General features: G+C 43.9%; 3 protein-coding genes across 4 annotated transcripts; all 3 read left to right on the top strand.

Moving 5' to 3' along the window:
* Positions 1–40,557: 40,557 nt before the first annotated feature.
* LOC134563593 (post-GPI attachment to proteins factor 4-like) lies at positions 40,558–41,772 on the top strand. The gene is given in 1 exon segment (XM_063421635.1): positions 40,558–41,772. A coding segment is annotated over 1 exon segment (1,191 nt). The 5' UTR covers positions 40,558–40,581.
* Positions 41,773–52,105: 10,333 nt separating this feature from the next.
* LOC134563836 (large ribosomal subunit protein mL50-like) lies at positions 52,106–53,446 on the top strand. Of its 2 annotated transcripts, none has more exons than XM_063422178.1 (2): positions 52,106–52,211; positions 52,940–53,446. In XM_063422178.1, the coding sequence occupies exons 1-2, from the start codon at positions 52,144–52,146 to the stop codon at positions 53,334–53,336; spliced, it is 465 nt and encodes a 154-aa protein (XP_063278248.1). In that variant the 5' UTR covers positions 52,106–52,143; the 3' UTR covers positions 53,337–53,446. The 2 variants fall into 2 exon arrangements, with proteins under 2 accessions (XP_063278248.1, XP_063278247.1); XM_063422177.1 differs by having other exon boundaries at positions 52,111–52,211; positions 52,937–53,446.
* A 14,501-nt stretch (positions 53,447–67,947) lies between these two features.
* Positions 67,948–79,912, top strand: RIOK2 (RIO kinase 2). Its single transcript, XM_063423022.1, has 10 exons — positions 67,948–68,134; positions 68,703–68,841; positions 69,545–69,661; positions 70,487–70,662; positions 72,247–72,335; positions 73,473–73,664; positions 75,242–75,334; positions 76,228–76,755; positions 77,639–77,735; positions 79,350–79,912. The coding sequence occupies exons 1-10, from the start codon at positions 68,069–68,071 to the stop codon at positions 79,509–79,511; spliced, it is 1,659 nt and encodes a 552-aa protein (XP_063279092.1). The 5' UTR covers positions 67,948–68,068; the 3' UTR covers positions 79,512–79,912.
* Positions 79,913–110,731: the final 30,819 nt, after the last annotated feature.

The following is a 110,731-nucleotide window of genomic DNA, read 5'->3' as shown; positions in this document are numbered from 1 at the left end:
GGGCAGTGCCCAGCCACACTGTCCCCAGCCTATAGGGTTGCAGGGGGTTTTTGTGGCCAAAATGCAGGACTCAGCACTTGGACTTATTAACTTCATCCTATTGGATTCCACCCACCCATCCAACAATTCCAGGTCTCTTTGCAGAGCCCTCCTACCTTCCAACAGATCAACATACGCTCCCAGCTTAGTGTAATTTGCAAATTTACTAATGAAAGACTCAATACCCTCATCCATGTCACCAAGAAAAATATTGAACAGAACTGGCCCCAACACAGATTCCTGAGGGACACCACTGGTGACTGGCCCCAGTTGGATGCAGCACTGTCCACCACCATTCTCTGGGCCCAGCCATCCAGCCAGTTCCTAACCCAGCAAAGAGTGCTCCTGTCCAAGCCATGGGCTGCCAGCTTTTCCAGGAGAATGCTGTGGGAGACAGTGTCAAATGCCTTGCTGAAGTCCAAATAGACAACATCCACAGCCTTTCCTGCATCCACCAGGCAGGTCACTTGGTCATCAAACATGACCTACCCCTCCTAAACCCATGCTGGCTGGGTCTGATATCCTGGCCATCTTGGAAATGCTGCATCATAGCTCTTGATATAAACTGCTCTATAACCTTAGCAGGGACTGATGTCAGGCTAACTGGCCTATAATTACCAGGATCCTCCTTTCTACCCTTTTTGTGAATGGGAATCACATTGGTCTGCTTCCAGTCATTCGGAACCTCACTAGTGAGCCGAATTTGTTGGTAAATGATGGAAAGTGGCTTTGCAAGCTCATCTGCCAGCTTCCTCATCACCCTGGGATGGATCCCATCTGGGCCCATAGATGTATGAACATTCAAGCAGCTCAACACTTCTCTGACTGCCTCCTCCTGGATAACAGGGGGACCATTCTGTTCCCTGACACCACCACTAACCAAGTATTATTATCCTGAGGACAAGCCATCTTCCCACTAAAGATTGAAACAAAAAAGGCATTAAGCACTTCTGCCTTCTCCTCATCTGCAGTTACTAAGCTCCCTCCTGCATCCAATAGATAATCAAGGTTGGTCTCATCCTTACTTTTACCATTAATATATTTGTAAATGGATTTTTTATTATCCTTTACAGAGGTTGCCAAATTAAGTTCAAATTGAGCTTTGGCTTCCCTAATTTTCTTCCTACATGCCCTAGCAACCCCCCTAAATTCTTCCTGAGAGATCTGACCCTCCTTCCAGAGATGATACATCCCTTTTTTATTCCCAAGTTCTTTGAAAATCTCATTACTCATCCAGGCTGGACATTTGCCTTGTCAATTCATCTTTTGGCACACAGGAACAGTCTGTTCCTGTGCCCTCAAGATCTCTGTTTTGAAGCATGCCCACTGTTGCAGCCATGAGGCCTAGTAGGCCTCTCTGGTGGTCAGTCACCTAAAGGCAAAGAAATACCTAGTTATGGTGACTAGGCCAAATAATCCCTCTCCTGCGCTCAGACCCTTTCTTATCTTCCTGTAAGACAATAGGTCACTTTCTACCCCGACTCATACCATTGTACCATTTCTCAAAACCTCGGTACCCTACTATGAAAACCCCATCTTTCCCTAGCTCAGTAGAAGAGCTGTCCCTGAAACCCTTCACAGAGGATGCCAATAAAGATTCATCTGTGGAACTTCATACGGCGCTTCTCCTCTCTCTCCCTGTGTCTGCCAAGGCACTTAGCAAGCTTATGAGCTGAAAATCACTGCAAAGAGCTGAAATCACTGTTAACTAAGCTTGCTAAGTATTGCCTGTGCCTGGGAGCTTTGCCTGGGTTGCTCTGGGTAGGAGGTACTTAAGTGTACTCCCTACCCAGGAGCACCTAAGGTAGCCGGGATTAGACTGAAGCTACCGGGAGAAAACAAAAGCCCACCTTTCCTGGACTCCTTTGTTTTTAAAAACTTCTTCTCAAGGAACTCTCTGGACAAGTCTCCCGAATAGGTCAAAGTCTGCCCTCCAAAAGTCCAGTATAAAAGTCTTGTTGATGCTCCTCCTAACTTCACCAAATATTGAGAACTCTACAATTTCATGATCACTATGCCATAAGTGACCTCCAACTACCACGTATTTTACCAACCCACCTCTGTTTGTAAACAACAAGTCTAACATAGTCCTACTGCTGGTGGGCTCACTCACCAGTTGCAACAAAAAGTTGTCCTCCATACACGCTAAAAATTTCCTGCACTGCCTCCTTTCTGCTATATTAAGTTCTCAACAGATGTCTGGTAGGTTAAAGTTACCTACCAGAACAAGAGCTGGTGCTCCTGAAACATTCTCCAGCTGCCTATAGAATAGATTATCCATCTCTTCTTCCTGGTTGGGTGGACAATAACAGACTCCCAATAGGATGCCAGCCTTATTGGCCTTCCCCTTAATTCTTACCCATAGGCATTCAACTTCATCATCACTAGTTATAATATGTATGGCATCAAAAGCCTTCCTAATACAAAGGGCCACCCCTCCACCCCATCTCCCTTTCCTGTCTCTTCTGAAGAGCTTGTAACCATCCAGTGCAGTGCTCCAGCTATGTGAGTCATTCCACCATGTTTCTGTGATAGCAACTTGATCATAGTTCTGCTGTGGCACCAGGGCTTCAAGCTCTTACTACTTTTTACCAGTACAGCATTCATTAGTATACATGAACCTCAGCTGGGTTAGAGACTTCACCCCTAACTTAGGTTTATCACCCTTGGGCCTACCCCCAGATAGTACAGCTGCATCCCCTTCCCCCTTCAAAACTAATTTAAAGCCCTCTCAATGAGTTCTGCCAGTTCATAAGCTAAAAACCTACTACCCTTTTCAGATAAATGAAGCCCATTCAGTTCCAACATGCCAGGCACTGAAAAAGTTTCCCCATAATCAAAGAACCCAAAATTCTGCTGACGCCAACCCTTAAGACACTTATTAATAGTGTGAGTTCTCCAGTTCCATTCACCATACTTCTCTGCCGCTACAGGGATTGAACAGAACACTACCTGTACTCCTGCCCTGTCAACCACTTGACCCAATGCCCTAAGGTCCCTTTTTATTGCCCTAGCATTTCTCTTTTCAATCTTATCACTGCCAGCCTGGAGTATCAGCAGTGAGTAGTAATCAGAGGGCTGAATCAGCCCAGAAAGTCTCTCAGTAATATCCCATATCTGCGCCCCAGAGAGGCAGCAGACCTACCTGTGGGTTGAGTGTGGTTGACATATAGGGCCCTTTGTTCCCCTCAGAAGGGAGTCATCCATGATGACTACTCTTCTTTTCTTTTAAATGTTCAAAGTAGTAGTCTTCCTGACTGATGTGGCATAACTGGGAGCTCACTGGGCAGATCAGTTTCTTTTACATCATCTAACTGACCCTCTACATCCAGGGCCTCATACCTATTCTGAAGTGGCACCCGGGTAGGTGATGGGGGCTGGGGGGAATTTCCATTACCTCTCTGAGTAGGAACCCATTTCCACTACCTCTCATCCACCAGGTGTTTTTCTGACAGCCTGACAGTGGGAGGCATGGGAGTCCTCTGATTCCTGGTATGCCTCTCTTAAGGACGGAAGGGTGGAACTCCACCAATCTGTTTCACTTTCCCTAATACTCCTTAGTCTATCAACTTTCTCCCTAAGCTCAGCCACCAACAAGAGGAGATAATTCACTTGTTCACACTGCATGGAGACTTCTACTGCAACTCCTTCTGCCACTGATAAGCTTAAACACTCCTCACAGGAACGGGTCTGGACAGACACATCCTTCTTGGAGGGTTCCATCTGGCTACATACATTTCTACTAACTGCAGTTTTGAATTGTGTACAAACCATTACTAAAAAAACAAACACAAATCAACAGAACTGCAAACTAAAACAACCTTCAACCCTACCTGCTTGCCCTGCCTATGCGGACTGCCTCACAAAGTGCCATGCCCTTAGAGCCATGCCACGCCCCTATTCGCCCTCTCCTGTTCACCACACTCCCTTAAGGCCTGCTTTAAAGCACTCCTACCTGACGCCAGAGGGCAAAAACCCCGTCCTGCACCTGCACAGCTAATGAGCACAACCTTGCTTGGTCTGCTTGGCCTGCAGGGACACTTGGCTCTTCCAAACACAGGTCAAGAAAGCAAAAGCATGTGCAGCCATACAACTTCTTGGAATATAAGAACACATAAAGCAAAACTCATATAAGCTCTTCCTCAGTTGTCTTCTTGATGTTGAGATTTCTGGTATCCCAACTCCAAGGCTGTGACAACACTCCACCCCATCTCATATCAGTGGATGTGTCTGGGGGTGCTTGTGGTTCCTCCATATTACCCTTCTCCTCCCGAAGATCATCCGATTTTCCCATCATAAACTCCACCAGCACCTTCACCTATGTTGCAGACATATTATAAAAGAAAGGCCTTATAAAATATGGTTTAGGCCCTGCTACTCCAGTTAAACTAGAAGTAACTTGTAAGCTCCCATAAAGGAAAATTATAAGAATGAACACAACAACCTATTCTTAGAGAGAAAAACAAGTTTGTACCTGCATAAACAATAAATCTGTTCCATGAGAATCCGTGAAGAAAATTTGATAGACATATACAAAAGCTGTTACCAATCAATAAACTGAGTTTCATTGTATTGCTGACCAATTAGGTTTAACATAGTGCCTTCTGATATTTTGTATAAATATGAGCTTTGTGAATAGAGAATGGGTTTTCTGCACAGGAAAACGGAGTCCCGTCTGTTTATTTATGACAACATCTGGTGAACCCTAAGACGTGATAGCGAAAGGAGATGCCTGTGGTACTGGCCAGCAAAATTGGACTTAGAGATGGAGGCAATCCAAGAGTTGCCAGCGATAATGCAGCCAGGAGCTGCAGGAGAACACGGCCCCTGAGTAATGGGAGATGTGGCCACGAGTTGCAGGAAGAACACAGCCCCTGAGTTGTGGGAGAGGTGGCTGTGACTCATGGGGAGATGCGGCCGTGAGTCGCAGGAGGACAGCAGCCAGAAAGAGTCATGAGAGATAATTCCGCCAAAAGGAGAGCTGCAGAGGTTCAAACTCAATTTTGAAAAGGTGATATGTTGGGAAAAAATGGGAACGTGGATGTCTGCTGCAGAGAAGGCTATAGTAAATATATGGACACTTACGTTGGGTAAACAAGAGATAAAATACGATAAACAGACATTGCAAACCTTGCTGCTTTGGTGTAGAAAAAATGGTGTAAAAGTAGATGTACAAACTGCTTTTTTTGTCAAAATGTGGGAGCAGGTAGGGCAAGCATTATGGGCAACAGCTACTGTAATTAAAAGGCAGTAGAGAACCTGCAGTAGCTGCCTGCTGCTGCTGCCACTGCCTGGCTTATAGAGACCCTCTGCTTAAGACCACCTGTTTCCATAAAATCATTTCTTTTTCCATAAAATCATTTCTTTTTCCTCTGCCTATGAATGAGAGACAAGACTATAATGAGGAGAAGGACTACCCTCAATCCAACAGAAAGCAAGATGCTGACACAGCCACAGGTTATTGGTGTTTGCTGGACAAAAAACTATGAAACTGTATTGGTCTTCCAGGCTGGGAGGACCCCCTGGCTCATCAGAGCTCTCTTGCCTCCTCCTGAGCCCCAGGCAATGGCTTCCCCTGCATGGCGCAGCCACCCCCCACACCTGCCAGAGAGCAGCTCTGTTTGCTGAAGCTATGATGCACTGTTATCAGAATGTCTAAAAGATGCATTGAAATGTGTTTGGTAAATTAACCTTGTGTTTTTCATGAACTGTGATTTTTAATAGGAGTTACTTGAGAGATTGAAAGTTATGTGTGAATGTAACATGGCAAGATCTACCTTCTGTAACAGAAATGCTGCTAAAATTTACCATATGGAATTACAGTAGATTGACACTGGTTCTTTGCAGAATTATGATGATGTTATCTGTTACCATGAAAATGAGAAACTCGTATACTTAAAAGTATTTTTCCAAGCCGGTATCCTTTGCAGAGAAGAAAATTCATATTTATAATACTGTGATTCTTCAGAAAATTTTAATAATTCCACTTGTGGTGGTCCTCAGTTCAAAACTGGGCAGAAACACAATTTAGTGTAGTGGTTTTGGGTTCTCCGACTTGTCATTTTGCGGACAATGCACCAATTAATCTGTGGGTCTAATGTTATCTAAACGCTAACTCGCCCACTAGAATTACTTACTCCTTTTCTGCTGCTGAGAGATTAGAAGAGCAAAGCAGGCTCAAACTTCAAGGGGTTCAAACTTCAAGAAAACTTTATTAACAAAACTACAAGAGAAAAAATTAGTAAGAATCAAAACTTTCAAAACACTTCTCCTCCCCCCACAACCCTCTTTTCTTTCCTACTAACAATGTACAGAGATAAAACGTTAGGACTTAGGTCAATTGACCACCTCTAAAATAATCTTTCATCAGTTCTCTTAGGGAGAAGAATCTCTTTTGCCATGTCATGGAGACTTCTCCACAAGAAAACAGTTCTCTCATGCCTTCAATTCTGAATTCATGAATAGCAGCTGCCTGGAAAACCTACATTTGTGAAGTCCCTCCCATCTCATGAGCCTTCCCACAGCTGCATTTATGGGCCATATCAAACTTCATGGGATACTGTTTTAAGGATGAGCTGTTCAAAAGTAATGATCCTCTTCATCTCATGATCTCTTAGATCTAGGGACAGAGATGTTCTTCCCTGGGGGCAGAGGGTCTTTATCACTCTCACCTTTCTCTCTCCATTCAAGCTTCTCTTGAGATTACAGCTGCTTCAGCATTTACTTGCTTCAGCACAAATGCCTTTGCTCATATCTGCAGTTTGAACACTCCATCTCCCCAAACTTCTGTCATGAATTAAAGGGATATTCCAGTGTATCACAGTCCAGCACCATGGCCTTGGAAAAGAATTTCAGCCTAAGACTAAGGCATCTCCTCCCATCTGGGACTTGACTCCTTCCTCAGTGACCTTGGTGCCCTCATGTTATCTCTCTATGTGTCTTCACTCTGTCCTTCTCACTCATTTGAGAGAGAATCAATGTCCTGAAAGTTTTATCTGTGCAATAAAGGAGTTAATATCTCACCCAAGTTTGCAGTGCCAGACCGTGGCCGAGGCAGTCACGGTGATAGGTTTCAGGCCACACTGGGGCTCTGCCAGGATCTTGCATCTTGATCCGGCCAGCGCTGTGGCAGGGGTAGGGCCCAGTCTGGCCCAGCCCCATCAGGCCCACACTGGAGGCTTGGTGGTAAGATGTTAACAGCTGCTGGGGCCCGGCCTGATCAAGACGGAGCCCCTTGACCTCCCCTCCCCCTGCCTGGCAGCCGCTGGAGCCTGGCCTGGCCGGGATGGGGCCTGCAGACTCCGGGAAGGGGCCTGGCCCCTTGGCAGGGTCTGCCTGGCCTGGCCCAGCCACATGGAGAGGGGCTGGACCAGCCTGCTACCTGTTCCCAGGCCAGAAGAAAAGAGAGCTTCCCTGGGGGGGTTGTTCAATTTTTAACATTTGTGTTCACAGAGGTGTGTTTGGTTTCCTGTCGGAGTCTAGAACATCCCTCTGGCCACCCTGAAGGGTTTGGAGACCGGACAGGGGGGTCTGGGATCTGTACAGGGGGGTCAGTTAGACCCACACGGATCCCAGGAGGACACTGACTCTGATTGCTGTCCATGGGAGTGAACACTCACATGCAGGAAGAATCACAAATCCTAAGAATTTAAAATAAGTAGTGGATGGTTTATTATAGAATATAAATATAGAAATTAGGATTCTTAGTATATGGGGCTGAAGAGACAAGATGGAGGAATTGGGGAGTGGCCCCTGTCCTCCTAGTTCTTGCTCTCGTCCCCCATCTTGTGCTGAGTTGGGTTTTAGAGATTGGCTTAGAGTAGAACTGACATGTTAGTAAAGGTAGTAGGTATTGGTAAAATTTTGTAAATAAAAAATACATCTCGGACGGTGGTTGGGTCAGGGGACCGTACTTAAGGTGCGGGGCTCTCTGATCCGCCCAGTCCGCCACGTGTCCTGCACTGCTGGGGATGCCTCGCAGAGCTGAGAAAGAACTAACATAAGGTACCCTGCCAGGGAGGCCTGGCAGAGTTGAAAAAGGACTGAGATAATGAAGAATAAATAACCTTGGAAATGTGCACCGGCGGACTCAACTTGTCGTCTCTACCTCTGGTGTGTAACACTTAGGGCAAAGAGAAGACTGAAAACCTTATTACCTCTGGGAACAGCAACCCAGAGGAAACCCTCAGGGAACAGCAACCCTGGGAAAAAACCTTATTACCTTGGGGCCAGCAACCCCAAGGAGAATCTCAGGGAAACTATAACCTTGAGAGTTTCCTAGTGGTTTAACAAGGTGTCAGTATTCAAAATTAGTCACTGATTGGTTTTGTTAGGCACAGAGGAGACTCTTAGCAGCTTCTCTTAGAAAAATCACTTCTGTGGGTGGCTTCTTCCCTGCTCACTAACTGTCAATCAATGCAAAACCAGTACACCTCTTTAGAAATGCTTAGAGTAAATATCAATAGAATAAAATGTCACCCTGCAGAAATTAACTTTAAAACCTGTCAAAACATTGAACGATTTGCAGCCATTGCTGAGATCAGCTAGCTCAGTGAGGGCAGTAGTGGATTTAGCCACTCGGTAATCAAAGCACTGACTTTCCCATTAACATTATCTACAGAAAATATTTGTGGTTTAAAAATAATTAGCTCACGAAAACTCCAGTACAAGCAGACAAAGTTATGCTAACTGTATTTTGCCTGTTTACTTACTTTCAACCCCGAATTTTAATAAGGTAGCTTCATTGTGAATGTTTTTGCGTAAAAACGTGACAGCATTTTAATGATGTATACCTATGCAGGCTTCAAATTTTAACTAAAATTAGACTGGATAATAAAACAGTTAAACATAGCTACAGAAAATAGTAACTCGCACTTTAAAAAATAATCTGAAATCCTGACTTTGTAACCGTTTATATATAAAGTGTTAAATTAACATATTCACTAACCTAACCAGGTTACTTGTGCAAAATTCATGACACTATTATATGACTAGTTTCTTGCTGGTTTATGCTTTAAATATTTATATTCCCTTACCTTTATTAAGCCAAGCTTGCATCTATCCTGCAGACATCTGCAAAATTCTTCTAAGTTGAATGGTGGTTTGCGAAACTCTATGTTGTTATAGTTCTTTTTATTTTTTTTTTTAAATTAAACTGTACTTTACAAGGTCCTGATAAACTTGTGATTGCATCAGGAAGATTCTTGCTGTGAATAAGTATTTTCAATAATATCTGCAGTTACTATGAGTTATTCTCAAAGCTAAATAACATAAAATCATAATATGCTTGTCATACTTTTATAATCTCTACAGTAAATCCATGTTGCTGCTATATTACATTCAGCTGTTCTATACCAAATTTTCAGTTGCCTTTTTTGTAATAATAGAGTCAGATAAGATAAATTTTGCTGAATCTAAAACTTTTCAAGACACACTCTAATTTTACTTTTGCTAAATTCAACTGATACTAATTTTCAGTTCTGTTTTCATTTGACACAAATTAAATGTTGATAAAATTAGGCACAGTTAAGCTTCACTATGTTTAGGTCTGAGTCACATTACGTTTTATTACTTTGGTATCCTGTTGATGCTGAGTTCTATTAAGTTAATTCTGTTCAAGATTTCTTTCTGTCAAATTTCATCCATAAGGATTTTAAGTGTTGTTTAATCTAAATTATCCTAGGTTTTGTTAAAAGATATTTGTCTATATTGCAAAGTATAGTTATTTTCTTTTAGAGATAAGACAACTCTGACTGAAACAGCTGTGATGAAACATCTGTTTGTAGATGGAAGAAGATGCAGTTTGTTGTACCCTTAATTTCATTGAAAGTTCTATTATTTGTTACAATCTCTGCTGGTTTTCTCTTCTATAGGTAACACAGAAGAATAGTGACTGTTATTAATACTAAACTGTTTAAAGTTTTTTACTTTGTTTTATTTCTTGCCACTGATACGTGAATGTTTTGAAAATATCTTAACTTCCTCAGGCACTTGCTACTGATATATTGATTGTATAATGTGAATTTACTGATTTTTATGATGACTATTATTTGTAAGATATTATTAGTGTATTTATAGACGGCTTCTCATATATTTTAACACCTCTTTGTGTGACCACCTACAGGACACGTGTCATTTCAGAGTCTTTCCTTTTGGTCTCTGGCTGCAAATGCATCTCTTTGATTTATTTCTAGCGGTTCTCTCCATTGGTGCTTCATTCTTTAGTTCCTTCTCTTGTTTGAGCAGGTTTGCTATAGTTTGAGCCAATCTCATAGTATTTTTCAGAGTTCCAAGAAAAGGTAGCTACCCTTTCTTGAAAGCCTCCTCTGAACTGCTGGTCTTATGGTCTTTCCCAGTTCTTCCTACAGAGGCGCTCCTACAGTTTGCTGTGCTTTAAGCATCTCATAACCACTGTTGTTAAGAGCCTTGTTTTAAAATATGTTAGGGAATACCCCCACAGTTAGAACCAAGCCCTGGCTCCACCTGGATGGAAAATTTGCCAACAGAACCAGGTGTTTTCTGTATCAAAACAATATTCAAGTTGTTTTGACTTGGCAATTAGACCTTATCAATATGACAGCTGGACCTATTTTTAAAGTGAGCTTAGAAATCATTATCCAGAGATGATTGTCCAAGTCCTCACTGACTTAAGGGTTATCAGCTGCTGCAGACTCTGGCATGACGATACGATGTTTTAGTGCTTGATAATCATCTAATTTCACATGTGTTATTGTGTGTATTATCTAACTAATTCCTAATTGCCTTAAGTTTCTTGTTTACTACATGTATTGTTTTGCTTTGTTATTTCTTCATGCTCATAACAAAAGACATGCATCTCATTTTTAAAAACAAAAAAGACGGAGAATTAACACCTTAAGAGCATTCAAATAATGCAACATATGTATTAGAAATTTGGACAGCAAATCATTTTGAATAATGCCATATTTACATTTGGAATTTGGAAAAAAGACCATAAAATCTGATCCCCAATTGAGTGTACAACAGCAAAGCCTAATTGATTAATTAACTTAAGGAGAAAGTATGCATGCGCTTTTATCATCAACAGGTTCAAAGTGGTCACATTTTCATTTCATCAGACATCAACTGACTCTGGAAAAAATGAGGCCTAGTGAGAAGAAAAATGACCTACTCATCATCTAACCTTCATGGCCAGAACAGGAACAGATGTAGGACTGCCAGAGCATAACTGTGTCTGGAGATTTAACAAAGGCAACTTGCCAACAGAGGCCTCATGTCATCATCATGATATTGTGTTCCTACTAACCTTCTTCGGCTATTCCCTGTTCCAGGCTCCCAAAAAGACATTCAGTGATGTCAAAGTCAACATTCCCAGCTAACGGAATCCTTCCTGCCTAAATGGCACAACACCTGAGTTTCAACCATATGGACTTTAGAACAGTGGAGGCACTGGATTTTTTTTTTCCTTTTGTTTTCCCATGCTGCGAGACCCTGTGTCAATGACATGATGGTCTTGTTAATTGTAATCGGTCTTTTGTGTATCTTATCCTGTATCTAATAGATAACCAGCAATAATCTTAATAAGATAATACCCTTACAGGAGGGTATTTAACATCAGAATGCATGAGCTTTTTTTAAAACAATGAAAAGGGGGAGGTGTTGCAGACAGGTAGAAATGTTATAAAATAAATTCCATATAAAATATGGTTTAGGCCCTGTGGAGGCCCAGGGGGCCTGCCACCATAGGATTTATGTGCCTTTCATTACATGGTGAGAAAGTCTTCTCTCCTATGGATCCTTGCAGCAACATGTCAATATCTTTTAGGTTCTGTTACTCCATTGGTTTGCTAAGATGATGTAAGTTTATGTCACCTCACTTCAGCTCCTGTTTTCCATATATATATGTTCCCCAGAATGTTCTCCCTTTCTTCGGTCCTCATTTCTGTGGTTTCTGTATCCCCACCTATCTATCCTAGCAACCTGTATTGGTTATTACCCTTTACCCCACCCCTGTACCCTCAGACCATTGGATCTGATGCTCTGCTCTGTCCCTACTTCCCCTGTACTTTAACCTATACTCTCCATTGTTCTTGGTCTTTCTGTCCCTGGAGCCCTTCTGTGTGACACCAATAAACTCCGCTAGAACCCTACACAAAAGACCCTTCCTGCCTCTCATTTGCTGACTTCTATCTGTTGTGTGTGACTGTGTGGCCAGTGTGATTGCTTGTGTGCCTGCCCAGGTGGCTTTGTGTAAGGAGACGCTTTTGGGGAAGGTTGCGGCATTTACCATCCGCACATGCCACTGCAACAGGCCCTGCTACTCTAGTTAAGCTAGAAGTAGCTTGTAAGTTCTCATAAAGAAAAATTGTACAAATGAATACAACAACCTATTCTTAGAGAGAAAAATAAGTTTGCGTCTGCATAAACAATAAATCTGTCCCATGAGAATCAGTGAAGAAAATATGTAAACATATCTAGAGAGAGAAAATTTGATAGACATATACAATAGCCCTTAGTGATCAATGAACTGAGTTTCACTGTATTGCTGACCAGTTAGGTTTAACACAGTGCTTTCTGATATTTCCTATAAATATGAGTTTTGTGAATAAAGAATGGGGTTTTCTGCATAAGAAAACTGAGTCCCATCTGTTTATGTATTACAACTCACACACAGAAAAGCCCTGGCCTCAGCCCAGGTGCTGACAGTGTGCCAAGCAGCCCTTGCCGTCTCTCCCAAGCCTTTTCCTCTGCACAGAAGGCTGGGGGCAGCTTTTGCAAACGTTTTTTGGAGAGAGGGGGCTGCCAGACACAGGCAGGTCTGGGCAGTCAGGTTGGCTTTGGCCAGCAAGGCTGCAGCTGGCTGCTGGAGACACTACTACCTTGTCATTCTCGGCCAGCATGGTGCTCCTCCTGCAGTGGGGTCAGCAGGTTTGGCCCCAGGAAGATGGCCAGATTGCTACAGGTCATTCTGCTGGTGGATGTGTGGTGGCTGATGAGCCACAGAGGTGGGAGCAGCTGCTTAAGGAAGAGCAGTGGACAATTCCTAGGCCATCCTGAGGGAACCAGGAAAGCAATGTCCATCAGGCAGATGTTGCCTACAGTCACCCCAAAGCTGGCATGAGGCAGGGGGCAGTCAGTGGCTGTGTTGCGCAGCTTTGCAGGTGCTCTCAGCCAGCATTCAGGCCCTGCACTCAAAGAAGGAAGCCCATCCTGGCCAAGGTCACCACTTAGCTGCACACCCTGCCCTCAGAGTTCATCCTATGTCTAGCACTGTTTGTGGTCCTGATCCTGCCTATGGGGTTTTTACCTCCTTTTCTTCTGTTAGAGCTGGGATTAAATGCTCGAGAGATGCAGTTTGTGTTCAGACTCAGATTCTTATCTATACAATCTGTACAATCTCACAACCTGTGAGTTCTAGCTAACAAAGAGAAAAACGGCTGTCTCTCTATCTCTTTCCAAGGTCTTTTAAGCACAAACTGTCCAATTATAAAATGGCACTGAAATTATTTTTGCTTTTAACCCAATTACCAACTATCCATGGTCTGCAATGCGGAATTTTCCACCCAATTACAAAGCACCACCCAAACCCATGAAGAAGAAAGTGAAAAGGAAGAATTTAGCCTACGCCCTAAATCCCCCATCTTGTTTTATACATATGTTACTATCTTCTAAAACCTCAAACCCTAGGTTTTCCACCATGTGGTATTACACACTTCTGTTCAAACTACACACCCATAATCCCAGTGCTATCACTCAATTTTGGAAACCTATTCCAAAGCCTCAGGTCAAATGTAGCGTTTTCTTGAGGGTCAATGCTTATTAGCACAGAAAGCCTAAAATTCTCAGCTTCCAGGGTTCTAACACCTGCCCTCTGGCCCAAGCTAAGTCCTGGGCTGGTCCCAGTCATGTCCCAATCTAAATCACAGCACAGCTGTGTTGGAAGAGATGGGATGGAGTTGAGCTGTGGACTGTGGGACCCGCCTGCAGAAGCGCATGGCAGCACAAAGAAGCACATGGTGGTACAGAGAGGCTGTCTCCGCTGACCCTGAGGACAGGAGTGTCATACAGCAAACCTCTACAGGAGAGGAGCCTGCCATAAGCTGACTGACAGGTGAACAGCTCGTGATCACCCAATAGAAGGATATTTAGAAATTGTGTTACTGATGTGGCAGCATGGGATTGGTCACGTAGTGAGAATTACCATGTAGGGAAATACTGTGCTTTGAAAAAGTGTGTAAAACCATCTCATATATTTTTGAATAAGTGATTCAGATTCTGTGCTGGTCTGGGTCCATGTTGCAGTCAGGATTCTATGGACCACAGCAGGGTGTATGTGGAAACCCCATGGAGACAAACTGGACCCTGTGGGGCTGGGGGTGGCCATAAGAGGCTTGAGAATGCATATGGGTGCAGGTGGAGATACATAGAGTGGGAGGTGCCATCTTGGGCTGGGGGGCCATAGGGCACCAGGGAAGTCATTTAGGGCTAAGAGGGAACAGTGAGAGGGCAGCAGTGACTTCTGGAACTATTGTGTCCCAATCAGAGCACCAACAAAGGCAGAAGCCACATCCTAAGCTGGCAGCACCTGCACAAGGTACATTACATGCTTGGCATTCTCATCATGACATGGTGTGTTGGCTTTCAGTGTGCCTCACTGCAGGGAGCGTGGCTTTTGTAGCTGACTGTGCAGCTTGTTTTGCTTTCCCTTCAAGGAACCTGGCTGGATTTTCCTGCCCTTTCCCCCTCATTTCCAGGCCTTTTTTCTCCTCACATTTCCTGCCCTTTCCCATCACCTCACATCTCCCTCTCTTACCAGTCAAAATTCTCACAATTTTCCCATCCTGTTTCCTTCCCATTTTTCACTCATGTTTACCACCCTTTCCACCTCACTTTCCTCACACTCTTCATCTTTCATTTCCCACCCCTCCCCATTCATATTTCCTGCCATTTTTTTCACTCATATTTTTTACAATATTCCCCTCACATTTCCTGCCCTTTTCTTGCCTCATATTTCTTTTTTCCAGTCATGTTTTTTGCTATTTTCCCTTCAAGTTTCCCACTCTTCCCCTCATGATTCTTGCACTTTTTTCCTCATGTTTCCTCCTTTTTCTCCTTATTTTCTCCCCTCATGTCTCTCTCCTTTTTTCCCCATCAGCTTTCTCACCCTTTTCCCCTCATGTTCCTCACTTTATCCCTCACATTTTCCATTCTTTCTCCACCCTCTGGTTTCTCACCCTTTCCCCCTCACATTTTTCTTACTTTTCCCTTCACATTTCTCAAAATGTTCCCTTCACATTTCCTGCCCGATTCTCTCTTTTTGATAGTTGTTTCTCACCCTTTCCCCCTCACATTTCCTTCCCTTTATCCCCTTATATTTCTCACCCGTTCCCCCTCACATTTCTTAGAATTTTCCAGTCATGTTACCTGCTCTTTTCTCCCCTCACCTTCCTCTCCTATTTTCACTCACACTTGTCACCATTTCCTCCTCAGGTTCCTACCTTTCTCAGTGCTCACACCTTTTTATTTCTCACTCACACATTTCTCAGCTTATTCCCCTCATGCTTCTCACACTTGTCACCTCACATTTTCTGACCTTTTACCCCTCACATTTCCTACATTTCTTCAGCCACTGGATATTCTCAGTGACTTTCTCTTCACTAGTTGATAGGCTTCTCTTCCTTTTTTCCTGCAATCCCCTACTCAAAATAATGGGTGCCAGAACAGTGGCCCAAGAAGCCCTTGACTCTGCATCTGCTGAACAGAAAGTCTGAGCTCAGCCTGAAGAATCTCATTAAGAACAACTTGAACTGCAGTGGACTTCCTCCTCAAATATTGGTTTGGTTTGTATTTCAATTCTATATAGTCTTCATAGTGTTCTCAATAAATAAGTACACTGAGCAATAGGTGAGTACCCACTACATGATCTGGGTCAAGTAGATCCCATCTCCTTTTTCATCACCCTGCACTCACTATGACTCCTGCTGGAATAAATCATGCCTGTGATGCCTCCTTAAGTTGAAGGATGTCCATGTGCACAGAAGATGCTTTTGGTCTTTTCTTGGAAAAAAGAAGACAAGTTTTTATTTTAAAACCTTCAAACCCTGGATTTATTTTTTTTCCCATCCCTTTCAATTGACTTGAGATTAAAGCACTGCCAGCCGAGGTTACAAACTGGCTCGTGTATCTCTGTGTGCACAGACCAAAGGTGCCACACTTGGTCCATCCTCCGGTATCTATTAATGTCCATTTAAACAGACAGCTGAAAGAGGGGACTCCGCTGGCTCCACACTACTCCAGGGATGGGTCTGGGCAAGGAGAAGCCCCAGAATGTGCTGAGAGGTGCAGACTCAGCCCCAGCCGCCCTCTAGTGGGTGGTGGCAGCACAAGGTGTTATGGATACAAGAAGTTAAAACATTTTGTTAGTTGTATAAGTATATAGATATGTATCTTAAAAGTTTCATTTCAGTTCACAAGGGTGTATGTTTTCAAGTGGTTCTTGTGTTTTTGTGCAGTCCTGAGTAGTTGCTGTTGTAATGTTGTTAAGTGTTTGTTAGTGTTGCTTTGTATAGTTTTAAGTGGCTATAAAAACTTTGTACGTTTACAGTCCCAATGCTGTTAAAATAGTGATAAAGTTGTCAGAAGATACTAGAGAAGAGAAGGAGGAGGAATGTTCTGTTCTCCTCCAGATAACCCAGAGACCACTGTCCAGAGTCTCCATTGGTGGATATAAACAACCAATCATCTCATGGTGGGAAAGAATGATTGGTGTGGAGTGCGCCCTGCTAAAAACCAATGAGAACTGTAGAAAATGCACCAATCATATCAAGGATCTAAAGTGCACCAATTGCTGAAGGGACTGAGCCTATAAGAAGGGACTGGCAGGCCTCAGGGGTGCTTTTCTCTCACAGACAGACTGTTCTGAGGGGTTGCCCATATTAATACATACATGTTTGTTCTGGCTTGCCGAGAGGGGCTGAGACTAGCTCGGCCTCGTGTTCCTGTAGCCATTTTGTTTCCATAAATGATTGGCCTTTCTTTTTTACCACCATCGGATCTACAGCCTCATTTGTAACATTTGTAAAACAGGGCACTGGGGGTGGGATGCGCTTCCCTGGGCACTGTTTCCCATCTCTTTTTTTCCCAGGCTGGGATTTGGAAATGTTTCTTCTTTCCTGGGTTACACTGCTTCATCTTAGTACATATACAAGTCATTGTCTTACTCATTTTACTCTAAGAAACAGGAATAAGAGGGTTCAGATGGGCATCCAAATGTTCCCTGATGGCTGCAGCTTCAACACACAGTGAGTGCCTCTGCTTTGCTCCTCCAGCCTTTTCCACAGCCACACCCATCACTCATCTTTCAAAGCTTGCCATAGGATATCCTCCTCTGCCATCTCACATTCATTAGGGCTGGTTCCTTCCTCCAAATACTCCAAGGAGCTGGCTTCTCTATGGAAGCACCTTGGCACACACTTCTGCAGTTTCTCTTCGTTTGGAGAGAGTCACTACCATTACCAGGTAAGAAGACTAAGGTAATTCTTCAGGTGTTGCAATTAAAAATATAGAAATTTAGTACAGTGATATGTATTTCCTGTAGCCTTTTAGAACTTCAGTTTGGAAGTGCATTTTACAAAACTATGTGCTGTAGAGAATTTCACAGGCAATTCCATCAAATATTTTTTTCTTTCTTATAAAAAGGCGGATACATGCTTTACAAAATCACATTTCCTGAGATGAAGCCAAATGACAGACCTTTTCCAGGTGTCCGTCCAGATGGAATCCAGGCTTTCCCTGCATAAGCATGCCCCAGGAGTTGCTGCTGTTTGACAGCTGTTATGTGTGTTTTGTGCAGTGGATGACGTTGGTCCAATTCCTGCTCAAGGCTTCCATATTGCAAAATCTCCACCCTTATTAGCACTAACTGTCAATCATCCTTCTTAGAAGCATCACTAGAAAGGCCAAGGTCTGAATAAGCATGAAGAATGAAGCTACTTCTTCTCCCTAGATGTGAACCCTCCAGGACACACTGGAGACATGGGAGACACAGTGGATGTGTGGAACAGGAGGATGGGGAGATCTGGGAGGCTCCCTGAAGATTCAGAGACAAGGAAGGCTGTCCCTGCACTGCCATCAGCATCACTTTTGGGGAACTGTCAGTCACTCAAAAGCAGCCCCACACTCCTTATCCCTGGAATGCTGTGCCTGATCGAGAATATACTGACTGAGCTTGACAGAGCCATCCATTCTGAGAAAGATGTTACAGCTTTTGACATGTGGATCACATGGATTGAGTGGAGAAAACCCAGTCCTTGCAGGCACTGAGAGAGAAAGCAAAACCAGGAAGGTGTCACATTACTCACTTTTAGGAAGCAAACACTGTTTTAGCTGACTACTATCCTTTTCAGCTAAGGACTGTGAGAAATGAGTGTCATTTTCTTTGCCATTAGTTTCAAATACTATCACCACCACCTTTGCTTTTACAGGCAAGGAATGCAGTGTAGACAGGTGTGGCAGTGTGTTAATTTAATCAGTTATATTTCATATGTTCTCTGTACTGGTTTGGTTCTATGTACCCTACCTCCCCTAATTAATATTCCTTTGTCTCCCTCGCATGAGTTATTTTTAGCCTGTACCTGCACTTGTTATGTAATTTTCAATTATGTGTCTGTCACCCTTCCCGCCTTTGTAACTCCCCTCTTACCCTCTCCTGATTAGTCCACGTTATGTTTCCCCACCCTGGGTCCCTCAGCAACTGGCCCTGGTAGGCTAGTGATAGCCAACCACTCCCCTTGCTCCTCCCAGCTAGCCCTTGACAAAACCTCCCTGCACCCTTCTCTCTTCAGCCAGTTCTGGGCTGAGGAGGTGGTCTCAATAAACCCCTCTGTTCACCCAGAGCTGTCTCCTCCTTTCATTCCACTGCCTTGTTGCCTTCACACCGTCCACAAGAGACCCTCAGGGAAAGAACCCAAAGGAGTCAGCCCTGCCTGTGCCGCTCGCAGGCTGACCCTGAACGACGCCTGTCACTGTGCTTGAGCTTGCCGGGGACAGAGTCTGTCGATTCTGGTGGGCACCACGACAGACAGGCTTGAGGTAAATGTTTACAGAGACAAGGTGGAGAACAGCAAATACAAATACAGAGACAGAATGAGAATGCAACAGCAGGAGATAAGAGTACAAGAACAGAGTACAGTGAGTGCAGGGGCACTGTCAGGCAGTTCACTTAAGATGCTTGTGCTTGCCTATAGCATACCAGCAACACAGAAACAAAGAATCATGGAATCACTCCAGTCCTGAGCCCCTCTTTCCCAGGCAATTCTGCCCAAGCTCTTGGAAGCACAGGTGGGATCCCTGACCTCCTGACTGACAGCTGCAATCTCATCTTCAGACATGTGAGTATCATTGATGACATCAGTCAGAGTGCCTTCATCCATGTACTCCCATCACCAGCCAGAGTTGCTCATGCACAAGGTAGCTGAAAGAAGGAAACAAGGGCATAGAGATGAAGGTGCATGGCCATGTTCTGTTTGGAAAAGGCAACAGTTGATTCTTGTTTCTGAGTCCCTTTGACACAAGGACAGAATAAAAGGAATAGGCATTCCCTCTTGGCTGCGCAGTGTTTGCAGTCTGTGCAGTTGCAAGGAGAAAGGCACATCTGTAGAAAAGGAGATGTCTTAGATGGCCAGCAAGCAAAAAAATGCAGATTAGTAACATCCCAGATAAATAAACTTTTACATGTTTCTTGAAAAAAGCACCTGTTGCAGGATGTGCATGGTCACAGGGTCCTAAACAGCGACTCACGTCTCTCAGCCTGGGAACGTGGGACTGTAAAGGCACAGACTGTAATGGCACTGACAATACGGCAAAGGGACGGGTTCTTGTTTGGATTTCCAAAGACTCTTTATTCAGGAACAGAGGCAGGGAATAGCAAAGGGGTTCAGGGATGAGAATAGCCTTCAGGTACACAAACAGCCTCAAATAAAAGCCAGGGACACGAATGAGGATCGGGTCAAAGGCACAGGATTAACAGGTCAAAGGCACAGGATAAACGAGACAAATGGGGCAGATCTGAGGGTCAAGGTACAATAGAGATAGGGAAAAGTGGTGCAGAGGGGTGGCTAGGAACCACAGGGAACCAACAGGATAACAGGGATGGAGTACTGTGGAAAAACAGAGCCAGTGGGGGTTAAGGAAAGGAAGAACATGCTAGGAGGGGTATATATAAGGTGAATGACAGCTGAACAGGGTGACATAAACTTAACAAACCAATAGAACAATGAAACCTAGGAGATATTAACCTGTAGCTGCAAAGGCCCATGGGAGGAAGGTTTTCCTCACCTTAATCTAGAGGGGTTTTTCTGCCCAGTTGCATTGGTCCCTCCAGGACTGAGGCATAATTATCCTGGTGGCAGGCCCCTGGGCCTCCATAAGCACCTAGTCTTCCTGGCATGCACAGCAATGGAAAAGTGTCCCCTGGGCACAGCAATCCCAGGCAGCATTTCTGCGCACCCCTCTGTCCCCACGTTGTGATAGTAAAAGTCTCTAATTCTGCCCTCAATTTTAGAAAAGAGGCATTACTTTATTTCAGTGCTGGACATGTGGGAAATCACTTCCCTAACATGTGCACACCCACCAATCCTAACTACTAGTTTGTATCCATGGAACTAAGACACATTCATTACTTTGCTGAAACTCACAGGCTAAACACTCCCACAAAGTATTTGACATATTTAAATCACTTCCCAAAATCATAGACGTTTAGAGTAGAGGTCTCATAAGGGTCTTTGGTGGTCATTTGGTGAACATCCCATTCCTCAAATTCTCCTCCTATGATCAAGAGCATCCTAAAACCACTTTCTTCTCCTTGAATGCATTCCAGCTACCTTCTCAGCAGGCCCACTCTCTTTACTCTCAAGGCTAAGATATCCACTTGCACACATTAATCACTGGTGTGAGGGAATGTAGGACTAAGCACTGTGTGTTAAAGTTTAAGGAATTCACAATTTGTTGCAGAAAAACACTTCCCCAACATCTCTTGTTCCTTCTCTGGGAATCAAACACAAGAACTTTGTGATCACTAAGCCCAAGGCCATGTCCAACCCTCTTGTCACCCACCAGCCCTTCTCTCTTCACAAACAGCAGGTCCAACACTGCCTTCCTTCAGTGGCTCAGTCACCAGCTGTGTTAGAAGTTCTCTGTTGCGCACTCCAGGAACATCCTGGAACAAACTGTTTGCTCTCCACTGCACTTTATTGCCAGCAGCCATCACCACCCTGTTCCATTCCCCTTGCAGAACCCTTACCTGCTATCCATGGGCACCTGGGAAGGGAGGGCAGTCACAGAGAAGACACACCTGCTGGGCTGGGCAGGAGACAAAACCCTCTCAAGTCACAGCTGCAGACAGGTATCTGCACAGGATGCTCTGGCTGCCCCACTCCTCATGGGTTTTTGGCTGGAAATGCAATTCCACTTTCTGTCTCATGTAGAAGTACCACAGCTGTGCAAACAACAGCCAGTGGGCCATATTCCAAAAGGCACTTCAGTGTGGAGTTGATGAAGAAAGAAGACCCCTCCCCAATTCCTAACCATACCAGAACCACTATAAACGGGACTTTCCATTTTGAAAAAACAATGGACAATTCAGAAAGTGATTGTAGAGCGTATTCACAGGGTGACAAGGAAGAGGATCTTCCCGTGGAGCTGAGGCTAGGTGGAGTTTTTATTCTGAGTTTCACTCAGGCTGTTGATTTGAAAAATTATTTTAAAATATTTTTTTAAAGGCTGTGCAATGACTTTGTTCTGATACCAAAATGGCTATATGAAATGTATTGGCATTTTAATTACATCCAAACAATTTAGTCTATAAAAACTTTCCTGCAGAATAACCATTAAAGAAGAAATAAAAAGGTAATATGTGGACTGCTGACTTTTCAAATTGCTACTGAACTTATAAGACAATGAGACATTTTTAGTTAGATCACAGAGCAAATTAATTTGTATGGATAACTTGATTTATACAGACCTGTTGATTTCAAAGTGAAACTACTAGCATGTACTAAGTGGCAATCTGAGTACTCAGTTCTATGAGGTCTGTAGTATTAGATACTCCTTGTTCACCATAGTAACAAAATGAACATTATGGCTACTTTTTTTACTTATAGTCAGTTCTTCTACATTCTTTGTAACACCAGAAAGAAAGTTTATAGCAACCATGTGAACCATGGGCTGGTAGGGCATTGAAGAAGGCTCCTGTGTCAGCACTAAATGTTCACATTTACCATGGCACCACTTCTTGCCTTCAATTTCAAGCTACAGCTCAATTCCTGCAGCATACATTCACACCTGTAGCCTGTATTTGCAGCTGGTTCTTACTACCCTGCCCAGAAAAAAAAATCATGCTTTGATCTCAAATCAAAAGAAAAGAAAGGGAAGAGTTGGGTTCTGGATAGGTATAGAAAGAACTAATAGATTTTTTTGCAAATATGTTGAAAAGTTGTTTGCACATACTGCAAAAACGGCAGCTGAAAGACTTGCACTCTGACTTGCAAGCTGAGGTTTGCTTGTTCTTTCTAGACTGATTTCTTTAAACCAGACACTCAACCTAATCAGTAAGAAAATCAAAGCCACAGGAGTAGTTTGGAGAATATGTAAATTATTCTGTCATGGTGCTTTCTGACTAAAAGTTCTGGCCGTCATCTGATTGGAGTAATTAGAGGGGATAGAAACAATCATACTGTGCCTGTGTACACAATTCCTTCCCAGGAGCAATCCATGAGGCAATGCTGACAAATCCACACCAGCAGCTGTTGCCACACAGTCATGAAGCAGAGAGTATGTATTTCTGCCACACTTGGACAGCTGAAGATGCTTCTGCCAAGCTGATTTTAATAACTGCTTACCACAGATAAGACCTTGTGGTCAGTCTTCAACAGGTCAATGCAGTTAATATTCTGCCCAAATGAAGTTAGTCTAGCAATACATAGACCATGGAGCTTGAGGAAAGTCAACAGGTGGGGGAGACAATTTCTTCCCATATCTTTACTTTTAGTAACTTATTGCAGCCTATTATTTAAATAATGGAAACTTCTGGCATACAATTGGCTGGGAGATGTCATTCATGACTTCTCTGAAAGCATCAACAGAGTGGGTTTTTCAATAATTCTTCCATCATCATGGCTCACACAGCATTTCCTGTGGCCCTAGAGTTCCTGGTCAGTGGTGGAATGTGGAGTCAGAGAAAGCCACAAGGAGAATGGGGAGAAAGCTGTGCACAGAGGCTGTGTCAGGGAAAGAGACATTTGTTTCCTCTTATTTGACTGAATGGCTGCAGGAACCTTGCTAGCACTGATGGTGGGGTGGCCGTTTGCAGGGCTGGGCAGAGTTTGGGTCCCAGGGTCCCTCCTCTTTGGGGACACCAGGGCCTCCCTGGTAAGCAGCCCCTGTCCCAACCAGGAGCAGAGGTTCTGTAATTTCTGCCCTGGGCAGAGGGACCTGCCACTGCCACCACCTCCTGCTGCGGGTCCTCTGGGGCAGGTCCTGCTCTGCAGGCATGGGCGTAAGTGCAGGATGACTGCAATGGAGGGTGATCTCCCAGTGTGCTGCTTTGGTCTTCCACATTGGAGCCAACAAGGCTTCTGGAAGGAGTCTCCTCTTGTGAGCTGCTGCAGCTGCAGTTGCTGGAGCCGCTGGAGTAGGAACTGATGCTGGCCACAGAGCTGTTTTCTCATCCCTGACAGGACCAGAGCACAGCAGCCTCTGTGCCTCCTTCCTGCACTGGGCCACAATGACATTTTGAAGGCCATGGACGTTAGGTTCAGTATACTTGTCGAGGAGAATCTGCAGTACTGGCACCAAGATTCTGGCATCCTGACCGTAGGCACAGAGGGCATGCAGGATGCTGCTCTGTGAATTCTTTAACTAGCCACCTCTCTGGTCCTGGCATATTCCTTCCAGTGTCTGGTGCAGCCAGGGTCACCTTTGGTCCAGTAGATGACACTGTTCTTTGAAAAGTTCTGCCCACACCTTGGGCAGAAGGCCACCCACGGGCTCTGTTCCTGCAGCACCCTACTCAGCTGGGGAAAGTTCCCGGTGGGGAAGACAGAGCAGACATCACAGGGTGATGGGGGCTGTTTTCGGCAAGGTCACGATCTCTCCCTGCTGGACTCTCGCAATTGTTTGAGGGAGATTATGGCAAATTGTATATAGTCCTGTTCATCCTGCTCAGAAAACCTGACAGGTTGTATTCTTCTGCAGTGGGCATGCTGGATTTCTCTTTGTGCATGGCAGGATGCAGCCCAGGCAGAACTGGTGGTGCCCTTCTGTTCTGGCAGAAGGGGCAGCTCCACTCTGTCCCTGTGGTCATGTCTGCCTGTAGGAGGGGAGAGATGAGGACTATGAGCTGCTCCCCTTAGCAGTCTTGCTTGGCAAGAATCCAGACTCAAGCCAGACTGGTCCAGGCTCTGCCAGTGCCCAAATATAAGCAGAAAAGGATGCTGTATCACAATCCATTCCTTAGTGAAGGAGCTCCATAGCAGCCTCAAGAGGCACCTCAGACACTCAACAATCCAGCCAGCAACACATGGACAGGACAGAGATGGCAGTTCATGGTGTTATAAATGTTCCACCAATTCCAATTAATAAAATATTTTTGTTAATTAAAGAATTACAGAACAAAAATTTGGGGCAAGCCAGCAATCAGAAGTTCAGTGTCGAGACCCGAGATCAGCGCTGGGTGAACAGCCTTAGTTACGGCCTCTATTGCACCGTAACTCCCCCATTCATGAATTTAGTCCTTTTCAGGGTCCCCTTTTATACAGTTTATTTTGCCGGTGGTGGAGTATTTCCCCACAGTTCTTTGTCTTTGGTCCTTCTTCTTCATATTCAATTCTGCTGTCTGGTCTGCTGAATAGGGCTTCCAAGGGAAAAGGAATATTAAGTTTGTTCCTCAGAAGCATGAATGGGGAGATAAAATCATGAATGGAGAGGTGTTTTCCCCAATCCATATCAACCTTGATGGCTGGGTGCTTCACAGTTTCACCGCCCTGGAGGACTGATTCTGATCTCGGTCCACCCTCTTTTCTGGTGTTAATGTTGCGCTTCCCAAGTTCCTGGTAGGGGTATTGTTTCTCCTGGATTCCTGGCTTTGGGTGTTGCCCCTCCTAAAATTCATCGGCTTCATACCCGACCTCCTTGTAAATTTTATTTTACAAAGCATATTTTACATCACATTTTATATACACCATAACATGAATTATTCTACTGCTTTTATCACAATGGTTGTGAGAGCATTTGTAGACATATCCAAGGACAAATTTCCCAGGAACTCTCCACAGTTCTGGGATCTGCCCATCAGCTGTCAGAAGCTTCAGCAGAGCCATCAAAGAGCCAAGCAGCTTCCAGCCACTTTTCCTACCATGCTGCCTGGGTAACTGGGTTGCTTGTTGCAAAAGCACTCTTTTTCTCCTCTTCCCCAATGCCCTGTGGACACTTGCAGCCAAAATAAAAAGTCCCTGGCCCTCTGTTTGATATGATAATACAGTTTTTATATTTCCATGCTGGGATGAAAGAAAGCTGTTTTGTGGGTCAGGCTTAGGTGGTCCCCGCAGACAGAGCTCCTGGGATCATCTCTGCTCACAGCTTGCCAAGTATGGCCAGCCGTGTACCCAGAGGGAAGGTTATCTCCTATACACCCTGCGGAGCTGGTCTTGTAGCAGCTGCAATGGGCCAGGCAATCGATTTCTTTGTGCAGTTCTTATGGTGTGCAGAGTTTGATCTGCCAAGGCTGAGACAGAGGGGCTGATGTCATTTGCCATGCCTAAAAGGGCTGGAACAGAGAAGAACAGTGACAAGGTCAGACCAAAGATCTGCAGAGTCCCCAGGAGTCCTCCTGCCAAGGGTATCTCATCCAGCTCTTCCCATGGCCAGGAAGCAGCAGGAGCCAATGGGATCAGCCAAAAGGTGCTACAAATGTGGCTACAGATATCCCATGTGCCCTTTAAATCTTTCTCTGCTCTGCCTGCACTGCCCTGCCTGCACTGCCTCTCAACTGTGCAGGGAGCAGAGCTCTTATATGATGGGGCAGGAATTGAAGCTTCCTGCCTCTCTACTCTGCCCTGCTCAGCCCCAATTGACACCCCACTGCCCTCACTCACCATCACAGATGATCTGGAACTCTTCCTGTTGTCGTCCCCCCATGTGCTGCCCGATGAGCCCTAGGAACACAGAGCTTGTCATGGCCCTGGTGACTCAGTTCCCCCACACCAGTGCTGCCAGCCCAGCCACATGCCTTCCTCCCCTGGCAGGGCTGAGCCCAGGACCTTCCAAGATTGAGAAACCCCGGGGCAAGAGAGGGTGGCAGCACCCCCAAGGGACTGTAGCCCTGAACCAGCAAGTCAGGGTTCCAAAGTCTCTGGGCTAAATCCTTTTGCCAGTGCAGCAGCCAGGGCTGGGGCAAAGCTGCAGTGGGACAGGAGGAGCCCTGGGGCTGTGGCTCACCGATGAACCTGATGGCCATCTCTCGCATGGACTCCTGTGAGCTCTGCAGGTATGCCAGAGACTGGCGGCAGTACTCATCTGTTGTGTTTCTGTTCTCTGCCAGCTGGAGAGAGTGCAAGGGCAGGAAGGGAAGGGTTGGTACAGAGACTTTGCCTTGGCCAGCTGCTGCCTGTGCAGGAGGACTGGGCTCTCCTGCTCAGACACTCCAGCAGCTGGCTGGTGCCACAGTTTGAAGGCAGCAGAAGTCTGGGTACTCCATAGTGAGCCTTGGTGCCATTCTGCTGCAAAAGAACAACTGGGCCAGGGGTCCACTGGCACCCTGGATTGTGGGGGAAGGAGTCTGGAAAAGAGTTTGTGAGCCCACAGGCTGACAGGAAGAAGCTGGCTGTGTGGCAATGGGTGCAGGAGTGGGCAGGGGCACAGCTACCAGCCCCACAGGCTTTGCGTACTAGGGGCAGAGGGCTTGTTCAGGCTGTGTTTCAGGTTTTGGAACCATCACTACCAGGCACTCAATACATCTCCATGGCTGCTGCCTCTCCAGAAGTCGCCTGAACTTCCTCTTCTTCAGAAACTTAGTTGCTTGAAGCAGGGTTTCCAGAGAGGCCTAAAGAGCAGCAGAGACCAGGAGATGGTACCACAGCCCAGGACACAGGATCTGTGTCCCTGCAGACAAAGCCAGGAGGAGGATGGAGAGCTGTAGTCTGTGAGTCACCAGGGCAGAAGACATCTTGGAATCCACACCTCTGCCACACGCCGGTTCTCATCATACAGGTGGTAGAAGAGTGGGAGCAGACTCTGGCGCACACACATCTTTAGAGGCTTTTTCCCCTCTTTCTCTAGGTAGACTATTATCTCTTGAAAGAGGCAAATGGAGAGAAGCTGCACATGGCTGGTGTCCTTGTGGAAAGGAAGTGGGCAAGACCTCAGTGGGCTATTCTAGGCCCACCTGGGCAGGGGCCTGAAAATGCACAGGGCACAAAGTTTCCTGGCAGCACAGAGCACCATGATAGAGCCTACAGTCTTACACTGTCGAAGAGCAGCCGGAGTGTCTCAGCCAGCTGCAGAGCAATGGGGACGGCAATTGCCATGTTGTTGTCCAGGAGCACCTTGCTGAGCACAGAGAGGGTTAGCCCAACCAGCTCCCCATCTGAGTCGTTCAGTAGCTCCACGAGGCTTTCAGAAAAGCTCTGCAACCTTCTGGCCTGTGAGGAACACAAGGCTGTATTGCAAAGCTATGGAAGGCTGCTCCAACAAAACTGCTCTGGTGGTGCAAGCCCACACTGCAGCCTCGGGGCCCAGAAGCCAGAGGTCTGCCCCAAAGGACTTGGGCACCTGGATGGGGAGGCAGAAATGTTGGGAGCAGCTCAGAGCCCAGCCACATTTTAGGTCCTGCATCACTCAGCATTCCCTAGCCAGCCCCATGCTGCCAGCACAAGTTCAGCCAGCTCTTCTCACCTTCCAGGAACTCTTGCAGAGCACAAGAAGGCCTCTGAGCACCAAGCGACGCATTTCTTTGCAGTCACTCTGCAGATGACGTGACATGAGCTGCAGGATGGTATCAACCATTTCCTCTGTTTCAACGCATTGCAGTAACTGCAATACACAGGTTGCATAATACAGTGATGGGGTGCCTGGCTGACAGGGCCCAACCACCACACAGGGCAGGAGCAGGGTCCCAGGCAGTCCAGCCCAAAGGCAGCAGAGGCTGTGCAGAGCCCCTCAGCTCCCTGCCCTGCATATATCTCTTGCCCACTTTGCTGTGCCCTCCAGCTCTCAGCAGCCTCAGATCCTTTGACCTTGAGGAGCCCTGATGGAAGTGAGGGCTGGCATCAGGGGCCAGGAAACAGAGGCTGAGGTGTCACCCCAGCAGCAAGGCGCCAAGGGCACACAGCAGAGCCTCTGCTCTGCCCCAGCTCCACTGATATGGCTCCCCTCACAGCTGAAATTGCAGGAGGTAGAGTGTCAGGAGGCAGCTCAGTGAGGCAGAGTTCACCATCAGAATCACCTCAATAAGGAATGCCATGGCAGGGACCCGCCAGCGTGCCTCCTCCCTGCTGAGCAGCATGACCAGGTAGCGTGTGATCATTTCACAGAAGGACCTGGAGACACGGTGCATCTCTCTGACGCAAGGAAGAAGGTAACATCAACCTTGAGCAAGGTGAGCAAGCATCTCCCAACACTGACTCACACAGGCTTGGTCTTTTCATGCCACGACTCATCAAAAGAAAGGCAGTGCCCAATATCAGCCGGCTACTTTTGGGTAAGGCACTGTAAAAAGCCTCCATGGAGTCACATCCCTCAGGCTCTGTCACTGGCCTTCAGTGCAACCTGCCCTGCCCCAGCACCTGCCCTCAATGGGGCTGCGTGCACAGCCTCCCCTGCCCTGTGTCATTACCCAAGGGGCCCAAGGAGGCAGTGCTGGCACTTTGGGAGATGACTGCTCCTGTGCACCTGTTTCTCACAACCTTTTTGTCTGCTGGGCCATCCCTTGGTGACAGTGTGGACTGCAGGGGAGAAATGATGAGGGCAGCAAAAAGAAGGAAGCTCTCACCTGGCCAACAGACCCACTGCATAGTGGTGGGTGTTATTGTTCAGGAGTGTCTCCCAGCCTCTCTTACATTCAACTGCTAACACCACATCCTCAAGCCACAGACGGCAGAGCAGTGCTTTCACTGTCAGCACTACAAACCTGTGTGCAGAGCAGAGCTCAGGTCATGAAAAGAGACCTGGGCCAAGGTCCAGGTGCATGGGAGAGACAGAAAGATTGGGATGGAGCACCTTTTGGGGTTGGTGGGAAAGTGCTCTCTTTTCTGCCATCTTCTCCAGAGTATACAGATGTCTTCTGGCATCTCCTCTGTGCTGCAGAAAACTTGGACCAGCAGAGCCACGAAGAGGGAGGGGGCCACTATCAATGCCTCTGGAGACAAGGGCAGATGGATGATCTCCCACAGTGCCTTGGTTGCCTGCGAAAAACAAAAAACGCAGAGATCCTTCTGGGCATGGAGGCACCAGCCTGGCTGGCCCTAAACCTGCCCCTAGCCCAGGCTTCCAGTGCACCTGAGGCAGGAGATGCAAAGGTGAGGGAGGATGGAGAGCTGACTGAACGGTGACCCTGGGGGCAAGAAAAGACCTGAGGAGAAACTCACAGCCAGGGCAAAGACTTGCTTTCTGTCCCCATCAGAGGTGCATGTGCTGTGCTTTGGCCAATCCTCCAGAATGCAGGGCAATTCCAACAGCACCATTTTTGCAGTCCTGCTCGAGGAGATGAGCACTTTCCACATGGTCAGAGCAGCTCTGCAGGTCCAGAGCTCTCTGTCAGTGGAGTCTCAGCCACAATACTGTGGCCTAGGCAGCTACAGGCTGGCCTCCAGCCCTGCCTCTGCGCACAGCCTCTCACTGGCAGCACCCAGTGATACTGTCTTGAGGGTCAGTGAGGGAGCATGGCAGCAGGCTCTGGGACTGACATGCCACTGCTGGGAAATGAAGCAGCCAGAGGGTCCTGGAACTCTCCATCAGTTTGACAGCTTACATGGGATGAATTCTGCAGAGTGATGGGCTCTAAAGGCAGATGGGCCTCATACCTTTCACATGATGGGGCAGAGCACAGGAGGGTCACAACCACATCACTGGGGTGTGCATGGGTCAGGTCTAGAAGGGACTTGTCCAGTCTGTGCTCAGAAGACACATCCTTGTTGGACACAAGCCACCCGTGGATGAACTTCACAATGGTTGGCACCTGGAGGAGACATGGAGGAAGAGATGGATTGTTGCAAGAGTGAGCCATATGCACAGCTTCTGCAGAGAATTGCTTTGCTCCCCACCACACTGTGCTGGCCTAAGGAGCTTTCGGGTGCCCAGCCTGGCTTGTGGGAGCACACAACCTCGAGAGGCTCAAGCCCTGGCCACAGCTACTTACACACTTCAGATTGGAGGTTTCCGTTTGTGCAAGCAAATCCAGCACAGCAGCACAAGCCTCAGCATTATAGGAGTCACAGCGTACCATGCTCTCAATGGCTGCAATGGTGATCTCTTCCCGTTCATCATTCTTGACGAATTTCCAAAAATTCTGCAGAAGAAAGGGCCAAGAAGAGAGGGTTGTCCATCAAGCACCACAGTGGTGGTGCTCAGCTGTGCAGCAAGAGCATGTCCAGCTGAGGAAGGGTTGGCTGTGGGTACCTGAGCTCTGCGGCTGAAATGCCTTTGGGTGCGCTTCTGGTCTTCTGTCAGGTCCTCAACTGGATCTGGCAATGACCAGGCACAGTCAGAGAGGAGGGGCTGTAGGAAAGGCTGGAGAACACAGCTGAGCCTCCTTGGAACTGTGCTCTCCAGGGAGGCCCAGCACAGCCTCTCGTCTTTCCCCCTTTCCCTGGGGATGCTCACAGGGGTTGGGATGGGGCCAAGCCAGCTGCAATCATTGGACCTGCGACCCAGTTCGGCTACTTGCCTGCCTGCACTGGCTGGAACTTCTCCATCTTTCCAGGAAGCCATTTTGGGGCAGCCCCACGGCCTTCCTCCTTATCCTCCTTCACCCAGGCATGCTTGGGAACACTGGAGGGTCCCTCTGCCATCCTGCTGTCTGGCCTTGAAGGCTCTGGACATAGGGGCAGTAGATATCTATGGAAAACACAAGGTCAGCAAGGAGGAAGGTGGCTGCTTGAGGAATCCTCACTGTGTCCTATGCTGCATCATCATGTCTCTGTCCTGTCACACATTCTTCAGGCACTATGGGTGTTGCTATCAGGACCCATTTCATGGTGGGTCACAAAAGGCCCTGTGACATACTGCCACGTGACATCCCATCAGCAGCCTCTATGTCACAGCATGTCATAAAAGGCCCTGAAACCACATGTGCACGGGTACCACTGCCCCATTCCCTCAGTGCCTCCCAGTAGCCCAGTTTTTAGGGCCACCCATCATTTTGGCATCTTTGGTAAAGGTGGAGATGTTTTATACGTTCCCTGTTATTGAAAAGATATCAAATGAGTAATAGTATTTCTAAAGCAGTGGTAATTTCAGTCTTAAGGAAAACATTGTTTCCTTGTAAACAGATTTATAAGACTGCATGCAAGATGTTTTTATGTTTAGATTACGGAGAAGATAATATCAGAACCATGCTGTCTATGTGAACCATACAGTTTCCAGACAGAGTGGAAGAAGGCATGTTTGGAAATCAAACATTCCACAAGGCAGGTTGGAACACCCTGAATTTGCTGTAGTTGTGATGAGCCCCCTCCAGGTGGACACACACCTGTGCTGAAAACCAGCTTTGCTTCACACAACAGAGCACAAATCCAAACCTTTCCAAAGATCTCCAGAGGGATCTTACTGTAACAGAGAAAATAACTGAATGAACACCATAAACAAACTCTCTGGGAATAGATGCTATGAGTCAGAAAACAAAAAGCAGGACACTCAAGTCTAAACAGAGGTTTGGAATAACTCTTGTTAGTTCAAGGCATTGATGCTAATAAATACAACAGATTTAAAGGAATTAAGCCATCCAGAATGACAGTGATTTCAGGTTTGAACTTTGAAAACTGTTGTGTTGATTTCAGACCAGAGGAAGAGAACAACTCCATTGTCCATCCCTTTTTCCCACCTCTTTCAAATGCTGTTATAAAATGTTTGTCTTTTTTCTTATTCTTTCATGGTCAAAGATTTACTACAAGAACATCAATTTATCCAGACAAGCACGTTCCCTTTTCCATTACTGAAGTGAGGATGGTTATTGCTCTCCACTGGGTTCAGAATTAGAATCAGATGGCAGAAAGTTAGTTTCAGTGGCAGAAAACTGGGCCTATGTAAGAGCCCATCAGCTTTTGCTGGGCCCTGCTTTTCATGGTAAGATGGCTCATGCTCCTCCTTTCTCAAAGCATTTTCACCTCCCTCTCTTTGTAATGGTATATCCTATTATTTGTCCAGCACAAATACAATTCAGATGTAAATCTCAGAATGAAACAATCATCCTTGCATTCTAGTTTTCCTAAAACAGACACATTTGATTGCAATTTCCATCTGTCATGGGTTAGCACTGGCTAGATGTTAATGCACTCATGAGTGTATGTTTTTCTTCATGAGCTACTGTGAGATGTGGTCAAGAACAGAGCAGAGCAGGCCTAAAACCTGAAAACAGAGAACAAAACTTTATTACATTACATAAGAACAGAAATAGAAAGGAAAACTCTAAACACACACAAAAACAGAAATGAAAACTTCCCAGAACATTTCTTCTCCTCCCCCAGTTTCTACCCCTTACACGTTACCCTCCATAGACTAAAACTTTGGGGTTTAAATCAAACAATTACTACTTAAAAAAACCCTAATCTTCAATTCAGCAAAGGAGAGAGGAGTCTCTCTCGCACTACAGACTGCTCTTTAGAAAACACAGGTCTACCCTTTATGTGTTTTTATGTCACCCATGGCGCTACCTGTAGAAGTCTGCCGTGGTGACACTCTCTTTTCTATGTCTAGTGCTCTCACTACTTCTATGGGCCAAAGCTGCATATAGGGCTCTTTTAAGGATGCTTGCATGTTGGGCTCTCCCTATCTTTCCCCTGGGGCCAAGGGTTCTAAGAACAGATCTTCCCTGAGGGCAGAGGGTGCCACCATACCCTCCCCATCTCTTCTCTGTTCGCTCCACTCTTAAAGTGCCAGTCACTGTAGCAAAAGCAGAGGCAGCTGTATCTACCCAAATGCAGTTTATATTCAAAAGAGACTCAAGTTCAGTCTATGGCTAACATTCTGCAAGAAAAGTCTAGCTCAAAAGCCACTCTTCTTCAATCTCTGCCTATCTGGGGTTCTTTTCATCTTCTTTTATCATCTCGGTCCCAGGCTGTTTCTCTTTCTCTTCTGAAACTACCAGCCATGAGAATCAATGTCTGGGAAAAAGTTTCCTTCTGCCAAGAAAGGGTTAACAGTTCTTGGTTCCCAGCAGAGGCCCGTGCTTGGTACCTCTTTACACAGCTGGGAACTTCTCCTCTCCCCTCCCCCCGCTCTTTCTTTGCTGCTGGCTGCTGCCAGTGTTCAAAACTCTGAAGCAGCAGTTTCTCCTTGGGAGAGTGGGGGGTGGGGGGGGTGGAGGGGGGGACAGAAGCCACCTCTAAAGTTCTCTACCCCTCCATCCTGGATGGGGCTGGCCCAACTCCAGTCCCGTTCTCTCTCTTTCCCCCTCTCTGGGGCCCGGGCCTACCTCAGCCTGACTACTTGGCCCCCCTCCCCCACCCAGCCTGGGTAGGGGAGGAGGGAAAAGATGCTCCTCTCTTGAAACCGGAACTTAAAAGAGGCAGTCCCTCTGGGAGGCCTTGCTTTTAACCTTTTGTGTCCTCAGAGGCATGTCTAACCCCTCAGTGGCCACTGAAGGTGCTAACATTCAAATCTGATCACTGATTGGTTTGACCACAGCCTCCTGAAAAACTCACTTCCCCTCAAACCAAGACACCATCATATGCTATGCTGTCTGAAAAAAAAACCAACCAGCCAAACAAAAAAAACCCTTTACATTCTGTCATCGAAAGAATTTTGTCCAATAAATTTGCCTAATTCTAAAACAATCTTAACAGTGGTAATTTTGCCTGTTGGCTTTACAGAAGCACACAGTCCTCAGCTGGTGCCCATGGAGTGCTGAGTGTGCCTCAGACCTCTGAATGTGTGGAGTTTGCTGGACTGCAGTGTTTTAACAAACATTCCCAAAACCCATATCTGTTCCCATAAACAGCATGAAATAGCTTGTGTTCCCGAGGCACTAATTTTGAAGATTTTAGAAAAGTTAAGGTTATAGTTAACAATAGATGTTGCTGATTTAGCTGAAATGAATAGAAAAGCTTTGCTGAAATCAAAGTTAAAAGTTACAGGATGGTTCAAACAAACTGGATTTAACATAAACTACCCTGGATCTAGTTACTCCTTGCTTGTCAACTTTATGTTTGTGTATTATGAAAAACAGAGAAACTAATCAATAGACGCCAGGAATACAAGACAATTGCAAACTTCCTGTTTCCAGAAACCCATTGAAATAGTCCTGGAAAACAGGAAACGAGGAGTTACCAAGGATTCATCAATCACATCTGCATTGAAAAGGTTGAAAGTTTAGAATGAGGAAGACTTGTTTTACTTCCTCCTTTTGGTGACCTCCTCATGAAAGGACCACCAACCCATTTCAGGGAAAAAACTACACATGCTTAATAGCCTTTTTGACAATGAGCATATGAAGCGGAGAACAGGAAGTGACAGGGGTATGAATATGCATTTGTATTTTGTGTATTCAACATTTTTGTAAATAAAAGGCTTTGTAATTACCTATGATCTTTGCAGTGTTCATTAGGGAGATATCCCACGGGCTGCCTGGTGTTGCAATAAACATACAGTTTCTAACTTTAACTGTTAGTTTTTGTCCATCACAGTTGGATATTGATATTAGAACGATATTCGTATTTTAATGAATCATTAGGAGAGATGCTCCAATCCCTTCATCATCTCCTGGAGTACAGGTAGCTTTTTCTCCAACCTTTCCAGGCGAATAGAAGGAGGTTTGAAATCTGGCAAACCAACAAATGGTCACAGGACTGATGCCACAGCCAGGGGTCCAGCTTGGACCATAGGATGTACTTGGAGAAACCTCTTGGGACTGCAGGTGTCCTTCTGACATAGAGAGAGAATTTCAGTAACAGGCTTGCCAAGTTGGTGAGGGCCTTAATTTAAAGCTGCTGTGGGAGATGAACTTCAAAGGTTTCAGTTTAAAACCAGGGCTAGCAAGAGATGCCCAGAACATGGGGAGGGATCACAGATAACAGGAGAGCACCTGAATGGCATCACAAAGGAATTCCAGCCATTCCAGCCACTACTTTGCCTTCATCAGAGTCCAGCTTACCTGCCTCTATGCAAAGGATGGGGAATGAACAGGCAGCTGGAGTCATGGGCACACCTGCAGGGCTGCCAGCTCCTTGGCTTCATGGCAATGTGCTGGGGTGACTCCTGGGACTGGAGTGGTGGAATGGAAGGATACAGTGTCTATAGCAAGGGCAGGTGAGGGAGAGGAAGAGGCGTCACCCTCTATGTCAGTGACCAGCTGGAGTGAATGCAGCTCTGCCCAGGATGGATGAAGAGCTGTCCAAGAGATGACAAATCAAGATTAAGGGAGGACAGGGACAGGTGAGTTCATTGTGGGGTTTTGCTAAAGGCTACCCCACCAGGACAATGGAGTGGATGAGTCCCTCTATAGACGGATGGACTCTTATGATCACAAGCCCTGGTTCTCTAGGGGCACCTCAACCACCTGTCACACCTACCAAAATCACACACAGCTCCTTCAAAGTCATTGCCTTAAGTTTCCATGTTTAGCTATTATCTTGCAGAACTCTTCTCAGGCTGCTCTCTACTCCCACTTCATCTGATCTACCTGATTGCTTGGTAGCAACAGAGGGAGCATTGCTTTCCCATGGCATTGTCCTGCAGGGAGGCAGCCAGGTGAAATGGGCTCCATTCAAGTTTATGTGACAGAGGAAAACTAAGATGCATGAGAAACAAGAGAGAAGCTGGGGAAATAACTGTAATTAATATATATTGAGTTCAAAGCCTCTTTCACTGATGGCATAGTCTTATTCTCTTAGTTCAAATAAAATGGGGAAAGTGTCATTCAGCTGCCACATCTATGTTCCTCCTTCCTTAGTTCAGTAGCTTTCTCTCAGGGTTGCTGTTTCCGAGATTCTCCTCGGGGTTGCTGTTCCCCGAGGTAATAAGGCTTTCGAGCTTCCCTTGCTCAAAAGGTCTTATGCCGGAGCCAGAGAAGACAAGCTGAGTCTGCCAGTGCATGTTTCCAAGGTTGTTTATTCTTCTTCATCTCTCAGTTCTTTCTCAGCTCTGCAAGGCATCTCCAGCAGAGCAGGACATGCAGCAGACTGGGGGCGGATCAGAGGGTCCCAGACCCTTTGTACCATTTTCTTGACCCAACCACCATCCACAATGTACTTTTTATTTACAAAATTTTGCCAATACCTACTACCTATGTTAACATGTCATTTCTACTCTAAACCACTCCCTGTAATACAACTCAGCAGAAAATGGGGGAAAAGAACAAGAACAAGGAGGACAGAACCACTCCCCAATTCCTCCATCTTGCCTCTTCAAACCTATAAAAATCATAGATTCTACATTTACACTCTGTGATAAACTAAATACTACTTATTTTGAATTCTCTCAGCTTGTGATTCTTCATACAATGTGGGCATTCACTCCCATGGACTGGGATCAGAGGCAGTGTCCTCCTGGGCTCTGTGTGAGCCTGGCTGACCCCCATGTACAGATCCCAGACCCCTCTGTCTGGTCTCCAAACCCTCCAGGGTGGCCAGAGGGATGTTCTAGACTCCGACACCTTTCAAACTGTGCATCATGGATTTCTAGGGATTTATGAAGAACCTGTAAAAGTTAACAACAGTCCAATGAGAATAGCAAGTCAGCCTATGGCAAAATTTACATTCAAGTTTTAATGCAGTTTTTGGTGTTATCCAACTGGACATGGCTGCATCCTGTAGAGGAATTTTTAGAAGAGCAAGATTTAGAAGATTTATTGATAGGGCATTTGAACAATCCCTGCTACCAGGGAACAGTATGGGAGTCTATATCATTCCTGTGCTGGTCTTGTAGGCCTTGAATTAATAAGAAAGTAGCAACTATAATAATCTAGTGTTCCTTCTCATGAATGCTTCCTCACGGATGCTGAAGATGTATAACAACTTGTTACACATGGATGCTGAAGACAGAATGCTATTCATAAGACATAACAAAGACAGACTATATGCCAAAAAGGGGGACCAATGAACAATTATTTAGAGTATATGCATATGAACTTTTAGCCAATCAACAACCGTTTAGCTGTACTTGGTTTAATTCTGTAACCCATAAATATAATAAAGAAGAAATAAACTGGGAGATCAAACCTAATTATATTGATGCCTGTTTGATACTTGGTTCCTTTCTTGCAACAACATCCAGCAAATTTTTGCATTTTTACTGTTCCAGTAGTGCTTAAATTCCATCTCCTTGGACAGAAGAGGTCTGTACGTTCACTGATAGGCCCTGAGCAATGGCAGATCAAAACAAACAGCAGTGCCTTCAATTTCTATCTAATGTACCACATAACTTTTGCAAACGGCCAAGTCCTCTGCCTCTCTTTAGCCACTTCTCTTACACTTCAAGTTGTCTTTAATCTGTTAACTATGGCAGTATTACACCTTTAGTACACAGACCATAAGAAACAAAAGTTCTAAGAGAGTTGAGAGATTAAGCGCATCAGCCCTGATCTTTGCCTGGCTTATTTGATGATAAAATGATAGATGACACTCATAATCTATGGACAGCATAAGAACAATTGCTTTCAGCAGTGCTTGAGTAGATGAGAGATATATTTGGTACCTGCCAGTAAAATACAATCAAAGAACAACTACTGGTCCCTTGCTATTAAGGTTCCTCTGAATATTTTTAGCAGCACAGCTCTTGCTGGGATGGTTTGTATTTTCTAGGGAGTCCCAGTTTGGCATGGAAGTGCAGTAATCAGATGTGTGGATGTTTGGCTTCTACTGGACACTGTTGTTGTCAAGAGGGGCTTGACACATTGCAGAAATATTATCTGGCACCTGACCTACTAAAAGCTGCCAGAAAACAAGAGGAATTGCAGATGAGACAAGCTGGCCACCTGGCCCAGTAATAGGGATCAGCTCATGGCAGGGACCTCAGGTTTTGGAATTCAAGGATATCTGTACATTCCCTGTCAGCATGCCTGTATGTTACAGGAGATCTGAATGGCTTCTTGGGAAGCCTCCATTGGCTTCCTCAGATCTGAGCAGGATGTTTGTTACAGCACCACAAAGGCCTTGTCTCTGCCAGAGAGGTTCATCAGCAGAGGAGCTGGTCCTGAGCTGGCAACTCATCTGCCTGGTGTTAGACTGGGGCATATAAAAGCTTTTCACACAAAGGTTTCAACTTTGGTGCTGCTATAGGATGAACACACAAATGAAAGCTATTACTCGTGTGAGCACCATTATTCCCACCACTGCTATGGCCCAGCTGGGACTGTGACAGTCTATGACATTTCCATGACATTTTCCAAGAGCCTGCCTTTGTTTCCTTCTTTCATCCCTTTATAGAGAGATGACTCTTAGGGCTCTGACCACATGACTTCATCCAACTCTTTTTATGTCAAGAAAGAAACAGCTTTTCCTACTGACACTGAGAAGATATGTAGGCAGGCCAAAAGGAGTAATCTAACATTGTAATTGTAAAGGAATAGTTGTGTCCTTGTCTCATGGTGCAAGGAGAAGGCAAATCATGTCTCTTATATTCTAGAGGAATTTAAAATTTTGCAGCTTTGAAATATGTAGGAAACAAACAGCAGATTAAAAGCAAGATTAGTGACACAAGAGCATTGATGTGAACATTCTAATTGCCCTGATTTTGTGTAAGATTCTGACAGCCAGCCTGTGAGATGTTCAGGGCAGCCAGAGAAGCAGAACACAGAAGCCAAATATGGCAAAATCTAACTTGCATGAAGGTGGATATTTGCTTAAAGTGTGTGTGTGTGTGTGTGTGTGTACAAATATTATGTATTTATATGAATGTTGCAGTTTAAAATTCAAGGCATATACTTCAAAATTGCATACTTTTAAATAAAAAGTGGGAGTCAATGGCTCAATTACAACATGTTAATGTTGCTATGCCCATGTATTTCACAGGGTCTAGGGAGAAGGAGACATCTGAGAGAAACAGACAGACACATATATTATCCTTAGCATACACAGGCCCTCAGTGAAGTAAACTGGTCTCTTTATTGTATGGCTTCACACTCCAGGGAGGAGAGTGAAAAAACAAACATTTGGAAGTGTGTGAACAGCAGGAGTGAAGGATGTGTACCTCCAAAGAGGTAAAAATTTATCTCTCCAATATGTGCTAGACTAAGATACAAGAGATTGGGGTTTGCTTCTTGGCTGTAATCTAATCATTATTATGTCACTGTCACCAGATAAGGGTACCTAAGTTCTGTGCCTTTAACAAAAAGGGATTTTCACATATCCTGCATCCACCTTGCCTGTTGTTACATGTTTGAAGCTGTGCTGGTTTGAAAGCAAAACCAGTGAGAGACTCCAAGTCAGAAATACAATTTAATAGGAGAGAGAGAAAAAAGTAAAATAAAATAAAAGCAATAGCACAAAAAAACACTGAGAGAATACAACCTGACACCCTGTTAGTTAGGGTGGTGGTAGCAGTCCAGATGAAGCGGTCTTGTTGAAGCACTGATCCTGTAGAAAGGTCTGGTACCTCTTGTCCTCTGGGAATCTAGCGGGTAAGGCCTCCTGAGCTGTCCCAAATCCCAGGTTATATCCAGGTGGGAATGCTTGGCTCCTCCCTCCTCTCAGACCGGGCTGATAACATTCTATGAGTCATGCAGTGGGTCCTTGATTGCCCATTAAACAAAGATAGCTCCCGGAGGGAGTTACCTGTGAGTCATGTGGCAAGGCATTGATGGCCCATTAACAGAAGATAGTCCAGAGGGAGGGGGCAAGGGAAAGACTGCCCCACCTGGATCCAACAGCTGGTGAAGATGGTGATAGAATCCATACTTTGGGCATATCTTACATTGTAACCTAGGACAGAAGCACAGTAACAAACACTCAAAGTCCTTTTGAGTCCTTTTGAGCTCAGGTTAGATCAGAGTTCCTATGTGCTAAAAAGGCTTTAAGGGTCTTTTGCTGGAAACTAAGTTTGGCTCATCTATCCTCAACCTCCCAGGACTATTCTGTGATGCCTCCAGCATAAGGGATTCCACAGTAGCCTTGTCTGTTAGCTTATTCAGAGACCAGTCCCCTGCTTTCCCTCTGTCAGTTCCTATGTCAGTAACCATCATTTTTTCTTCCTTTCTAGGCTTGGACAAGAAAGGAAGAAAAAATAGGAAGAGATATTTTCTAGGCTGGGCAGGTTTAGCAGCAAAGGCCCCAGTGGTACCCTGCAGTCCATGGAGAAGGATGCATTGGAAGTGAAGAACTGAGGGCATGAGCAGTGCAGGAGTGCCCTCCTTCTGCAGCAGTTATGTTACACTGAGACTGGCAGCTTTGTGGGAAGTGGTGCCATTGGTCCAGCCCTTTCATCCATCTCCTCACTCTGACTGTGGTGACTTTTGGTGTGCTGGCACCTTTGATCTGCCACCGGCTCCTCCACTCTTACTTCTACCTGTGGCGTTGGCACCTGAACTCCATGAGCCAGGAGTTCCTGGAGCAGAACCAGCAGGAGAGTCAGGATGCCCTCCATTACTTTGAGAGGATGCAGATGCCAAATGCCTCCGAGGCCTCTGGCAGTGACACCTTCCAGCCCTTGCTGCTGATCACCATTATCACAGTGCAGAGGCAGAATGATTTCCACTACATCTTGCAAGCGGCCTCCCACTTCCACCGCCTCCTCCAGAAATGTGGGATGCATTGCCAGAGTCACCGCATGCTGCTCTGTAATGTGGAGTCAGACCCCAGCAGCCATCAGGACGTTAGGCTGCTGAGCAGCCTCTTTCCTATAGTCAGTCGTGACAGAACTGGAGAGAATCCTGACCCCAGCCTGAACCAGTTTGAGAAGGAGAAGCAGGACTATGTCTTCTGCCTTGAGCAGTCACTGTTGGTGTACAACCCAGAGCACATCCTCCTTGTGGAAGATGATGCTGTGCCAGAGGAGGAGATATTTTCTGTCTTGCAGCACCTCTTCTCGGCCCGGTTCTCCAAGCCCTACCTCAGACATGCTCTCTACTTCAAGCTGTACCATCCCGAAAGGCTCCAGCGCTACTTCAACCCTGAGCCCATGAGAATCGTGGAGTGGCTGGGCCTGGGCATGTTCCTGGGGTCGGTGCTGACCTGTGTGTACTGCTGGGCCGCAGGGCGGGCAGGCCCCAGCTGGTGCCTGGTGGCATTCTTTGCCTTGTACAGCATGGCCCTGTCGGAGCTGGTGGGGCGGCACTATGGGCTGGAGCTGCGTCGCCTGCACCCCGCGCTCTACAACGTGGTGCCAGCCAGCGAGTGCTGCACGCCCGCCATGCTCTTCCCTGCTGCCTCTGCACGCCGGGCCTCGGGATACCTGCAGGGGCTGCGCTGCCGCCAGGGCTTTGCCAAGGACACTGCCCTCTACTCGCTGCTGCGAGGCAAGGACGAGAATGCTTTCGTGGTGGAGCCCAACCTGGTGCGGCACGTGGGGATGTACTCCAGCCTCCAACTGAACAGCAACCCCCCGAAACTGCTGTGAGCTTCTCCTGCCTTGCCACACAGAAAACACCCAGGGCACTTGACTTGCCATGGGGCAGAGGCACAATGTGCAAACTTGGGTCCTGTGCTGCTTGCACTGGGCATCCTGTGTCTCTATGTGAACAAAGAATAAAAGTACAAGTTTTCTTTAAAAATCAGCTTATGTACATACAGACACCATTTAATATGATCTTGGAACTAATCACCATGCATCACCTGGGAGGAGAGCGAAGGATTGTAGCTTAGTCTCCTTGGCCATCCCCAAAGAAAAGATCTCACAACAACCATATGCACAGCTTTCCTGCCTACTCTCCTGGACAGTGGTTACAAAAATCCTCATCTTAGGGCAACAGAAATTTTGGACAAAGTGAATGTTTCAAATTTAAGCTAATGAGGAGAGGAAGGCCCTATTTCCCCATCCTTACTAAGGTCTGATCTCTGACCTGTCTGTGTTCCAGAGCTGTGGTTTAGAGCAGACCCTTCAAAAGCAGAAGTGCAGGAACTTTCCCACAAATTCTGCCTAGATACTTCAAATTTATGAACTCTTTTTAGTTACTGCACCTCCACCATTCCCACTTCTTTTGTTTCCACCAGAGGCTCTTAAGAACAAAACCTCTGCTGCTTCATTAAAGGTCACCTCTGAGAGTAGGGATAGGCAAACAGACTCACAGACACTGGTGACACACAGAGGGGTCACACATGCACATTTTCATTCATACATGACACACATTGTACACAATGATTGTTGTGTTGGGGATCATCACTCATTGTACTGGATCCATTAAAAAAGATTTTATCAAGTCACTGGATGAACTTAGACATTCAACATGAATTTACCTTGACTTTCCCCCAGCACAGAGGCAAAGGAAATACTAGATCAGGTGCTGTTGTTGTGCAGGATCTTTGTTCATTCTGGAGCTGTAATTCACAGCTCAGCTGGAGTGGTTCATTCACTGCTCCTGGCAGAAAGCAAAGTACCTGTGGGAAAGACAGTTGTTCACAAGAACAAGCAACAACAGCACAGCACATCAAAGAGCCACTCTGACAGTGCCCATGTGTCCTGATTGTTAGACATCTGGGATAGGTACTTTGCACCAGGGCTGTGGGCACTTATTATATTATTATTATTATATTTTAAATATAAAACCTTGCAAATGACAAGAGACCTCATACTGAATTAAAACAGGCAAAAATTTGGTGTACCTGATGAAAAGCCCACTTTGGCTTTAGTGAGCTTTGAATCAAATTCACTTCGAGGTGGCATTTGGTTGAACTATTTTTAAAAACTATATTTCTTGCTTTGGAATGAACAAAGAAAATATTTTTTGTTGAGTTTCATCAGTGGGAGTTGTTTGGGTTTTTGTTTTTGGAAAAGAAAATGGAAAAGTAATGGAAGGGCTCTACTTTGAATTTTATTCTCCTAGTTCTCTCCCAGGTGATTGATGCCTTAAGTTCTTAACAAGCCTGATTATAGGTGAGAAATACCTAAAACTCCTGAGAGATGAAACCAAAGAAAATGGCAACCCTCCCTCTGCCAGCACATTGGGTATCGGTTACACAGCACAAAGGCACAGTTCAGGTTAGCTGAGAAACAGCATCACAGTAGTGCTTTGCTGTCAAGTAATCAGCTTTTAGAACATCTTTGGAAATTAGAGTGAGTTAAAATTGCTTGTGAATTCCATGCCATTCCAAAGACAAGGCCTTTAGGCCTTCTGGCAGAGGACACCGGAAGAATGGCAGAGGCAAAACCATGTTTTGTTCCCAGCTGCTGAAAGCCCTGGAGATGCCAGGGTAGTCATACCATGGCAGATGGGCAAATCTCTCCTCTGGCTTCACTGCAGCGGGGTTTGGGTGTCAGGATTTGAGTGTCAATGTATATTTATTCCACCAAGTGCCTGCACATACAACTGGTTTCTGTATCTTCAGCTGTGAATGTTTCAGTGCAGTGGGCTTGCTCGTCTCTCTTTTACATCCTTGTATTGTACAAATCCAGGACAGTGCTCTGTTCTTTCCATTTATACTCCTTCTTGCAAAGAAAATCTTACAGCAAGAAATGGGACAGGCAATGGAAAAAGGAAGCGGGGAAAGCAAGAAAGCATGAAAGAAACTGTATCTAGTTAATAAATGTTTTGATGTGGGAAAATTATATATCCATTTGTCTCAAAGTTATTTTCCTGTTTGTCCAGTAGTACTTCACATTTCAAAAGTCCAGGAGAGGTTAATCATTTCACTGAGCCTCATAGCTGAAAATTAGGAACATGAATTTGAGGCATCCCTTCCAAACTAGAAGAAAATTTTCATGGCATGAGAGGTGACAGAATTTGACTGTAAGACCAAACAATGTGCAGAGGGCCCAGGGCTTGAACTTGCCACTGTGAGAGTTTCATATAAATCAGCTGAGAACAGACTTCTTTGTGCTAGAAGCAGGTTAATAAATTCTTTATGTACTTCTGGGACAGTTTTCTAAAGTGCACAGCTCACCTTCACAACAGAGGTGCTGTTTTGCTGAGCCAGCAGGGAGCTGTTCTGATTTACTCAGGTATTCAAGTGCCCACCCTGCCAATGGGGCATCCCAGGATGGGACTCCTGCTGCTGCCTTCCAATCTTCCATGAGCAGATTGAGTCTTTGTAATATATGATGTAATTCATGTTCATGCAATATAAATGCATAAGCATCCATGTTTATGTAATATGATGTATCAACGGTATAAGTTCAGCTACATTTTAGGAAGAATACGGTAGCAGTCACCCAGGCTTGGAAATAAAGTGAAAAAGGATTAAGAATTGAAAAACACCCTTGCTTGAAGCTTGGGCAAGGACCATGATTTACAACAGAAAGGAAGGTAGCTACGGGAAGAGATAATACTCTGCATACTCAAGAGATGGACTCACCAACAACCTACAATTATCACTAGATATGGATTTAGACTCCATCATCCAGGTGTGTGTCCCAATACAGGATTCCCAGAAATCAAATCAAGTATTCATCTCTTCTTGGAAATCCGTTGATTAACCGTCTGGCAGTAACAACAGAATTTCATGAATATAGAGCAAGAGCGGGAAAAAGACAAAGAAGTATGAAGAAATGCCCTGTCCAGCCAAAAAATCCTGTATATAAACTAACTCTGCTGGGACTGAAATTGTGAACAGGGGAGCTATAGTGCAATAGAGGCCGGAGCTAGGTTCACCCAGTGCCGATCCTGGGCCGGACACTGACTTTGTTTGTGGCTTTTTCGTTTTGCAGATTTTGTTTCCAAATTTTATTTTTGTAAATTATTAATAAAATTCATTTTTATTAATTGGATTGGCTACGTATTTATAACAGTCTTGTTTCTCTTATCTGTGCTGCATATTTTACTAGAAATTTTAAGTTAGAGAAGTGCATATCACCCTCAGAACAGAGAATGGGAGGCTACCATGAATTCTTAATTCCTGTTGGATTTTGTTCTGCAGTTCAGGCTAAAAATGCAGTTCCAAACATCCAAAAGCCTTTCCCCTCTCTTTTCTCCAAGGGAAGTGGAGCTGAGTTGCCCCATCTCAGACTACAGAAGTTCAAAGCGGAGTATTTGCTCCCTGAAATATAGCCTTAAGACCTTGGTTTCTTTCACTTTAAAACAAACTTTTGAAACAAACAGTATGGATTTCCTTGGGTGTTGGTTTGTTCCCAATAGTTGGGAGACTATTCTTCAGTGCAGCAGCTGCTGCTTACACAAGAGGAGTCTTTCTTGATGGTCCATCAGCAACATCCAAGGCTTTATTGTCCAAGACAGTTCAGGGAGAGTTATTAACTTAAACAAAACCCACATTTGTTTCCAAAGCATGTCCAACAAAAGCATGATGCTGGCAGAACAGAGGCCAAAAAATGACAGGTCTCTACTAGATTAGAAGCCTAAGAAGATTATCTAACTCCAGTAGGCATCAATGTCCTAGTGAGAAGGCACTTTTGAAGAGAGAAAAGCCTTTCTTCCTGTGGTGGGGAGCTGTGAATCACCAGATTGGGTATTTCAGCAGCAGTTTGTCTGGATACAGGCTGAATTGTTTTACATTTTTAATAAAGTTATTTACAAGCAAACTTTCTGCAAAATAAATAACCTTTCTACAGATACTTTTGTTAATAGTCTCTTCTTCCTGTGTCCCACTCTTTGTTTTTCTGATTGGCAGATGTTATAAATGCCAGGACAATTTATTACCAAATTCAATAATTTGGTTTATTAAAATTCAAATCACAAAATTTGGAATCAAATTACAGAATTTTAAGTAATAAAAAAACAAAACCCCACAAACAGCGACACTTACTTGACAGAATTTCTCCTGGGAAAAAATGAGTCAAGGGTGACCCAGAGACACGGACCCTGGCAGTCGGTGTCTCTAGCTGGGTTCACACCTTGCCCACCTAGAGGCTTAACTTAAATACCCTTAATTTTACCCTTGGCAGCCCTTCTCCCGTTGTTTTCACTAAGCACCGACCATTAAGTTTGTTTATTCTGAAAGAATCCCTTGGCCCATTCAAATGCTAATGTCCAGAGTTAGTCCTTGCTTTGAGTAATTGAACCGTCGTAGAAGTGTGTGATGATTCCTCTGCACGTAGCATTCGACTGGTGTAAGTACTGGTAATTTTCACTGCACGTAGGCAGGGGTAGGTTGGTCCGTGTTCATTGTCTCATCAGTGCCTCGTGTTCTCACCTTCTATTTTTGGACCAGGGAGATCAGGAGAGGTGCTTTACAGAAGTCCGTGAAACGTGCGGGTTGAGCAGACACACATACCTTTATACAATATATTACAGTTTCCACTCTATAATTATTTATAGAACATGAATTAAATAACCCTATTTTCCACAGCAGATCTGTCTTTCCTTACCATATTTGACAAAAAAAGATACTCCCATGTTCATGCTTTGGCACAGATGTTATAATTTTGATCCAACCCCACTCAAAGCAGATCTTATTAGACCAGGTTTCTCAGGCCCTTCTCCAATCAAAATTGAGGCATTTTAACAGGAACCTGAGGTAAAATCAAGTTCTGAGTGGTGGAATTTAACCTTGGCTTACTTTAGTATAGAGAGGGTAGTATTTCACAAAATAAAAAAGGTAATTTTCTGAGAGAGAGTTGTAGTTACAAAGGCATTGGCAGTTTCTCTCCCAAAGTCAGAGTCTCATTTTGTGTATTTCCACACCAGCTTTACAGACATCGTATCCAAATTCAGCAGACAGCAGGGCCCAACAAGTGACTCTGTATAATTTTCAGTAAAAGACACACCTGCCAAAAATGCATGGTCTGTGCTTCTTCACTGCACATCTTCATTCCGGAGTAACTTAATTTCCACAGATTATCTGTCCTGACAGCTTTGGCAGCTTTTGGCCACACTATCAGCCAGTTTATCAGCCATGCACCTATAGGCTAAAGGTCAGCAACATCAGTGTCCCTTCTCATGACTTTGTTCTTCATGGCAAGCTGGGAATGCCATGTTGCTGGCTAAGAAGCCAGGAACGACAGTGATTTTTAAATGCTGATGTTGCTTATGTTGTTTTCTTTCCTTTTTTATTTAGTTGTTGCTAGTGAAATTTTTTCCCATTGTGTTGCTGAGAAGCACTGATGGCTGGGTGGGGGAGGGGAAGATCAACTCACTCAATCTGAACCTTCAGAGGAGAGCCGTGTAGCTGCTGCTTGGAGAAAAGAACTCACTCCCACTACAGAAGTCCAGCTTGGTCCTGTTTCTTCTGGTGTGGGGTGAGCCTCTGTTCCTGGGAGCAGCCACTGAACTGGGACTTTGTTACCAGCTGCCTCACCGGAGGAGGGGCCTGTTGCGGTGTTGGGAATGGAGTCGCTGTTGTCCCACCCCCCTGCTGTTTCTTTGGCACTTTTTCGCCACTCTGTAGCGCACACACCCTGCCTGCTCAGACCTCCTGCGTCTTCAGCCTCAGCTCCAGAGTTTCTGATCCATCTCCTCAGGTCTGGGACAAAGCCGCCGTTACCACGTGCTCCCTGAGCCCACACCACAGCGCCCCCTACAGCCACATGGGGATCATCGCACCTGGCCTGCCCACCGGGAGCCAGCAGTGCCCCTGCTGGCTGTGAGCGGAAATGCACCGAAGGGGAAAGTATCTGTGGTCAGGGAAGCTGTTGTTGGGTTCCTGGTTCTGCTTATTAATGCTGTAGTTATTGTTGTTTCTTTGCATTGTTATACATACTACTAAAGAACTGTTATTCCTATCCCCATACCTCTGCCTGACAACCCCTTTAATTTTCTAAATTGTACTAATTTGGAGGGAGAAATTCTCCATTCCAAGGGACGCCCTGCCCCTCCCTAGCAGATGCTTGTCTTTCAAACTGAGACAGCTGATAAAGAGTTACATTTTATTGTTCTGTTTGTAAGCCTCTGGGAAGCTGTGCCTGCTTTCTCTTAGAATTTCTGACTTGGTGTCCAGTGTTCCTGAGCACTGAAATCACATCTATAAATGGACCTTTCAGCAAGCTGGTCCAGTTCATACATCTGTTTTGGTTTGTATTTTGCAAACTTAATACAAAGCAGCACATGCAATACAATACAATACATGCAGCACCTAATCATGCTTTTTGGGGGACCATGTACTGCTCAGATAAACAGGTAATAAACAGTTAAATGTCTCCCTTTATAGAAGTGAAGTGTTTACCTTCTTGCTTTTTTAAAAACAAAATGTTAGATTAGTTTTTTGGTTAAATGTAATAAGTGCACTGCATTCCCCTCATGATGCAAGTTTATTGCTTTGATTATTTAAGGACACAGAAAAACACTATAACCTATTTTTAGAGGTACAAGTACCAGCAAAGTATGATTATGTGTGATGGAAGTATGTACTCTTCCAGTGTAATTTTAATATCCCAGTAATTTCTGCACAGTATGATCAATGTGATGGGTCTGCATACTAACACCTTACAGCGACATCATGTATTACGATTCTTCATTCCATTTTCTGATCTGAAAAGACTGCTATTCCTAAATTAAGTGAAAAAGCATCATATCCATGAACCTTTTTATCTCTGTGTTCCCCAAATCTCTGCAAAAACCTGTAATCCTATGCTTGAAGTGCTGGATTGAAGGGTTAGGAGGCCTGGAAAGGCACACATCAGCAATTATCCATCTGGAAATACATATACTTCTGAAAGAGTTAAAAATATAAGATGGGCTTCAGGGCATTATTTAAAGTGTATCTGAATATCTGACACTGCCTTTTTTCAAGAAGACTCCCACAGATTTTCTTTAATAGTCTGTGAGACCATATTACAGATGAGACTGGAAATAAAATACTTCCAAGAGCTTTCCTCCTGTATCAGCTTCTAGCTAAACCAGAAACAAGAAGACTCAAACTCTGACTTAGAAAAAGAAGACCACCATTATGGTACCTTCTTGGTCTCAACAGGGTCTTTGATAAGGTACTTATTTAAAAGTATTTTTAATCCCTATTAGAGGCCTCTATTGTGGTGGAGAAACTTTAATACACCATGGGGTTTGTCTTTCTGCTGGGATGGGAGAAATAGAATGTAAAGTAAAACATTGTAAAGCAGGGAAGGTTTTATGTCCATGTTGTGTGCCACAGCTTCCTTCAGCAAAAAAAAAAGAATGGATCAGAAAGGGCAACATGAAAGAAAACAGAGGAACACAAGCACAAGGCCTTTGACTGGGCCGCATTGTCAGGTCCTTCAGAGGTTTCTCTGCTGATTGTCCGGCTGGCTTGACCTTCCTAAGGTTTCCTACAAGCACTGACCTTGGCATGCAGCTCCACACGAGAGGCTGAGGGAGGAAGGCCCTAAGAAAGACAGCGCTGTGGAGAGAAGAGAAATCAGGTATCTTACCTGTCTATGTAAAGGCCAAAGGGTCACTGCAGGAGCCAAACAAATGGAGAAACGACGTCATTCTTCAGACAAACACTGGGTTCTCTGAGGTAAAAACATGCCAATGTCCAAGGTTGCAGAGGGTGTTGTTCTGGAGGGTATGAAGTTTGTCCAACAATCCTTGTGCTATACTTCCCTCCAGGAGTACTGGCCTGCAGGATAGGGAGAAAGAATATAGTGCAAATAATCAAATCTATAGGTCTGGACTTGGTGAATGGTTGTAGCGTGGATTCATATAAACAGCAGTGCTGATACACCAGTATTTTTCACTGAAAAATTTTGCAAAGCAACTGATGCCTACATAACTTAGACCAAAGTTACAAGCTTGAGTTATAAGAGATCAATATCAATATCAATAGATCAAACCTGATATATCTATATAACCTGAGATCAATATAATCTACATCATGACTTTTTATATACCTTTATAACCTGATACACATATAACCTAATACACATATAACCTGAATAATAGCTTTTTATACCTATATAACCTGATATAAACAACTTTTTATGCGATGTAATGGCTAGTATATAGTTCATAAGCTGCTTAATGCTGAACAGACAAAAAAAAAAAAGAAGGAAAAATGTGCCAGGTGGATAGCTTTAGAGATAGATAAGTATAGTACTAATGAAAAATTGGCAAGTGCAAAGCCAATTAGCCACAAAACAAAGAATTTAGGCTGGTTAAGACCAGACAGACCAAGGAAAACTGTAACTGCACATGCTTCAAAGACAAAGTTGAAAAGTTTAGATGTGAAGATGACTTTGGAAGCCTTCATCAAAGACTCCTGATGACCCCTGAATTGGGGAGGTGCAAGCACAGTGCAAAAGAACTATTTATAAGCATGAGATCATACTATCTCATGTAGTAGTTCAGGCACTTATATAATGAAGTTATAATGACATAGTAACTCTAAGTAATACTTACTACATAAATATACCACAGCACTTGACAAGGATGGGTGAGTTAAGTCGAGATATCCCTCTCACCACCAGTACTGCAATAAACATATGGCTGCTCCATAGACATTGGTCTATGGGGATTTATTTCTAGCCTATCTTCTGAGCATCACAACAGAGAAGTTTGCATATCATTACAATATGGGTGGGTATACCAGTGGGATTTTGGGCAGAAAATTGGCTTGCAGCTGTGCACCTCAATGTGTGCTTTGGTCTGACAACCATTATTTTCATATGTACACTGTTACAGGACATCAGAACTTGCTCTTTCATTAAACCTGACACTGTAGCATCACATCTTGCCTTTCCATATGTTATGAATGAAGTCCCATAAACAACAAAATTAAATTTTAGCAGCAATTTTAAATTGAGATGAATACAAGCATATACAAAGTAAATTTGGCAGTGTTAATTAAGTCTGATTAAGGTTCTGGCAAGGCATAAGCAAAACTAATGGGGGTACAGAGAGGGGCAATCTCCCTCCTCATGTACAAAACAGAGTTATCCAAACTATACTTATATACTGTTATGTTCGTGCATATTCATTATTACTTACTGTAATTACTTCCCCTCCCATTTCCGATTCTTAAAATTTATGTCACTATACTGCACAGTGCATGCTCCACTTGTTGCTAGGGGGTCTTGTGTTGTTTTGGTGGTCTTTTCCAGATGAAGGCTTGCAGACTTCCTCGTTGTCCTTTGGATAACCTTACAGGTTGCGTGTGCATACTAAGCATTGCGTTATGTAAATAAGCATTATGTTCCAAAAATCAAGCCTCGCATTCCATAGATAAAGCCACAACTTCAGATCCTACACTTGAAACTGTCCCAACTTTGTCCATTCCAAGGTCAATTCTTTGTTCATCCCAAGGCTGATTCTGTTTTGGGATTCTACTTATCTCAAAACTACATCCTATATCTTATTTTTTCACATGTAACATCTGCAAAGGGGCCCATCTGCTTTGTAACCCTAATTTCTTTTATTGCTTCATAACAAATATGTTTCTAAAATATTGATATATTAAAATTTAATTTAGCATGAATCATATTCATTTATCACACATATACCAGCTGGAAAATATGTTTCCATGCTAGATTTTCAGTGAGGAAAAGCAATGTAACACTTAGGAAGTCACTGAAATGGCATAAGCCTGACACAGCTCAAGAAACATTTGGATGATAGTCTCGGGCACATGGGGTGACTTTTGGGAATGGCACTGTGCAGGGCCAGGAGGGGGACTCGATGATTCTGACGGGTCCCTTACAATTCAGCATATTCTGTGGGTCTGTGAGCTTTCCAACATCTGGACATCACTTACAGTTTCTTGCCTGCTTGATTAAATCTCCCTTCCTGTCGATTAGGCCTGAAAGCACACAAAGACCAAGCATCAAAGAATGCCTTTTCCTAAGGAAATTTTCACACATTCCGTTTCCCACAGAGGGGGCTGGCTTGCGGGCACGGACTACATTTCCCATGAGGTTTTGCGGAGTGCGGCAGAAATGCGTCACCCGTGGTGGCCGCGGGAAGGTGCCCCCAGCATGGCGGCGGTGCGGGCAGCGGCGCGGCGGAGCCCCACGGGGCTCAGGGCGTTCTGGAGCAGCCGCAGGTACGGGGTGGAGGGACGGCCTCTGGCCTTCTCCCCACTGGAGGTCACTTAGCCCGACATCCTTTGAGCAAATCCCTCAGGATTTGTCCAGGCGGATTTTGAATGTCTTTAGAGAAGGAGACTCCACTGGTTCTCTGGGCAACCAGCGCCCACTGAGGTGCACTGCTGGCGACCGCGTGCGGTGTTGCGGGGTTGGGGCCTTTAGAAGTGATACTGCTTTTGTTAGGAGTGGCAAAACGAATTTCACAGGAATGAAATATGGTTCCTCTGTAACATTTTACGTGAAACCACGCTTAGGTTGTTGACTAGATTATGTCATATGAGAAAGTAAATTTTTTTACTGAAAACCAGTGATAATTTTTTTCTACATGTGGGCACTGATTTTGTTCTGTAGTAGTGGCTATTTTCTGTTATGCTTTTTATTCATAGCAAATTAGAAAATGGAGCTGTAACAGAAAACAAATAACTAATCTCGTTAAAATGCTGTTTTCACTAACCAATGAAATAAGGTGGGTGGGTGATGGTTCTACAGTGCTTTTCCCCAGCTGCTTTTCCCCAGGCAGCACTTGGGGATAGCCTGTGCACTTCTGGATAACAGACCGATGAGTCCATGGGATGTGTGAACTGTCTGGATTGATTGTGGTTTAAAACATCACAAATACAAAAATGCTCTGAGGCTGTCTTGAGTAGCCCAGAGGCTGAAACTCTTTCTCTTTTGGTGCCAGCAGGAAGGAGGAAAGAGTAGTGGAAGCAGACCGAGCAGTTCCTGAGAAGGAGGAGAGGAATGAGCCCAGCCTGATCTGCCCCCCACCACGCAGCCAGAGTTACCTCCCTCGCGATGACCTGCAGAGCTGCCTCGAGTCCCACATCAGGGAGGTCTTTGGGCCCTCTCTTCCTGAGGACTGGCAGCAGACTCCTCTGCAGGAGAACAGGCTGAAGCATCGCCTGCTGGCCCAGCTGGTGGCAGAGCTGGGACACGCTGTCCCCAACTCCCAGCTGCACCGGATGCGCCACGCCGGGGATGTGCTGGGTTTCTATCGCACCCCCGTGAAAGATGGGACCAAGATTGATGAACTCGTGGCTGCAGAGCTGCCCCCAAACCTGAGAATTGTCTGGCAGCAGTGAGTCCCCCCACAGAGCATCCCTGTGCCTGGCTTGTGCTGCAGGGCAGCAGCAGAGCCCTCTCGTTGGGGTGAGATGTGTGAATTTCACTAATAAAGGTTCGCTGAGCTGTGCTTGGGTTTGGCTGTTCCTGTTCTGCTCTTTTTTCCTTGCAGATCAGTTCTTGTGAGGCACTGGTGCAGTGTGGACACTGCCAGCTGCTCCATGTGCTTTCCCTGCTGCCAGGCACTGACACAATCCAGTGGGAATCAACAAGGGGGCCATCTCCACAGTTCATGTTCTTTGCCTGTGTGCTGGTTTTGGCTGGGATAGAGTTGATTTGTTCCCAGGGACTGTTATGGAGCTGAGTTTTTGATCTGTGCTGAACTCAGGGCTGATAATACAGAGATGTTTTTGCTATTGTTAAGCAGGGCTTGCACAGAGTCAAGGCCTTTCCTGCTTTTCTTACTGCCACACTAGTGGGGGGACTGGAAGTACATGGGAGGGGACCCAGCCAGAACAGGTGACCCAAGCTGACCCAGGGGACATTCCAGACCATATGGCATTGGGCTCAGTGTGTAAAGTGGGGAAGAAGAAGGAAGCAAGGGACATTTGAAGTGATGGCATTTGTCCTCCCAAGTCACTGTGATGTGTGATGGGACTCTGCTCTGCTGGAGATGTTGAACACAGCCCAGCCATGGGAAGCAGGCTGTAGATTCCTTATTTTGCTTTGCTTGTGTGTGCAACCTTTGCTTCCTCTACTAAGCTGTCCTTACACCAATGCATGAGTTTTCCAGCTTTTACCCTTCTGATTCCCAGGACCATGGCTGTGTGTTCCCTACTGCTCACACTGGCTCACACAGGTCTCCTGCTTTCCTTCTGGTTTGCTGCTGTGAAGGCCAGTGCCCATGTGGCCACTCCTGGGATGTGCTTGGCAAGCATTGGAACATAGATGTCAGGCTCTGAATTGCTTTTTCCAGGACTAATGAATGGCACTGTAGCGTCTACCTGGCTGAATTTCTTGGTCCTGCTCCTGACTGGCCCTGATCTGGCTGTCAAAACTACTGAAGGAGTTGCCAGCAGGACTGGTGTGAAGATTAGTCTGGGTTACCTGTGCTAGCCTTCAGGATGCTGTGATCTTCCATTTCCCTTTCTCAAAAGGAAAAAAGCAAAATATGAAAATTTGTTCAACTGACCTATTTCATATCTTACCATATGTCAACAAGAGCTCTTATGGAATGAAACGCTCAACATAATCAAAATTTATGTTTTCTTTCCAGAGTATGAGGCTTAGTGGGTTTTATATCACGCACATCGGTTGAGTTTTACTTCTGCTTTTACTTATATTTACTTTCACTTGAAAACATCAGAACACTTCATAATGGCAGTACAGTGTGCCCTAAGTAATCCATGAATTTATGGAACATGCCACCAGACTTTACAACTTTACATCCCAGAGTTGTGGATCAGATGGGATACATTCTCCTTAAGCATACAGACCGTTTCTATTTAAAGGAGAAAGTAACCATTTAATTCTTTTCTTTGGAGATCAGCTGTCTGCTTTTACCACTCAGAATTCACACAATGTCGGCCTGTTCAGGCCAAGTCAGAAATTTTAAATCAAAGTGCTGCCATTGGTATAATGTGGTGGAGGCTTTTTGTTGTTGTTGGTTTTTTTCTTTGTTTTGTTTTGTTTTGTCTTTTTGGTTGATACAGTCACACAAAGCAAAAAAGGTGTTCATGAAATTCTGAAGAAGAAAAATGTAGATACTTCACACAGGATTTTCTATTGCCAGAATGCTTTCAATAAGTCTGACTGTAATGATTTGATCTCCTCTTCTTGGAGATTTCACACCCTTAGAAAAAGATGATCCCAGCAGAGTAATTTAAATCTACACAATTGTGATTCTTTGGGACTCCGTCTACTTCTGTGGGCAAATGGAATAGTGAAATACCAGGAACACAAAATTTACTAACTGGTTCTTCAGGCAGATTGTAAAGGAAACTATAGACAAAGATAATAAATCCATAATGGAAAGCTGGACAAGGACCAAGCCTCAAGTCTTCATTTCCCTGTCTCCTGAAGCTGTAAGTTTCGCTTCTTTCTTCCCCTGCTGACTAGGTGGCAAAATCTGTTCCAGAACCAATGACAGGATCTTTTCAGTTTACAGGTCTAGAATCAGAACAAGGCAGGAAAGCCAAAGGTTCTTAAAAAAAAAAAATGGTAAAGGGTAGGAAAAAAATTTGCTACTAGATGTGCCTGGGAAAGGTGAATGCTTGTTTTGTGTCAGCTCAATGAGGAAATTGCCAAAATCAAAGTACTTTGGAGGATGCAGTTCAGTCTATTTCCTTTTGTATGTCCATGAAGTGGACTCAACTGAGAGTATTGACCATGGCATTAGCAGACAGATAATGACAGACAAAATTAACTTTGCCTGTAATCTGTAACAATTTTACACTCTCTAAGATTTACAAACCACAACAAAGGATGGAAATTTAATGAGCGAACATATAGTCTACAAGGATTGTAAGACTCAGAGATCACAGATAATAAATACGGGTCTTTGTTCACAATATGGGCACCAGGCCACAGGCATGGCTGTCTTCTCTTTAGATTGTTTTTGTTTGGGTTTTTTTTCTTTTTTCAAGATAGCTGAACAGACAGCTGAACACAGATGGCTGGCTTAGAGAAATGAAAATTATCTTGCCTTCCTATTTCATTGTTACAATAACCAGTGGAGAAAAACAGGAAAAAAAAAAAAGAGAGAGAAAGAAGTATGCCAGATGAGGTTCTAGTATGTGAATGTGCAGGAAACTGCAACAAGTGTTGACATTTTAGAATTCATAACTCCTTTTTACAAGGGTCTAAGTGGTGGAACGTGAACTTTCTTCACCTTCTCCTAGTGGAATATTTGCTATGAAGTGTAAATGAAGAGTTTTTTTCTACATTAATGAGAAAAACAAAAGCTCATGAATAGAATATTTTTATAATATTTTTAAAAGTTTAATAAGGGGATAAGAAGGGACAATGTCCAACAAAGAACACACCGGTAAATTAAGACAATGTTATCTATATACTGTTACTTTACTGAGGTAGATATCTATTCATAAGTTTCAGGTATTATTCAAACATTCTTGGGAGCTTTCCACGTTGCAGGAACTCTTTCTTGTTTTACACTCTGGCTTATCTGCATGGCATCCTGCAGATCAGGTTAATATATTTTATTCCTTCTTGTGGTTTCATCCTGCTGTTTTACAGTTCCCTGATAATGAGGAGTTAACAAGATCTTCTCCAATTCTCCTCCAGTGCTCTGGTTTGTGTCACTGTTACATTAACACTTGGAGAGGCCAGTCAGTAGATGTGGGAAACAACCTAATTGCTTTACACCATTCTCTTAGCTGCTTTTAACATTTCATGTTTTGCTAAGGCCTACATTATAATACATTCATCACACCACTATTTCTATAAGCTATACAGTGTATACACAGATATAATATATTTATCACACTACTATTTCCATGGGCTATACGGTTCATACTTGAAATGACAGATTATGTTATATTAGCAAGCAGCTAAAAGAAGTTATAAATTGCACCATATTTGAATACTTATAATCAATAACAACATGTAAAAGCTTATACATAAATGCGAAAGCCAATATTATTGGGTCATTTTTAACAACTCCTCTCCTTTGTCTTTCTTACTTTATTTGGCTTGAGCTACAACTTTTGAACTTCTGCACTTGTGGTATATTGATACCTTTCATAGATCTTAAATGCCTTCTCTAGCTTTTTATCATCCTTCATTTTTCTCAGTACCATAATTTTCTGCTTTTTTTCTACAGTTCCTGACTCTGGATTAGTGGGCACTGTTAGTTGCATGTTTGAACCACATAAGTAATTAATCAGATAAGGCATGGGATTAAACATGAAGAAAAATCAAACTTGTTATTCCACATAGAACTAAAAATCCTGCTTTTTTCAACTAGGATATTACAAAAAAAAAAAAATCTAGTCATCCTTTATTTATTATAGATTCCCATTTTTGGACTGGTACATGGACTCTTTTCTGGATGTTTCTGGCTATATCCAAAACTGCATTCCCATTATCATCTATTTGTAGACAATAGTCAAATGTGTTTCTGCAAACACTTCCTTCTTCTGCTAATAAATAGTCTAGCGCTAACTGATTTTGATACACTGCTACTCTGGTTTGCATTTGTTGGCTGACTATTAACTCCATGGCCTCAGCTGTTTCATTAATTATGATTTCCACAACTGCTTGGAGTCTTATGATGCAGTTTAACTCATAGATTTGGGTTTGATAACCCCAACTCCCATCTTGTGCCCAGGTGGCTAGACCATATGTCTGTATAATTCGTTCAGGAGGCTACTCCTCATTGCCCCACTTTCAGTATCCTCCAATTTCTCTGATTAGTTCTCTCTTGTTTCTTTTTAAAGCATCATACACCAGTATTCCAAAATTATTTCTGTCTTGGTTTGGTAACAGGAAAATCCCAGTTGTATAATTCCTCGAGTGCAACTTCCTTTCCATGGGGGAGGAAGTTTTGCATAAGCCCTTTTCCCACATATCCAGAATAAGCCATCAGGTGCTTTCTAGTACCCTTTTCTTTGGTTTTTCATGTTTTCTCATAATTTAGATATTTCAGGGTTATAATATAATATGGGAAAAAAATCCCATAATAAGGATTTTCCCCAGGGTCATTACACAGGAAAAGTTTCTTCTGGGTCCAATATTGTGTTGGTTTTTCAGGGATCCACCGTGTGAAAGTTCCATTATGAACTTTTTATCTTTTGCTGTAAGTTTGTCCTACCTTGTCCAGGAATTCTTTTTCCGTACACCAGAGGCACTCCTCTCCTGTAATTTTTGAACTTAATATCCACCCTTCTGGTTGGTTTTCTCCTTTTGTGTTGGTTCTGTTCCATTTGAGAAGTTCAGCTAGACCTAGGCTACTACTTTTGCATGGCCCCTCTTTGGGCATTAAAGCTCCCCCACAAACCTAGCAGTTGGTAACATTTAGTTCTTTACTGATTCTTTCTCCTAGATCTACAAACAAGTTCTTTCCTAATTTTGGAATGTCTGTTTCGTATTCTAGTTGTTGTTTGAGGTTTGCATATAAACCTCTGCGGGGAGTTGGCTCTGGGGTGGGTTGCTGTACCTGTTTTCTTTGTTTATTTACTATTATTTGCTCCTGTATTAAGTCTTGCATCAAATTTTGTTCCTTTTTCCATTTTGGGGTTTCACCCATGGAAAAACAAACCCATTTGTTGCCCTGTGGGCATCCATGTTTTGACCCAAGAATTTTTGTAACCCCATACATTCATCCATTCTGTAAGCAGGTGTCTGTTGGAGTCCAGGGCATCCCTTTGGCTGCCCTGGATGGTCTGAGACGCTGGCAGAGGGGTTCAGAACCCTGGCAGGAGGTTCTGAGACCCTGGCACAGAGCCCAAAGTGACACTGTCTTTGACTCCAGTCCATGGGAGAAACTGCCAACCTTGTACAAAGAATTACAAGCCACAAGAGTTTGATATAAATGGTACTTAGTTTGTCACAGGGTGCAAATATAGAATTTGGGGTTTTTAGAATGTAGTCAAGGAAGGCAAGATGGAGGAATCAGGGTGTGGCCCTTTCCTTCTTCCTTCTTGTTCTTGTCCTCCATCTTCTGCTGTGGTGGGTCACAAGGGCTTGGTTTAGGATAGAAGTGACATGTTTAACATAGGTAGTAGGTATTGGTAATTAATTGTAAATAAAAAATACATTGTGGATGATGGTTGGGTCAGAGAAAGGGTACAAAAGGTCCGACCCCTCCCAACCTGGGGGGAGTCACCTCGTGCGCTTGCTGCAGCAAGGACCTTGGCAGGGCGCTGAAAGAACTGAGAGATAATAAATAATAAACAAGTTTGAGGAACCTGAGCTGGTGAACTCCGACTTTTTCTTCTGCTTCTGGCATGGGCTTTCAAGAAAAAAAAGACTCTTAATCAATATATCTCAGGAAAACCTACCCGAGAGGTGTCTGTTTCCGATGATTTATAACAGTGGTGGCTGAGGAAAGTATGAAAGCTAAAATAAGACCTTTGAATTTTTCCATGGTACAGCAGTCTGTTGCATTTGTGACATGGATCATCCAAATTTGCAAAAGGGAAAAGACTAATGAGGAGTAATAAGTGTCCAGTGTAACATGTACCCCCAGCTTCCATGCCTTATGATATTGCTGCCCACAGCATGTAAGTATGATCTTGGTGGCGAGTATAGTGGTTAATCAGGTCTTGCCTCCTTATCTCCTTATCAAAAAATTATCTATGTCACCTGCTTTTATAGTATTGTGGTTCTTTATTGTTCTTTAGTCAGCCAGCACTTATTAATTTCACTTATAGAATAGGGCTTTATTACCTCCCCATCACGGGGAGTTGTTGTCTGCACTCAAAATATGGTCCCTGGTTTTTATTTACTACAGCCTTCCAGTCAGCTTCTAATAGCTTGTGAGTATTGGGAAGTATCCATTCAACTCCACAACAAAGTGTTAGACTTTGTACTTGGTGTTAGGACTTTTTCCTTTCTCTCTACAAACTTTGCAACATACGTGCCACGTGGGAGAGCTACAATGCCAGTTGTAGCCAGAGTTGGCCACAATTTTCACAGACATTGTACTCAGCTTAAATGTCTCGCCTCAGGGTGTTTTAAGCAGGATATGTGACCAGGAATAAATCTGGGAGATGTTTCAGCAAGGGAGAGTGATGGTCTTTCTTTACGTAGGTCACAGACCAAAGCAAAAACTCTAGGATTGCCTACAGACCCGGCATTTGTTAATTTATATAACCCTGATCCCCCTGATTGGGTAGGTACTTAGTTACCACCTCAGAGTTTGGAAAGCCTCTGACCTTTGGGAATACAAAAGAATCGATAAAGCCCACCACAGGGAACTCTCTCCCAGTCTGGATTGATGTGTGGTTGCCCATAGTTTACTTGCCACATTGAGCCCGCGCATTTCCTTTCAGAGTCATTTTCAGTCCTTCTGTGGAAATGATGGTCTTCCAGTCATGGGGTTCTTCTACCAATCCTTTTATTCTGCTAGTGCGAGTCCAGCCTTACTCTGCAGTTTGTACAGCCAATTCAGGTCAACAATAATTGAAAGGGACCCACCCATTGGGGGTTAAAGGTTGGTTTTACCATGATTTAATCATTACCCGGTCCTCAGGATTGACATGAATTTTGAAATCTAGGGTAGCAATCTGTAGGATTCTACCCTTTTTCCCACACTTCCTCTTGAGCTTGTGCTATAGACAGGACATATTTCTTGACCCTGTCCTCCCCTTCCTCATAAGTGGCAATACTATTAGGTGAAATCAGAAATGGTAAACCAAACATCATTTCATAAGGCAAAATCCCTAAATCTGATCTGGGCTGTGTCCTGATTCTTAATAAAGTTAGGTATAGGCATTTGACCCATGAGATTTGAGTTTCAGTCATCAGTTTAGAGTTCTCTTGAGAGTTTGATTCATCCTTTCAACTCACCCCAAACTGTGTGTGTGTCAGGGAGTGTGTAATTCCCATTCCATACTCAGAGCATGGACAGCCTGCTGTAGTACTTTGGATGTGAAATGGGTTCCTCAGTCTGAGTTGATGTTATTTACTATTCCATACCTGGGAATGATTAGTTTTAAAAGTTTTGCTTACCACATCGGCAGTAGCTTTGACTGCTGGTACTGCTTCCACCCAATGGGTTAAATTATCTACTATTACCAGCAAAAATTTCCACCGTTGTACTTGGGGGAGTTCAGTGAAATCTACTTGAATACTCTGAAAGGGTTGTAAGGCTAATTCTCACCTTCCTTGGCATGCTCCCCTCATGAGCTTTCTGTTTACCTTTTGGCATATCATACACTTTTCAGTTATTTGCTTAGCTATTCCAAAAATTCCCATGCAACCCCAATTTCTCAAGAACTGATCACTCAGCACTTGGGTACTCCAATGAGTCTTATTATGCATGCCTTCTAATATTTTTCTTGCCAGTGGTTTATTTATTAACTGTCTTACATCAGATGACACCCATTTCCATTTATTGTTCTTTTTTGCTCCTATTTCTAGGAATTTCCTTTCTTCTATTCACTGAATACTGGCATATACTGAATTTCCTCTGTGGGGGTTAGAACCACCATTGTGTTCTCTTCTCTGGACTCAGCTGCAGCTTTAGCCTCTAGGTCTGCCACGTTGTTTCTCTGTATTTTTAAGGTGGTTCCTTTCTGGTGTCCCTGAACGTGTACAACAGCAATTTCCTTTGGTAATTGTAATGCTTCTAATGCCTCTGAGATAAGCCTTTCATGGACTAGTCCTTTCCCCTTTGAATTTAACTGTCCTTTTTCCTCCCAAATTTTCCCAAAGGTATGCACCACTCCAAAGGCATTCTTAGAGTCAGTATACACAGTCCCTTTTTCTAGTGCTAATATTTCAACAATTCATTTTAAAGCATAGAACGCATGCTTGGGCTTACCAGCTGGGAGGTAACTTTTTCTTTTCTACAGTTATTAATTCCTCATTTACTATAGCATATCCTGACATTCACTTCCCCTGAATTACCCTTGAGGACCCATCAATGTATAATTGCTCTCCCTGCTGAAGGGGTTGGTCTGTCAAATCTTCTCTTACTTTGGTTTGATAGTTTATAATTTTTAAGCAATCATACATTAGTTCTTCCACTGATTCTCCTTATAAAAATTGGGCAGGATTGAGATGTTTAACTCTAGATCATCTTTATCTATTAGAACTGCTTCATATTTCAACACTCAAGAGTCAGTGAGCCCTTTCTTAGCTTTTTGATTCAAAATATTTCTAACTGCATGTGGGGTGTGCACTTTTAATGTTCCTTCAAAAGTTAATTTTCTGCTTTCTTCTACTAGTAAGGCAGTGGCAGCTACTGCCTGGATACAAGTGGGCCACCCCCTACTAACAGGGTCTAACAATTTAGACAAGTAAGCCACTGGTTTCTTGCATCCCCCCTGTCCCACTGCCTGCACTAGGACTCTATGGGCTACCCCATTTTCCACATCTACAAATATGTTAAAAGGTTTAACTAAAGTGGGGAGACTTAGCACAGGGACACTGATCAACTTCTGTTTTAAATTTTCAAATCTCTGTTTTTCCCACATAATTTCCTTTTGTTAATTTTTCATATAGGAGCTTAACAGCCTGGATATACCCTTCTATCCATATCCTATAATGGCCTAACAAGCCCAAGAGTTTTCTGATTTCCTTTTTAGTTTCTGGCTGGGGGAATGAGGTTATTCCTGTAATTCTTTCAGGGTTTAATCACCAGGTTCCTTGGCTTATTATATGCCCTAAGTATTTTACTTCATTCTCCACAAATTGCAGCTTTTCTCTCAATACTTGAAGCCCTTGGCTTCCCAAGAAATTCGGTAATGATACAGTGAATTCTCAGACTTTCTCTTCATCTTCTCCTGAAAGGAGTGAATCATCCACATATTGGGTAAGTTTTACTTCTGGCACAGTAGGGAAGAGTTGTGATACTTCTTCTAAAGCTTGTCCAAATAAATTAGGGGATTCAGTAAATTCTCGGGCTAATTTTGTCCACTGAGTTGTTGCTTTCTGCCTGTGTTGGGATCTTCCCATTCAAAAGCAAATACATCTCTGCTTTCTTCTGAGAGGGGACAAACCCAAAAGGCATCTTTGAGATCTATCACACTGAACCACCAATGTGATGGAGGAATTTTACTTAATAATATGTAGGGATTGGGAACCATTGGATATTGATCTATAGTTCTTTTGTTTACTTCTTTCAGTAAAAGACAAGCTTGGACAAGCCACTATGTCCCTTTTGATTTTTTTTACTGGTAATATGGGGGTACTATGGGGAGGCATGCATGGTTCTAAAGTTCCATCTTTAATTAATTATCAAATTACTGTCTGCAACCCTTTTTTCCCTCTAAAGAGAGTGAGTATTGCCATACATGAATTGGGCACTCTTGGTTAGTTATTTTAATTACTGCAGGGGTTATGTTTAACTTGCCCCTATTTCCAGGCTTGGCCCAGACTACTTCTTCAATTTGCCTTTCATCCTCCTCTTTTAACCAGAGGAGTCTGGCTACCATTTTACCCCTTTCTGGAAGCACCCTGATGCTTAACTGCACTTGAAAATACCTCCCCAGCAAATTACATCCTGCCCCTGCTACAAATAAAACATCCCCCATTCCTATTTTGTTTGTTCCTTCAAATATCACATGTTTTATAACTGGTGCTTTAAATCCTTCTTGTTTTGCCACTATTACTTGAATTGTATTTTAGCTTTTCTCACTAAACTTTTCTCACTCCTTTTGGAATTTTACAAACACATGTCCCGTCTGCCCCCGTATCCACTAAAAATTCAAATTCTTCCTCCTGGGGACCTACTTTTAAAGTTACCAAGGGCTCCTGCTGATATTTCAACCCCAAGAGATAGAGCCTCTGACCCCCCTATTCATCTGTTGCTCAAACCTCCTTGAAAACTTTCAGGTCTTTTTTGTCTCTGTGGTTAGTTTCACCTTAAGTGTTCAATTTCCTTGCAATAATGACAAATTGGGCTCCGGTTATTAAACCCCCCTTTTTCTTTCTTACGGCCTCTTTCCCCAGGGAACTCTGTTCCCCTGAACCTCCTCCTGGTCCCCCTTGTTCTGGCCTGACTGGGCCCTCACCTCCTTATAGTAGTTGGTCTTTGCATGGGGGTTTCCTTCATCAATAGCAGCTGCCATTACTTTAGCTTTTGCCTTTGCTATCTCCTAATCCCTCTGTGCATATACTTTTTGGACTTCTTTAAACAGGTCAATCCTCTGTCTTGCCAATCTTCCAATATTTCTATTTTTTTTCTTATATCTGGCCAAGCATGAGTGACAAAAGTTACTTTTAACAGAGTTTGTCCAATTTCCATACCAGTGTCCATTCCTGGGTATTGTCTCATATTTCTTTATAATCTCTCTAGCCATTTAGTTGGAGTCTCCTCCTTCTTTTGTTGTTCAACAAATGCCTTATGGGCATTCTGATTTCAGGGAACAGCCTCCCTGGCTCCCCTGATAATTAATGCTCTATTCTCTTCCACATTTTGCCTTCGCCTGGGGTTATTGTGGTCCCACATCATGTGCTGTAATAGCATCTTCTCCTCCCCAGGGGTCCATTTGCATGATCCCTCTCCCATATCCACATCCCTGCTGCTCTAATCTTTTGTCTTTCTTCTTATGTAAACAGAAGGTTTAGTATAGATTGCATTTCATCCCAAGTATAGATACTAGGTCCCAGAAACTGTTCTACTAGTTCTGCTAATCCAATAGGATCTTCTAGTAGACCTTTTAAGTATTTTTTAAATGCCCTCACTTTGGAGGAGTTAAGTGGCACAGTGACAAACCCAATCCCCCCATGTGCTCCTCCCAGTGGGACTTCCAGAAGGGGTATAGTGATATTGCTTGGTCCTCATTTTTCAGTTCTTCCTGCTGGACTGCTCTTTCCCTGATATTCTGGTTAGGTCCGTCAGGATGTGGAGGGGGTGCATTGAGGGCTGGTGGACATGGAGGAGGGAGACAATTTAAGGGGTCTCAGTGTTTGGTTTCTTTTAATCTATGTGCTCCCTTCCCCTCCAGCGGCTTCCTGCCCCCAGCAAGCTGCGTAGTCTTTCTCTTCCTGGCTGACTGCTTCTTTAGCATTCACATGAATATTCAAAGCTTGGCACATCCCCCTCTCAAAGGAACCATGCATAGGCCAGAATAAATTATCTAATCTTATCTCCTCTTTAGTCCATTTTATCATGCAATAATGTACCATTCTGATCTATTTTTATTCTTTGTGCTAGGGTTATGTTCCCACTGTGCCAATTTTATTCCCGGGGGGTATCGGGAGGTATAGCCATTGATGCTTTTCGACTTCCTCTTCCTCTGAGGGCTTTTTCCTTTCTTGCTTTGTGTCCCATTTTTATCAGTTTATCCCAACACCTCAGCACAACTTTTTTTCCTTGCTTAGCTTCCATGCAAACCTAACTCTACACTCTTCACAGGTATTTTCTCCTCCAATACAGACCAAATCCTTGCAACCAAAGACTGTCTTCCACACACTACTTTAATTATTTCTGCCTTTTGTGACTCAGCCTCTGCTTCCCTCCAGCCTTTTCCTATCATTGGGCTATCTACTTCCTCGTGTCCTACAGAAAACAAGAAATTTATTGCCCAATATCTGGTTCTTAATTTTGTCCTACTACACTCCTGGCACCTGGCACTTCTAAAAGCAGCGGTGCAATGCCGCCTTTTATGACAGCTCTTACACTCACACAATACCCAAGGCTGACACTCGGGTCCACAACTCAAGCACAAAATTGCATTCATACAAACAAAACAAAATCTTTATTAGAGAACGACAAGCGCTTCTCCTTTCTCTAGCCGTTGCGGTCGCCCGAAGAAGGGAACCACAGATCCCCGTGCACTTTGTACTAATAGTATGTCTCATCCATTCAGCAGTTATACTTGCTAGTCACACTAGACAAGGGACATACACATACACCTTACACACATTTACACAATAACAATAAGGTATCCTTTTTGTTGAATCAGGTACTAATATTCCTTTAAAGATGCTTATTCATTGCACAATGACCTACCTGCCCAAAAATAGTCTTAAGTCTCTCCAAAATGTCCCAAATTTTAAATCTTTCTCTTGTCCCCTCCACACTTAAAAAAAATCTCATATAACAGCGCTTGAAAAAAACCTCAAATCCTTGCTACAGGGATCCTGCTTCTTCCTCCTCCCCCCCCCACCCCCCTCCAGTATCAAGCAGGCTTAATCTGTCTCTTCAGATCTGTCAAGGCAGTGTTTTCTACTTAGCAGCATGATACCCCAGACCAGTGCAACCATTCATCCCTCAAGGGTATATTGGGGTTTCGGGTTCTTAGCATCTCACCTTTTTGCAGACCCTGCTCCAAATTCTAACTATTCCAACTCCCAATATAGCCAAGATTCCTGTAGGCCATCCAACATGGGTCAAATTGCAGTACTGCCTGGAACTAGGATTTCTGCAGTTGAAATTACAGACAATTCCTCTCCTCTCTGTTTTCTTAATTCCCCATTTTAACCCCAAAGCTAAGCCTTCCACATTCCCCCACTCCCACTCAGGATCCAGCATTCACTTGGTCCCTTCACCGGCTAGTCTCCTCACGGGGAGACGGAAACACGGTAGGAAGGCCCCCACACTTCATTTTGCAGACTGGGGACTATCCTGTCTGCATCTCATAAACACACACACACTCTCCTGGATTTTCACGATACTCTTTTTGCAATATACTTGCCCATCTAGGTTCTTTCGTGCCCAGATTTGGAGTGGCCATGGTTTCTTAGGGAGTTTTACTTCCCTTTCTCTTTTTGTCCTCTTTATCCCCTGTCAAGGGTTAAACTTGCGGTCTCATAGCAGCAGGGAAAGCCTGGGCAAGACAACTAAGCAGGCACCTCCTGCCCAGGACCCTCCAGAGCCACAGAGAGGTTTTTATCTTGGTGGGGCCTCAAAACAGTGAAAAACCAAAGTTCACACTTCAGAATATTCTTAGAAGTTTAATAAGGGGATAAGAAGGGACAATGTTCAGCACTGGGGTGTTCCTGGCTATCAGCCAAAGAGTACATCAGTAAATTAAGACAATGTTATCTATATACTGTTACTTTACTGAGGTAGATATCTATTCATAAGTTTCAGGCATTATTCAAACATTCTTGGGAGCTTTCCACGTTGCAGGAACTCTTTCTTGTTTTGGTTTTACACTCTGGCTTATCTGCATGGCGTCCTGCTGGTCAGGTATATTTTATTCCTTCTGATTTCATCCTGTTGTTTCACACTTCCCTAATAAGAGGAGTTAACAAGATCTCCAATTCTTCTCCAGTGCTCTGGTTTGTGTCATTGTTATCACTTGGAGAGGTTAGCCAGCAGATGTGGGAAAACAACCTAATTGCTTTACACCATTCTCTTAGTTACATAGAAGCATTTTAACATTTCTTGTTTTGCTAAGGCCTACAACATAATCATAAGACTATTTCTATAAGCTATACAGTGTATACATAGATATGTTCATCCCACTACTATTTCCATGGGCGATACGCGCTATTTCCATGCATACTTTTTAGTACAATAGATTATATTACATTAACCAGCAGCTAAAAGAAGTTATGAATTGTGCCATATTTGAATATTTCTGATCATAAATAACAACGTGCAAAAGCTAATACATAAATGCGAAAGCGAATACTTTAGGACCATTTTTAACAATTAGCTTCCCAAAACGCCTGGATTTGAGTTTAAATGGGTTGGCAACACAGGGTTTTCCTTCTGAGAAAAGAACTCTTTCCCAGCCGGGCTCCGCTGTTGCCTCACATTTCTCACCGTCCCACAGCGTCACGTGAGGAGCAGGAATGACTCTTCAGGCGAACGGGTCCTGGCAGCTGCACGGGCGTTACAAACCACTCCTCCGCGGCAGGGAGGAATGGAAGGGGGTCTCGCAGAGCTGGAAGCAAAGTTTCGCTGTCTGTTCGTTTCGGTTCCCGGCTCGGTGACGGGCGGAGCGCAGCGGGACCCGGCGGAGCGCCGAAGCGCACGCAGCTGCCAGGACCTACCCAGGGCGCTGCTGCGCATGTGCAGCCTGCGCTCCCTCTCGTCCTCCACATCCCTGTCCTGATCTTTTTCCTCCATTTCCTCTTTTGCCGTTCCCGCTCCTCTGCCGCCGCAGCCATGGGGAAGCTGAACGTGGTGATGCTGCGGTACATGTCCCGGGAGCACTTCAGGGTGCTGACCGCGGTGAGCGGACACGGGCAGCGGAGCAGGGCCGGGCCGGGCGGGCGATGTCGCAGCCGGCGGCGGGAGGGACCCGCCTGTGGTGCCACTGTCTCCTTTGGGGCTCCGTGCTGGCCTGTTCTGGGGAGGTCTCGGTTCGGGCCGGTGTTTCCTTCACCCGCCCGGCTGGGGGAAATTAGGAGGGGCAGGGAATTCTTGGGGATGCTCGGAGGTTCTCTGGGGATGCCACGGAGAGTCCCTGGGGATGCCCGGGTGGTCGCAAACCCATGAGGGTGAGGCAGCACCCCCAGCGTCTCTGCTCTCTCTGTTTTCCTTGACTGGGACCGAAATTTAATTAGGCACTCATGTGGTGGATAGCACCGAAGCTTCCCAGGATTAGTTGCACATAGGCTGCCAAAGAGCAGTGAAGCAAATGGAAAGATTTGTTAAGTCTTAAAACGTAGCAAGTTAAGTGTTAAAACCTGTAGTCTTTAAAAATTGTCTGTTTGAAAAGGGATTTGCTCTTGACCAGGATCTGATATTTCGTTGTTGAACACAGGGCTGACAAATCTGTTTTTAATTACTCTTTTAGGTAGAAATGGGCATGAAGAACCATGAAATAGTTCCTACTAGCTTAATTGCTTCCATTGCTAGCCTTAAACACGGTGGCTGTAATAAAATTTTGGGAGAGTTGGTGAAGCACAAACTTCTGGCTTACGAACGAACTAAAAGTGAGTTTGAATTTTGTGTTGTTTTGTGTCTCCCTTTCTTATCCTGTCCTCAGTGCCTCACAGTGGTACCTGCCCAACATGTTGGGATGTAGGAGTGCCCAGAGTGTTTGATTTGCCTTCTCTTGGACTCAGCCTGGAAATATGTGGTGACGCAGCAGCAGATGCTATGTCTGCTTGTACTTTTAGAAGTGACAGACAGAAAAAAGATAAACAGTTAACTTTCTTTTTTTCTCAGAATAAGGTGGAAAAAATCATCACTTGAAGCAATGTTCAAGTGTGTGTAGCAGTCAACCCAAATGAGGTTGTCCTCAAAGTTCTGGGACAGACTGCAAAATCCTGGGACATTTCACTGCTTTAGGAACAGCTGCTAAAGCAGTGTTTATTATCTGTTGTATGACAAAGTTGTGCAGACCTTTCCCCCTTACCTTGAGCCTTTTAGTTGGATCTGGCCCTGCAGACACAGCGGGGATGTCTGTAGGAAATACCTCTCCCTTTTCTCCCAGTTCTTCAGAGGACTGAGGGTTGTTCCAATCCAATTTAAACATCTTCACCATTCAGTTAAATTGGGCTGGTAAGAGCCAAGGGGTGAAATATTACTTGGGTGTTCAGTACTTTAAGAAACAAGAAACAACACTAAATTGAGATTTATTTGTAATGTGATGTATGCATAATAAGGAGTGAAATGTATTTTATTTTTACCCAGCTGTCCAGGGTTATCGGTTAACTAATGCAGGATATGATTATCTGGCTCTGAAAACTCTCTCTTCCCGACAAGTCATCAGTTCTGTGGGAAATCAGATGGGTGTTGGCAAAGAATCAGGTAAACTAAAATAACATTTTTAATATTTTTTTAAAGTAAACACATCTGTAATATTGCAAATATTTTGCTAGAAACTAAGGTAGTTCTCCTCTGGATAGGCAGATCAGTTAATCTGTCAAACACCAAGATGTATTTGAACATAGCATGTTCAAGTGCGCTGTCAGGCTTCTGGCTACATTTGAGTATTTTTTCACAACAGTGTAATTGCGTTTTGCTGATTTTGTCTGTTTCTTAGTTTGTTATTTTAAAAGGTATGTTGCAGTCAGGTGCACCTTGAGTTGTGCTTTGTGAAGAGTTTCAAAGCATTAAACAAAAAGATAATTTCAGCTTTTGCATCCCGCTTAAAAATAAGGTAGTAAAGTAAAATAGGCTCAAAACTATAGGAACACTATCTTGATTCCTCTTATGTTCATGTAGTTTGACACAGAACGTGACTTTTGTAATTGAAGAAGGGGATTATTTAGGACAAATGCTAGAAAGTAAGTTTAGGGTATTTGTTAACTTTATATTAAGAGTCTGGTCCCTTGAGTTGTGTGTCCTTTGATCAGGAAGGAGAAGCTCTTCCAGAGTGTGGTTAAGAACACCAGAAAACTGAAAGATACTTCAGATCCTATCAGCATTTCTTCTATTGGGGTGCCATAAAGTCTTTAAGAGTAATTTCTTCATGGTCAAACCTCTGATATATACTATGTATTTAGCTGCTTCTGCTAAAACTTGTGGGTCAGAAAGGGTGAGGACTGAGGTAACAAACTTTCATTGCACTTTTTCAGCTGGTTTGTTAGATATCATTCGTTTCTTAGATCTGTGCTGTTACATATATTCTAGATATTTATATCGTTGCCAGTGAAGAGGAGCAACAGTTTGCACTGAAATTGCACCGGCTGGGGAGAACCTCCTTCCGAAACCTGAAAAACAAACGTGACTATCACAAACACAGGCACAAAATGTCCTGGCTGTACTTGTCCCGGATAGCAGCAATGAAGGAGTTTGCCTACATGAAGGTAGGTGGCCACTCACACAGTGCCAGCAAAGGTGGGACAGGCTGGAAGATGCCTCTCAGGCTGTCTTTTGATCAGGTTGTGTTTGCAGTGCTGCTAGGATTTATGCTTCATTTTTTCTCTGCCCTAATGGACTTAAAGCATGCATTTCAGAAAGTTTCAATAAGGCATGCTTTGTATGTGTCCCAGTGCCAAAATTAAACTTTGCTATTGATATCACATGGAACAGATGCAAGTATCATGGGAGAACTTAAATTAATGATGTTATTTATGGATAGATAATCTAAATATAACTAGTTCTGCAGTTTTTCTGTCAAAATTTATTGCACAGACTAGGAAGCAGTGGTCATTTCTTAAAATTAATCTATTTTTTATTCTACCAAGCTTTCACTTGTTGCTGTGCTATTGAGGGAAATCTTTTAGATAAAAACTGGTGTTTTGATCTAAAAAGGCACACTTAGTTCTGTGCTGTGAGAAAAGATTTCATTCCCAAGCATATATTGCTACTGTTGAATTCTGTGGTGTTTTTACCTGCTTTAAAAAAACACAGATATTGTATAGTGATGAAAAATGATAGCTGAAAACTAATTGTTAATAAAAACATAGTTTTCCTTTCTCCTTTTATGCTATTCAGTAGTAATATATACATGAAATATGATTTTTTTGTTCTTGTAAGAAAGAACCACGATGGATTGTCTCAGTGGCCTCCACAGAGAAAGAACTAACACCATAATTTAGAACTTCTGTATTGGTCCAGGTGGCCCAACTGGTAAAGCCTTATGTGGTCAGAACTTCTAGGAATGTAATTGTGGGGGTCAGTTTCCCTGAGCAGAAGGTTGGAGGAGGTTTAATTGAGTGCTGAAAAGCCGTATTAGCTGAATTGAGTGCTGAAAAGCAATAATACTTAAGGAACAAAAACTGTATTTGTGTTGCTTTGACTTAGTACTCTTAGAAAAGTTCATGGTAACAACAGAATGAGTAAAAAGAGAATGAACTCATTAAAAAATTGAGTGGATCCAGTGAATTTATGCTAGAAAAGGCGAACAGGAGAGCTTCAAAATATTATGACCTAACTTTGGTTAATCTTAAGTGTGGTATAATGCTGATTATTACTGTTTAAGAATGAACTTCTTGTGTTTACAGCAACTGAGCATAGACTGACTAATCAGGCAGGAGTGTATTGGCAGCAGCTTAGTGTGGAATTCTTTTCTAATGCCAAACACCCCATTTCCAATTACCTCCTACTGATTCCACAGGCTAATGTACAGATAAGGTTCTGTGATTTCTCCAGTCTGTTGCGGTTTTCTTCCAGATGCATGATAATTAAACTGTAGCAGTGTACTCAGTGTCTAAACGTCGACATTTTGTTGTCTTTGCAGTGGAAGTTCCAATGGCCGTGAGGCTGTTTTCCTTCTTAAGTGTGTGACTTGGGCAATATATGCTGCTATCACAGTGATAAATACTGCTTATCTTAGGTGTGGGTTTGTCAATATATGTATTATGTATGTAATTTAGTATTTATTAATATATGTAATTAGTTGCCTTAACTATTTGATTTTACTTTTTCAATGTGTTGTCTCTTTCCAGGTTTTGCATGACAGAGAATTTCCTGTCCCAAAGCCCATAGACTACAACAGGCATGCGGTTGTTATGGAGCTTGTTGATGGATATCCTTTGTAAGTAGTGAAACTTGAATTCTCAGTGTTACAGAGACCTTGACAACCTTAGGAAAAGTAACAGGGCTGGGGTTTTTCCTTGTTTTCTACACAGAAATTGCATATACTGTCTGTTACTTTGTATTTATAGTATTAATACCCCTCATATGCTGAGGTTCAGTTTGTGATCCTGGCTCTGTTAGTTCAGGTCAGTTTGTAACTCACCTCTGCATTGTTTATATAGATACCACATATAATCTGGTTTTGCACCTTTGAGAAAGATTATTTTGCTTGAGTTTTCCAACTTCTAGAAACATTATTACTGAGGTTTGTAGGTGAAGGGTTTGGTTCGGTTTTGAGTGCAAAAGGCATGTATCTTTCATACAGTAACCCAGGTCTAATCCAAAGATTTGAAGTGTCTAGTTACTGAACAAACCAGTCCAGTCTCCTGTATAGGACTCAAGATCTTAAGTTTGTTCAAAAGGGAATTAATTCCAAAGTAAAACAGTCGAAGAATAATGTGGCAAGGACTTAATTGTGTTCTGTCTTCCCACACTCATTTGTTAAATAATTCCATATCCATTGTGTAAACAGAACACTTCGGGTTTCTTGTGACAGTCTGCAGTAGAAGTTTACTTTTTCTTCTTTTCCTGACATAATCTATAAAATCTGATTTTGTAAAAGAAAATGCCATATGCCATTTGAATTTCAGTGTAAGAAGATTTAGCTCTTACTGACATGATAAGATTACCTAAAACAGAAGAAACATAGAAGTTTGCTGGTCCATTATTTACAGAACACATGATGACAGCAGTGCTCAATGGGAGACAACAAGTGTGAGTTTAGATGAGGTTTAGCCTGGCTATAAGGAGGTAGTTTCTCCTCTTGAGGAGAGAGAGGCAGTGGTACAAGTTGCTTGAGAAGATTTCACTGTCCCTCTCCATTCCCATTCTTCCTCTCCAACTAGACAGAGACCTGAGCACTCTGGTGTGGTCTCAGATTTGACTCAGCTTTCAGGAGGATGCTGGACCAGAGACCTGAGTGCACTTTTAATTTGAATTACTCTGGCATTCTGTCAGATATATTTTGTATACTTTATCTGTATTTTAAATCGAGTCCTTCAAGGTTGAGAATATTTTATTTTATTTAACTTTTCAGGTGCCAGGTGCGCCAAATGGAAGATCCTGCTGCCGTCTACAATGAATTAATGGACTTGATTGTAAAACTTGCCAATCACGGTCTGATCCATGGGGATTTCAATGAGTTTAATCTCATCCTGGATAATAATGACCATGCCACTTTGATTGATTTCCCTCAGATGATGTCAACATCACATGCAAATGCTGAATGGTAGGTTTAGATCTAAAGGTGTTTTTCAGGTGAATCTGACAAATGCTGATGACAGGAAACAGTCAACCATGACTTGTTGCCATAAGTCTTTTCCTGAATCTTTTTCTGCCATTGTTGTGATGCAGCACAAGTTCTAAACGAAGAATGAGTAGAAATATCTCTACAGAAAAAATATGGGGTTAATTGCTTCTCAGAGGTAATAATACTGTTTCATCAAGAAATGCTCAGAAAAGTACTGTATCCAGTTTCTCTTCTGCTGAGGCCGTTTCTACAGGTTAATAGGTCTTAAAGTTCTAAGAACATTTTATGGTCTTACACGAACTTGTTTATTACATGAAAGCATGTATCTGAAGGTGCGAGATTCCTAAATGAGTGGTCTTACAGTCTCACAATCAGTTATGAGTATAAAATCTATGAGTATAAAGTCTTAGAAATAAAATTCCAGAATAAACAATAGTCTTACCCATGAAACTTAACATAACATTCCAGCCTTAGGATAAAACAACCTTCAACTCCTGACCCCAAACAGGGTTCCTGGCTGTAGGGACAGCAAGGGGGTCCCAAGGTCCTGAACTCACACAGAGTTCCTGACCGCAGGGATCACAGGGACAGGAAGGGGGTCCCGGGTGCGGGATCGTAGAGGCAAGAAGGGGTCCCGGACCCAGCAGATTTCCCATCCGCAGGGCCGCGATGGCAGAAAGGGGGTCCTGGGGTCCTGAACACTCGCAGAGTCCCCGGCAGCCCCGAACAGAGTTCTGGGGCAAGCGCCGCAGGAGGGAAAGGAAAGGGATGGGACCCCAGGGCCCTGCTCCCAAACGACAAAGACTACAATAGGTGGTACCTTTAGAATCCCATTTCGGCTCCCTGGCAGGGCTCCTTCCTCAGGCTGCATGCAAAAGATGGAGGTTGGATCGATAGATCAGGTTGATCAATCGATACCTTCACTTCCAGCCCAGAGGCTTTTATCCATAAGTTACAAATGCATATTTGTATCTTTATCTACACACTACCCAATCTAGGTCCAATTCTCTAAGTTCGTAAAAAACTACGAAAAACTACGAAAAGCAGTATCAAAAAACCTGTGTATATAGCATATCTATTAGTGCAAAAACTCTATCTTGCTAGCGTAGAAGTTCTATCTTTTTATGTGAAAAATTTTATCTTAACATATGTGAAAAACTCTATCTTATTTATGCAAAATTCATACCAAAAGTCATAAACAGTACTCTACTCTATTTTTGTTATGTCTAAATTCTATCACTAGGCCTGAAGCTCTGTACTTCTACACTAACAATTAGGCACTTAGGGCATGTGAAGTTTAAAGCTGAAGCTTTTATTTCTACTTTATGTGTGTGTGGCTTTATATATTCTAATTTTTCTAAAGGTTTTAATTCAGTTCCTGCACTTTTCACTCTCTACGGGGGATCCATGGAAACATGGACTCCAACACTCTTCCTAGCCTTTTGGCTTGAGATCACTAATACAAATAATTTTCAAATAAAGCCATGTAGGGTAAATGCTCCTTATTGCAATAGACTTCACTGATTTTTTGTTTGTACAATTCTGTATTTTTACAGGTATTTTAACAGAGATGTTAACTGTATTAAGGAGTTCTTCAAGAAACGCTTCAACTATGAGAGTGAGCTCTTCCCAACCTTCAAAGACATCAGGTGGAAATGACCAGATGAATTTGAGTTCTACTTAGGGCACTAGTGTTGGTTTTCTGAGAAAAGTGGATTCCTGTGAGAGATGCCTGTGGGAGAAAAAAAAAACAGGCCTGACTGTGCAATTTTAAGTTATATTTTTCTCATTTCTTTTGTATTTTCTTCAACGTTACTGTAAGTGGTTTTCAAATGTGCTTTAAAATCCTCTGCTGCCTTCTTTGTCTTCCTGCAACAAAGGAAGAGAGGTCAACCTGAAAGCTTGATCCAAATGGTGAATGTCCAGGAAATATTAACAGTGATGCAGAATCAGCCTGTTTGACAATTCTACTATATTGAGGATTACTTTGGGTTTCCATTTTAAAACTATTTTTAAAATGCTGTAAATAGGGTGACTGCCTCCTCAGGCATTATTGCATTTAAACTTTTATTCCTGAAGTCTTTTACTACCTCTGAAAAGTAAACTAATTTTCACTCATTTTAGGACCAAAGCTATTGCAATGAAAACGGTTCTATTTCATTTTGAGACTTTTCCTAAGGAGTTCCACTCTTTAATCAGCCTTTGTATGTCACACCTCTTATTATTCTGTTTGCTTAAGCACGATTGGAACTTAAACCCAAAAGTTATTCCTGCTAAAGTAAAACAAAACATAAATGCAGGTTATGGAGATGGACTCATCTTCTGGAGGAGTTTTCTTTTCTTGAATTATATTCTGTTAGTATTTTGCCTAAAGCTCAGCACCATCATGTCTTTTGCGTGTTTCAACAGAGCGTATATTTTTTGTTAATAGTGTGGGTAATTTCAGTCTTGCTTGGTTAGCATTTCAAACCCAAAACGTAGTATATTGGTAACTTGGCTTATTAAATTCAGCATATTAAAAGAAAACATTCCTCTTTCACAGGAGAGAGTGTTCTCTTGATAAAGAGATTGCTGCCAGTGGCTATGCAAAGGAGAGGCAGGAAGATGGTGAGCTGCTTTACCCCACAGGTTCTGATGAGGATGACAGTACAGAGGTGTTAGACCTTGCAGAGGACTCTGAGAAAGACCTCAGCTTCTTCAGTAAAAATGAAGAAAACAGCGAAGACTTCACATGTGAAGTGGGTGATTGCTCTGAAAGCAGAGCCTCTGACAGCGCCGTGAGCAGCAGTGAGGAAGAGGCTGATGCAGCTGAAAATACACAAGGACTGAAAGTGGCAGAGTTGAGTTCAGCCTTGGAAAAAGCTGAAGGGCCAGATGTGCCTTGGAAGTCCAGTGAAGTTGCAGAGGGTTCTGGAATTATATCTTCTAAGGGCAAAAGATTAACTGAAAATGCTGCTGAACTGGAAGGTCAGGCAGGTCAAGGAGGATGCTGTGAGGGTAAGGAGAACGAAGACAAGTGCCCTGAGCTGGTCAGCTCATCAGCTTTAGATGAGGAATTCAGTCATTACAGGTAAAGATTCACATTTACTGTCTAGGAGTGTGGCCCTTCCCTTGCCCCTAAAAATGTAAATGTGTCAACTAGCTCAAGAACTGCTCTTCAGCAGTCCTTGTTTAAACTGAAGACTAAAAATTCAATTTATTTTGCAAATATAGCAGTAAATACCTTTCCTATTGGTGCTATGGTTGTCCTGCTCTGTTGTAGTTTCTAATGAGAAAACAGGTCTTGCACTTCAAAGACAAACCTATTTTGTGTGGTGGATTTTTCCCCTTTTTCTTCATTTCAGCTAATATTGGTAATGAAGTAGTTCCTGATGTTAAAATACTACTTCTAAATAACATTCATGAGTAAGTTTATAATTCAGATACTGTGTGTCAAAGCCAAATGTTCTGCTGCTCACTCAGCTGAAGTTATCAGAACAAGCTCCTTGGATTGTTTTATTCAAATGTTTTGTACTGTATGTTGTTCAGGCTTTTAATTCCTTTCCTGACATACTTAGGAATTTGTGCTTGCCTTCAGACTAACCCCTTGAGTGTGAAATTCTATTTCTTGAGTGTGCCAGCCCACCATGTATGTGGATACAGAGATCATACTCCTCTTCATTTGCTTTTGCTTTTCAGTTAAATATTGTCAAAACGTTGTGTAGGATCTGAAGTGTTTTACTGCCCAGAGGTTTCTCTTTTTGTGCTCAATATTTACGTGGCTGTTGTGCAACAAATTCTTCCTTTCACAAACTGCCTGTCTTGAGCGACTAGTGTTAATGTTTGAAACTTACATGTTCTGTTGTGAGTTTTCAAGTTGTAGCCCAGAAAGTGAAGACTCAAACAGGGTGCTCGTAAAGTCAAAGGTGTGTTTATCTTGCTAGTGGAATAATACATTCATTTGTGTGTTTCAGTAATGAAGAGTGTATTGTTCCCATTGCTGGGCACAGAAGAAGGACTAAGAGCATCGCATCAGTCAGAAGTATTGGGAGCTGTTCAACCATTCCTCCGGTAAATAGTTACGTTGTCATCTAGTTTACCCTCAGACCACCTTAAATTGAACATAGCTGTTGGGACCTGTTTCTGAAATTGTTCTCTGGCATTAATCATCTTTAAAAACAGTTGCCATCTACCAGTGTGCCTCTTCAGTCCCACAAAAACTGCACTGACGCTGCTGTAATTGTTTACAGGGAGTGATTTCCAGCACTCTCCTTCATATTTTGCTTTTTGGTCTCTTGCTGAAGCTCCGTATCAACAGTAACAACTCTCATTTACCCAATAACTAGTTTATATTTATATATGTTAATATACTAACAGCATCAGTTCATCTATATCTGTTGCTAGCCATGATTAATATGTTTTATTTTGAACGTGGATACTTGAGTCTAGATTTAATCTTGTCTTTCTCACCTGTCTTCTTAGAGATTTCTTCACATTGTTTGCCAGAAGATTTCTGTGAACTCATCTTCAACAGCAATGTATTTGGCAATTTGAATTTGACCTGAATTACATAAGTCAGGACATTTTCAGCAGAATTTAGTGTGCTTTTCTTCAACCCCAGAGTAGGCAGTAGGTAATATGTCTACTTGGCATCAGGAATTTAGGAACACATGTAAGTTGTGATGATGGAAAGAGTGATGAGTCTTTCCACCAAATGCTGCAGTTCAGCAATAGAATTTGGTGAATTTACATTAGATTACATGTCATAAGAGTGTCTGCCTTGCAGAATTTAGTCTAGCAGGTTGCCAGCGAAGATATGATTTCACCATGATGAAATAGATGAAAATAATTTGATTTCTCTTTTTCTTCCAAGAAAAAATATGCAAGTATGCACTTGGCATCAGTGTGGCACCTTGAGCTGAGACCATGCCACAGTCTACAAAATCATGGCTTCATTTTTGTCATGGGCACATATTGCCATCACAATGAAGTGCAGAGCTTGGAATGAGCCACAGGTGCAAATAACAGATGAAATTTCATAGAACTACTCCAGTTTGATGGAATGGGATAACTGGAAGAGGAATTGTAAATCACTAATTCACCATCTCTCTTAGCCACACTTGTGTTATAGAATTGTTGTTTTCCATTAGAATCAGTCATATTTTTGTAATTTAAACTTCAGAATAACCAAGGTGCTAAAAAAACTAGCTCAAAACAAATAATACTGCTGGATATGTTCTGCAATATTATCAGTATTTACATTTTTGTGTGAGGCCTGTGTTCTGCACTGAGAGGTGTGGATCCTTTAGTATCTCAATAAGGAACACACTTGAAGTTTCATTTTAAAATGAAAAAATACTTTAAATACTATTTATTATAACAAAGACTATCAGAAGACAAAAACACAGATAACCCCATACTCCTTTAGGTGCTGTGAGTCTTGAGGGTGTAGCACACACACAGTGCTCCATGCAGACCTTGTCCATAGCAGAGAATCTCCTTTTTCAGTCAACTGAACTGTTTTATGATTTTCTTACAAGGAAACAACTCTGTTTATTTCTACAGTCAAGGTGAACATCGTGAATCATGAATGTTCGTGTTGGTCCTGGAAAATTTTGTTGTCATGTCATGTCCTACTGCCAAATGATTTAAAGAAGTTTTGATGACAAATGTGTTTGTTTGTAGGAACTGGTGAAACAGAAGATAAAGCGTCAACTGACCAAGCAGCAAAAGTCTGTTCTGAAGCAACGGCTGCAAAAAGGAGAGGCAAATGTTTACACCAAGCAACGTCGAGAAAATATGCATAACATTAAATCAAGCTTAGATGCAGCCAATTTCTGGGGATAGTTTATTACAAGTCCCGTGGAACCTGAGGAAAGTATACAGCTGATATGGATTGTGTTAATTAACCAATAGTCCTTTTATGTAAGGGAGCAATCTCTGCTATGCAAATCAGATGTTTTTCTGGGAGTTCATAAACCTCATTCTCATTCCTGTGACTTCGACTGGGAGGTTGTGTTTTGTATTTCTAGTCAAAACTGTTGACTGTAATTTACATTATATCAGTAGTATTGATTAAGATTATGACAGGAATTTCCAGCAGTGTTTTGTCATAACTGAGTTGTGGTGTATTGTTGCAAAAGAGGAGCCAAGTATCAAACAGACATCTATATAATTGTTTGATCTCTCCATTTATTTCTTCTTTTCTATATTTATATGGGTACAGAATAAAAGCAAGTACAGCTGAACAGTTGATTGGTTGAAAGTTCATACACATATACTCTAAATGATTGTCCACTGGTCCACGTTTTTTGGCATATAGTCTTTGTTTTGTCTTATGAGTAGCATTCTGTCTTCTGCATCCATGAGAAGGCACAAGTTGTTACATATCTTCAGCAGCTGTAAGGAAGCATCCGTGAGAAGGAACACTAAATTATTATGATTGTTACTTTCTTGTTAATTCAAGGCCCTATAGGAACAGCACAGACTCTCATACTGTTCCCTGACAGCAAGGACTCTTCAAACCTCCTATCAATAAATCATGGCCTCACTCTTCTTAAAATTCTCCTACAATTCCCACTGTTTCTTTTGGAACAATCCATTCTTGATTCACTGCTTTCTCCAAACCTTTTTTCACACAAGAGAGTGCCAGGCATCCAACAAGAACAAAGATCAGAAGATATGCACGAAATCGTAAACCTTCTACAGTCAGTTCTTTCAGCCAGTTTAGAATGTTACCAAAGCAATTGGTCAGCCAGCTATCAAACAGGCCTTGCTCTTGCTGGATACTCTGAACGTGCTGTCATAAATATTGTAATTTCTTGTATATTGAGTCACTGTGATCACTTAGATTCATACAACATGTTCCCATAAAATCTTCACATCCATGTCCCTGTGCCAGCAATAGGAAATCAATCATAGCTCTGTTTTGTAAAAGTGCATCCCTTAAACTATTTTGATCCATTAGCATTTCTTCTATTACCATGGTAGTTGCATTTGCTTCTCAGCCCAACATGCTAAACATGCTAGATTTTTCAAAGCATCTCCAGCAGCTGCACCTGGTGTAAAAATAGCTAAAAGAGTTCTTGCTGTAACACTCATCAATTCAACTTCATTATTACATTTTGGTGTCAATCCTAACAATCTCTTCTGTCTTTGCTTGTGGTCAGCCATGGTCATATTGAGCCATTGTCTCATAGATGAAGCTACTAGAGTGAGTCTTCCCAAGTAACACGGATCTCCAAACACACTCAAGGGAATTCCTTGCCAGGCACGGTCTCTACAAATAGAAATACATTTGGAGGAAGAGCTTTTGGGGTGCCATTGTTCCAAAATTTCATTTATTTTTGATATATTCTATTCTAAAACACCCAAGATCCTGAACTGATTTAGAGGTAGTGTTACTTCCGCAATAGCTATTTGTACCATTGAATGAATACCATGGTGACATAGAAGTCACATTTGTCCATCTTGACCATCTTTGTGGATTTTTAAACTGAACATCTGTAAATGTAGATCCACCAAATCCAAAACATGTTTGTGTCCAGTTCTTTGAGGAATTGCCAATGGGCTGAGACCCCAATAAGTCCTGTTCCTGTGGGTCCCATGGCAATGATTTCATTAATTTAGGAATCAATTCAGCAATACGAGCATCTGACATATCTTTTCTACATTTTCCCGTGCCTTGAATTCTGAAACATTTATTCCAGAAATCTCTATCAGACAAGTTCTGAAGGTGTTTCCTGCAGAAGTCATGGATAAACAGAAAGAACTCTGACCTGTCTCATTTGCCCGTGTGGCCCACATATTTTGGGGCACATCTATTTGGTGGAGGATACAGTTTGTTCTACTCCACAATAACGACATGACCATTCCAACAATGAAGTGTGCAGGCTTGATTCTGAAATAGCATAAGATTTGTTGATCGCCCATTTTATACAAGCTAAAACTATCTCTTCCTCTATTTTCTGGTGTCCAATTACTTAAATCTTGTTCATCATCAAGCCCTATATATTCTCTACAACATTGCTCAAATGTTTGCTGGCTAACCAAAAACAAAGACAATGATATGTGTAAAGTGCCAAACTATGTCTAGGAAAAATCTCAAAACAATGACCACAACGTAAAATTAAAGTATCTGACATACAACAATTATGACAAGCTGAATGATGCACTCTTAATTCTACAGGTATTGCTAAATTTCCAAGTGGTTGTCCATGCAAATTTTTAAATGCTATGTTTTCAGGATCCAAATATGGAAGCTTTAATACACTATTCCCTGATAGCAAGGATTGTTCAAACCTCCTATCAATAGATCGTGGCCTCGCTCTTCTAAAAATTCTTCAACAGTGTATTTGTTGTGCAGAGGCACAAAAAGCTTTTTCTCAGCTGTAGATGCACAGTTATTTGCATAGATGTAAGATGGAAATAGTTCTTGCTAAGTTAGTCAGATGTGACATTAGTTTCTTTTACCTGTTCTTCAAAAACTTGAGGACCTACATGTAACAAAACTTGGTTTCATTAGCTGAAGTAATCATTTAGTGCAGGATGTGACTTACCTGCTGAAGTTTAGAAACATAAATAGGAGAAATCATTAAAATATTTATTGGCACAAGCACATTTTGAAGTGCTGTTTTAGAGAACAATACTGAAGCACAAAAAAATCCTACTGCCATCCAACTACTTTATTCTGAAGGGAAAATTAGCTTACAGTAGGTATAAAAAGTTAATAATAAAATAACTGTAAAATAGAGCTGATAAAGATCTGTAAAAGCAGTATTTGGCAGTCATTTAGAAAACTCTCAGTATTTTGCTTTTGAGAGTTTATCCGTCCTAAATCACTGTCGTTTGCATAAAGAGCTACCTCAAAACTGATGCCTTAAGTTTCAGCTTATATTTTTCAGATTCTGTACTGCCTTAGTGTGTAGCTTTGAACTTCATATTAAGTGTTAGTAAGTTCACAGCGTAGTTAGACAAAACAATCCTTTTCCAACCTGAGATCCAAGGGCAACTGTTACAGCCTCAGGCCCAAAAAGCATAAAAAATGGCAAATTGAAGAGGGCAAACCAGGAGGATGGGACTTCATTACCTGAAGCTATAACTGGATAATAAACTCCAATATGTAAATGAACCAAAACTTACAGAAGTGTGAAAACTCATGTCTGCCTTGCATCAATCATGGGTCCATCTTGGGCAGAGCCCTTGCCAGGCTTTTGTAGTGCCCAAAGTGTATCCTTTTAAAATACATACCTACTTTATTCCTTTAACTCTGTCTAGCCTCTCTTGTAGGTCAGCCTCTCTAGGCATTAACACAATTCTATTAATATTTCTGTTTTAATCATCAGTACTGGTAGAGGTGACCAACAGGAGTTAATCTCATTTTTATATCCATTCTGATTAGTTTTGAGGTTCTTTGATTGATGGTTTCTTGGGGTTTTTTTAATATATTCAGTGTCTTCACATGACCTGGACAGTACTCAGTAGGCAGGAAACCCCAAAACATTTAAAAAAACACTGGAATACAACCCTACAGACACAGTGGTCATTCTTACTGTGAAATACGAAGTTGTGTTTCGTGTCAGGGAAATAAAGAGAATCTGTGTAATTGTAATTGTAGAACACAGCCCTGAGGCAGTTATAAAGATGAGTTTCAGTAAACAACCGAGGAAAGCATGGAAGAAGGTTTTTGAACAACTTTGCTTGCAATTACCTATTATACATCTCAAGCTATTCTGTAATAAGAGTCCTTGAATTACAACTTCAGAAACTTGTTTTGTATTAAAGAATTTTAAACTGTAATTTTAGAATGTAAAAAGGCTTTCTCACAGACTGGTGAAAAACATCCTGGGTATGGAAGAAAGATTTCAGCTTGGTGATTTATGGTTCTTGAAAAAGGGAAACTGAACATCACTATCAAAGATTGATAGACCTGGAAAATAGAAGCTGGACCCCACCACCTGGGATACAGATCATGGATGTACATCCTGGAATATTGAAATCTGAAATAGATCACAATAGAGTATAGAAATTGAACAGGAATGAAACATGACCATCATAGATTTACTATTGTTAGGTATTGAATAGTGACATTAAAAATTAGAAAAGAAACTGCTGAGAAAAGCTTATGAATATGCATGAATATAGCCAATAAAATGCCAGCAAGTCCAGCTATCAGTTTGTAGTCAGAAGGGAAAATCCTTCCACTGTACCCAGTGTGCTGTCTTTGCTCACACTTTACCATGCTAATTAATCAATTATTAAATTGAATTTCTGCTTGATATATTGGCCATGTCAAGCATCTCATTTCTAACATTACATAAAGGGCCCTTCACAAACACCAGAGCATCTATCTTCCTTGTCAGCATTAGCAGTCATTGCTGCTGTTTTACAGGAAGTAATGGGAAATGATGTAATCTGGCAGTTTAAGGTGTTATATGTGAAAAGTTCAACTTCTCATTTTCACTGGCACTGGCTGGCACTGGAATTCTCACCCATGGCTCCCAGTTCCATTCACTCTACCCATGACCAGGGTGCAGCAGCAGGTGTCTACACAAGGGATGCTGACACAGCCGCATGGCCATCAAAGCTCACAGCCCATGGTGCCGGGCAGAGTAACATCAGGCCACTACTGGCATCGCCGTGTACCCTGTAGCAGCCAGGCGGACTGAGGACGGCAGAAGGAGGAGTTTCCATGGCTGAAGCCAAGGAGCCAAGCCATGCCCCTCCCTGGCCACCCACCTACTGCCCCTTCCCACTGGGATGGCCACAGGGTAGGGAAGTGTTGGTGGCTCTAGGCTGCCTGGTACTGCCTGGTGGGGCCACAGCAGCTGCATCCGCTGGTGCTCCGTGCTCTGGGAAGGGTAGGCGGCACCTCTGCCACGCACTGGGAGCATGGGGCTGGGAGCGCTGCCGACAGACTCTGCAGGCGAGGACAGCAGGATGCACTCCGCGGGTAGGAACGAGCTGTGCTCGCAGCCTGAAACTCCTTCCCTGCTTTCTTTTCAGTTCCTTGGGTGTAGCAATGGAGGAACAAAGACGTGGACTACCTTGTGCATGCAAAGGAAATCACTTTATTGTAGAAGTTACACACCTTTTATACCTTTAGTCTCAACCAGACAAAACTAAAATATAACAGGAGAAGGGCACCCATTGGCTGGCTCAGCTGCAGCTTTCTGTCCACGGGTCAAAACTATGTCATCCCCCAGCTGGGGGATTGTCCAACCTGCAGCTGTGCCTTCCTACCGGGCTTTCTGGTAAATATCCTACATCTCTCCCCCTTTTTTTAAATAAGAGTGACAACAATAAAAAACATAAAAACTTTTTAATAACTGTAACATATGCTTATAACAACAACTATATCAGAACAGTGTGACAAAAGGTTGCACACACCATGATGTAACCCACTCCACACAGTGACCTGCAGAGGCACAGGCAAAAAATCTTCCCCATGTTAATAAGTCCAGGGGTCCTTTCCATTGTCCAGTTTTTAAAAACTGAGTACATATAAGGATATAGCTGGTTTGTCATGAAGGTACCCATATTCCCCCTCCTTTTTGCTTTTAAATACATACGCCTGTCATACCTTCTGCGGGGCCCCTTGCAGACAAAATAACAAACACACCACAAAGTATAGAATGATTATCATGACACAAATAATTGTGTTGTGGGAGAGTGGGCGATGCTGGTATTGTGAGACACACCCCATTCCTGCAAGAAGTTAGGAACTTGTTCCAAGTGGTCCAGGTCCATTGTCTGTTTTGATGGTGTTGGGAAGGCCTAGAGGGGCAAGACAGGTGGTCAATGCTGGATAGCATCATGGGCCTTCTTTCCAGTGTGTGTAGTTGCCATTAGAAACTGATAATAGGTATAAATAGATACATTAATATATTTTAAATTACTAAACCCTGAGACAAGAGTAACATCAGTCTGCCAAATGGAGTCAAGGCAAATAAGTTTTGTTTGCTATGGTAGCTGGGTAGGTTATGAGAACTCACCTCTGTTAGACTGGCTGGCTGAAGCTGATGACTGGTGCCAGGACTCTGTTTCCTGATTGTCCAATTCCTGTGTTAATCTCTTAAATTAGACAGCTTGTTATGGAGATACTGTTTTATTCTTCATCTCAGAGTAGCTGTGGCTAAATGATGAAGGAGAGATAAAATTAGGGCATGCAAACATTTCTGCAGAGGTTAGAATTTCTTGTTCTTTGCTTTAAAGTAGGCTTGAGCAAGACTCAGAGTTTATCCCCTCCCAGAGACTGTTTTGTCTTCTAATACTCTAAAACTTTTCTAAGAAGAATCTTCAGGACAAAAAATCTCTATGAAGTCGATATGAAGAACATTTCTACACTACCAGAAAACGTAAACTTATGTAAAACACTAAGAGCACACTTAATTTGACACAAGGTATTTTCTTCTCTGTGAGCCACCACTCTCCTGCTTTGCAAGAACAAATCCGAACCTCCTGTATCACCCAAGATCTGCAGTTAAACCTGTCAATACGCAATAAAAACAGCTTACACTTCAAGATGCTCTTTGGGATGTATCTCATGGTGCTGTGCATCCACAGACAGTTCAATCAGGTGAAATCTGAAGCCTGAAAAACTTTTTTGGCTCGGTTTTGCAAAAATCAGAGGCATTTCATGCAGCATCTGAGGATATAGGCCAATTCCATAAGGTTTCCTTTTGTCTGCTGGAGCCAAGCCTGAGACTCCATCTTGCACAGCTGTAGACCTGAGAGTGTGGCTGTGGCACAAGACTGGGCATGCAAATAAAGCAAATGAAGAGTGTTGTGTGGAGATCCAGTTCCAAAGCTGGGAAGAATGGTGTGAGGGCACATTCCAAGTGGAACTGATACTCAGGCACACCCATGACTTCAGGGTGCTCAGAAACCATGAGACCAGCAGAGTTCTTTGCAGAACTTTCTCTTTTCTGCTTTGAAGTAACTGGTCTTAAAATTAATGTTTATGTTAAAAATAGACCCCCTAGAATCCTCTGAATCCACTGGTGATCAAAAGCTCCAGGCTTCTCTTGTGTTACATGTGTGGTACCTTTACCTATTTGAGACACAGTGCTCACTAAGGACCTGACATTGCTATGTGCCATTTGTTAGTTATATCCTTGCTGTGAACCAAAGATATGGCTAATTATATTTTTTTTTCTTTACAGACTAGTCAAAAAGCAGGAAAAATGTTCTATTTAAGCTTCTAACATTTTCTTTTTCTGAGAATTATTGATATCCAGAAACTTTATTCTTTTTTCATAGTCTGCACTGTGTCTCAAATTTGTGTTTACAACACCAATAATCACACTTCGATATTTTACATCATCTTTTATGAAGTGACCAAATACCATTCCCTGCATTTTGGCAGGAGTCACATCACCAGAGACAGGCAAGAAGTATCTTAGATTTCTAGTTCTGCTGAAAAAAGACCAGACCATGACTGACCATTTTTAAAGGCAATAATAAAGAAGGTTTTGATGAGTAAACTTGCAAGTGCTCAGCTGGCCTTGGTGCCAGTGGAGTCCCTGGAAAATGCAGTTCTATAACCACAAAAATGAAGGACAAGCTCAGCTGGCAGCAATCTCTAAAGGTTCTTCTCCACCATACAAAGCAGGACTGGCTTTAAAGTTAGATCCAGCTTCAAAGTAATTCCATGTGGCACAGGGCCCTGTTTCAGGGAAGTACTAAAGAAATCCATATCTGGAGTTTCGGTGAAAATATTGTACCTATGCTGGATTAAAACCAGGAGCTTTGGATAGAAGGGAAACAATAGTCTGTCAGTGCCAGACACTGTTTAGATTGTGGAGAGAAATCTAAAGTCACATGGAAAAGGGAAATTCCATTAAGTACATATTTGTAGTGCTGATCCTATCCATAGTATTTGCTCTATGCTCTTGGCATGTTTGTGAAGTTTGCAGCACATAATATGAAGAGAGTGTAAATCCCATAGAATCTTTAATACAATCCATGCATAGTGTTGCTACTGTGAGAAGGAGGGAGGGAGACAGGGAGAGAGGGAGGGACAGAGGGAAGATGCGGAAGGTGCGGAAGGAACAGAAGGTAGGCCAGGAGGAAGGGTGGAAGGTACAGAAGTAAGGACAGAATGAAGGGCAGAATTGCGGAAGTGAGGAAGGGTGGATTTGTGAAAGGGGGGAAGGGGGGAAGAGCGGAAGGGAAGCAGGGCAGAAGGAATAGTGGAGGGAAAGGCAGAAGGGTGGAACAGCAGAAGGAAGGGTGGAAGAGCAGAAGGAAGGGCAGAAGGAAGGGCAGAAGGACAGGTTGAAGGAAGGAGGAGTGGAAGGAAGGAAGGAAGGGTGGAAAGGCAAAAAAAGTGGCGGAAAGAAGGGCAAAAGGGCAGAACGAAGGGAAGAAAAAAGGTGTAAAGAATGGCGGAAGGGCGGAAGGGCAAAAGGGCAGAAAGGAGGAAGGGCGGAAGGAAGGAAGGGCGGAAAGAAGGAAGAAAGGGGGGAAGGAAGGAAGGGAAGGAAAGGCAGAAGGAAGGAAGGGTGAAAGGGCGGAAGGAAGGGCGGAAAGAAGGAAGGAAGGGCGGAAGGGCGGAAGGGCGGAAGGAAGGGCGGAAGGGCGGAAGGAAGGGCGGAAGGAAGGGCGGAAGGAAGGGCGGAAGGAAGGAAGGGCGGAAGGAAGGAAGGGCGGAAGGAAGGAAGGAAGGAAGGAAGGAAGGGCGGAAGGAAGGAAGGGCGGAAGGGCGGAAGGAAGGGCGGAAGGAAGGAAGGAAGGGCGGAAGGAAGGAAGGAAGGAAGGAAGGAAGGAAGGAAGGAAGGAAGGAAGGAAGGAAGGAAGGAAGGAAGGAAGGAAGGAAGGAAGGAAGGGCGGAAGGAAGGGCGGAAGGAAGGGCGGAAGGAAGGGCGGAAGGAAGGAAGGAAGGGCGGAAGGAAGGAAGGAAGGGCGGAAGGAAGGAAGGAAGGAAGGAAGGAAGGAAGGAAGGAAGGAAGGAAGGAAGGAAGGAAGGAAGGAAGGGCGGAAGGAAGGGCGGAAGGAAGGGCGGAAGGAAGGGCGGAAGGAAGGAAGGAAGGAAGGAAGGAAGGAAGGAAGGAAGGAAGGAAGGAAGGAAGGAAGGAAGGAAGGAAGGAAGGAAGGAAGGAAGGAAGGAAGGAAGGAAGGAAGGAAGGAAGGAAGGAAGGAAGGAAGGAAGGAAGGAAGGGCGGAAGGAAGGAAGGAAGGAAGGGCGGAAGGAAGGAAGGAAGGAAGGGCGGAAGGAAGGGCGGAAGGGCGGAAGGGCGGAAGGGCGGAAGGAAGGGCGGAAGGGCGGAAGGGCGGAAGGAAGGGCGGAAGGGCGGAAGGGCGGAAGGGCGGAAGGGCGGAAGGGCGGAAGGAAGGGCGGAAGGGCGGAAGGAAGGGCGGAAGGGCGGAAGGAAGGAAGGAAGGAAGGGCGGAAGGAAGGAAGGGCGGAAGGAAGGGCGGAAGGAAGGAAGGGCGGAAGGAAGGAAGGGCGGAAGGAAGGAAGGGCGGAAGGAAGGAAGGGCGGAAGGAAGGAAGGAAGGAAGGAAGGAAGGAAGGAAGGAAGGAAGGAAGGAAGGAAGGAAGGAAGGAAGGAAGGAAGGAAGGAAGGAAGGAAGGAAGGAAGGAAGGAAGGAAGGAAGGAAGGAAGGAAGGAAGGAAGGAAGGAAGGAAGGAAGGAAGGAAGGAAGGAAGGAAGGAAGGAAGGAAGGAAGGAAGGAAGGAAGGAAGGAAGGAAGGAAGGAAGGAAGGAAGGAAGGAAGGAAGGAAGGAAGGAAGGAAGGAAGGAAGGAAGGAAGGAAGGAAGGAAGGAAGGAAGGAAGGAAGGAAGGAAGGAAGGAAGGAAGGAAGGAAGGAAGGAAGGAAGGAAGGAAGGAAGGAAGGAAGGAAGGAAGGAAGGAAGGAAGGAAGGAAGGAAGGAAGGAAGGAAGGAAGGAAGGAAGGAAGGAAGGAAGGAAGGAAGGAAGGAAGGAAGGAAGGAAGGAAGGAAGGAAGGAAGGAAGGAAGGAAGGAAGGAAGGGAGATGTCTCAGTAACTGAGAGAAATTGACACACTAAAATGTAAGCACATATGAAAATGCAATCCCAGATACAGCAGTGGTGCTGCAATGGATTTAACCTAAATAAATTAACTTTTTATACTCTTATACAGTAGCTGATAGTTTTGTTATATTACACTGTAATTATTGAACTGCAAGGAGTTAACTCTGGTGGAATAACAGACAATGCTTTCCTAAGTGAATGCTTTCTTCATCTAGCCTGCTGAAAAGCAGTTGCTGTAATTGAACTGAAAGCCTGGTAAAATGTATTACAAAGCATAGATTTAATAAAGTTATATATAAAGCAAAATATGAATATTGACAAAGAGTCTATATGTTCTATAAAGGTTCTATGGTTGGGAAAAGTTCTTCTGGTCTTTCTTTCTGTTTCACAATTACAAAGAATGCTATAAAGCAAATTACAACTGAATATTTTCAGGTCACTCAAAAAAATTAAGCAAAATAGCAGAATCAGTTACACTTGAGCTGCATTTTAAAAGCAGGTGGTTTGCTTTAATGCTTAAGTTAGTGAGAGGATTTACCTGTTGAAAAAAACCCATAAGAGAACTGTGTAAATGCATTCTGTTCCTCCTCCAAATGAATATTCTCATATTGAAATATTATTGAAGATTGATGTCTTGTGTTCAAAAAGGTAACCAAAAATATGTATTCTATTTTCTATCTATTTTCTATCTGTTGAAACCAGTTGGGAGATATTGTTCTTTATCTCTCATAACTCCAGGGGCGGAAAGAGGGTGCATGCCTTCTGTTAATGGGACAAGTAATAACACCAGATAAGGCAGTGCCTTCTTATCTCCTCCTCCACCCATCCCCCACGGAGCGACATCACCTGTGAATGGGCCACTTAAGTCCTCTCACATGACTGATAACGTTACTTCATTCCATTGTGAGGTGCCTCACCCAGTGCAAGGAGCCAAAGCCTTTCCACCAGCATAAAACCAGCAATGCCAAACACCAAGATAGCTGGTTTTCCACTGAATTCTCAGAGGAAGACCGAACCCATCTTGCCAGCACTTGACTTTTTTTTTTTCCTACAGGATCATCTCTCCTTCACAGAACAACATCTGTTATTCCAGGAAAACTTCTTTGGACTGCTTCCAACACCCTGACATCAGGGTGTCAGGTCGTATCTGTGACTCTGTCAGGGTTTTCTAGGACTTTTGTTTGTTTCCTTTTTTGGGTTCTTTTGTACTAGTGCATCTGTATTTTTAATAATCCTAGTAAAGAATTGTTATTCCTATTCCCATATTTTTGCCTGAAAGCTCTGAATTGCAAAACTGTAATACTTTGGAGGTATTTTACATTCTCCATTCCTAGGGAAACTCCAGTTTCCCCTGACAGATACCTGATTGGATTTTGTAAGCTCCGCAGAGTCTGGTATTTGTGGTTTGTGTTTCAGGTGGTGCTGGTAACAGCACCAGGAGTTTGTAGTCTGTGTTCCGAGGTGGGGCAGTGGTGGCAGCAGGATCACCAGTGTTGCTGTGTTCTGGGAGCAGTAGTGGCTCCAGTTTGGCTTGGTTTGTGCTGAGAAGCGGCTTGGTGGGCTGCAGTGTGGGTGCCAGCCACGAGTTTTGGGACGAGAGGGGTCCCGTTTTGGGTTGCAGGAGATCGCAATTGCAGCCCGTGTGCCCACCGGATGTGCATGTAGTGTAAACAGATCTTAGTTCTGTAAGTTTGCATGCATACACTGTGAAAATTACTGGTGTGGCATACATGTTGTGGTTTGTGAGGATTTGTATTTTGATTTGTGTATTTTTGGGGTATGCTGGTAGTGTGCTGTCTGTGTTTTGGAAGAGTGGTGTATGTTTAAAGTTGTAAAAGAATTTTAAACCCCCCACCTGATCAGTGGAGGGATAGCTGTGTTTGTGTTTGGGAAAGTGGGAGGATTTGGAGTGCTTATACCATGCCCGGAGTGTGTGCCATGGGAAAGTGCTGTGTGTCAGTTTGGTTTGTGTGGCTGGCAGGGATATTTTAACCAGTGTGTTGTTAAGTGGAGATGACAATTGTGGGTGAATAAGCTGTTTATTTTGTGTGTAAAGGAACAAGTGGTCTGAAAGGTTTGAAATTATGCCTGGTACCACCTCGGTAACCAGCGGAAGGATTCAGGTTTTGTAGTCTCACACTGTGTTTTAACAGCCCTGCTCGACCCCAAAAGGTTTTATTTGTGGGGACTTGTCTTGACTGTGAAGGAACATACTTGACTGTTTGTGAGGTTTTGAGATTGCTGGTGTGTGTGGAGTGGTATTTTAACTAGGAACTGGTGATTCCTGGCCGCAGAGGTGTGCAGGACGGTGTGGAGCCAGGGTTGCCCCCCAGCTTCCCTCTTGCAGAGAGATTTGTGCTGTGCCACTTGAATCCTTTGGCTTACCGTGGGACTTTGTTAAAATTTTTGGTGAGTGTGTATGTTTAGGATTGTTAACATCTGGCCGAAGCCAGATATCAGTATTTTGCAAGGTCTCCATCTATACTCTGATTACGTCTTGACAGGAATTGCATTGGGTTTTAACTGTATGCTTGTTGCAGTATGTGTAAAACTGCATGCAATTTTGGACTGCATTTTAGCTGCAATATAGCCAGTGCAGGGTATAACAGAGGACTTGGTTTGGCAGCGATTTGTAATCAGCAGTTTAAGCAAATAAGAGGAGACAAGTGTGTGTGTTGTCAATTTGTTTGATTGTGTTGTTTCCTTTTAGATTAAAATAAAAAGAAGTTTTTCCTCTCCTGTTGTGTGTGTGTGTGCATGTAAACCCTGCTTCTTTCTTCTGTAGAAGTATATGCCCAAGAGCAGGAGATATAAAGAAGCCAGTAGAAATCTGTAGGGTGGAGAGTGCCTAATATATCCTTATACCAGAGGAATTTTAAAGATAGGAGCAAGTGAAAGTCAAGGGATTCCTAAAGGAAGTCCTCTGAGATGTATTGTTGGAATGGCATGCAAGGCAACAATGCGGAGGCAGGAGGTCTGCAGTAAAATGCTGCTCCCCAAAAAGAGGGCAAGCCTGTTTATTTCTTCCATTTTTATATATTTGTGGGTCTGGTTATGGATTGGCTTCTGGGGTTACTACCCCTTCACCCCACTGGCAAGACCAGCTGTCAACCAACATTATTTTCAGGCTAGAAATATGTAAACAAAGGACAGTGAACAAAACCAAGAAAGGTTGTTTTTGCTCCAAAGTGTGAGAAAGTGAAAAACTGACCCTTAATATTGCACAGAAATGAAAGGTCTGACTCCTTCTTATGAACAAGTAGAAGGCTTTAAAAAAACTCAGAAAAACCAGGGCAACAATGTATTTTAACACATTAGAAAGAATTGGTAGGCTATAAGAGTACAGAAACCAAAAAAGAGCTTGTTAAGTTTTGTACACAGTGGTAGCCACTGTATAGGCTAGAAGAAAGTGAAATAGCCAGCAAATGGTACATTGCACTATGAAACTTTTGCAGCTAATGCTCTTCCTGTGCCGTGAACAAAAGCAGCAGGTAGTAGATTATGCTAATATGTCTTTTTTTCCTCTTAAGGATCACCCTGAGTGGCAAAAAAATTGTAGAATGAAGCCACCATCTGATCCTTTAGTATTGTCCCTTGAAAAGGACAATAAAGTTACTAAAGGGAAGCCCAAACAGTGTTGTAGTACCTGCTCGATAAATCAGATGTGCACACATCCCGACAAGGTATACCAACCAGAGGCATTGGAACGAGACAGAAGACATACTTAAACCACCCCCTAAACGGCAGGAAAGGAAGAGGGTGGTGGGGGGATGCAGATTTAGAACTGTCATTAACTCCAACCTCTCCCTCTTCATTTCTAGTTTCATCTCCCTTTGGAAGGATAGCAGCTGAAGTAGGCATTTCTCCACCCACTCCTGAACCCAGGGATCCACCACTGCCTAGCAGTGACAGTGAGTGGGATGAATCTGAACTTCCCCCACCAGCTCCCAAACCTCCCCTTCAAGGTCCAGGTTGAGATCCTAGTACTGAGGAGGGGTTGAGACGGTTAAAGAGATACCAGGAATTGATAGTAAAAGGGCTGGAAAAAGCAATCCCCAAAACCATAAACTGGTCAGCCTTATATGCTATCAAACAGGGCCCTTCTCAAACACCTTCTGAATTTCCAGATCACCTGCGGGACGCAATGCGCTGACACACCACCCTGGATCCTGGATCTGATGAAGGAACACAGCAATTAATAAGTTTATTTTTAGGACAGTCTACAGGACACATCAGGCAGAAACTCCAGAAGATTCAGGGTCCAAACAGCTGGAATTTAGAAGCTTTACTGGATGAGGCCTGGAGAGTTTTTAGTAACCAAGAAGAAGGATATAAACAAAGGATGAAGAAATTAGTAGCAGTAGTAAAAGAGAGAGAAAAAGGAAAACATGGGCAAGATCCACCAAAACAGGAACCACCCCAACTAGGAAAAGATCAATGTGCATTTTGCAGAAGATTTGTTCCCTGGAAAAACTAGTGCCCAGAATTAGGAATGTGTGATGAACATAGAAAAGGTGGTCAAAAAGAGAAAAAAAATAGTTGCTCATGTAAAATAGGACTGAGGGGGACCGAGCGGTCCTACCCTGGAGGACCCTCTGGTTATAGTCAAACTGAGGAACAAAGAGAAAGAGGTGAAATTTTTGACAGACACAGGGGAAACATTTTCAGTGCTGAATAAGGCCCTAATACCTGTAACCAATGACTATTTTATGGTAAAAGGGGCAACTTACCAATCTGAATGTGCTTATTTTTGGATACCATTGAAATATAAATTGGGAAAACAGTGGAGAATTCACTGATTTTTATACATGCCTAAAGCTCCACCTGCACTTTTAGGCAGAGATCTGCTAGAGCAGCTGGAGGCAAAAGTAATATTTAAGAACGGAGAAATTATTTTGTAGGTAAAAGATCAACAATATGTAAAACTGTTAAGTTTAATGATGATAACCAAAGAAATGGAAGTTGCAAATGAAGAGGAAAATTTCAGGAAAGTAATAGATCAGGTATTTCCTGAAGCGTGGGCTTTCGATATACCAGGAAAGGCAAAGAATGCACTACCAGTACAGATTAAACTTAAAGAAGGAAGACAGCACTCAGAGTTAAACAATACCCCCTGAAGAAAGAAGATAGAGAAGAGATTAGTCCAATTATTGAAAATTTTTTGAAGATAAGACTACTGAGGGAGTGTCAGTCTGATTTCAACACTCCTATTTTGCCAGTGAAGAAGCCTGATGGGTCTTTGTCGTGGTTGCGGGGGGAGGTGAATTTTTCCAGGGGGAGGTGAGCAGGCCAATAAGTGATCAGCTTTTCTGCTGGCACCTGGATTGGTCACTCAGAGGTTTAGACACGCCTCTGAGGACACAAAGAGTTAAAAGCAGGACTCCAAGGGTGTTCGGCCTCTTTTTAGATTCCGGTTTCAGCAGAGAGACGTCTCAGGCCTCCTTCCCCTGCCCAGCCACGAGGCTGGGTGGGGGAGGGAAAACACGTGGTCAGGCTCAGGTAAGCCGGAGCCCCGGGGGGGAGAAGAGAGTGGACAGGACTGGAACTGAGCTGCCCTGTCCAGGATGGAGGGGTGGAAAACTGTGGAAGTGCCTTCTGTGTGTGCTCACCCCCCCTTCCCCCCCCCCCCCCCAAACTCCGGGAGAGGGTGCCCAGCCACGTGGGAGTTGCTGAGCTTGGGGGTGCCTGATCCTGCAGCCCTGCCGAGAGCTAGAAGCTCTTAACCCTTGTGTGGCAGAAAGAAACTTTTCTTAGACATTGATTCTCATGACTGGTGGTTTCGGAGGAGAGAGGGAAGCGGCCTGGGACCGAGATGATAAAGCACAATTGGAAGGAACCCGATGGGCAAAGAATGAGAGGAGTAGCTTTCTGAGCTGGACTTTTCTTGCATAATGCCAGCCATGGACTGAACTTAAGTCTCTTTTGAACATAAACTGCATTTTGGGTGGATACAGCTGCCCTTGCTTTTGCTACAGTGACTGGCACTTGAAGAGTGGAGCGAGCAGAGAAGAGAGGGGGAGGGTGAGGTGGCGCCCTCTGCCCTCAGGGGAGACCTGCTCTCAGAACCCCGGCCCCTGGGTAAAAAGGGGAAGAGCTCGGCATGCAAGTATCCTTAAAAGAGCCCTGTATGCAGCTTTCAGACTATGGACAGCAGTGAGAGCACTAGACATAGGAAAAAGAGAGTGTCACCCTGGCAGGCTTCTCCGGGCGGTGCCAGGGGTGACATGGAAACACATAAGGGGTGGACCCATGTTTTCTGAGGAACAGTCTGTGGTGCGAGAGAGACTCCTCTCTCCCTTGCTGAATTGAAGATTGGTTTGTTTTTGAGTGGTGATTGTTTGATCTAAAACCCAAAGGTTTGGTCTGTGAAGAGTAATGTGTGGGGGGTGGAAACTGGGAGAAGAAATGTTCTGAGAAGTTTTTATTTCTATCTCTGTGTGTGTTTAAGAGTTTTTCTGTCTCTGTTCTTATGTAATGTAATAAAGTTTTGGTGTTTTTTTTGTTTTCAAGATTTAAGCCTGCTCTGCTCTGTTCCTGATCACATCCCACAGTAGTTGTTAGGGAAAAAACATATATTCATGGGTGCATTAACATCTGGCCAGTGCCTACCCATGACAGTCATACAGATTGGTACAAGATTTAAGGGCTGTTAACAAGGTAACTGAGAACTTGTACCCAGTAGTTGCCAATCCTTACACCCTGTTGACCTGTTTAACACCTGAATTAACCTGGTTTACCATTTTAGATTTGAAAGATGAGTTCTTTTGCCTACCGCTCCATGAAGCCAGCCAGAACATTTTTGCATTTGAATGGGAAAGCCCTAGATCTGGACGTAAAACTCAGCTCACATGGTGCGTATTAGCTCAGGGGTATAAGAACTCACCCACTATATTTGGAGAGCAGCTTGCAAAGGATTTGGAGTCACGGGAACCTCCTCCAGGAGAAAGACAGCTCCTCCAGTATGTAGATGACCTCTTAATAGCAACCCAGACTCAGGAAACATGAATGGACTGGACCGTAAGCCTCCTAAACTTTCTGGGCCTGCAGGGGTATCAAGTATACCAAAAGAAGGCTCAGATGGTAAAGCAGACAGTTATTTACCTGGGCTATGAAGGAAGTGCTGGACAAAGAACCTCGAGACAAGATCGCAAGGAGGCAATATGCCAGACCCCAAAGGCTCAGGCAGTAGAAAAACTGAGAATTTTCTAGGCATGACAGGGTGGTGCAGACTGTGGATTTATAATTATGGATTGCTTGTTAAACCTCTGTATGCCTTGATCACGGAAGGGAGCAGAGATCTTCAATGGACAAAAGAAGAAACTCGAGCCTTCCACCAGCTAAAGAAGACCCTCATGTCAGCACCAGCCTTGGGACTTCCAGACATGGGAAAGCTGTTCTTTTTGTTTTCTCACGAGAAGCAAGGAATCACTTTAGGAATACCAGCACAAAATCTGGGCCCATACCGAAGGGTAGTTGCCTACCTCTCCAAACAGCTGGATTCAGCAGCTAAGGGGTGGCTGGGGTGTCTCAGAGCCGTTGCAGCAGTAGCAGTGAACATCTAAGAGGCACACAAGTTCACCCTGGGCCAGAAGATGACTGTTCTAGTGTCCCACACAGTGTCTACAGTCCTGGAAGCAAAAGGGGGACATTGGCTCTCCTCACAGAGATTCCTGAAGTACCAAGCTATACTGGTAGGACAAGATGATGTTGAGACTGTAGTAACTAACATCGTGAACCTAACTTCCTTCCTCAGTGGAAGTATGGGAGAACCAGTGATCCATGATTGCCTGAAGACCTCGAAGCCACCTACTCCAGTCACCCACACCTGAAGGATACCCCGTTTGAGAATGCCGAGACCTGTTTTACTGATGGGAGCAGCTATGTCATCAGTGGAAAGAGGCATGCTGGGTATGCAATTACCACAAGCAGAGAGGTAATAGAGTCTGGACCGTTACCAGCAAATACCTCTGCACAGAAGGCTGAGATAATTGCCTTAATTCGAGCCCTAGAGCTGACAAAAGGAAAAGGAATTAACATCTATACGGACTCAAGGCATGCATTTGGAATAGTTCACGCACATGAAGCCATTTGGAAGGGGAGAGGACTGTTAAATTCACAAGGAATATGCCCAAGAAATACTGACACTATTGGATGCAGTACAATCACCTGGAAAGGTAGCCATCATGCACATTAAAGTGCACCAAAAAGTGACCTCTGAATTGGAGGAAGGGAATATGCTGGCAGATAGAGAGCCAAAAGAAGCAGCAAAAGGTGAGATACCTGATGAGACAATTGAGGCAACATTAATTCCAGATGGGAAAATTTCTATTGAGGGTAAGCCAATATACAATAAAAGAATAAAAAACTTGTTAAGGTAGAAAAGGCAAGTTATAACCAGGAGGGATGGGCTGTAACAGAAGACAGGAAACTTGTAGTAACATCCTATTTGTTGTAGTCATTAGTACAGAGGGAACATGAGAAAACACACTAGGGAACAGATGTCCTGTATAACCATTTGAAAGAAAGAATTATGGCCAGCAAATTGCAGGGCACAGTGATACAAGTAACACATCAGTGTAGCCTTTGACTCCAAACTAATCCTAAAAATACACCAAAGCCTAAAGTGGGACAAATTGGGAAAGATTGTGGACCTGAGCAACAACGGCAAATTGATTTTACAGAACTGCCCAGAAAGGAAGGGTATTGTTACCTATTGGTGCTAACTGATACCTTTTCAGGATGGCCAGAAGTCTTTTCTGCCAAGACAGCTAAGGCCTGAAAAGTGACCAAAGCACTGTTGCAAGAAATAATACCACTATTTGGAGTTCCAGCCACCATATCCTTAGATAGGGGGCCACACTTTATTTCAAAAATTGTACAGCAAACAAGTCACCACCTAGGAATAGACAGGGAATTGCCCCATACCAGCCTCAATCTAGTGTGCAAGTGTTGCCATGAGTTTTTTCTGGTTTGGCTGAGCGTTCATATTAAAGGAGAAGTCCGTACCTTCTCACGCTCTTTTAATGTAAACATCAGCTATGTTCTATAAACATAGCCATTGTTTTTACATTCCCTGCTGGGACAAACAAGACTGTGTGACAGTCCCCTTAACCAATGTGGTGGGGAGGTGGGAATTCCTTCCTCCAATCCACAGGCCTCATAGGAAAAGTATAAATGTTGGTTTTGGTAAATAACCCAGGGCTTCTGCCCTGCTGCTCTGTTGCACCCAGATCTGTGTCCCCAGTCTGTTTTCTGGCTAGGCCTCCACGGTGATAACTGGTGCCCACGTGGTCAAGTTGCAAGCTAGTGAGGCAAGAAAAAAGAAGAAAGAAAAAAAAAAAGAAAAAAAAAAAAAAAAGAAGAAGAAGAAAAAAAATCTGCCTTCTACAGCTGCAAAAAGAAGAAACCCACGATGTTCTCAGAGGAACGACTGATGATGGAACTGCTCCACTCCTTTCTGTTGTCCCGTGATGCTGACCTGACCAGGAAACACGTGAGAGAACTGTACAGCTGGGGAAAGAAACTTGGAATTTTTTATAGTGCTGAAAAAGCACTCTCAATCGACCCATGGAAAACCCTGGGGAAAAGCCTTTTTTCATCCATTCTGAATGGAAATATGAGAGCTAGCGCTCTTTTAGGGGCATGGGCGAAAGTCTTTTTGCTTCTAAAAGAGGCTGGGGAGGACTTTGAAGTTGATTCTGGGTTTTCGACACAGAGCAGAACTTCCCTGCGAGCTCCATCGCTTCTGACAAGGATTGCTCTGATGCAGGGTTAGAGCCAATGCAGGAGACCCCCACCCCCATGTCGGGGGTTGGGCGCACCCAGCGGGGTTTTTGGAAGGGCTGGGAAACTTTTTTTGGTCCGCTCCCCATGCAGTTGGGCGGGCGGGGAGCTGGGGTGCCGAGGGGGCGGAGCACTCGGCATCGGGTCCCACACCGAGCACGGGGGATCGCCCGCGCCGCCCCAGGCCACCGTGCCACCCGCAGGGGCTGCTGGGCCCCCCCCGCCGCTTGCGGCGGAGCCGCCGCCGCCCGACCCCATCCCGCCCCCTGCCGCACCACGCGCGCTTCAGTAGAGGAACCTGGCAGGGGTGGCCCCTGCGCCGCCCCGGGCCCTGGCTGCCGCAGCCGCGGGGTCGCCCGCGCCGCCCGCCGGCGCCATGGTCTCCTCCGGGCCGCCCCCCCCTCCCTCCCGCGCGACCCGCGGAGGGCGGGCCGTCGGCTCGACCGAGTGTTGCCCACCCAGTCCCGGCCCCCTGCCGGCTGCTACGAGCGGGTCCTGTCCCGCCGCGCCACGCGCTGGGCAGCCCCCCAGCTCCGGGCAGCCCCCCCGCGCTGCCACCCGGCGTGGCCGCGCGCCCCCTCTGTTCAGAGGGGACGGGGCTGAGCGCTGATGTCGCAGAGCTGCTGCCAGCTCTGGCCCTGCCCACCGACCCATCGGCTGACGAAACAGGAGCGGAGAGCAGTGGCCCATCAACCACAGCCCCCTGCCCAGTGCGACGATCACCCACCCGCTCAGAGAGGAGTCTGAACTTGTCACTGTCCCCCGCCCACCCCCCCTACGGGGCCGGGTCGGCTGTGGGAGATGATAATGGGGCAAAAGTGTTTTCTGATGTGCACGCTTTTCCTGTCATGAAATCGGATGAGGTTTTTAGTCCTGCATCCCAGCCAAATCAGGCTGCTAAGCTAACAGAGCTGCTGCCTGCAGATGCAGCTTTGCCCAAGCCAGTTCAGGGACTGTGGGCTTGGTTCCACAGCATCGTAGCCATGATGACCCATCATGGGCAGTCCCGCTCCCCTTATTAAGGGATGTAGCAAAAAATAATAAAAGCTTCACTGAGGCAATTCAAGGGATCAGTGCAGAATTTGAGAATTTGATCTTTCCTTATGAGATAAGAGGTTTTGCATTAGTGATGTTTGAACCTCAACAGATTTTTACCTTTGAGAGAAGTTGGAAATTCCTAGCTGGACAAATGGCTGTCAGAAATAGCCACCTGCCTCGAGATGATCCCTTGTTTGGGGTCGGAGCTGACCTACTCATGGGGAGGAGTCAATATGCTTGCCCTGATGTGCAAACTGGCCTTTCTCGCACTGTCTTGGATTCGTGCAGATACATAGGGATATCTGCATTGATAAAAACCAAGTTATCCTTCTCCCCAAAGCCAGACTTCTCAGATATAGCACAGAAGCCAGGTGAACCTTTTCATCGACTTATAGTGCGTCTGATGAATTTTATAGAGGTGAGAGTCGAGGATAGCACCTTAAGAATGATATTGCTGGAGCAATTAGCACGGAGCCATGCTAATTCTGCTTGCCAGAGGCTCCTGGAAACCATTCCAGAGACTTCTAATGTCCTGGAAATGATCCAGACCTGTGCAGTTCTGAACACCTGTGAGTCTATGGTGATTACCCCAACGGCTGCTTCACAGCCGGCTGAACAGAGGCAGAATGCTGGACATGAGACAGATATTCAGGCTAGTGGAGAACAGGAAAAGGAGGCACAGACTCCCTTGTTTCTCTGCGCACAATGTGGGGATCCAGACCATACTGCAGAAACATGCAAAGCAGTGGGTCATGCCGAGCCCTTGCCAAGCCTGAAAAGTCGGAGGCGAAGAAGAAAAAGCCAAAGACATCAGGGGAATGAAACAGTTTCCCAAGCTCTAGAACAAGAGCAAAATTCGCTGGCTGGTTTACAGCCATCATCTCAAGTGTAGGAAGTGTTGATGTTGCCACATAGCTATGGTCAGTTTTCTTTGGACCTTGCAGTGGGTTTCTACGTCCACATCCTATATATCATGCATTCTTTGAAAAAAATTCAATTGCTCAATTTGTGTTTTCTAAGTTCTCTATCCTCGGGTTCTGCGATCCATGCTAAGAAGGCGGCTGCTGAAAGTCTGCTGAACTGCCTCAGGTGCATTGGACTGATCCTGTTTAACCCTGTGCCACCCTAGTGCCACCCATCACAGAAGCCTCTTTGAGATCTGATTAACATGGACATGGACTGGCATCCTCTCTTCTCCTATATGGCCTCCATAGAGACTTTGGATCCTGTGGAGCTGCTGGACAAGGACTGACTGAAGCAGTGTGATGCTGTGAGAGCCAGCGGACTGTTAATCATGGATTCAGAGGAATTGTTTGCTATGGTTCAGTTTTATGTATGGTAGCCATTGTGACCTCTGTGGGGAAAGTGCACGTTGTTTGGGGGTTGTGGTTTTGGGACAGAACTTTTGGGGTTCAGAATTTTGAATTGAGTAGTAAAATTTTTCTTGGAATGCTCCTGCCTTGTGCACCGTATATTCCCTTGTATCTTATAAAAATTTAAAAATATGAAGGTGTTGGTTAAATTATGTTAGACCATGCTCGAGATATTTTGAGCAGATTATTGCAAGGGATTCAGGGTGAAACCCTGGGTAGCAAAGGCAGAATCAGACCAACATGTAGCCCTCACACCATTACCTAAATGAAGGTCGGTGAACTGTATACAGGTTTTTTTCCTTTCTTTTTTCCTGTCATAGAATTGTTCATTTTTCTTTTTTGTTTGTTTTCTGTTTTTTATACTTAAAAGGGTGAGATGTTGCCATGAGCTTTTTCTGGTTTGGCTGAGCATTCATATTAAAGGAGAAGTCCGTACCTTCTCACGCTCTTTTAATGTAAACATCAGCTATGTTCTATAAACATAGCCATTGTTTTTACATTCCCTGCTGGGACAAACAAGACTGTGTGACAGTCCCCTTAACCAATGTGGTGGGGAGGTGGGAATTCCTTCCTCCAATCCACAGGCCTCATAGGAAAAGTATAAATGTTGGTTTTGGTAAATAACCCGGGGCTTCTGCCCTGCTGCTCTGTTGCACCCAGATCTGTGTCCCCAGTCTGTTTTCTGGCTAGGCCTCCACGGTGATAGGCAAGAGGGAAAAATGAACCATTTGGTTAAACAACAAATTGTGAGATTGGGGAAAGAAGCAAATTTGCCCCAGGCAAATTGTGGCCCCAGGCTCTCCCATTGGCATTATTGCAAATTTGGACAAAGCCAAGGGCAAAAGAGAAACTAAGCCCTTTTGAAATATTGTATAGAAGGCCATATGCAGTTCAAGAGGGAACAACACCCATTCAAGCAGGGGAAGAAACCCTACATAGATATATGGTGGCCCTAAATAAACAGCTCAGAGAAATTGAGAGATACATGGCTGGAGCTCAAAACAGAGAACTAGATGGGCCAGTACATGATGTACAATCTGGGAATTATGTGTACCTTAAGTCTTTTGCAGAAAAGACCTTGGAACCGCAGTGAGAAGGACCATTCCAGGTGCTCCTCACTACCGTCTCTGCACTCAAGATCAAAGAACGGAAGGCCTGGATCCATCACTCCCAAGTGAAGAAAGCCCCAGAGAGAATTTATAAAGTTACACCAAGCGATAACAAACTGAAGCTGAAGCTCACTCAGGACCACAAATAAATGGACTAGTAGTTATTATGGACATCATGTGGAAAGTTGTAACTATTGTAGTGATTACCTTAGCCATAACAAGAGTCAACACAATACCATGTAGGTATAATGTGACTAGGATATACCGATACCAAGGAAGAGCTTATGACCCTTACTCTCATAAGGCTTTAAACAAGATGCTTAAGTCACGAATGCAAGCTTGTGGGAAGGAAGAAATGTTTGGGGATGTAAGTATGCATTTATACAAGATGGGTTCCACGAAGCTTACCACCCAGCCCTGAGACCTATCTGGATTAGTCCTGAATGCTGTGACAAATGCTTGAGTAAATGTCCTCAGTTGCTGCTGGAGATCAGCCAGAGTCAAGACAGCACTCAATACGAGTTAAAAAATCTTGCTTGTTTATTCAGCTATTTGACATACATTTATACTGTGCTTAGCATATCATGCACCTAACTCTGAACATCATTGGTTAAACCAGTGTTCACGTGTCCTTGCAGTATACATAATTGGCTTAGAAGCTCTGTCCATGCAGCTAGATGCTGTGACCCTTCTCCAACTTATGCTCAACACATCCTGTCTAGCATCCTGTTACAGCTGTTGCTCCAAACTTTACTTCATCCTTATCCCATCTAAAGAACAGTACAAGGACATTTCAGCTTCTACTTATCCTTTAGGCTGAAAGCAGGAATGTGCACATGTACCTGCTTTTCCACCCATGCATCCACAATTCCCCCGTTTTCTTTTTGCACAATCCATGTCTGTTCTGTTACCTTTGCAAACACTCTATGCACACATGACAACAACCAACCAACCAAACACATTCCCAAGATAACCACTAAAAACACAACAATTCCTGTTTTCACTAATCTCCTTCTCTACCTACCAAGGCCCAACCAATCACATAATGACTTCTATCCAAAGAATCGTACATCTTGCTGAATCTTGTTAACATGTTACTGTAAGTTCTGTATTTTCTTGTGGATGGACTCAAAATGATCCTCAAAGTCCATGCAACACATTCCATCAAAGTCTTCACAACCATGACCATAAGCTAATAAAAAAACCCCAATCACTGCACGGTTCTGTAATACCGCATACTGCACACTAGATAAATCCTTAGCTAATTCAGATAAAACATTAATAGTAGCATTAGCCTGTTTAACAACCCAGCAATCTAATTCTTCTAAATTGTTGTAGGCATTGCCAGCACTGGCTCCAGGGAGAAACAATGCTGACAGAGCAACTTGCCATTTACTCTATATCTTTACCTCATCATTACAGTTTTCTCCAAGGGATATAGTGGCTGTGCATTTAGTTAAGCTATACTGTATTTTAACCTTCAGGTGACTGGCATCAGGATGACAGTGCGGCCTTGTCATGCTTATTTGTCCAATAGTGCATGGCCCACCAACAGTTGCTGGAGGCATCCCAGCCCAGGCGCAATTGCCACATACTAAAAATAGGCCAGCTGGTAATTGCCTAGGTGATGCTGAAGCTGTTTTATTCTGTCAGCTCCAAGCACCATAAGGATTCATTATTCCATCCGTTTGACCCTGTAACAAAAGTAGGCCTTATATGATTGGCCTACTAAATTCCCTAAAGGATTGTCACCCTTTATCCCCAATGGCCACCCATATGCTGATGCATTAAAATAAAAACATGAAGGAGCAGTAAGTGTCCCAAGAATTTCAATCTCTTGAGGATCGCCTGGATAAAAGGGTAGTGTAGGGATCCATGAATTGATTCCATACATACATTTTCCAGTAATCGAGATAAAGCTAATCGCCAATCCATTTTCATAATAGTTTACCTCACTTACTAAAAAAATCTCCTATGGGGGTCTCAGTCAACAAATTTATGTTGGAGTCATTTATTGGAACACCTACTAAGCATGTCACAAATGGTGACATTGGGACGGCCAAACTGGCACAAAAGGAGGTAGTATTCAGGCTTCATGCCAGTGTTACCCAAACATTTTCTCTGGGGTCAAAAAAGGCTTTTCCGGGATCTGCTGTGACAATGTCAACCTTGTGTAGTATGGCTAGAATGGTGATTGTGAAGACCATTACGGTGCCACTGCCAATATCGGCACATCTTTTCCCAACTATCTTCAGGAACCCCATGTTGAATAGGGACTCTCACTCTCCTACTATACTGCTGTTCCAAAATATGTGTATCCCTAAGGGTAAGTACATCTTTCAAAGTTTGATGGATGAGCCAAACGATCCAGGCTCTCCATCTGGCTCCTTTGTTTTCAAACAAACCCTCTAAACTGTGATTGTCTAACTGTACTTCTCCTAAATACTATCTTAATGCTGCCCAAGGATTTCCAGGGCGAAAATTACCATTACAGCTAATACAACAGGCAATCAAACAGAGGCAACTCCTATGGATCAAAATAATTCACTGGCAGCCTCCGCACTTAATCTTTGCCCACCGATCACAATTACCACATTCACAAAAAGATTGTCGCAAACAATGTAAATACACCACATTAGGTCTGACGTTCAGCTTGTCAATGGCATCACTTTTTGTCTTAGGCCTCCCTTCTTCCCCGTTTTTCTTTTGCCATTGACAAAGCACAGCAAACACAGTGGTGGGTCGTGTCACCACAAACAAACGACGTGAAGCCCATTGAGTGGAAATGAGATGACCAAGGTGGTTAATACAGTCTTTCTGCTCTTGAGTAAGTTCTGTATGTTGATCTGAATCAGTACCTCTGAGTAGTGCCAAGAGTGGGTACAATTCATCATTTGTAATGCCAACTAGAGTTCAAACCCACTGTAGACCACCAAGTGGCATTTGCACATCTGTGAGCATGGAAATTTGAGTTTTAATGGTGGCTTTTTGCTGAGTGATTATTGTGTCAGTTATGAGCCAGCTCAAATATTTCCAAGGGCTCTTCTGTTGAATCTTCTCGGGGGTGCAATTTGCAACCCAGCTTTCCTTCACTCTCTTTCCCTGTTGCTTCAATGCATCTGCCAGTATTTGTGTCTGGCCTTGTACAGCACCTTTCACTGCTTTGGCAATGAGGGCAGCATTTTGACTCAAGTCTTGCTTAGCCATTTTTTCCACTATTTTGTCTACTGAGGCACCATTCGGAAGTGTTGAGAGAATCATCTTTGTTTTGGAATTGGCATTATCAAAGGCCAAAATTTTAAACATGTTACTGTGCATCTCAATAGTTGAGTCAGGATGATGTTCTAATGCCTCATGCAACCAATTTACAAAATTGGAAAAATTCTCCGTTTGGCCTTGCTTAACATTTGTAAACGATGGTTCTCATCAGTCATGAGGGATGGACAGCATTGCTTGTTCTGCTGTGGCGGCAGCAGCGTGATGCATCTGTATGGGGAATGTGAGCTGTACATTGGTATCTGCATAAGCTCCTCTTCCAGTCAGCTGTTCCACTTGGACTGTATACAAGGTACCCCCACTTGTCATGGCTTCATGCTGTCGTGACTCTCTTTGAGCTTGTTGTTCCCATTCTCTCTCCCATAACAAGTACTGTGATGGTGTCAATAGCAGCCTTGCAATGTTCATGCAATCATTTGGGCACACGATATCTGAGGTGAACAAATAATGGATAATGTTTTTTGCAGCTTCTGAATGCAGTCCATATTGGGTAACAGTGGTTTTTCCTTGTTGTAAGAGCTTCCAATCATATAGCTTCCATTCTGCAGCTAATCTGGTTTGCGTTTGTTGCAGCGCTATTTCCTGCTTGTTTAGGCTTTACCACAATTCCTTCTGACAAGGACATAAGCACAGGTTCTTGCAGTGGTCTGATGGGTGGAGCCGTTGGTCTGCTGAAGTGATTAGGGTTCATCAGAGGTGGTTTTTCAACATGTGTATGCTTTGTCATTTCTTGTACTGCTTCCCATTGTTTCTGTGGGAGACCCTTGTCTCTCCCAGTTGAATTGATTGCTTGGCTTGTTGCACTCTTTTGTTGGGCAAGCTCTTCTAATTTCTTCAGCACTTCCTTCATTAATTGCTCAGTTTCACTTGATTGATTTGACTCTGTACCGGGTAGGTTCTTTGTAACCTCCATAGGAGGAAAGGGTGAAGAGGATGACGCATGCTCACTGATGGATGGTGACCCATGTGAGCAGGGAAAACAAGGTGTTGTTTGTCCACTAGCTGGGAGCGGAGGATAGGCTCATGGTCAGCGAGCCGCTTCACTCTGCTCTGTTACATCAGGACTTGGCACAGGTTCAGGGACTGTGTCTCAGTGAGTAGAACCATCTGGTGCTCGGGCAGCCACTTCATCTTTTGTTATTTCCACAGCAGAGTTTTTTGGCTGCTGCTGCAGTCCTCTTATCAGTCGCATATGATCAGTGCCAAAAAATCTTCCGATCTGAGAAGTCATTGCTTCAGGGACCGGGGTGGGGGGGAGGGCATAACGCCTCTGTAGCTGCCAGAGCGACCTTGCGTTCCGCTTTCATCTGCAGTAATGTGTTGATTACACTGCGACATAAACTTCCCAGCCCTTTAGCTGATTTACTGCCTTCAATTGTCTTTTCTCATAGGGCATTGCCCACCTTCCTCCATTCTTCAGGGCTAAAGATTAGTGATACGTCTTTCATATATCCATGTTCTTTAGCCCATTTTAAAAGCTCTTTGAGCTGTCTCTCCTCGGTGTTCATCCCTTGCTTGGCAAGGATACATTTCACCAGACCAAGGGTTGCCTCCCACTCCATTCTTCAGGGTTAGCAGTCTTATCTCTATGCGGGTCTGACTTGAGCGCATAGTCAGAAATCCTGCAATCTCCCTTCTTGATACGCTTTCCCGCTCTGATCCCCACTCTCTGTCCGCCTCTTTCAATTATCCGCAGATTTGAGAGTTCCATTTCCCCATCTAAGAGCTTCAGGCGCCAAAAATGTTGCCGGAGATCAGCCAGAGTCAAGACAGCACTCAATATGAGTTTAAAAATCTTGCTTGTTTATTCAGCTATTTGACATACATTTATACTGTGCTTAGCATATCATGCACCTAACTCTGAACATCATTGGTTAAACCATAGTGTTCACGTGTCCTTGCAGTATACATAACTGGCTTAGAAGCTCTGTCTATGCAGCTGGATGCTGTGAGTCTTCTCCAACTTATGGTCAACACGTCCTGTCTAGCATCTTGTTGTAGCTATTGCTCCAAACTTACTTCATCCTTATCCCATCTAAAGAACGGTTCAAGGACATTTCAGCTTCTACTCATCCTTCAGGCTGAAAGCAGGAATGTGCACATGTACCTGCTTTTCCACCCATGCATCCACACTCAGTTTACACTCAAAACAGAGGGGTGTGTGGTACGAGGGTATGATATTGACTTTATCATCACCCAGGTATGTACTGAGCTCCATAAGGACCAGACCAAGATTACTCCACCAGTGCCAAGCAAGGCTGTGATCACCCAGATGCCAGCTATTCCAGAAGTAGAGGAATAAATAACCCCTGTAGTTACCACAATTGAGCCATATGCTATTAAGAAGACAGGAGTTCAGAAGCTGATGGTTAACCCAAAGTGGTCTTTGAAACGAGTAGAAATGGGAATACAAGTAAATGCTTCTCATGGTCAGCCAGAATGTGCCCCATTTCTTAGGAACTCCTTTATGGACAGGACCACTTGGCTTCAAAAAAGTATGCCTCCTAATTTTAGGAGTAAGACAGAACTCACTGGGTTCTTAGAGACAGGACTGGGAGTGTGGTGGTGTGGATTTTTGTTAGTTTAATGTTTATGAGTTGAATAAGCTATCTGTATAATGGTTGGTTCTATGTATCGCTGTTTTATCCCCTAAGTGGTTTGTCTCTGGAAATCCCCTGCTCTCTGTTACCTGTCAATCCTTTTCCCCTCCCCCCTTGGAGCCTGCCTGTCACCTCAGGGCCCTGCCTCAGGACTAGAAAGTTCTGTAGAGGACATCGTGTGATAGGCCAGGTCCAGGGGAAGTTCCTCCCTTTACCCTACGGTTGATCCCTGTGTCTGTCTCTCACTCCCTAGTTAATGCTCAGGCTGAATCCCATTGGTTATTCCCTTCTTACTACCCTCCTGTACCACCCCTAATAAAACAGGCTGTCACAGAGCCGAGATAGGCTCAGCGTGAGCAGTCCCTAGGTGATGAGGAGGTCTCTATGGGTCCTCAATAAACCCCCTTTTGATTTGCTCCGCTGGCTTCTGTCATGGGTTGGCACTGGCCAGATGTTAATGCACCCATGAATATATGTTTTTTCTCTAACAACTACTGTGGGATGTGATCAGGAACAGAGCAGAGCAGGCTTAAATCTTGAAAACAACAAAAAAAAACACCAAAACCTTATTACATTACATAAGAACAGAGACAGAAAAACTCTTAAACACACACAGAGACAGAAATAAAAACTTCTCAGAACATTTCTTCTCTCAGTTTCTACCTCCTACACATTGCTCTTCACAGACCAAACCATTGGGTTTTAGATCAAACAATCACTACTTAAAGAAAACCCACTAATCTTCAATTCAGCAAGGGAGAGAGGAGTCTCTCTCGCACCACAGACTGTTCTTCAGAAAACATGGGTCCACCCCTTATGTGTTTCCATGTCACCCCTGGCACCGCCCGGAGAAGCCTGCCAGGGTGACACTCTCTTTTTCCTATGTCCAGCGCTCTCACTGCTGTCCATAGTCCGAAAGCTGCATACAGGGCTCTTTTTAAGGATACTTGCATGCCGAGCTCTTCCCCTTTTTACCCAGGGGCCGGGGTTCTGAGAGCAGGTCTCCCCTGAGGGCAGAGGGCGCCACCTCACCCTCCCCCTCTCTTCTCTGCTCGCTCCACTCTTCAAGTGCCAGTCACTGTAGCAAAAGCAAGGGCAGCTGTATCCACCCAAAATGCAGTTTATGTTCAAAAGAGACTTAAGTTCAGTCCATGGCTGGCATTATGCAAGAAAAGTCCAGCTCAGAAAGCTACTCCTCTCATTCTTTGCCCATCGGGTTCCTTCCAATTGTGCTTTATCATCTCGGTCCCAGGCCGCTTCCCTCTCTCCTCTGAAACCACCAGTCATGAGAATCAATGTCTAAGAAAAGTTTCTTTCTGCCACACAAGGGTTAAGAGCTTCTAGCTCTCGGCAGGGCTGCAGGATCAGGCACCCCCAAGCTCAGCAACTCCCACGTGGCTGGGCACCTTCTCCCGGAGTTTGGGGGGGGGGGAAGGGGGGGTGAGCACACACAGAAGGCACTTCCACAGTTTTCCACCCCTCCATCCTGGACAGGGCAGCTCAGTTCCAGTCCTGTCCACTCTCTTCTCCCCCCCGGGGCTCCGGCTTACCTGAGCCTGACCACGTGTTTCCCCTCCCCCACCCAGCCTCGTGGCTGGGCAGGGGAAGGAGGCCTGAGACGTCTCCCTGCTGAAACCAGAATCCAAAAGAGGCCGAACACCCTTGGAGTCCTGCTTTTAACTCTTTGTGTCCTCAGAGGCGTGTCTAAACCTCCAAGTGACCAATCCAGGTGGCAGCAGAAAAGCTGATCACTGATTGGCTTACTCACATCCCCCTGGAAAAATTCACCTCCCCCCACAACCACGACAGCTTCTCTCTTCCTTCCTCTGCTGCTGTCTGTTATCCTCCAACTGTGTCATTGAAGCTCGAAGGAACCAAGACCCATGGGAT

This window comes from Prinia subflava, chromosome Z, assembly GCF_021018805.1.
Source record: "Prinia subflava isolate CZ2003 ecotype Zambia chromosome Z, Cam_Psub_1.2, whole genome shotgun sequence".
NCBI lineage: Eukaryota > Metazoa > Chordata > Aves > Passeriformes > Cisticolidae > Prinia > Prinia subflava.
Note: the sequence above shows the minus strand (reverse complement) of the source record. Positions and strands in the feature narration are given on the sequence as shown.

Bases quoted from the DNA above. Each gene is read 5' to 3' on its own strand.
- LOC134563836 (XM_063422177.1), top strand. From the start codon at position 52,144: ATGGCGGCGGTGCGGGCAGCGGCGCGGCGGAGCCCCACGGGGCTCAGG. The intron at 52,212-52,936 runs GTACGGGGTGGA...TTTTGGTGCCAG, and splicing joins GCGTTCTGGAGCAGCCGCAG to CAGGAAGGAGGAAAGAGTAG.
- RIOK2 (XM_063423022.1), top strand. From the start codon at position 68,069: ATGGGGAAGCTGAACGTGGTGATGCTGCGGTACATGTCCCGGGAGCAC. The intron at 68,135-68,702 runs GTGAGCGGACAC...TTACTCTTTTAG, and splicing joins ACTTCAGGGTGCTGACCGCG to GTAGAAATGGGCATGAAGAA. The intron at 73,665-75,241 runs GTAGGTTTAGAT...GTATTTTTACAG, and splicing joins TCACATGCAAATGCTGAATG to GTATTTTAACAGAGATGTTA.